This window comes from Miniopterus natalensis, chromosome 2, assembly GCF_054644295.1.
Source record: "Miniopterus natalensis isolate mMinNat1 chromosome 2, mMinNat1.hap1, whole genome shotgun sequence".
Taxonomy (NCBI): Eukaryota; Metazoa; Chordata; class Mammalia; order Chiroptera; family Miniopteridae; genus Miniopterus; species Miniopterus natalensis.
Window position 1 is genome coordinate 182,469,829 of NC_142082.1, and position 133,009 is coordinate 182,602,837.

At 54.2% G+C, this 133,009-nt stretch overlaps 4 protein-coding genes across 7 annotated transcripts; 2 read left to right on the top strand and 2 right to left on the bottom strand.

Annotated features, from left to right (window-relative positions):
- Positions 1 to 3,177: 3,177 nt before the first annotated feature.
- RANGAP1 (Ran GTPase activating protein 1) lies at positions 3,178 to 27,422 on the bottom strand. Its single transcript, XM_016205324.2, has 16 exons — positions 27,206 to 27,422; positions 23,410 to 23,559; positions 19,058 to 19,185; positions 16,908 to 16,967; positions 14,635 to 14,814; positions 12,389 to 12,523; positions 11,682 to 11,840; positions 11,476 to 11,589; positions 11,012 to 11,111; positions 10,847 to 10,931; positions 9,835 to 10,012; positions 8,335 to 8,454; positions 7,126 to 7,228; positions 5,903 to 5,991; positions 5,572 to 5,693; positions 3,178 to 4,260 (listed from the first exon to the last, which is right to left on the bottom strand). Exons 2-16 carry the CDS (start codon positions 23,519 to 23,521, stop codon positions 4,191 to 4,193), a joined length of 1,755 nt encoding a protein of 584 aa, XP_016060810.2. The 5' UTR covers positions 23,522 to 23,559; positions 27,206 to 27,422; the 3' UTR covers positions 3,178 to 4,190.
- Positions 27,423 to 35,183: 7,761 nt separating this feature from the next.
- Positions 35,184 to 74,409, top strand: ZC3H7B (zinc finger CCCH-type containing 7B). 2 transcript variants are annotated; one of them, XM_087814944.1, is made up of 23 exons: positions 35,184 to 35,375; positions 45,981 to 46,039; positions 48,822 to 48,855; positions 49,012 to 49,206; positions 51,104 to 51,262; positions 54,029 to 54,109; positions 54,919 to 54,975; positions 59,001 to 59,043; positions 59,578 to 59,771; positions 60,101 to 60,422; positions 61,339 to 61,397; positions 62,273 to 62,372; positions 63,955 to 64,116; positions 64,965 to 65,170; positions 66,224 to 66,324; positions 67,320 to 67,501; positions 68,936 to 69,021; positions 72,308 to 72,441; positions 72,573 to 72,678; positions 72,819 to 72,927; positions 73,186 to 73,319; positions 73,436 to 73,599; positions 73,961 to 74,409. In XM_087814944.1, exons 2-23 carry the CDS (start codon positions 45,987 to 45,989, stop codon positions 74,205 to 74,207), a joined length of 2,928 nt encoding a protein of 975 aa, XP_087671070.1. In that variant the 5' UTR covers positions 35,184 to 35,375; positions 45,981 to 45,986; the 3' UTR covers positions 74,208 to 74,409. The 2 variants fall into 2 exon arrangements, with proteins under 2 accessions (XP_087671070.1, XP_087671071.1); XM_087814945.1 differs by lacking the exon at positions 54,919 to 54,975.
- A 6,361-nt stretch (positions 74,410 to 80,770) lies between these two features.
- TEF (TEF transcription factor, PAR bZIP family member) lies at positions 80,771 to 102,038 on the top strand. 3 transcript variants are annotated; one of them, XM_016210287.2, is made up of 4 exons: positions 80,771 to 80,876; positions 93,010 to 93,327; positions 97,078 to 97,298; positions 98,432 to 102,038. In XM_016210287.2, the coding sequence occupies exons 1-4, from the start codon at positions 80,774 to 80,776 to the stop codon at positions 98,645 to 98,647; spliced, it is 858 nt and encodes a 285-aa protein (XP_016065773.1). In that variant the 5' UTR covers positions 80,771 to 80,773; the 3' UTR covers positions 98,648 to 102,038. The 3 variants fall into 3 exon arrangements, with proteins under 3 accessions (XP_016065773.1, XP_087671073.1, XP_087671072.1); XM_087814947.1 differs by lacking the exon at positions 80,771 to 80,876 and adding an exon at positions 89,157 to 89,316; XM_087814946.1 differs by lacking the exon at positions 80,771 to 80,876 and adding an exon at positions 89,666 to 89,822.
- An 18,034-nt stretch (positions 102,039 to 120,072) lies between these two features.
- TOB2 (transducer of ERBB2, 2) lies at positions 120,073 to 129,797 on the bottom strand. Its single transcript, XM_016210283.2, has 2 exons — positions 129,522 to 129,797; positions 120,073 to 123,970 (listed from the first exon to the last, which is right to left on the bottom strand). The coding sequence occupies exon 2, from the start codon at positions 123,882 to 123,884 to the stop codon at positions 122,871 to 122,873; it is 1,014 nt and encodes a 337-aa protein (XP_016065769.1). The 5' UTR covers positions 123,885 to 123,970; positions 129,522 to 129,797; the 3' UTR covers positions 120,073 to 122,870.
- Positions 129,798 to 133,009: the final 3,212 nt, after the last annotated feature.

Below are 133,009 nucleotides of genomic sequence, written 5' to 3' on the forward strand. Positions count from 1 at the left end.
TCCTGTAGGATATACCTGGGGGGGAATTGCTGGTTTTAGAATATGCTTTGCAGCTTCAGCGAATACAGCCGGTTTCCCAAAGTGTACGAATGTACAGTTCACCGATGTACGAATGCAGCGCCTGAGAGCTCCAGGTGCTCCAGGTCCTCACCCGCGCTCGGTGTCACCCGGCTTTCGTACCGAAGCCATTCTGGAGAGGGCGGTGGCATCACCTTGCGGTCTTACTGTGCGCTTCTCCGAAGACTAAGGAAATGAAGCGCCTTTTCGTACGCTTTTTGTGAAATGCTCATTCTAGCCTTGTGCTCATTTTTCTATTGAGTTGTCGCTTTAATTTTTTAGAAACTATATGTTCTAAGTTATTTAAAAATATGTATAGTTATTTTCTTCCTCCCTGTGACTTGCCTTACTTGCGCTTAGTGATGCCTTTTGATGAACAGGAACCTGTTCTTGTTGCTACACAGTATCCATTGCCTGAATCTCCTGCAATAATGGCAAACCAGGAGGTTAATGTAGATTAATTTATTCATCTTTTTCTTACTCCCGGGGTCTCCATTACATTCCGCTACACCACTACCTCATAAAAAAAAAAAATCTGTAGTTTTCTCTTTTACATTTAGGATGTGTGTGTTTTGGTTTGTATTGTGGTAAAATATACACGAACTTTACAATCTTAACCATTGACGTGTACAATTCAGTGGAACTGAGCACATGCACATGCTGGGCTCCCGTCGCCGCCCCGAACAGCGATGAGGGACCCGTCGCGCGCTAGCTCCCCATCCCGCCCGCCCCGCCCGTTGGCCTCCCTTCTTGTCCCCAGGAACCTGCCTTTTGTCTCTGAGAGTCCTAGGTACCTTGTGTCAGTGGAAGCGCGTATTTCTTGTCCTTTGACGCCGCAGTGCACTGTCCCGCCGGCGGCCCCTCAGGTTTTCTTCACCTTCTGGCACCCCCTTATCGGGCCGCCCCCTCCCTGCCGCCTTGTGCACACGTGCGAGTTTCTCTGAAGTAGATCCTTAGAAATGGGATTTGGGGGGTCACAGGTTATATGAATTCCTCACTTTTCAGTATCTATCAGATTGCTCCCTGAAGTGCAATTTATTAGTGCGACATCCCTCCAGCAATGCATAAAATGTATGACATCTCTTTCCTGGTGTCACCTCAACAGTATTTGCCGGTCCCTGTGTGGCCTTATTTTGCATTTCCTCGACTGCCAGTGAGGTGGAATGTTTTGGGGGGTTGCTTTTCGGGTTTCCTCTCCTGTGAAATGCTCGTTCATGTCCCCTGTCCGGTGTCCGGTTGGATGTGTATTCTCCACACTAGCCCTTGTTTTGTGCTGTGCATGCTGCTAGGTCTTTCTACTCTATCGCCTTGTATCCACTTTTATGGCATTTTTTCATTACAGTTTTTGACATAGACAAACTTCCTTGTGGTTTAGGCTTTTTTGTGTGCGTCAAAAATGCTCTCCTGTGTCTTATTTCCATTTGAAGAATATGGCTCTTGGGTGGACTTGGATCACTTTGAATGCCTAGCGCTTCCACCTGCCCCGTCCCCTGCCTTTCCCAGACTAAGTCCCATGGTGAATGCTGGGCTTAGCACCTTTTGTTGGCAACAGCAGCGTCACACACGTACGTTCACACAGGGCACGCCTAAGCAGCGGTAACGTGCTAATGGCACCGCTGGCATTTCCCGCACTCAGCACTGCCGTGGATTCCCGTGTGCGCACGTGGTGTGCACGTAACCTGGCGGACCCGTTCTCACCGCGGCGGACCCTCCACTGACCCGCTTCGCACCCGATCCACTTCCCAATGTTGGCCTGAGTTGTTTCTCAGTTCTTGCCATCAGGATGTGCTGCTAGGAGCACCCCCAAACACGCTTCCTGGGCGGAATTGGTGGTTTAGCCCCGAGGCAGTGGTTGTGTTCCCTTTAGTGGGAACAGCCTGGTGCTGAGCAGCCCCTCACGTGTGGGGGTCCCAGGCCAGGGCACCTAGGATCTCGCAGACCGTAAATCACAGCGCTTAGGGACTTGCAGCCTATGTAATCTAAGGGTTGGTTATAGTTCTCGAGGGCACTGGAGTCTGGAGGGAAATCCCAAAGGCTGCAGCTTTCTCAGTAAGAACACTAGAGGCACCCCAGCGCTTCCCAGCACCTGAAGCTGGTGCTGGGGGGGGCGGTCCCCAACAGCTGAGTTGGTCTGAAGGGTGAGTGGGTGTTGGGGTAGTCAGTCTGTACTCCTGGGACCAAGAGGAAAGGACAGCCAGGCCAGAGAGCCTTGGGCAGGTTTCCTGTTCGGCCTCAAGCCTGTTTCTCCGTCAAATAGCCGTGAGAAGTCCTATTTGAATCTCAACACTCATTTCTTGCATCCCTAACTGGAGCTTCCCTGACCTCACTGCCCACGATTGTTGGTCTCCTGCACAGGACTGGGAGCTCCCCAAAGGCAGCCTGTAGCCCCAGCACTCACCATTGGCAGAGATGTCCTACCCTGCTCCCCCACCTGGCAAAGAACGAAGTCACTTGAATGCTCCATAGCCAGTAAGAAAAGCTGACCCCTACTTGGGAGGGACCTCTTCACCTTGCTGAGACACAGCCTCCCCAGGGTGCCTGCTGTCCAGGGTACGTGGTGAGAAGGGTCTGCGGGCCTGTCCTTCCACCACGTGGCCACAGCAGGAAGAATGTCAAGGGAGGTGTCCTCTATCTCAGGCCTGACGGCCAAAGATCCTTCAGGGGCTTCACAGGCCGACCCTGTGAAGTGACTACAGCAGGCCAGATGCAGGGGATCCTGACTGCAAACAGCAGGGCCCGTGGTGAATCTGGCCAGTGTCCAGCCTAGCCAGGTCGATAAATGGAGCAACGCCAGGGCCAGTGGAGCTGTGGTGCAAACGGCAAAGGGCGTCATGGGGCCAGGCAGGTGACCAGGCCGAGGGGGAGCCTTCCCTCCTCCCGACTCCCACAAATCAGAGCCCGCCCGGGGACCTCCCATTCAGCTGTTAGGGGGGCACTGGCACTGGCACGCTCACACAAGAGGACATATCCACACCCTGGTGGGAGACCTGCCCAGTGATGCTATGAAGTTGGAGCAGGGACTCTGGCAAGAACGACTGCCCCATGCAGACTAAGGTGGGATGCCAGGTACTCAGGCCCCCAAAACCACCTACGTTAGGTGAAGAGCTTCTCAGTCTGCACTGTCGTCACACATGACTTTATTGTGAAGCCTCGGGCACAGCCCGGACACAAAGAGCATGAAGGGGAAAGCACAGGGCTCTGTAGGGCAGCTGAGGGAGGCTGCAGGGCATCACAGGCATCACAGGTCCATCCAGTCCCCACCTGCGCCTGCCCCAGGCCCTTTAAATGCTCCACATATGTAGCTCACGCAGCAGCGGGCCGTGCCCTGGCCCCAAGGCTGGAGAACAGGTTTGGGCCTGTCCAGGTGCCCCTCCAGCTTGGCCCCCAGGCCAGTCACAGTCATCTCCTCAGCAGCCAGGGGAGGGCCCCATGAGTCCAGAGCCAGCGCCGTCCAGGCATCGCCTACTCCAGGACCCTCTGGTGTCTGCCCACTGCCTTCTCATCCTGTCCACATGGTATGGGCACTACGGTCTTGCCCTCTGCTGACCACCCTGTGACTCCACCCATGGCAGCCTCTGTCTCTCATGCCGAGGGATCAGATCAGGACGGATGCTGGGGACTGTGGTGGCTGCAGGACCAGGGCCTGGTAACAGGAAGCAGCCGCAGCCGCTGAGCAAGCAGCCCCAGGCAGGGTGGGAAACAGCCTAGCCACAATGCAGAGGGAGGGGACAGCACGGGGACAGCCATGTCCCAGGCTCGGTGCAGCCTAGGAGGGTAAGGAGGGCAAAGTGGGCGGGAACAGCCACAGGCCTCGACCTGAGTCACAGATCAGCAGAGCGCCCTCAGATGGTGGTGAATTTAATGGCAGAGCAGCTCGCAGCTCACAGCCCTCTTGCCTGGAGCCAGCTCCCCTCCAGTGGACCAGGGCCAGCCCAGCAGGGAGACTTTAAAAACCCAACCCCGACAGGAAGCACACACCGGCACGCACACCACACCGACACACAAACTCAGGGGACCAGCACGACACACGCGACAAAGACCCTCCCTGTCTCCGGCCAGAGTCCTTCATCCAAGTCCCTTCCCAAGTCACTGGTCCAGTTGAGGGTTGGGGAGAGGCCGCTTGGTGTCCAAGTCTAGACCTTGTACAGCGTCTGCAGCAGATTGTGGCGCGCGAAGGAGCAGGACTCCAGGGCGCCGTTGGGCCTGTGGGGAAAGGGGGGTCAGTGGGTGGCGTGGGCACCTTTGAGGCCAGGAGAACAGGCTACAGCAGACGGTTGGGGCCATTTTTGAGGCTAGAAATGTGTCAGACTCCATTTTTCTAATTTTCACAATGACTTTTCTTTTTAAAAAAAATTTCCATAATATATTTTATTTAGCCCAATGAATCCAATATATCATGCCAATATATAATGAGTATGAAATTACTGAAATATATAAAATTATTGACATAATTTACTTTGCTACTTTTGCACTGAGCCCATGACACCCAGTGCGTGTTCCTCCTTCAGCCCTCTCAGTGGGTGCTGACCGCACCCGAAGAGCGCAATAGCCACCCGCGGCTGACGATTAGCACCGAAGCGCACAGCAGAGCTGTTTCCCTAGCTCCGGGTTCTCCCTTAGCCATCTCTCCACTGCAGCCAGTGGACATCTGATGGTGTCACTTCTGTTTTAAGATCCTTGCTTGATTCCACACTGCTTCAGACTTCAAGACCCATGACGACAGCTATACTTACCTCTCCAGCCTCATCTCACTCAACCCCACTCTAAATCCCATACATACTGATTTAGTTCACAGTGACTTTTCAAAGGAGATGCACATGCACATGGGGGTGGCCAGGGCACTTCCTTTCTCCTGCCCTCCCACCTCCCAGCCACTTTCCCCCAAGATGCTGGATTTGTTTGAAGTGTGGCTGGTCGGAGCCCTTGGAGACAACCTTGCCTAATCTCTTGGTTGGGCCAATGAGGAAACTGAGGCCCAAGGAAGGCCAGAGGTCAGCCGGGGCTATACAGGGGACAAGCCTCCCCACCCACCCATCTGGGGTGGGTCCCAGTGTGGCCTGGAGGCTCCTCATTACTTGACTGTGGCCAACACCCACTACGCCCCAGGATCCTCCAGGCCAAGGCCACGGTTCTCACGGCCTGTGGCTGGGGGAGGCCAGCACAGCCAGGCCCCTTGGCCTAGGCTGCTGTGGGAATAGACACAGAACTGCTCTCAGGGATGCCGCCAAGCACAGGTCCTTGACCAGCAGTGTGATGTGGGCAAACTCCTGGCTGACCTGGGTTTCCTCCTCTGGAAAATGGGAGTGCTACATGTCCTCTGTCTCTGTCTGTGCCCGAGTCCTGTGTCCTCAGCTGGGCACAGGGGAGGAGCCTCACAGGAGTAGTGACCACACAGGAGAAGTGAGAATCAAACACGAACACCAAGAGCCTGGAGGCATGAGGGCCTCTCACAGCCCGAGCGACCAGGCCAGGGAAGCCTCAGCTGAGCGTAGGAGTGGGTGTGGACACACTCACTTGGTCATGAATGCCAGCAGCAGGGGGGCCAGGGCCTTGGGGAAGTAGTCCTGCTGCACCATGTGGTTCAGCGCCATCAGGGGGCCGTACAGGTTGGCAATGGCCTTGACCTTGTCTTCACTCTGAAAGGGGAACACATGGAGCAGGAGGTGAGTTCTGAGGTTCCCTGGGGGCCCTGGGTCTCCACCATCCAGCCCCTGCTCAGAAAGCCCCATGGCCCAGGCCAGTGAGGGTGACAGGCCCCAGCAGGACTCATGGACGGGGTGGGGAGCATGGCGAGAACACCCACTGGTGCACACCCCCTCCCAGCTGCAACTCCCTCCAGCCACACCTTGAGCAGACCCATGTGGATGAGAAGCCTGGTGAGGAAGGCGTTGGGGTTGAAGGAGGTTGAGCTGAAGGCCTTCTTCATCAAGGCATCTGCAAGGCAGAAGCAGCACAAGGCAGATGCTACTGCAGCCAAGGGCTGCCCATGGGCCAAAGGGCAGGCAGCCGCCCCTCCCGAGCTGGCCCTACCTCCCACCCTATTCAGGAGGTGAACACATGAGGTAGGACATGGACACAGATATCAGGCTGAGGGGACAGCCAGCACCAGAGAAGGGCTAGATCTACTGGCTGTGACACTTTGGCCCTTCCCTGACCTGGCCTCTCAAGTAAATTGGGCTCAGGGACCTCGCACAGCTGGGCGGCAATTAAGTGAGGTAGACCACCTCTGGGGGAGGGTTCAGCCATTCTGGGAGGTGAGGGAGAATGGACGGGGAAGAGAGTGGCCAAGGGCTTGCGGAGACCACTGAGGCCACTTGCTTCTGTGCTAGGCTGCTCTGGGAAACAATCCAGGTAACTTGTCCTCACAGCCAGGCTCTGAGGGAGTAGACCTGGAGACTCCCATGTGGCCCTCACCCACCTCCCCAGCCTCGCTGCCCACAGACCCTCCTGCCTCAGTGCCACCCGCAGTGCACTACTCCAGGACAAAGTATCATACATGTTTCCACTTTCTACCCTTTCCCGTGTGCTGTGCCCCTGCCTAGCAGAACCTGGCCCACCCTTGGAGGCTCAGACACACACTGACAAGGTAAAAGGCTGATGGAGGTAACAGAGAACCAGGTAGGAGAGGGGAGGTCATGACGGCTTGGGGGAGGGGGACCAGAGATTCCGGAAAGCCTGTGAAAGATATAGGGGAGCAGGGGGACCTCCAGGTGGAGGGGACAACATGTGTAGAGGTTCAGAAGTGGGACAAGGGCTCAGTGCTCATCACCCCTTCTGAGAGGTCCACCTCCACAAGGGCTGTGGGGCTGTGACTAGCTGGTCTTCCCGTGGTGGGTGCCACCTGGCCTGAGTTCTACCTGTATAGAGCTGACTTTAGGAAAGGCCTCCATTTCCCCATTTACAAAAAACAAAGAGGAGACCATGAATCCCACAGAGGAACAGGTGGGAGGGCCAGAGAGCAGCTCAAACATTGCTGCTGGAGCAGAGGGATCGCAGTAAACAGAACCGTCGCCTGAGCCCTGGAGAAGGAAGGAGGCAGGAGCCAGCCCTGTCCATACCCCACGTTACCTACTGCATCCTGGACTGCTGTCCGCACTGCAGCTTCATCCTTGAACACAGAGGACACCTTCAGGAAGGCAGAGACCACCTTCTCTGGGTCAGATGTGTCAGTCTGAGGACACAGGAGGCAATGGCTGGTCACCAGGGGCAGAGTCCCAGGGCTTTGACACACAGTGGCGATGTGCCGGGTTCTGCTGGGCAACGACAGTCCTGCCTCACCCCAGACGGTGCCCTAAGAGCCTGGCATGGCCCTGGCCTACACAGGTGTGCAACATACACAGAGGGAGTGAACGAGCAGTTGTCATCCCTGTGACTCAGTGATCCCCTTCTCCTAACCCAACCTGAACGATCCAGCATGCAGACACTCCCATGCAATGAAGCTGACCTCAGCTGTACCGGTAACAAGGAAAAGTGGGAACATAAACATCCAGAAACAGGGAAGCCTAAGTGCTGCACCCACTCACTGGGACAAAGGGAAGGGAAGAGTTTTACTGACACAGGAAGACGATGAACCTCAGTAAATAAAAAGGTGGGCTGCAAAAAAGTTTACTATAATTATATATAATCTCAGTTATCATGAAAAAAGAAGTACAGATAAAACATAAGGAAATCAAAGTGCCAAGCCAGCTGAGAGGGGCCCATTTTATTTCTATTTATCACTCACCCTTTTTGAGCCACAGTTTTCTCACCTGCACAAGAGTAACAGGGTCTCCACTTCTAGTTGCCAAGAGCGTTAAATAAAACCATGCCTAGTACTCAGAACAGAGCCTGGCAGACAGGAGGTGCATGACAATCATCTCAGAATGAATGAAGAAAGGAAGGAATGACCGAACCAACTAGCCAACCAACAAGTGAGGCTGGAACAAGGGCAGCCTCCCTGCAATACACATGTGATGGCCACAGGAGTCCTGGGCAGTAGGTAGTTCTAGAAGCTGGTCCTACAGAGCATTCAGAGGGAAGCCTAGGGGTGTATGTGTGTAAGAGAAACTGCTCCCTAATTCCAACCGTCTGAGGTGCAGCAGGCCTGCCCACCCTGTGGCCCAGGTGTGTTAGCACTGCTGCACTCATTTACGTCTGTGTATAAAAAGGAACACCTGGAAGCCCCCCCCACTCCCACTGACAGCCTCCCTGTCCCAGTCGCCTGTGCTCTGCTTGTCCCTCTCTCTGGCAGCTCCAGCAGGCATGGGCGTGCAGGTTTGCAGTCAGAAGTGCTCTTACCTGCTGGGCTATTAGCACGGAACTCTTGGAGCCCAGGCGCAGCAGCTTCTCAGGAGAAGGGAAAGCCAGAAAGGTGGAGACGTCTGCGGGAGGTGGGGAGGACAGCACAGGCGCTGGTTCCTGAGGGACACAGGTAGCACTGCAGAGGTCCGAACCCAGACTCCTCACCCAGAACATGAGCCAATCATGGCCCGGAGTCTGGAATTCTTCCTCCCACTCAAATGCAGCTCCCCAAAGGGCGGAGCCCCAGACACTGGCTCCGCTGGCTCCCAGTGTGGGAGTCTCTGTGGTGGGGACAAGCCACCTCCCTAGGACTCCAAGAGCCTGGTGAGGCCAGCTGGTGTGGCTCAGTGGTCAAGCATTGACCTATGGTCCAGGAGATCGTGATTCGATTCCCAGTCAGGGCATATGGCCAGGTTGCAGGCTCCATCCCAGGTAGGGGGAAAATAGAAGGCAGCCGATCAATGACTCTCATCATTGATGTTTTCTTTTTTCTTTTTTAAATATATCTTTATTGATTTCAGAGAGAGGAAAGAGGAGGGAGGGAGAGAGAGAGAAAGAAAGAAACAACAATGATGAGAGAGAGAGTCATTGATCGGCTGCCTCCTGCATGCCTCCGATTGGGGATAGAGCCCGCAACCCAGGCATGTGCCCTGATCGGGAATCAAACCCCAATCTCCTGGATCCTAGGTCAATGCTCAACCGCTGAGCCATGCCCGGCAGGGCTTCATTGATGTTTTCATCTCTCGCTCTCTCTCCCTTCCTCTCACTGAAATCAATAAAGATATATTAAAAAAAAAAAAAAAAAAAAAGCCTGGCGAGACCAAGTGAGTCCTTGCTATGACATGTGATGTCCCAAAAATGATTCAAGAGGCACATGGGGACTACAGTGGACCCACCAGGAACTGGATGGAGTCTACCCCCTATAAGCGCTGCTAGTCAGCACCAGCGGGGCCCAGAGAAAAACTGAGAAAGGCTGAGTATTTGTTGAAATGCTTCCATAAAACTAGAAAAGCAAATTCAACGAGGGGGGGGGGTTTCCTTGTCCAACTCAAAGTTCTCCAAAGTAAAGCTACTTGGGAACCGGTGAGGGAACAGGAATCAGTGAGTTAGGGCACGGCAGCCCTGACTCCCAGCCTCCTGGCCCAGGAACGGGCACCAAGTGCCCAAGCTGGGTCATGGTCCCAGCCAGTCCGTGGGACGGGAGGCTGTCCCTATAGGTCACCAAGATAATCCACTGATGGGTGGAAAAAGAATTTCTATTTGTGCTTATTTTTTTTTTACTCTGTTCTAGAAATATTTGTATACGTCTTATATATAACGTAGCAACGTTACGTTATAATTTCCCAACAACCACATCTATGACTTCAAAGCAAACACAGCAAAAGCAGTTTGTGGCCTGTGTGCGTGGGTCCCGCCCCACCCCGTGGCCCCGAGAAGCTGCCGCAGGATCTCAGTCAGGGGTCCCCAGCTCTGATCCTGGCAAACGACAGAACTCACCCCACTGTTAGGGTCCAGGATCGTCCTCGACGGAGCGGATGGCTCCTCTCCTTGCCCCCCATGACGCGGCTCCTCCTCCTCCTCCTCTCCTTCCTCCTCTCCCTCCTCCTCCTCCTCCTCCTCCTCGTCGTCCTCGTCGTCCTCCTCATCCTCCTCCTCGTCGTCACCCTCGTCATCACTGCCAAGGGGAGCTGGCTAAAGCAGACCCTCCGGCCCACGGCTCCCGGGGTGGGGCATGCGGGTCAGCGGGGAGCCGTCTCATGTCTCATCAGCCAGGGACCCCGTGCAGAGCATCAGCTCTCGCCCGTCCTAGAGGAGCCCTGGTCCCCTGGGGGTGCACAGGAGGGGAGGGCCGTCCCGGGGACCCAGAGTCCGGCAGGAATACTGCCCAGACTGACACGCCCAGGGCTGTGCTACCCGTATCTTGCTGGCCATAGGAAGCCATGGCTGAGGGGTGGGAGAGGTGAGGGTTTCCCTGCCCCCAAGGAAAGCCGTTCTGTCTCCCCTGGATCCTGAGCCTCTTGATCCCACCTCTGAGTCCCCACCTCCTAGCAGAGGCGCAGGCTCTAGCAGTGAGGGCGCACAACCAGGGACCTGATTGGCGAATGAAGCCAACTTGGAGATTAAAGGGATGGGGGAGATGGGTCCTATCTATCAGAGGAGGCAGCCGCCACCCCATCCCATGCCTCCAATGGGCTCTGCAAACCCCGTAACCCCACCTCCTACACCGTCCCTTCCTTTCTTAGAGTCAGTCTCTGAGAACAGTTCTGAGCGCAGCCCCATTGCTCCCCCGGCCTCGCTGCCAGCTACCCCGCCTAATCCATCAGCATCAGGCCACCATCCCGTCAGAGCTCACCCACTCCCCCGCTCTAAAGGAACCATCACCCCAGCCCTTCTTTGTTCCTCTGCTTAACATATAAAATGCCTAGCACAGCACCTGGCACGTAACGGGCTCAACCCATTTTTTACATGAATGAAATGAATGAGTCACTAAAGGCCCAGAGTCCCCTACCTGAGGGACGCCAACACCTTGGCCATGTTGAAGCCGTCCAGCACCTCCTGCAACTGCTCACAGCCTTCTTCTCCCAGGGCGTTGCCTGCTCGTGGGAAGGAAACGGGGTCAGGATGGGCAGCAGACCCCCAGCGGGCCTGTGCCGAGGCCACTGCCACTATTTACCATTGAGGTCCAGTTTCTCCAGCTCAGCCTTGTCTGCCACAGCCTCAGCCACAGCCAGAGCAGCATCTCTCTTGATTTCACAGAATGACAAGTTCAGCTCCTAAAAACGAGAGGAAGGGGTAGTGGCAGGAGACCAGATCCCACTCAGAAGCCTGCATTTCACCAAGGGAGGGTAAGGCAGGCTCTGTCCTCCAGCTGGACAGAATGACGCCAACCAGAGAAACGTCACTTACCCAGCGATGTGCCAGGTACTCAGGGTGTTTACTTATACTCCACTATGATGAACACATCACTCCCCTCCCCCCAACTTAAAAATGGAGAAACTGGCTCAGAGAGGTGAAGGGACTGGCAAAACAGCATGAGAGGACATGGAAGAACCCAGGCCCACATGCCTCTGAAGACCAGACCCTCTGTACCCACCCCAGACAACCCCACCAACTGTGGGGGAAACAACCCGGAGGCACCTTCAGCTTGGGCAGGCCCCCGCGGACGGCGTCTGCAATGGCCACGGCGCCCTTGGAGCGCACGAGGCAGTCCCCGAAGTTGATTACCTCCACCTGCCGCAAGGTCTTCAGGGTCTGCAGGGGGAAGCGAGGGCCAGGGTGAGGGTGCAGCCTTACCCTAGCCCCTCCCGTGAGCCAACGTCACACCCTGTATCAACCCGCCTCACCTTGGCCATGGCCACAGCACCCTTCTCGGTGAAGGTGTTGTCATTCAGGTTGATGACCCGTAGCAGGGGGTTGATGGCGAAAGCCTGGGCCAGGGCAGTGATGCCAGGGTGATTGATCCCATTCTGTGGCATGTGGACCTCCTCCAGGGTCCCGATGACCTGTGAGGGGCAGGAAGGAGCAGACAAAGGTGGGCCCCTGAGCTCCAGCTGCAGGCCCATGCCAGTGACATCCAGCAGGTGGGAGGGCCACACTACACACAGACATGGGGAGGGGCTGCTGCCAGCACAGGCAGGGGCTTGTCTGTGAATGTTCCAGGGGGAGGAGGTGGAGCACCTGGGCTACTGCTCCTGCCCACCTTCCTGTCTCAAGGGCAAGTCTGTGCCTGTCAACTAGAGGGCAGAGATGCTGACTCTCACTGCTCCAGCACCACCGCGCCTATTTCTGACCCTTGCAGATGTCCCTGACTGCTCAGAGCAGCCTCACAGTGTTCTCCAACAGCACCCTAGGGAGCGATTGCCAGTTCACTTGGGTGGAGGACCATGCAACTTCCAGACACACACAGCAGGAACTCTGCCTCACTGTAGGATGGGCCAGCAGGCTTGGAGAGGGGAAGCAGCTCGCCTTCAGTCTCTCAGCTAAGTTCCAGAGCTGGGAGGCACTCCCAGGACTGTGAGCATAGTGGGCAGGACAGACAGAAACCACTCACCCCAAAAGCTTCTGCCAAGGCAGTGGCTCCGTCGTTTTCTAGACGGTTTCTGCCAGCCACGAAGACCTTCAGGGCCAGCGCCTTGCCTTGGGCACTGGATTTCCGATAACACTCAGTCAGAGCTGCCGCCAGGATCTGTAGGGGAAAAGGCAAGGGGCCCAGGCCTAGGCAGGAGGCCCTTCCCCCAGGAGGGCAGCCATGCCCCTAACCTGGTCTTCAGTATCCCATGCCACCCACTGGTGGATACGGGAACAAAGAACTGCTCAAGCCCTAGTCAAGTAGCTCAGGTGGTTAGAGTGTTGTTCTAACATGCTAAGGTCATGGGTTTGATCCCTGGTCAGGGCACATACAAGAATCAGTCAATGAATGCATAAATAAGTGGAACAACAAATCGATGTCTCTCTCCCCTCTCTAAAAATCAATAAATAGCCTGGCCGGGCGTGGCTTAGCGGTTGAGCGTCGACCTAGGATCAAGGCGATCGGGGTTTGATTCCCGGTCAGGGCACATGCCCGGGTTGCAGGATCAATCAATGACTCTCTCATCATTGATGTTTTTAGCTCTCTCTCTCCCTCTCTTTTCCTCTCTCTGAAATCAATAAAGATATATTTTAAATAAATAAATAAATAAGTAAATAAATTATTAAAAAGGAAAAAAACTGCCCCAAAACTCAATGGTTACCTCTCATATGTGCCCAACCCCCTACAGCTTACAAAGAGCTTTTACATCTAAGGCTTCATGAGCAGGGTCCCACTACTCTGGGGGTTTAGCCTCATGTTAGAGATGTGTGACCAAGGCACAGAGGGACGGGAGAGGCCAACGCCAAGTCACCAACTTTAGCCAGGCCCAGAAAGGGGCTTCACAATGACCCCATTGTACTGACATAAGCCCTCTATTAGGTGGGGAGCATCAGGAGTCTCCTTGCAGCTGAAGCAACTCAGGTTCAAGGAGAGGCAGAAGCATTCCTATGGTTGCTAATCAAGTGGCAGACTCTGGGCAGAAGCCAATCTTCCAGTATCCCTTCCATGCTCCCCAATATCTAAGGTGAGCTGGCCAAGGAGACCATGGCCCCACTACACTTGTCTGGTACACACTGGTGTCTAGGCGAGCCACACTCAGCAGGGTCTCAGCTGCTGGGAGCAAAAACCTAAAGCCCAGCTCTCCCTGTCCTTGGATTGGTGCCTGGAGGTGGCTTCTAAGCCTGTTTCCTGGGCGGAGGTGAAGGAAAATGGTAGCATTTTACAAGGATGTCTCTGGCTCCCCCAAAACATCAGACTCTGGGCTGGGCCGGACCTCTTTTCTGTGCTGATTCAAACCTACTTAGGTTGTAAACCACATGAAGCTTATTACCCACTTAGGCTGGGGGGAGGGCTGGCTGAGCCAGGCAGGGGGCGATAGGCAACTTCTGCTAGGGAGGCCACCCTGGCTCCTCAGGGGTCCTGCAAGCATCACACAGGCTCTTCTTGCTGCTCTGACAGGGCCGTGTGGATGCAGGTTCAAATTCCACATCAGTCCCACACTAGCTACATCATCCAGGGCACTCAACCCAAGATCTCTAAGCCCAAGTATACTTACTTATCTGAAAAAATGGGGACAGCATCACCCACCTGTCGGTGTGGGTGGGAGAATTAAGGTTATGCACAAAACACATCTTCAAAGAGAAGATGTCCCAATCACTGTCAATTCCAGCGTCCCAGGCCTTTTCTACTTTTGACTAGAACATGAGGGGAGGAGGGATGGGAATCAGAACAGCCTCCTTCCTCGGTGCAGGTTCTGGGAAGAAAACAGGAGTCTCTCTACACTGACCAGCCTGGCTCCTCAGCAGGATAGGGGAGGCATCCAGGCCATCTAGGAACAAAGATGAATTGCACCATCTCTTTCTGGGCTCCCTCCCCATGTACAACCAGGCCTTCCATGGCTCTACCAGCTGTTCTGAGGGCACAGCAGGTCTAGGGACACCCAAAGCCCTGCATTTTGCAGAGCCAGCAGGTCGGAGCACATAATGCAATATTGCCTCTGTTGTCAAGGCAACTTAAGAATCGGGATGTTGCTTGGCAACCCCACCTCATGAACTCCATCTCCTCTCCCCACTGGCCACTGGCTGCTGCCTTTGAGGCCTTTCTCCTTTGAAGAGGAAAACAACAGGCCAGCCAACCTAGACGGTGGGTGGCCAGGGCACACACTTCAGATGGAGACAAATGTAGTAGGGAACTGAGCAGGGAGGGAAGGAGGGAACCGCTACACCCACCTTGCCGCCACCGATGCCCATGCCACAGTTGTTGAGCTTGAGTTCGTGTAGGGTGAAGCAGGCGGAGCTCTTCAGCAGGGCCTCGAAGCCTCGCACACCATCAGGCCCGAATGCATTGTCACTCAGGTCCAACTCCACCAGCTGGGCCCCGGCTGTGATGAGTCCCTCTCCTAGAGAGATCTGCGCACAGAGGGAGCTCACGTCAGTGTCACAGCCACCTACCAGGTGCTGCTTCTGTACCAGGGGGCACTCAGGCTAGTAGGGAACTGGCAGAGCATTCCTAATTCTGCTGGGGTGCGGGGATTGGTGTATGTAGTGTGGTCAGAGAAGGCTTCCTGTAGGAGTTAACATTTGAGCTCAGTCTGGATGAGAATCAGCCAATCAAACATGAGATTCCAGGCAGCACCAGAAACATGAGCAGAGAACATAAGCATAAAGCAGCATGAGTGTGCCTGGGGCGGGCAGCTGTTAGACTCCAGAGAGGCTAAGGCTAGAAGGGGAGGGGGATTTTGCTAGAAAGGAAGCGAGGAATCACATCAGGTAAGAGCCTTGAACGCCAGGCCAAGAACTGTGGACCTTGAGCCTGAGAGCAAAGGGCTTTGAGGTGAGTGAGGGACATGGAGGAAAAAGTCTCCCCAAATCTGAGGAGGGCAGATGGAGGCTGGAGGATAAGTGCCCGCCCAGGAGCGTGAGACAGTGATCCAGGGTCCAGAGGAGGGTGCTGGCTACCCAGCGTGGTGGGAGATGGAGGAGAGGAAACTGAGCCTCAGCTCAGGACCAGATGTGGCAAGATGATGCTTAGCAATCCTGGGAATCTCCTAGACTGGGGATACCTGCAGTGCCCCAGGAGAAATGGACGAGGAGACACTAACAGAGACTGGGGGCAAAAACAGCGCTGGGCACAGATTGGGAGGTGGGGAGTTAGGGAAGGGAGACACTGCCCAAGCTGGTCTCCAGCTGCCCCACCCACAGGAGAAGGCCCAACCCCGCGGGATCTGGCCCCAATCTGACATCTCACCCTCAGGCAGCCAGAGCTGCTCCATCCCTGCATTTTATGTCTCTCCCTGACCTGATTCTTTTCTTCCTCTTTCTCCAGACTCATTCTTGTCACTAGTAGTACGGAGATCAGAACACTTCCCAGGAAACTTGCAAGAGTTTAAGTAAAACAATATGCACAGAGATCCACAGCTAGTGTCCAACAGGAAATTTTCTTCACCCCGTTTTTTAACTTGAAACCCTTTTACTTACAATCACCCAAATGAATTCACTTAACCTGCATTCTAAATCCTGGCTTCGCCTGGTTTACCCTTTGAGGCTGGTAACTAACTTAATTCTCCAAGGGCTTCCTCAATTCTCTACCCAGGAGGCCCTCTCTCCAGGGCTCCCCATAAGAGCACCTGTGACACCTTAGCAGGTGCTTTAAAAATGATGTTGGTACATGGGCACCTCAGGAATCCCACTGCTGGTGAGGTGAATGGAGGCTCAAGAAGGCAGCACCAGCATGACCAGGGTGGGGGCTTAAAAACGTGCAAAATCAAGCCAATAACTGACCAAGAACCGCTCTCTGAGGGCACCCTATGTGCCAGGCCCTGTGCTGGGAGGAGACACCGAGAGGCTATTACCAGCCCTGCCTCCTTCCCTTGAGTCCCAGGCAAGCCAGGCTCTGCTCTGTGATGGCTCCTCCTCTCCCTCCCATACATGCATGAGTGTGTGTGTGCACACAGGCGCCAGCAACTTGCCCCCAGCAAAGCTGAGCCTCAGGAATGGGGATATGGAGAACAGCTGAGGGGAGCCACCCCCAAGAACCAGAGCAGAAAGAGTGATACTGAGCAGAAAGAGTGATACTGAGAAAGGGGCTAGAGGGAGACCAGGGCAGCCACAGCAGGCTGTGGGCTACTGAGATCACAAAGGGGCAGAAGCTCAGGGTGTAGGGGAGGGAAATGCCAGGACACAAGGGTAATCATGTAGGGAGGGACTTCCATAGTGGGAGGGAAACCATTCAGCTCAAGAATGAACCCAGGGACCCCTGGTCTCTGCTGTCCGTCCTGTAACTGGGCCTCCCAGTCTCACACTCTGGCTCTGGTTAGCACCTGTACTCCACCTGCCCATCAGCACACAGGGCAGGTGCTGTGCTTGCCAGGCTTCCGCTTCAGCATCTGTCACCCATAGGACATATCTTAGTCTCCAGAAAGATGATGTTAGAAAAAGTCTTGGGAATGACCAAAGGGGTTCCTGTGCCCAGGGGGGAGGGAAGCAGGGGCCCATTCACTTACCAGGGCTGGTGGGATCTCAGACCGCAGCCGCCCCGTGAACATATCGCTCCAGTGGCATCGCTTTGAGAGGAGGAAGAAGAGTTGGCTGAGACCTTGGAGGGGCCTGCACGCACCACACCTCACGCACTTGGACTGCCAGGCACTACAGGACTTCTGAACTTGGGCTGTCAGCGAAAAGCTGGTAGAACTTGGAGACCCTCGGGGGCCATGGGGGCTCAGTAGGAATGTCAGGAAAACCCTGGCCTGTCCAACCCTCTGGTTTTCGGGGGGTGGAGGGGCAGAGTCGGGATGAGAGAAAGGAGATGCTCCGGGCCCCACAGCCAGCAGTGGCAGGACCAGGGCCAAGACGGCCACGTGCTCCTTTCCAGTACCAGTTTCCCACATGGTGTGACAAGTGACATGACTGGGTGGTGGAGGAATAGAAAAGTAAATATGGGATCCAGCAGCAAGGAAGTTACTCTTTTTTCAAATTTTTCAACCCTCCAAACTACCCCCAGAAGGTAGCCTAACTTTGAAGCTTGCAGGTCTTGCCCACCTCCCCACTTCTTATTTGTCTGCCTTTTGAACAAGGGAGAACAGACCTCAGGCTCAAGGCCTTTGAGTGGCCAAGCTCTCATGACATGAGCCTGCATTTGGCCATTACGAGAACCTCTCAGGGAGGAAAATCTTTTCATGAAGGAGTCCAGACTCAGCTGAGCTTAGTGCAAGGCCAAGTAATGCACATAAGGTGGTGGTGCTGGGCTTGAAGCCACACTCCTAGATGCCAAAGCTCAGCCTTCAGCCTCCAGGCCCAACCACACCTGCTCCATTGCCGTCCTACACAGGTCACAGGTCGCCGGGAAGGGCTAAATTCTTCTGCATGGAAATGTCCCAGCTTCTGCTCCAGGAAAGGCCTCCCGGGGAAAGGGAGCAGAAACAGCCACTGCCTGAACTGTTAACCTGACCGTGATCTTCCAGAGGAAAACACATCAGGGGCCATTTCATAAACTAGTCCCAGGCCTGGCTGGCGTGGCTCAGCAGCTGAGCATCGGCCTATGATTCAGGAGATCACGGTTTGATTCCCAGTCAGGACACATGCCAAAGTTGGGGGCTCAATCTCCAGCAGGGGGTGTGCAGGAGGCAGCCCATCAGTGACTCTCATCACTGATGTTTCTATCACTCTCTCCTTCTCCGTTCCTCTCTGAAATCAATAAGGATATATTTTAAAAATGAATAAATAAATTAGCCCCAGCCCTCCGTGGGCAAATCCACTCCATTCCTCTCGTGGCCCCAGCCCTGCATGCTCCCCCTTCGGAAAGCCCAGAGAAGGCACACTGGAGCAGCAGTGGGATCTGGGCTATTTATTCAGACCCTCTGAGCCTCTGTTCCCTTGACTTACAAAATGGAGAGTCTCAATCACTTGGGTCGCTGTAAGGATTAAACGACATGTGCAGAGGAGCCCAGCACAAGCTGAGCCTTGTATGAATTAAGAGCTGTTTCCATCTGCAATGCAGGACTCTTTCCCAAGACTTCAGAGGCTTTACTACGCTCATACACTGGGTCTCAGCAAACGGGGGCACACAGTGCCATCTTCCCGACATTTTGAACATAACTCACTTTTCTAAGAGCATCTTGAGAAACCCACTTTGGGACATGCTAGGAGGGGCACCCCTTGGACCTAACTCATAGCTGCCACTCAGCTGTGAGGAGAGCAGTTGGCTGGCCGCCTCGGGCTGCAGCACGTTTCCAGTCTGCCCAGGCATCTGAGCTGAGGCCTGGCCATTTCTGCCCGTGACTCCTCTATCAGGCAATCTTTGCTCTGGAGCAGGCTGAGTGGTTGAGAACCGGGTGGTTCTTGGGCCAGTTCTGTGCGCTTCCTTCCTCACAGGTGCCAGAGCTTCAGCGCAAGCTGAAAGCTCTCCCTGTGCAGTTCTGCTCCTCCACTCTTACTTTTCCCACATGTTGCCCAATAAACCTGCTACCCTCCTAATACCATCTTAGTCTGTTACTAGAGGACCCGAATGGACACACCATGCAGGGACAGGGGCCCCAGCCAGTGCTGAGTGCCCTGGGAAGCCAGAGGAAGAGGAGCTGGTCATGGTAACTGCCAACAAGACAGGGGCCTGGGAAGGTCTGTGGCCTGTGAGGAGCTTGTCCCCACCCAGTCTCACCTTCAACTCCGACTTCTTCTCCAAGGCCTTGGCGATGACCCTAGCTGCTTCCACGCCCACCGTGTTGCCCTCCAGGCGCAGAGCCTCTAAGCCATCAAAGTCTTCAATCTCTTTAATCACATCCTTGGCTGCCCAGGACCAAAGAAGAGAATCTTAGACTTCTGGAGTAGCCAACAGCTGAAGCATGAGAGAGCCCCGCCACTACCTTATCACTCACAACTCCAATGGCTATGGTGTACCTACCAAGTGCCAAGTCTGGGCTTACAAAGAACAATCAGACAGGCGCACAGCCCAGCAGGGACACAGCTACAGACAACTTTTCTGTAACAGGTGTTAACACAAGGCAGGTGTGGAAGGTCTGGGAGCCAAGTGGGAAGACCAACTGGCTGCTCGAGGTAAAGCAAGGACTTGGGACACCTTGTGGGTGGTGTGCGCAGAGCCTCCCAGGACAGGGAAGGCACCTGGCCAAGTGGGAGACAGCACCCACATCAGAGGCCAACAGGTACAGTGCACGAAAACTTCCAAATGTTCCATTACCCATTCGGGGCGTTCATTACTGGACTGCTTTATTATGATGAAAAAGTCCCAACCACTGAAATGTCCATCCCCAGCAGACAGGCTGACAGGTTAATTCACTGGCGTACAGTTACACTAATGTCATTGTGAATGGTGACACAGGCATTTGACTTAGAAAACATTCATGTTATAGTGGTAAGTAAAAAAATGAGGTTATTCCATGGTGTGTGGTCTGATAACACTTTTAAAATGTTATATGTATTCTCGTTTGTGTGTGTGCACACACGCGCGCACACACACACATTCCCACACATCAAGGTCCAGAAGGACAGAAACCAAATGTTAAAGCAGTTATGTCTAGGTGGTGGGAATATGAGTAATTCAGCTTATAAAGTAGCTTTTAAAGTTTCTGTAATGATCCTAATTATTTTTAAAAAAAGAAAAAGGAACTCAGCTATGTTTAGGGAAAAAAGAAAAAGACTAAAAAATGTAACAAAATCAACAGTAGGTCTATCCCTGGGCTGGGCTGTGTGATAATGGAGTTATAGTTTTCTCCTTCCAGTATTTCTGTACTCTACAAAGTTCATGTATTAGCTTTACAATCTGAACAAAACACTCCAGCTACATGAAAAGGAACAATCTAGTCTGGCACAGGATGGAGTGGGGTGGGGTGACAGGGTAGAGAGGAGATGGAGATACACAAGGGAAGTAAAAGTTTGAACTTGACCTTCCAGATTACAAAGCCCACAAAGGGTCTTGAGAAAGGCTGTAACCTATGACCTATAAGGGGATCCCTACGAAGCTGTCCGAGCTGGGGGTACACCTCCCTCCACCTCATGTCTTCAGAAGCCCTTGCTGAGCTCCCAACAGGGTCACATCTTCACAGGCGGCACAGCCCCTGCTCTCTCACGTGGAGCCTGCTACAATTTTACACCCGTCTAAAGATCACTTGACCATTATATGGTGACTTTACTAATACTGTCTTCCCACTGGGTTATGCGGAAAGGGGATCGCTCTGCCTCTGCTCAGTCCCATGTGTAGATAAGCAATTAACACACTAACGTGCATTTTACACACATGGACTCTTACATTCCCCACACCATCTAATAGGCAGGTATTGTTACATCTATTTCACAATCGAGTGTACTGACACACAGGAGAAGTAAATGCCTACCAAGGTCACACAGGCTAGAAAGTGGTGACCAGCATTCATTTCTCATTTCTCATTTCAGGACAAGGAAGGCTGGACAGGTCTGAGCCTCCATCTTATAAAAGAGAAAGCTGAGGTTTCTAGGAATGAAGCAACTCTGCCCAGGAGTTCAGGGGAAATAACAGAGCCGAATTCAGACTTTTTCTAAAACTGGAAAAGCTCCTCCCCAAACCCTTGCCTCTGTGCACAACCAATTAAGCAACCCCCCAGCAGAGAAGCCCTTTAATTCCTCCCTCCCCTCCCCCTCTTCTGGGTGACTGCTCTGGAGCTGGCACCCCGTGCAAGGGCTGGAATGACCTCTCAGCCTCGGGAAGGCCTGTTCTAAAAGGGAGCCCCCCTTAACACCCAGGGACTGCCCAGGTCAACAAGGGGAGAGGAGGGTTGCTCAAGGCTTTTTTATGCAGTCCCGAAGACAAGCAACAGAGACGCCAAGGCCCAAGGGAAGACAACCGTACTGCCTAAGTGACTTCAGTCCAGAAGCACAGAGGTACTGTACTTTCCACAGGTTCAGCCCTGGCGTGACTCACAAGCACAGACCAGCCCTGGAAGGAAATGCACCAAAATGGGAAGAACAGGAACGGGAGAGGGTGGGGGTCACAGATGAGTTGCTCTCTCACTTGGTTTTCAATCCTAATGGAGTTATACCTAACTTAAAAACAGGTTAGAAATGGGCCCCAACCACGCCTGAATAACCACCTGTCATGTGGCTGTGTGGCAGGGGTTTCTCTTTTCAGCCTCCACCGCCTCAGGAAGTAGCAAGTCCCAGGTGTTTATCACTCTGCCATGTAAAGCAGAGGCCTGTCCTTGTCCTTAAATGACTCCTGGGGAGAAAAAGGCCCTGTTCTAATCACTAGGCGCACGGCCTCCCCCACAGGCCCTCAGCCTCCCCCACAGGCCCTCGCGCCCCCCCCCCCCCCCCCCCGCCAGTGCTGGCTCCCTCCTAGCCAAGGTAGAGTCCCTTTCTGGGCCCATGGTGAGGCCACCAGGATCCTTGGCTCAGCATTCAAGGACCCGGGCTTCCTGAGGGGTTCTGACTTTTCTGCTAAGCCCACCCTGTGTCTCAGCGCCAGTGCTTAACTCCGGTGGTTCTCCCTGCCTCCAATCTCTCTCCTTAAATCTTCCTTAAATCTTCCTTCCACAACAGTTCAAACGCCACCTCATCCACAGAAACTTCCTGGACCCTTCTAAGCTCACAGTGATCCCTTTCTCTCACCTTCCTTCCCAGAGAGCCTTCCACTCAGGTCTCAGAGTGCATTTCACCTCTGTCTCCTGTTAGGAATTTGGGTGCCTCATTCCAGGCTATGAGCTCCTCCGAGGCTGGGGCTGGAAGCTGGCCATCCTTAGTGACCATTTTGCTAAATGGGAGGCAGCAAGTCCAGCCTGTGCTGGTGAAGTAAAATCTGCACACATTTTAGGGCCAGACAAACCTAAGTTCTAATCCCAGCTGCACGACTAACAGCTGTCCCCTTAGGCAAATCGTATTACCTCCCAGAGCCTTAATGAAGATGAAACCTACCACCAGGGCTTTCGTGAGGAGAAACTGAGATACTATTTGTGTGGCACTGAAGACTCTGACAGTGTTCGATGAATAGCGTTTAACAGCAAATTCGTGTTTACTGCACTGAGCTGAATGTCTACTGAGCAGAGAAACAGGGAGGCAGCCCAACCTCTACTAAAATCCCAGCTCTGCTATTTACCAGCTGTATGACCTTGGGCAAGTTGTTTACGTTTCCAAAGTCCTTTTTCCTTATTTATAACATAGCAACATTTGTACCTCAGGGATGATGCAAGAATCAGAAGTAATAAAAGCACAGGGAGAAACTCGGTCAAGTTTAAGACCCTACAGAGATGTAAGGAACGTGCGTCACCAGGCTCCCAGCGAACCTGTGACCTGGTGGAGGGGGTAAGCCTGCCTACACACCATGACAACCAGGCAAGTCCAGACCAGTTTGCCCAGTTGGGCCAAAACCTCAGGCCTTATAACTACCAACACAGGTGCCTTCACTTCCAGGCGTCAGGGGATTCAGGGATGGTCAGTGCCAGCCATGCCTTGGCCAGGGATGGAAAGATAGGATCTGCACTCTGACCCCTAGTTCTCTCCACTCCTGGGGCCTGCACACAGACAGGTATGACCACCCTCTCTCAGGGCGATTCAGCTGCATCGACCAGACCTCCCGAGGGGGACTGGATTGTTGTTTTAATGCAGTGCCAGAAGGGAGGGCCTCAGCTCTGGGGAAGGTGACAGGTATTCCCACACCAGCTTGGGATCATGGGGGTGAAGGCGGGGTGGACCTCAAAGAAGAAGTTAGCAACTATATCTTGGGATTGCTACTAACTATGGTTTCTCACTGTCTCTGTCCCCTCCACGAGATAAAAGGGCCCCTCACACCAGCCAGCCTGAGCTGTCATGGCAAGAGTGCCCACCGCAAACATGAAGACCAGCAGGAAAGCCTGTGTGTGCTCAAGGGCAAATCATCTTTGAGCCTCTGTTAGATGGGCCCAAGGATATCGCCCAGAGCTATAGAGACAAAATGTGATAATGCAGGTTAATGAACCTGACGACAACCAAGAGCAAGCCCTCATTCCCACTCCCCTCCTCCCCTGGGTCAGCCCACGCAGGACTCACCGTCTTCTGCAGTGTTGAGTTTGAGGCTCTTGCCCTTGAAACTCAGCTGTCCCCCGGCCACCTGGGTTTTGGCTAGCGTCTCTGCCAATTTGGCAATGTCTTCAGAGGCCATGCTAGACACGATGGTGGGCTCCCCTGGAAATCTGCAAACTGAGGTGACCAAAGTGTCATTAAGAGAGAAGAGGCTCATTTCCAGATAACATTACAGAGCTGCTTCTACACATGAAACTCACTCAGTACTCATATATAAGCAAGCTATTTTAGCAAATCAATTGAAGTCAAAAGTATACACAAGTGCTGTAGGATGTCACTGATGTGATTAATTTGTGTTTTTTTAATTTCTTCTTTCCTTTTTACTGAATTTATTGGGATGCAATGGTTAAAATTATACAGATTTCAGGCACACAATTCTACAACATCATCTGTACGCTGTACTGTGTGTTCACCACGCCAAGTGTCCATCCATCACCTCCTATCCCCTCTATACCCTTCTCCACGTCCCCTACCCCTCCTTGTAATTATTCTCATTATAATGTAATTTACTGCTAAAACCAATGTTACTGTAAAACTCTAATTTCTGTATAATTTTAAAACTGTACAAAACTGTACCTGAATACTTAGAACAGAATTTTATCACTTGTTTTAAAATCTTCCAAATGAAATCTTTAAATTGGTTTAAAAATTCTTTTGTTAGCCCTGCCGAGCGTGGCTCAGCGGCTGAGTATCAACCTAGGATCCAGGAGGTCGAGGTTTGATTCCCGGGTTGCGGGCTGGATCCCCAGTGGGGGGCGTGCAGGAGGCAGCCGATCAATGACTCTCTCATCATTGATGTTTCTCTCCCTCTCTTTTTCTCTCTCTGAAATAAAAATATATTTAAAAAAGAAAAAAAAAATTCTTTTGTTAAAAAATGCCCAGCCAGTGTGGCTCAGATGAGCATCCTCCCACGCACCAAGAGGTCGAAGCTTCCATTCCTGGTCAGGGCACCTGCCCAGGGTTTCAGGCTCGATCCCCAGTAGGGGGTGTGCAGGAGGCAGCCAATCGATGTTTCTTTCTCTCTTTCCCTTCCTGTCCCTCTAAAATCAATGAAAACATATTAAAAGTAATAATTTTAAAATATATAAATAAATAAAAATTAAAATGCTACATATAAAAAAGAAAATAGGAGGCTCCTGGGTCCCCTGATTGGGGAGAGCAGGGTAGGACATCAATCGGGGGCCTGAGCCCACCTTCCCAAGAGCTAAACCACAGGGAGAAATGAAAACAGCATTAGGAAAGGAACAATTCTAGAAAGGTGGAGGAGGTAGCAAGAATGATCATGTTTCACCTCTGAAGAATTATCATCTCATTAAAGTCCTCCTCTGCTCAGCTGCCCCAGCTGGGACACCTGGCAAAGCCACGTGAGTTGCCCAGTTCCTGGGCCCCCAGTGAGAAGCAATTAAGTCCCAGACCCATGGCTGCAGAGTCTGCCCCAGGCACACACCTGCCTGATCATCTTGGTTACTTTCTGTTTGAAGATCCCATTCCTCAAACAGGACACAGATGGCTACAGGATCCAGGTCATCCATCCCAGAGAATGCCCCACCACCCACACTGGCATGACTCTGCGGGTGGGGCACAGGGGTCAGCCCACTGCACATCTGGTTTCAGCCTTGGCCAGGAGACTAGGCAGCCCATGGAGGTCAGACCCCAGGGGTTCCTAGGATACCACATCACAACAGACACCATCACAATAGACCAGGGGTAGAACTGCTGGAAAAAGGAGCTTCCACCCTGGAAGCTTGGCAGACTCAGAAAGGACCACCCCATTTCTCCAAAGAGGAAATGGCAGGGAATCAGGGGAGGCCAAGGAAAACTGATCCGGGAGCAGAACTAGGAGATGCTACCCTGGCCGGTGTGGCTGTTGGTTGAGTGTTGTCCCAGTGACCAAGAAGTCCACTGGTTTGATTCCCAGTCAGGGCACATACCCAGGCTGCGGGCTCCTGCCCCAGTAGGGGGCGTGCAGGAGGTAGACCATCGATGTTTCTCTCTCACTGATGTTTTTCTCTCTCTCCCTTCCTCTCTCTCTAAAGATCAATAACGAACATTTTAAAAAGAACTAGGAGATGCCCACAGAAACTCCTTCCATCCAGATGGCTTCCTCCCCCAATCTACTCATCCTCACTCATCCTCAAGATACAGCTGTGAGCTCCCCACCTTCCCACTCCCCCAGGCTTCCTCTGGGCCCAAACAGCCAGCTTCCCACCCCCCTCCTTGTCTTAATCCTTACAGCCCTGGTCTGTCATTGAAAATATATATTTTTGTTTTAGAGAGAAAGAAGGAAAAAAAGAAACATCAATTTGTTGGTCCACTTATTTATGTATTCATTTGTTGCTTGTTGTATGTGCCCTGACTGGGGATCGAACCCACAACCTTGGAGTATCGGGACGACGCTATCACCAACTGAGCTGCCCAGCCAGGGCCTGTCTGTCTTTTTCAATAAGGATGAATTATTCTTTTGGGTAAGGAGGCATTCGCTTATCCACTCAACATTTATGAGTGCTCCTGTGTGCTGGACAGTGTTCCAGATTCCAGGAGTACAGCAGTGAATTATGAAACAAAAACCCTGCACTGTTGAAACATATGTTCTAAACAAGATATTTATTATCTTAAAAGAGATACTCAGTATCTGATAAGAAAAACAAACAGGGAAGGAAGCAGGTAAGGAATTTTTGGGGGGGGGTGTATATGTGCAATTTCAAGTAGAATGGTTACAGAAGGTATTAGGAAAGAAACAAAGACTTGGAGGAAGAACATTCTTGCAAATGTAGCTGCTCTTGTGGAGGAAGAAGCGGGGGAGAACTTCAAGAAGGCCGGTGGGGCTGGAGCACGAAGAGGAAGGAGAAAAGAGGTAAGAAATTAGAAAAGGGAATGAACAAAAGGCCCAAGTCACAAAGGTCATTTCAAGAACTGTGGTTTTTATTCTGAGTGAGGAGGAGAGCCACAGGAAGGTTTCTAGCAGAGGAGAGGGGCCATGTGACACATGCTTTGACAGGATCATTCTATCAGCTAGGTAGGGCCTGGCATTTAGAAGGTGCTTCCAATGACAGTTTGAAACTGAATAAAAGTTAGCCTGAAACTCCACCGCCTCTTGCACTTTTGGGAAGGTATAATCTGAGGCTAGGAAAATGGTGCTGAGGCCTCCAAATGTAATAGGCACACAGGACTTAGCTGGAGAGCCCATCGCTGAGTCTAGTGCACACACCGGATCCACTAGACTGAGAAACCGAAGCCCAGAGAGGTGAATTCATTTGTCCAAAGCCTGCAGAGGAGCAGCGGCAACGACAAATGGTAAACACGACAACCAGTCCTCCAGCTTCCCGGCTGCACCTCCACCGCCCCGGTGGAGCGTTAGCCCTGACTCACGCCGGCCAGGCCCTCGGCGGGCGGGGTGTCCCGGGAGGCGGCGGCGAGGGGGCGCGGGCCGCGGTGACAGGCGGGCGGCGCGGGAACCCCGCCCGCATCCCCGGCCGACGCGCCGCGCCGCGCCCCGCTGACACGGACGCGAACGGGAAACGCCGCTGCTGACCGCGGCGTGCTGGGCGGCCCGGCGGGCCAGACGCCCTCCCTAAGCCTCAGTTTCCCCACTGGCGAAAGGGGCCAGCACCCTCTCCCCCACCCCCTCCGCTCTGGGCCGTAGAAGGCGCGGCAAAGCAGACGCTCAGGGGCGCCACACCTTCCCCGTCCGGTTCCAGGGCCGCGCCGCCCCCGCCCCCATCGCAGACAGGTGACGGCGAAAGGAAAGGGACCCCGACCCTACCGTAAACAGACGGCGCCGCCGCGTGGGGAGCCCCGAGCAGGCGCGTACTCCCGCCGCGACCGGGACTGGCTTAGGGTCTGGGACAGGTCAGGTCGCCGTCGCCGCCTCAGAGTCCAGCGACTCCGAAGCCCAGCGCGCCTGCCCGTCACTTCTCCCGGCGCTTCTCCCTACTCGGGTCTCGACACCACCTGCTTCCCACACGGCGGAGGATGATGGCGGAGGAGGAGGATTTTGAAAGCCGGCAGTTTCTTTCCCTCGATTTGATTTGTTCTAGGCCCAGGCGGCTTCCCCTGCCCCCGGGCGCGTGGCCTATCGGGTATGGTAGTCCAGCTCTCTCGCGTGGGGCGCAGCCGAGGGCCACAGCGAACTACCAGTCCCGTGATGCAACGCGCCGGAGGGCCGCCGCCGGTCTTCTCTTCGCCCTCCCTCGTCAGCTTCTGGCTCTTTCTCCCGTAGACCACAGGGTGGCGTTTAGCTGTGAGCGCCCAGGAAGACTACAATTCCCGTAATGCCTTGCGGCCTTCCCTCCTAGCCCTTCCGGAAAGGTGCACGTTCCCGTAACGAGGCTGGTACAGTCCAAGCCAGAGAGCAATGCGTGCGATTCGTCTAAAGGGGAGGAAACGTCAGACAACCCCAGACATGTTCCAGAATAACTGGTCTGTACTCTTCCAAAAACGTGTCATGAAAGGCAAGGGAAAGCTGAGAACTGTTGCAGATTAAGGGAGACTAAAAAGACAGGACAACTAAATGCAATACGTGATCCTGGATTGGGGTGAGGGGGGGATTACCATAAAGGGCAACATTGAGACAATTAGCAAAACTTGACTGTATATTAGATAATGGTATTGTATCAACATTAAATGTATTGATTTTTATTACTGTACTGAGTTATGTAAAACACTGCCCTTGTTCTTGGAAAATATATGCTGAAGTTACTGGGAGCGTGAGGTCTGAGACTTTCAAATGAGCCGAGTGTTCCTGTGGAACCTTCTATAAGCCTCAGTGGTGTCAAGTGAAGAAGCAGTTACTGTTAATTTGTATGGGAAAGTTTTTAAGGGTTCCCAGACTCAAAAAATAACCTAACAAGTCACATCAAATAACACATAAAATCTAAAATAACACAAACATATAGTAAAAGGAATGATGTGCTGCACAGCGTCTATAAAGTAGAAATAGTGTACGTACACTGTGTAACAGCTCACTGCAAAACCCAAACGCAGCTGAGCACAAATGCTAAGGTTATTTTCGCTTTTCACCCATTTTCTGAAAAGCGAAAATCCCCTTCTGATTTCTTTCAGTTATGGAAAACGGGTAGTCCTCCCTCAGCATCCGTGGGGGGTGGGTTTCAGCACCTCACTCAGGTCCCAATATCCGCGGGTGCTCGAGTCCCTTGTATAAAATAGCGTAGTATTTGCGTATACCCTAAGCACATCTTCCCCTGTACTTTAATCATCTCGAGATTACTTGTTTAGGGAACAGTGACAAGAAAGAAAGTTTACCTGTTCAGTATGGATGTATCCACTGTAGGCCTGACTACACAGTACAACAACGTAAGTTTTCAGACATTTCCATCCCTGTTGGTTGAACCTAAGGAGGCAGAACCCGCAGGTACAGAGGGCTGGCTCTACAGATGTATGTCTTTCGTAAAAAAGAGCAACATAGAGAACTTTCAAAAGTGGGGAGAGACCTGTATGTATGTGTGTGTGTGTGTGTGTGTGTGTGTGTGTGTGTGTGTATACACACACATACATACATAGAGTGCAAATGTGGCAAAATGTTAACAGTAAGTGAATATGGAAGTTCTTTGAACATTTTGGCCACTTTTCTGTAGGTTTGAATTTTCTCAGATATCAGAACACAGGTAGCTTTTCCTTTTTTCTTTTCACAAAAACCTTTTTAACCATTATATAAATAACACGTGCTCATCATAAAACAATTCAGCCAGTATCAAACAGGATAAAGAGAAAAGTAAGCATTACCCCAGAAACTCTAACACCGAGAGAGAAACACCGTCAACCTATGCAGCTGTCTTTTCCAAGGTTCTCTCTCACAACTCAGCCCACACACATGCTTTTACTCTACCTGCAATTCAGTTGCATATAGGGTTTGGCAAAAGTAGGCTTAAAGTTGTGAGTACGGGAAACACAGAGTTTATTCTTGTGTTATTTATTTATTGTTGTATTACAAGTATAAACCTACTTTTGCCCCACCCTGAATATTACCAGCCATTTCCTTTCACTCACAGCTCATTTAATCTTTACAACCACAAAGGAAGTGGGCATCCTTACCCACCCTTCCCAGGTCAAAGATGAGAAAACCGAAGCTCCAGCCCTGTTCACACAACTGCTCAGATGTGGGCCGTCTTTCCATCCCCTTTCTCAGTCTTTGCCTACAAGGCCCACATCAAGTGCCACCTTCTTCAGGAGGCTGTCCTATACCACTGCAGCGGGGATGAGTCACTCTCCAATGGCCCCCACAGCAAGCCGAAAACCCCCACAGCCCTGGGTCTGCGGGTTTTCTCACAATCGGAGTTAATGGTATTCTTGGCAGCTCCCTCCTTGACCCGGGAGAGCCTGGGGGTTAGATACTATTTTCGTCCTGGCAGCATCCGCTGGGGCCAGGCCTGCCGCAGGCACTTCAGGCTTCCTCATTTGAACGGGATTCCGGTCAGAGTCACTGGATGTTTGCTCAAAAGGAATCATCTTCTGAGAAGGCCGGGATTCCTGTGCTGACTCCAGCTAGTATCAGTCAAATCATTCTGGGTTGGTCTTGGGGTGACCCCCAGGCTCCCTTTTCCAGTTCACGTCCTGAGACTTTCCCGGCCCTCTGACACACGCCCCCCAAAGAGAAGAGGGAGGCGGGCGGTAGAACGTCTTAGGCAGTCTTCCTTTTCTCGTCCAGCTGATGAATCTGGGGTTTCTGAACTGGAAAGGACTTCTTAGTAGAAACTCAATGGCCTTCAAAGGCCAGGGAGGTCATAGCAGGTAATGGGGGCCTGTGGGGCTGTGGAGAACTTGAGAGCAGATGTTCTGCTTGAAGGTGTTCACATTCTAAGCTAAAAATCACAAACCCAGCCTGACAGCCCCTTAGCAACCCAGATTCTGTGTGTGACCCCTGAATCTAGATTCTATCCCAAACCCCTTTAAAATCGAGACTGGGGTTTAGAAAGAAGAAGGGAAGGCGTTTCCCCAATGGTGCACAGTGAGTCAGAAGAGTCCAGCACCATCAGTGTTTCCAAGCAACCTGTTTGTCATCATCTCTCTCTCCTTCCCTTTCTCCAACTCTCTTTTGTTATCAAGTGAGAGCTGGTCTGTTTGTCTGGCCCTAGAAGTGGAACCACAGCCTTTGACCGACGGATAAAGTCATCTTAGGCCACCCCTCTCCTCAACAGATGAAGAACTGCAGCCCAGAGAGGTCAAATAACCTGCCCAAATTACACAGAAATTTAGACAAGAGACAGTAGAAGCCAGATCTTTTCAACACACACACTAAACAAGTCACTTTGTGAGTATGAGGGTGGGAATAGGGGAGGGGGACTGTCCAGGCCTTTCTCTCTGTTGTGAAGTGTGTTTCGTTTTGTTTTCTTTTTTTAATGTTTTGAAGAGGAAAGCAGGCTGCCTCTGGTTAGTTTGGTTTACTTTACCTGAGTGTTTTAAATTCCATTCTGGTGCCTGAAATCAAACTTAATTGCCAAATGTAAGTGGTATAAATAATATTTACGCTGGTTTCCTGAAGAGCTACCAAGGCTGCAGAGTTGCCATTTAGTCACATCAAAAACAAATGCCTTAAGCATGCCAGACAGCGAGGTGTGGAGAGAAATCTCTAAGATCCTAATGAGTGGTGCCCTTGGGCTCCGGGAGAGAGCTGTGTGGGCCTGGCCTCCCTGCATGCAGGGCAGCCTGCCCCTCATCCGCAGGGGTCACCTCTTGGTGGGAAGGGGTCTCCACATGTTTATAAAAGACAACTCAAACCACATTCCCTCCTGGGTTTAAGCCCAGGGCTCTCCCTCAAAACATTCTCTCTCTCTCTTTTTTTTAACCTCAAACAACCTTAATTAAAATAATTCATTAAGTCTATAAATAGTTCTCGAGCATCTACTCTGTGCCAGGCACTGTTCCAGCTCCTGGGAGGCCAGTGATGAGTGAGAGAGAAAAGAATGGTGTCTGCAGAGGAGCTTAAATGCAGAACTAACATTTGTGAAGGGATTCCTAGTACCACATGCTTTGGGTAGATTGTTTTCTCTTTTAATAAGTATCTTGTTCCAAAACAGCAATGATTTTTTTTTTAAATGAAAACGGATGGTAATTTTTAAAACTTAGTATAAATGCAAAAGAGCATAAAAAAGAAAGTTTAAAAATTACCCGATTCACTCTTAAATGTATGTGGATTGCTGGGTGAGTGGGTAGAAGGATGACTATGTGATAAAGCAAATACAACAAAATGTTAACAATAGTAGCATAACCTAGGGCACGCGAGTGTAGTTCTCTCACCTTTCTGTGTGCTTGAGCGTTTTCATAATAACCCGTGGGGGACAAACGTGACCATGGTTTACTCTCTGCGTTTCACCCACTGTATTGTAGGCTGACCTACCTTAGCCTCTAAGCTCGCTGGTCCTCCCCCCTCTTTTTCTACGTCACCTTTGAGAACCTGAATTCTATGGGCTGCTTCCCAGAAGAATGTATGTTTTATTTATTTTTTAGTTAACTACACATTTGTTAGTCCTTTGCAGGCTTAATCCTCACAGTGACCCTATCAGGAAAGTACTCTTACTGTCCCCAACCTAAGCCTGAAATTGTGGTACATCTTTAGGGGCCTTCCCCACACCCCAGGGTGACATCCTTTGCGGAAGGACTGGGACCTGGGACTTTGCTGGAGCTGTGGGGACATGGGGCTTCTCTGCAGTCCCAGGACCCAGCGTGGAAATGAATGTTTGCTGAGCAAGTGAAGAAACACTGCACTTGGTTGCAGCTAAAGTTGCTATGTGCTCAGGCCCCACCCAGGACACAGCATGGGGGCTGGGCAGTGGCAGACCTGAGCCTGGAGCAGGAGGTGCTCGCTGGACAAGGGATGACTGGATGACGTACCTGTCAGTTCCTCAAAGGTCAGAGCATGAGTGTCCGGCTCCCATTCTCCAGCAGCCCACTCACATGACAGGCCCTCGAGATGCACTCAGATTTAAGATGTCCACGTCACGGTGCAGCGGTCAGGCCTTTCAGGTGGACAGGCCTGGGACTGAATTCTGTCCTTCTGCCTCTTTCTTAGCAGTGTGACCTCAACCAAGTCACTTCCTACTTTGTGTCTGTTTCTTCACCTGAAAACATGCAAAAATGATCCCTTCCTTATGGGGCTTGGGGGCCGGGGAGCATGGCTCATGGTAAATAAGAAGTGGTCCCTGTTACTGCTGTTTCAGCTTTAACATGGGGATGGGAACACTGCTGCCCAAGGACATTGGCATTGGGGTTTCCCAGAAAACAGCCTGCTGGTGCCAGACTTGGGGCCTTCCTCTCCAAAGCACCACCACCCCCAGTTGGGGTCTTGTAAAGGCCCATTTACCATCCCAGATAGTTTAACTAGTTGGTGCCAAATTGAAGAGACAGGGGCCTGGCGTCCAGCTGAAGTCCCCCTTGAGTGATAAGGCCTCATGTAAGGTTGTGTGTTATTGCACTGGCCCTGGGATGGTGGGATCACCACGCCGCTCACCAGCCAATTCATCTGTGGCAAGATGCAGTCAAACAACTGGGCTCAGCATCTTCAGCCATAAAATGGGAGTGAAATAACAATGGCACCTAATCTGAAGAGCTGTCAAGAGTGTTTCACTGTGAAGTGCACAGTGGGTAAGGGAACTGACATTTATTCATCCCCTACATGAGCAAGGCACTGTCCTACATGCTTTACAGGTATTATTTCACTGTAATCCTTGAAACAAACCTCATGTTGATTAGATGTTTAACCTTATTTGAGGAAACATGCTGTGAGGTTGCCCTGGCTCACACAGCTAGCAAGTGGCAGAGCTGGGTTCCAGCAGACCTTGGTCTTTTTTTAAAAAATATGTCTTTATTGATTTCAGAGAGAGGAAAGGAGAGGGAGAGAGAGAGATAGAAACATCAATGATGAGAGAGTCATTGATCGGCTGCCTCCTGCACGCCCCAGACTGGGGATCGAGCCTTCAGCACAGACATGTGCCCTGACGGGGAATCGAACCCCAATCGCCTGGATCCTATGTCGATACTCAACTGCTGAGCCACGCCCGGCCGGGCATGACCTTGGTCTTTCTAATGCCACCTCAGGGACATCTCCACCATACCATCCAGCCTCCCTGAATCACCAGGCTTGGCCTGTTGCTGCCTTTTGCCCATGATCTTGAGTCTGTTGCAGGTGACTGAGGGGTCCATCTCCCATTAAATGTTAGAATTCCCAAGGTTGTGCTTTTCAGAAATAATGAGTCAGAATCTCTGCGGTGAGAGGGAGGGATTAGAGGTCTTCATTTTATTTTATTTTTTTATTTATTAATTTTAGAGCGAGAGGGAGGGAGGGAGGGAGGGAGGGAGGGAGGGAGGGAGGGAGGGAGGGAGGGGAAGGGAGAGAGAGAGAGAAAAGAAGCATCAATTTGTTGTTCTTATTTATACATTCATTGGTTGATTCTTATGTGTGCCCGGACTGGAGATCGAACCTCCATCTCCTGAATCCCAGGTCGATGCTCAACCCCTGAGCTACACCAGCAGGGCGAGGTCTTCATTTTAAACAATCCCCCCATCAGTGAGTCTGAGGGCCACTGTTCATTTCTGGACGTAAATATTTACCCTCTTTGTGCCAGAGGCCACTTTTTTGTTTGTTAACCTTAGAGTAGCAAGGAGAGAGACAGCACACCCACAGAAGGAAGAGTTTGAGAACTTCTGATGGTGCAAATGCATTTTTTCCCCTTTTAAGACTCCCTTAAAGCACATAGTAGAAGGCGTAGGAGGCTGTGTAAAAGACGCAGCTCAGGAGTCAGACTTGCCACCTTGAACAAGTCACTTCATCTCAAGCCTCAGTTTTCCATCTGTAAAATGGGCACACTAAAACCAATCTTCCAAGATTACCGTGAGAATTAAATAAGCGAACCGCATCAATTTCTCATCCCTCTTAGCATTTACTACAGTGCGTTTCAAATTTGTCTCAACAATGTATCTCCAGTTCCTAAGATGGTGTCTGGCACATATGGTTGTGGAAGAGAGAACATTTGTAAAGATAAAGTCTGCCAGGCTCATAGCCGATCCTCAATAAATTTTTAAAAAATATATACTCACACACACATATATATGTACATATGTACACACATGTGCATACATGTGTGTGTGTACCATGAAGAGGGGTAATTGGAGAAAACTCTCAGGAATCAGGCTGGTAGGCTGGGATGACACTGTATTTGGAATCCCAAGCTCTGGGTTCAAATCCAGCTGGGCCCTGGTCAGCTCAGAGGCAGCGCCTGCAGGCTTGCAGCTGGTGTCTCTCCTCGGGTCATCTCCCCTTACCTTCTGGGCCTTCTAAGCAGCCTCAGATCCCTTCGGGAAAGATCCCACACGCAAAACACCCGCCAAAGCGAGGTGCTGACGCCTCTCTGAGCCCCAGGCCCTGCTCCGAGGGAAGGACGCAGGCAGCCGGGGTTTCGGGGAGCCGTCGGGGGCGCCTGGACACCCGCAGCTCCTCACCCCGGGAGGGCGAGGGCGGCGGCGCTGGGTCGCACCCGCGCCCGCCCCGGCGCGCAGAGCTGCCCGGCGCAAAGGCCTTAAAAGGGCCGGACACTGGGAGAAAGCCGAGGTGGATCCCGTCCCGAGCCTCCCCGGGGGCGGCGGCACGTCCCCGCCCCCGGGCCCCAGGTGCGCCCGCGCCGCCCCCCGGCCGGGCTGGGGAGCCGCGCTAGGACCCGAGGAGGAAGCGCGCGGGGCTCGCACGCGGCCCCCAGCGGAGCCCGGCGGCCGGCGCGCGGCTGGACATGAGCGCGCGGCGGGGGCTGCGGGGCCACGCGGACCGAGCTGCCGGGCGGCGGCGCCGGGCGCAGGATGCGGCCGCCCGTAATTAAATAGCACTTACTCTTATTATTACTAATAATAATAACGTAATCATACCTCTAGTCATAGCATACCACTTATCGGGCCCCGCGCAGGCCCGCGAGGAGCGCGGCCCGGCCGAGGTGAGTGCGGCGCGCGGCCCGCGGGCCACAGGCCGGGCCCGACCGCGTCCGGGCGGCGGGCGGGAGGGCGCGGGGGCCGGGAGGGGGGCGGCGGGGAGCCAGGGCCGGGCCGGGGCCCGCGGGGCCACCTGGAAAGTGCATTTGGCGGGACGACAGCAGCGCCCCCCACCCCCACTCCCTCCTTTTGGGGGCCCCCGCCCGGTGCCCGTGCCCTGCCCCAAAGTTTCAAAGTTATTGTGCGGCCGGGGGCACCTGCCGGCTCTGAAGCGCGGGCGGGGGGGGCGGGGGTTTTCTCCTGGGGGGGTTCTTTGCTCGGCGATCGGGGCCTTGGGGTGCGCGGGCGCGCTGCCAGCCCCGCGAGGGGGGCCCTGCCTTTTGTGTGCGCCTCGGCCCCGCAGCGCCGGGAGGCGGAGGGACCGCGGCGAGGGCCTGGAGCGCGGCCGCCGACGGGCGCCCCTGCCGGCTGCGGCGGCCACGCGAGCCCGGGGATCCCGGGCCTGCAGCCGGGCCGGGGGAGGGGGCGGCAGGAAAGGGGGGCGCGGGCTGGGCGGGGGGCATTTCCGTTCTCGGACCCCGAGGCCTGAGCGGGGCCAGTCGCGGGGAGCGGGGCGCAGGGGGGCAGCGAGGGGCGGCTCCAGCGCCTGGGGGGGCCCGGGGAGAGGGGGGCCCAGCCGCTGCCCCCCAGCCTGGGACCCCCTTGCGGAGCTCAGACGCGGCCGCGGGCCTGGACCGGGGTCTCCAGAGACAAAGCAGGGTCGGGGGGGGGCGCAGGAACGATCCGCGGACAGACCCTGGTGCTGCGGCGACAGCGCGGCCTTCGGGGGGACAACGGGGGCGGGCCGGGCGGCAGCGGGGTCCCCGGCTGCCAGCCTGGGAGCCCCGACTTCTCACCAGGTCTCTGGGCGCCTGCGTCCCCCCCCCCCCCCCGTCTCGCAGCAAGGCAGAGCGCAGGTCCCAGAGCTGCCCCGGGGGTGCCCGACTGTCCCACATGGGAAAGCTCCAGCGGGGTCTGCGGTCCCCCCGCGCCCCCCACGGCCGTGCCCGCGCCGCGTCTCCTTTGTCCCTCCCGTGGGGGTGACGCTGGGCCGAGCGGGAGCGGTGGGGGCCCTGCGTCCGGGCGGCCAGGCTGGCGCCCAGGCTGGTAGCCGCGGGGCCGGGAGGGGGTTTGTGGGCCACGGGCGCCCTGACTTCCAAGCGCCTGGCTGTTTGCTCCCCACGACAGCGAGGAGTGTGGGTTTGGGGCTCAGGGGCTCCCTGGGATGAGCTGGCCTCTTGTCTCGGGTACAGGAAAGCAGGTTTGGGTGTGAAAGTCTGAAAAGCGATATTCCCGTAAATAGCACTTTTTAGTCTGTAAGTCAAGGGCGTTCACGTTCGCTGGCTCATCTGTCCCCGCAGCAGCCACGTCAGGTGGACACGCTTCAGGTGGACAAGCTTCAGGTGGACACGCTTCAGGCCTCGCTCTCGGGTGAGAAGCCCGAGGCTTGGAGGACGGAAGGTCAGGGAAGGCTTCCTGCAGGAAGTGGAGCTTGAGCTGGCGAGAGCGGGAAGGCTTGGCGGGTGAGCACAGGATGTGATGCCCGGCCCTGGGAGGTCGCCGTGCTTTCGCTCTGATCCTTACAGTGGCTCCATGAGGGGCGGGCGTCATTAATCTCCATTTCACAGTTCAAGAAACTGAGAAGCACAGGATGTGTGTGGCTGGCCCAAGACGCCCCCCCCCCCCCGAGCTGGATTTGAACCCAGACCTGTGTGACTGTTGAATATGCTACATTGGAGTCGGTGTCACCTCCAGTTGGTGACACCATTTAATGGGGCCACCTCCATCTTAGATACGTAGATAAGAGCAGAGACCAGGACAGTCGGAACTGGCAAACGCAACAGGGGCCGGGGCTTAAGCTTAAAGGCCAGCAGGCTCCCCAAGGCCAGGGAGCCTTCAGTAAAATAACCTTCTGTTCCGGGACCTGGAGGGGCTGGCCTCCTAGATGTACCCTCAGAGGTTTCTGGAAGTGAGACTGGAGAAGGCAGAATGGCCGTGGAAGGAGGCCTGGGCCCTGAGCGAGGAGATCTACGTTCGGCTGCCTGGTGCCTGCTGGGTGGGTGCCTGGCTGGGTACCCTGGAGGAGCTCGTAGTCGGACAGGAGAAAGACGTGGATGATTAACCCGAGCTGCCCAAGGACAGGAGCTGGGTCTGACTCACCCCCTGTGCCCCAAGCCTCAGTGGAGGTGCCAGTAGGACACGTTCAGCCATTGTGTTGTCAGAGTGAATTATGCTCCACTGGAAAGGAGGAAGCTTTATTTTTTTGTCTGGGGGTGGAAGGTCTTCCTAGAAGAAGTGCCATCTGAATATTTGAAAGATGGCTTGAGAAAGGCCGCAGGAAGGGCGTTCTGAGGAGATGCAGCGAGACGGACAAAGGCAGGGCCGTGTAAAGAAGGAACAGGCTGATCATCTGCTGCAGCCACAATACAGGCAGCAGGTGCGAGTTTCAGGTTCAAGTCCGGTTCTGCCGCTGAGCTCCCCTGCGTTCTCTGGGCCTGTTTTCCTTTCTGGAAACGAGCCCTGAGATTTGATGGTGTTTGACAGTAACCTGCGGGAGAAGCCCACTGCTGGGGGATCCGGACAGGAGACTCAGATGAGAGGAAGTAGAGGGGTTTATAGATTTTTAATAATTTAAAAACACTGATCCAGCAATTACCTAATGGTCAGGCCCCGTGTGAGTGCTTTTTCCTCGATTTGCTTATTTAATCTCTATAATAGCCCTACAGGTAGGCACTATAAGTATCCTCATTTTACTTTATTTATTTACTTCTCACTAATCTTAGAGAGAGGAAGGGAGGGAGAGAGAAACCACGATGTGAGAGAGAAACATCAATTGGCCGCCTCCCACATGGGCCCCGACCAGGGGGTCGAGCCCACAACCTAGGTATGTACCCTGACTGGGAATTGAACCTTCCACCTTTTGGTGTACCGGACAACTCTCCAACTGACTGAGCCACGCTGGCCAGGGCTAATTTATCCACATTTTACAGATGAAGAAACTGTGGCACAGACAGGTGAAGTGACGTTGTGTAAGAGGCAGAGCTAGGGAGCAAACCCAGAGAGCCTAGCTCTTGAGTGAGCTCAGTGTGGGCCTAGGTCCTAGGTATGGCTGGGAGAGAGGAGAGGGGACAGATGGGGCAGCGGCCCGGCGTGGGCCTAGGCATGGCTGGGACGGAGGAGAGGGGACTGATGGGGCCGTGGTGGTGGTCTTCAGACAGCAGAGGGTGGAGGTTTCCCTGAGCAAGTCGGGCTGCAACCTGAAGCTGGAGCCTGAGCCTGGGCTGATGAAGTGACAGCTCAGTGTCAGCTCCCAGGAGCCTCCACAGAAGCCAGCTCTTTTCATCACACTTAATGGCCCATAGAAAACGGGCTCGTTTTCCTTTCTCTGTCATCACCAGCTACAGGGCTGCCTTCCGCCTTTTTTATTTCCCCTGGTTAATCTGCTTCTCGGCGTGTCTTGATGGCTTCTGCAGGTGCATTAGCGCTGTTTCCCCACCAGGCCGTGGAGGCCCAGAGGAAGGGGCGGCAGCATTTCTGACTCAGAGCCCAGCTACAGCCAACTTCTGGTCAGCAGCAGCTCCTGAGCCTGTGTCGGAGGCTGAGCCACCAGCTTGATGGCAGTAGTGACAGCAGCCACCGCATATTTAACACTGCTGTGGGCCAGCACAGTGCTGGCGCTTTCTGTGTCTTACTCAACCCTCTTAACTTGTTGAGGCAGGAACAATTATTAGCAGCCCCATTCTGCAGACGAGGAGACTGAGTCTCCAAGATCACGACGTGCTGTGGTGGAGCAGGGGGTCAGAGGGAGCCAGGCACAGCAGGCGCCCGAGTCTGAGGTCTTGGGTGCCGCGCAGGAGTGACGCCTTCATGTTATTTTGGTCTCCGTGGAGCTCTTTTCTTATCTGTCTGGAAATTCTCACTATCTAACATCTGTATCACGCTTTTGCCCACAGTCTCTCATTAGTCCCCGTGACAGTCTTTCAAAGTAAGAGATGTCCCTCTTTTTCAGGAGAAAACTAAGAGTCACCCACTCTCGTATCCTGTCCACAGCATGACTCAGAAAGGGAACAGCGTGTTAGAGCCTTGTCTTCCGAAGTGCAAGGGTCAGCCAGCGAGCAGCCATTGGCACTTCCGGTGAGGGCTGCAGGGCAGGTCGAGGCTGTGACCCTTCTGGGGTTTTCAGAGGTTTGTCTGCTGTTGTCCCCACAGCATTCAGTGGCATGTCTGTTCCCCTGCGTGCAGAGCAATGCAGGGCAGGGAGTCCAAAGTCCTGATTTTCACCCCCAACCCCAGCACACGCTAGCTACGTGATCTAGGGCACGGTCGTTTCATCAGTCTTGGCCTCAGTCTCCTGTTCTGTGAAACAGCCTCAGGTTTGCTGTGAGTCTCAAATGAAGGAACTCTGAAAGCTATAAAGACCACTCAGTGTCTCTATAGGGCATGGTTGTGGTTGCCATGAGTGTTTAATAACTTCCAGAATGTTCCTAAATTAGCTCCATAGCCCTCTTGATCCAGGCCTGGACCACTGCAGTAGTCTCCCAGCTAATTTCCCAGCTCCCCCTCTTGTCATCCATCCTCAGTGCAGCAGCCAAAGGGGTCTTCTCAGGATTTAAATGAGACCCTGTCGCTCCCTGCTGAATACCTTCCCATGGTCTCCTGACACGCAGAACACAGCGCCTTCTCTCCAACGTGGCCTGCATGCAGCGCTCCGACTGGCCCAGCCTGTCCCTTGCACCTTGCTTCCTGCTTGGCTTCCCTTCACTCCAGTATTGTCACACCGGCCTCTGTCTTTTCCTTGAACATTCTGGGTTCATTCCCGCCACATGGCCTTTGCCTTTGCTGTATCCTTTGTTGGGTATACTCTGACCCGCCTCCCATGTTCCCATGGCTGGCTCCCTCTTTTACCTTTTAAATGCTACCTCCTCAGAAGGGCCTTCCCTAAGCTCCCAGCCACCCCTCATCACTCCCTGCCATTTCCTATTTTAGTTTCCTTGTAACTCTTGTCTATACCTTTGTCTTGTGCATTTAACACTGATCTGTTTCTTTGTCTTCCCACAGCTGGAACGCAAACTCCACAGGCCAGGGACATTACTAACCTTGTTCCCCCAGCATCTGGCAGCGCCCCTGCATATGAAGGTGCTTTGTGGATATTTGTTGAATAAATGAGTAATAGTAGCAGGATGTCCCAGAACAGCCCTTGCCAAAAACGAGTGGCCTGGACAGAAACTGCCAAGAAATTGGTGTGGACTGATTGAAAATTACTTTTAGGTTATTTTTGTAAGTTGCCAGCATCCCGCTCAGCAGAAACACAAATTTCTGACCTCCTCTGCCCTTTGTAAATCTGCAAATTGTCTTGCAATGTGCGTATCATTAGCTCCATATATCAAAAGACAAAAACTGAGGCTCAGAGAGGTACCCGAAAGCTAGCGTGGGACAGTGCTGGGACTGGAGCCCAGGTCTGGCAGCCCACGCAGCTCGGCTCCTTGCGCCGACCCGGCCAGCCTCGCTGTCTTCAGGCTGTGAAGCCGGCAGAGCAGCCTATGAGACTCTCCTGGTGCCCGGGTGGTACAACCACGAGGATTTCTGAGCTCCTGTGAGCAGGAGTGGTGACTTCTCAATTGCTCAAAAGAAAGAAACTCCACAACGTTAAGTGGCTGTTCTGGACTGTGGGCCCCTGAGTGCTTTCTGTTTTGTTTTGTTATACTTGCGCATAATTCCCAAGGGTTGTACAATGAACTGCTGTTACTTTTCTATTAAACATCTCACTTGAGCCCCACAGCTGGTGGGTGGTGATGGAGCAGGAGCCTGGGCCCCCTGGACACACAGATGTGGCTTCCGGCCCTTCCTATGCCATTTGGCCCCCAGGTCGGTGGAAGCCTAAGAGGAGATTCCGAAAATTAAAATTCTCTGTAACTGGAACACTGCAGGCAGGGGGAGGCTTATGCTCTGCTGCTGACTCTTAGTTTGGTTTATGTGGGGGCGGGGGGACGGGGGGGGGGGGGGACGGGACAGTGGGGGAGGCCTAGGGGCAGTTTCCTGAACTTTGGTTTCTTTTGAGGTGGCCAGTTAAAAGCAAACAAAGTGCAAGTTGCTGAGGCCTGGGCACATTCCATTTCACGTCATTCCCCGACAGTGGCCCCTGGTGCTGCCTGGGGCAGTCGGGTACCTTCAGCTTTCTCCCTCCAGCTTTCTCCCTCAGCAGCTGGCAGCCGCATGGCCTTGGGCAAGCCACAGACCCGTCAAGCCTCACTTTTAAGATTTTATTTTTTCAAGCCTCGATTTTCTGTGGAAAGTGGGGATAATAGCACCTACTTTTGAGATTATTGTAGGTATAAAAACATGATTCCTTAAAACAGAGCTTCTAAATCATTGCCGCCCCGCAGACCCCACCGGGCAGCCAGGGAAGCCTTCTCAGAACCGTTTTTAAGTGCATTCAACATAAAATACATAGGATTATGGAGGAAACCAATCCTATTGACCTGTGGCTGTGCTTTTTTATCAATGCAGTAAAAAGCAAGACCTAGCAGTGAGTAACATAAGTGCCGTAATTTCGAGGTTGTGCTGAGTGTGAGCAGCATTTTGTTATGTCTGCAGTAGCTGAAATGTGACGGGAGAGCGGTGATTTCTGGTGCTGACAGTGTAGGGTGGATTGCCCACACCCATGATTGAAGGGCATGCTAAATATCAGCTCGGGGGTAGTGAAAAAAAACTTCTAAATGGACTCCTGAATTCTCTCCTGGGCCCCAGGTTCAAAATCCCTGTCATAAAAGGCACTTGACACCCAGCAGGTAGTCTCCAAAACTGAGCTGAGAGCCCTCCCTGACCTCCTTGGAGCAGGGGCTGTCAGGTGGACAGGCAGGGCCCATAAGGATTGTGGAGAAGGGACAGTGCAGACCTCGAATGCTGACTGGTGAAGTCAAGGATAGTGAAATGCAGCCTTCCCTGGTCTCTGAGTAAGCCACTGAGGGCTGGTGAGTCAAGACCCGGGCCAGGGATCTCGGCAGATAATGTAACCGCAGGTAGTGGTTGTGTGTGTGGCAGGTCTGCAGTGTGCACTGGCTGCTGCTCTTTCAAGAAACCTGGGCCATAAGATTCTTCTTCTTTACAGCTGCGTAGTATTCCATGGTGTAGACAGTATGGATGGACCTGGAGAATATTATGCTAAGTGAAATAAGCCAGGCAGCGAAAGACAAATATCACATGATCTCGCTTATATGTGGAATCTAAAGAACTTAATAACCTGATGAACAGAATAGATTCGATGACATGGAAGCATAGATGAGACTGACGAATGTCAGAGGGAGGGAGGAGGGTGGGTGGGTGGAGGGGGAGAGAGTAACCAAAGAATTTATGTGCATATATACACAACCCAAGGACACGGACAATGGTGGGGAGAGGCACTGGGGAGGGGGAAGGAACGGGGTGGAACGGGTCATTGGGGAGAAAAAGGGACATCTGTAATATTTTAAACAATAATAAAATTTAAAAAAAAAAAACAAAAAAAAACCTGGGCCAGATGAGTGCCAGGCGGCTACAAGTGGGATGAGACTGGAGGCATCCTGTGGGGACAGTGAGGAGCACCGTTGGGTTGGGAGGTGACTGAGTGGCCTCCAGCTCCATCACTGCCAGGGTGAGGGTTTGGGTTCAACCCTAACTGCCAGGGTTCAGATCCAGGCTCTGTCACTTACTATCTCTGGCAGGTTATTGCACCTCCTGTGCCTTGGTTTCCTCATCTGTAAAATGGTACAGGTGATAGTACTTTCTTATGGGGCATTATAAGGACTAATTGTTATATTTAAAGCTCCTAGAACAATACCTGGTAGGAGAAAGTGCTTATTAACTGAGGACTGAAATCAGCCTCTAAGCTGTTATTCCAGGATTTGGGGGCTCTACTTCCTCCCAGCAGGTTCCTGACCCTGTTCCTCTGGTTCCCAGAGATCAAGCAGATGCAGCCTCTGCCTTCAAGGAGCTCATCGTTTAGAGAGAGCTGGGTTCACATGCACATAGTTTCAGGATAAGTGCCGTGGCTGTGGTGAGCTCGGGGTGCTGTGCTAGAGTGGGGGTCGGGGAGGCAGGCTTCCTGGTAGAGAAGCCACCCAAGATGAGCTTTACCGAAGCACTGGGCACTGGGCACTGGCCAGGGTGGGAAGGAAGTGGGGGTGCTAGGGTGTTCCAGACAGAAGGGGCAGCTGAATGGGAAGCCACCAGTCTAACGTCGCCAGAGTGTGACAGTCCAGGCCGGGCCACGGGCTGGAGGGAGGCCGTGCCCCGCAGTGCTGTGTGCCGGGGCTTGTCCTCCTGCCAGTGGGTGTCATGGAAGGTTCTGTTTGTTTAACTTTTTATCCGCAGGAAGTTGCCAAAATAGCACAGAGTTTCCTGTCCAGCTTCCCCGGATGGTAATATATAGTTATCTTGTCTTATCCAAACCAGAAAATTGGCATCGCTACATTACTGGACTACAGCGTGTATTCGGTTTTCACGTTTTTTAAAAACCTGCACTCGTTTGTGTGTGCGCACGTGCACACCCCGAAGGGTTTTGAGCAGGGGAGGGACACTGACTCACGTGTGGACAGATGTCCTTGACCACCAACCAAATGGCAGCAGATAAGAGGGGCCTCCCTGGAGGCCGTTGGCGAGAGATGATGAGGGCCTGAGAGATAGCCGTGGTTGTGGAGACACTGGGAGGAGCTGTGGAGGGCAGGAAAGTTTCAGAGGTAAAGGCGGAAGGAGTTGGAGATTGGCTGGACAGGATGGCTGTTGCAGCTATGGCTAGAGTTGGGGGTTCATGGCGGAGGAGCGGGGTTAGGGAGAAGCTGCGGAGTTGGAGGATCAGCCAGCCCAGCTGGGGTGGGCACCAGGGAGGACTTTATGGACATGGAGGCATCTGAGCTGGGTTTTAAAGGATGCATAGGAGTTGGCTAGGGGTGTGTCGGGGGGCATTCTAGGTAGAGGGCCTAGGATTAGGAAAGGCATGGAAGTCATAAGCAGCTGTGGGTGTTGGACATCCAGGTAGCACTGCCCAGAAGGTAAGAGATATGAATCTGAAATATTGGGGAGGGGGTGAGCCTGGTGGGAGGAACAGAGCTGTGAGTCATCAACATGACTCATGAGATCACGAAATGCAAGAGCTCATCTGGGGAGAGTGTAGATTGGGGAGAGCAGGAGTATTGTCCCTTAAACGGACGCTGGGGTGCGTTGGCCTCAAGACCTGGGCGGAGGAAAAGGAGCCCCTAGCAGACGGAGCAGGACTGATCAGAGAGGTGGGTGTGAGGAGGACCTGGCAGGTGCCAGGAAAGGCGAGTGAAGCACTGTCCCTCTGCTGGACTCAGCAGTGAGGTGGTCCCTGGGTTGGGGAGGACCCTTGGCAAGCACCTGCAGTGGAGTGGGAGTGGGGTTGCCGTGAGTTGAAGAGTGGAGTGGGAGGCGAGGATATGGAGACAGTGTAGACAACTCTTCCACAAAATGTGACCAAGGAAGGGAGGAGAGGTTGTGCAACAGCCAGAAGGGAGGGGACTTGTTTTGAGCCTGATGACAGGCTGAGAGGTCCTGGGGTGGGGGCTGATTGCTTAATAGGGGACAGTAAGGGTGATGGTGATGCGTGTGGGCTCTGGAGCCAGGCTGCTGGGTTTGAATCTCAGCTCCCCCATGAACCAGCTGTGTGACCTTGGGCAAGTCTCTCGAGCTTCTCTGTGCCTCTGTTTCCTCCTCTGCAAAATGGGACCGAGAGCAGTGCCTGTCTCAGGGTTGTGCGGGAGGTAAGGGTTAAGGAAGGTACTGTGTGTAAAGCGATCATGACACATGGTTACCACTCAGCAACTGTTTATATTGGTACTGATTGTTAACGTCGTATCAGTTTTTCTTGTCTACGTGTTTAACACTTGCTCTTACCTGTAAAAAGTCTGAGTTGGATGCGTTGGTGTTCATTCATCTGTTTCTCTTACCACCATTTATGAAGATGGTGCACATAGGACTGAATGGAGGGGCTTCTGGGGGGCATGAAAGGAGAGTGGCCTGGGTTCAGATCCTGCCTCAGCTCTTTGCCACCTCACGACGGAGGCTCCCGGAGCTTCAGCTCCTCCTCGGTGAAATGGGGAGAGAATGACACCTGCCTCGCTGTACTGTTCAAAGATTCAATAAGACCCCTAGGCCGAGTGCCTGGCCCAGGGTGTGGTGCTACCTTGTGTGTATAATCGCCGGTATTATTTTGCCTTTTCAGTCTCTTCTCCACAGGCTGAGTTTGATGGTTAAACAGGTTTTTTCCTTGAACTTGAGGGGTCCCTTGTAGTATTGCAGCCCAAGCCACGTGTGGAAAAGGGCTGGTGGCCTCCATGCGGCCCCTTGGCCATCGAGGGCACTCTGCAAGCTCTGCGTCCAGTGGGACGTGGGCGTGGAGGGTAGGGGGGCTGCATGGCCTGGTTCAGACAGTCTTTGGAGACCCTGAGACAGGTTACTGCCCCCGGTGACCCCCTTCTGCACCCGTGAAATGGGATGAGTGAGGGCGAGGCCATGCGGGGGGAGGCTGATGGCCCCTGGCCCCTGCCGACTAACTGATGTACTGTTCTCTCCCCCAGAGACTGATGGAGAGGCAGAGACGGAAGGCGGACATCGAGAAGGGGCTGCAGTTCATTCAGTGAGTGGGCACTGGGGCGGGCTGGGCGCGTGGGTCCTCCAGAGGGGACGCCTGGAGCAGCAGGCCCTCTCCAGCTCCCCGCTTGCTCGCTGCGCCTTTGCTGGTCGGGCTCTGTGTGTGGGGGGAGTGGGGAGGCGGGATGTGCTAGGAAGGGCTGGCATGGCCGGGGCTCGGGGGCTGGATCTGTGAGCCCCCCCGTGAGCCATGAACCGCACGCGCACACGCGCGCCTGACCGGCTTACCCTCGGTCTTGTCCGGCATACCATTTTACCCTTGCTGTCCACATGTGCTCGTTAGTTCTCCTGCTTCCTGGTCACGTCGTATGATAAATCAGTGGTTCCCACTTAATGAGCACATCGCTCAGGCTCCGTGCTGGGCCCGTCACATCCATCACTTTCTTCACAACAGCCCAGGAAAGTCGTCGGTCTTTTCGCAGATGAGAAAGCCGAGGTTCAGAGATAAGGAACTTGTTTAAGGTCGCACGGGATTCTGACCCCGATCTGGCTGAATCCCAAACCATATTTCTTTCCAGTACCTACATGCCATGTTTTGCTGTGGGTTTTTTTGTGTTTGTTTTTTTGTTAAGTATATCTTTATTGATTTCAGAGAGAGGAAAGGAGAAGGAGAGAGAGAGAGAGAGAGAAACAGCAATGATGAGAGAGTCATTGATCGAGCCCACAACCTGGGCACGTGCCCTGACTGGGAATTGAACCCCGATCGCCTGGATCCTAGGTCAACGCTCAACGGCTGAGCCATGCCTGGCCGGGCTGTTTTGTTTTGTTTTTACACAAAAAATATTTGTACTACTTTTCCTCTTTTATCTCTTAAATAGATTCTCAGAGAGCTGTTAACACGATGTAAATGAAGTGTTAGCTTCTGGGTCCTTCACTTGCCCGGGTCCCCTCTGCCGCCCTGAAAGGTCCTCAGTAGTTCTGTGATCTTTTTTTTTAATCTTCACCCAAGAATATTTTTTCCATTGCTTTTCAGAGAGTGGAAAGGAGACAGAGAGAGAAACATCGATGTGAGAGAGACACATTGATTGGTTGCCTCCCGCATGCGCCCCAACCGGGGCCAGGGATCAAGCCTGCAACCGAGGCATGTGCCCTTGGGCAGAATCGAACCCAAGACCCTTCAGGCCGCAGACCGACCCTCTAACCACTGAGCCAAACCAGCCAGGGCTGTGTTATTTTTCTTAAACAGGACTCCCCACAAAACCGGGACTTGCATCTACATCCCCTCATATGAATTCCCTAATTTCGTCGCTCACTAGACTTGTGTAACGTGACCTGCCTCTTCACCATCGACTAGGTCCCCCTTCTCATGCGGGGCCATGCGGCTCTCACGGAGCTGCGTTCGTGGTCACCCCACACCCTCCCGCAGCGGCAGTGTGGTCAGTTCCGCTCGGGCCTGGCCAGCAGGGCCTGGCCGCTCCTCCCTTCACTGGGGCCAGTCTTTTTCCGTTTGGGGAGGCCTTTGATTTGGGGAAAGTGCACCTGTTTTCTTCAGAGGCCAGTCTGGTGAGCGAGGGAAACCTGCAGAATACCGTCTTCCATGAGAACTCTGGCCTTGAGTCCCTGACGTCTGTGGGGTCGGAGCTCCGAGCCCTCATCTCGGTTCCCCTGCGTCCTGGGTGGTCTTGGGCCTGTGAAACAGAGGTAATGGCACGTCCCTCACAGGGTCGCTGCGCCTGCGGTGTTAGCTCCGTGCGCTGTTTCTCCTTTCCGGGGGAGATGTAAGAAGGTGTAGCAGTGGGACAGCCTCCGGGGACCCATGCGTTGGCCTCCCAAGGGACCACTTTGCAGGATAACTCAGTGGGACTCACTCTTTGTAAAACCCATGTTTTCTCACACACACACTTCATGTGCTTAGCAGACGTGTGGTGGGCACAGGGCGCTGTAGGAGCCATGAAGTGACCTGGACGGGGCGGTGGCGCTGGCTTGCAGAGGGCCTCTAACACCAGAGGAGAGGCTGGAGGTGGAGACCAGTTAGGGGGTGATGGCAGCCTGGGCTGGGGCCGTATGGGGAAGGAGGGACGGGCCCTGGTCTCTGACTGTGGGAAGCAAGTGAGAGGGTGGGGTTGGGAGCCCCACTGTCACCATCAGGGACACCTCTTCACCCCCTGGGGACCTCTGACATCTCCTCTCACCACTCTCACTCACCGGCTTAGGCGGCTCTTTCTTGCCCAGGTGTGGGTGACGTGCTCGGCGATGGAAAGAGCTCAGCCCTGTTCTCTGTCCCTGGCTGTGACGTTGCCCTGCTGTGTGACCTCGGGCAAGTCACTGCCTCTTTTTGAGCGTCTGTTTTCTCCTCTGTGACATGAGGGACCAGGAGGCAAACCCCAGTTTCCCTTGCAGCTCAGCCATTCAGCCTCACGGATGTGCCCCAGTTCTCCTGGGCTGACACTTTCTACCACACTTAGCTGGTGGTTTTGGTCACAGGAGAGCCAAGGGTACCCCAAGACCCCACCTACTTTTCCAAATCTGGCATGAGGGGTAGACAGGCTCTGAGTATGCGTGGCATTGGCTTGGGTCGTGTGTGTTTTGTGGGAAGGGACGGGAGAGGGGGACCTGAGGTGGACTTTTGGTGACACCCAGGGGCCTGCAGCTGCAGGTTTGGTTGGGCAGGACGCAGTCATTCCCAGAGGATGGCTGGCCTGAGCTGGAGCTGGTCTGCTCTATCTCAGCGTCTGCACCTAGGCGAGCCTGGCTGTGGCTCCCAGATCTCCGTGCGGCTGGGACCCGCGGTCTCACGCACACCTCATTTTCCTCTGCTTCTCCCGCAGGTCGACTCTACCCCTAAAGCAAGAAGAGTATGAGGTGAGTGTCGGCTGCCGGGCTGGGGAAGGCGAAGGGCAGGGGTGTCCAAAAGAGGAGGGTGTGGAGCCGGGGGCAGGGGACTAGGGGCCGGGGCCGGGGCTGGGGCTGGGCCGGAGGGAGAAAGCCCCCTGAGCCCCTCTACCCGCCCCCGGGCAGGCCTTTCTGCTCAAGCTGGTGCAGAACCTGTTTGCTGAGGGCAATGACCTGTTCCGGGAGGACTGCAAGCAGGCCCTGGCGCAGTACATGGAGGGGCTGAATGTGGCCGACTACGCCGCCTCCGACCAGGTGGCCCTGCCCCGGGAGCTGCTGTGCAAGCTGCATGTCAACAGGGCCGCCTGCTACTTCACCATGGTGAGCCTGGTGCCCTCCCTTTCTCCCCTACCCCACCCTGATCACTGTGTCCCCAGATGCCCAGACAAGCCAGGCCCGTGCCACGGGGAGCCTCTGCAAGGCCGTCTCCTCCACCTCCTGCTGTCTGAATCTCACCATATATTCCCTTGGCTCTCAGCCTAGCTGCATAACACATTTACCTGGAAAGCTTTTAAAGTATTAATACGTGGCCTGGCCTGCGTGGTTCAGCAGTTGAGCATCGACCTAGGATCCAGGAGATCATGGTTCGATTCCCGGTCAGGGCACATGCCTGGGTTGGGGGCCTGATCCCCAGTAGGGAGCGTGCAGGAGGCAGCCGATCAACGACTCTCTCATCATTGCTGTTTCTCTCTCTCCCCGTCTCCCTTCCTCTATCTGAAATCAATAAAGATATATATTTTTTAAAAAGTACTAATACATAGTAAACAAAATTGAAAAATGACTCTGGTGCCCAGCTGTGGCTGAGTCGCTCAGTTGGTTAGAGCATTGTCCCAACACACCAAGGTTGCAGGTTTGGTCCCCGGTCAGGGCACATACAAGAATCAGTGAACGAACGCATAAATAAGTGGGATAACAAATTGACATTTCTCACCCTCCTTTTCTTTCTCTAAAATCAGTCAATCAATAAAAAGTGTTTTAGATAAACATTTTTATTTATTTATTTAATCGTCACCTGAGGATATTTTTTCCATTGGTTTTTTAGAGTGGAGGGGAGGGAGGAAGGTGAGAGAGAGAGAGAGACATTGATGTGACAGAGACACAAGGATTGGCTGCCTCCCACCCAAGCCCTGACCAGGGCCGGGGGTCGAGCTTGCAACTGAGGTACGTGCTCTTGACCAGGAATCGAACCTGGGGCCCTTTGGTCCAAGGGCCAACACTAACCACTGAGCCAGACTGGCCACGGCAAGAAACATTTTTTAAAAATGGCCCTCGTGCCTAAGCCCTACCCCAGATGGATTATGTTAGAACCTCGGGGTGGCCTGGCGTTGGTGGGAGTCTGTGGACATCAGGGCTGAGAACCTCTCTCCCCATCGCGCTGCCTCTTTGTGCAAACCCCTGGCCTCTCCCGCTCCTCCCTCCTGCGCCCCTCGCCCCCGTCCTCCCCTCACTTCTCTCTCCGCACCTCCAGCCTCCTCCTTGTCCCCTGCGCACTCGCTGACTCGGGCCCTCACCAGATCCTGCGGGAGGCCGTCCGCGGGCTCCTAGGGCTCCACAGGGGACTGTTCTGGGTGAACTGGGTACCAGGCGCCTGCTCACGCTCCTCTGTACACTGGCCGCCTTCATGATTTTACTTCCTCTTAAAGGCGCCTTTATCATTCAAGACCTTTTATTGATTCTTAGAGGGAGAAACAAGAGAGGCAGGGAGAGGGGGAGAGAGAGAGAGGGAAACATGGATGTGAGAATGGAGCATCGGTCGGCTGCCTCCTACACGCCCCCTACCAGGGACCGAGCCCGCATCCTGGGCGTGTGCCCTGGCTGGAACCGAACCAGCAGCCTGTTGGTGCATGGGAGGATGCCCGGTCAGCTGAGCCACACCGGCCAGGGCTCAGTCCGTGGTGTTCTGAACCAATGGCAGATGCGGAATAGATGTGCCTGAGCGACTGGGCTCATCACAGTAGCATGTGAAGGCCCTTCCCCTCCGGCGTCCTGACAGTGCCAGTTAGGAGCCCCTGCAGCGAGGCACACGGATGCCCTTGACCAGAGTGTGAACACCAGAGCTGTTTCCTGGAGCTCTGCCGCTTCCCCGAGCCGGGTCCTCGGGGTCCTCCATCTCTGCAGGGAAGGGAGAACAAACGGTCCTCAGTCGGGGGAGGGTGGGGCAAAAGACCTGGGGGGGAGGGGAGGAGACTGACGCAGAGCACCCGCTCCCCTCCGGCAGGGCCTGTATGAAAAGGCGCTGGAGGACAGCGAGAAGGCGCTGAGCCTGGACAGCGAGAACATCCGGGCGCTGTTCCGCAAGGCGCGGGCCCTCAACGAGCTGGGGCGCCACAAGGAGGCCTACGAGTGCAGCAGCCGCTGCTCGCTTGCCCTGCCCCATGTGAGTATGGCTCTGTGCCCCTCTGGCCACACCAGAGGCCAGGTCCCAAGGCCCCGAGGCCGGGTGCCAGCCCTCTGCACTGGCCCTCACCGCCCCATCTTTCTGAGCCTGTTTTTCCTGTTAATGGAGCTGCAGATGCTGCTGTTAACACTGAGCTCTATTGTGTGCGAGGCATTGCTAAAGATACATTGTATTAACTCATGTGCAACAAACAACCCTTTGAGGTAGATACAATTATCTCCATCTCAAAGATGACAGAGAAAGGAACTTCCCCAACTCACTGCTAGGGGGTGGCAGAGCTAAAATTAGAACCCAGGCAATCTGATTCTAGAATCCGTGATCCTAAGCTGTGAGACGTTCTGAGTACAGGGTTGCGGTGTGACTAAAAGGGGTACCACATGTGTGGGGTCCTAATGTCCAGGCTAGGGAAGAGACAACGGGAAATGACCGATAGAGAGCTTTGCTTGCCCCAGCCCACGCATGCCTGGGCACATGCCCGCCCCCCATTTACCCTACGTTTGGCAAGTGTTTGCTGAGTGCCCACACAGTACTCAGGTCTGTGCCTTTCAGGGACCCACAGTCTACTAGGAGATGAATGGAAACATCCCTGGGGTCTAGGCCTGGCCCCACCACTGACCCCTGGCATGACCTTAGCAAAGCGCTTCCCCTCTCTGCATATCAGCTCCATGTCTATAAAGTGCCCATCCTACTTTATCCCTGAAATAACGGGTGTGAGAGCTTGAGGATAGGTAAATGTTTCCTGGGAAGGGCTGAGAGGACTCAGGAGTGGTCAGGATCCTGGAGGACTCCCTGAAGGAGGCGGGGCTTGAGTGGGTCTGGAAGAAGCAAGAAGGATTTGGGCGAGCAGAGCAGAGAGGAAGTCACATGCCCGATGGTCTGGGATATCGGTGCTTTGGGTCCTAACCTTAGATCTGCCACCTATAAGCTATGTGACCTTAGACACATGGCTTAGCCCTTCTGAGTTTGGTTTACACCCCTGTAAAATGGGGGTGATGGCCCAGCCGGCGTGGCTCAGCACTTGAGCATCGGCCTAGGATCCAGGAGATCACGGTTCGATTCCCGGTCAGGGCACATGCCCGGGTTGCGGGCTCCATCCTCAGTCCAGTTGGGGGGCGTGCAGGAGGCAGCCGGTTCTCTCTCTTCCTCTCTCTGAAATCAATAAAAATATATTTTTAAAAATGGGGGTGATGATAGGGCTGTGCTGAGGATGGAATCAGAAAATCACACAAGGCGGTTGGCTCAATAGCCGGACACGGTAAGTGTTCCGAAAACAGTCACTGTTAGTCCACTTTTTGTGTATTATTCTTGCTTCTCCACTTCAGGGTAGTTCACAACGAGAACCTTTCTCATGGCAGTTGTCCCCAGTCCGCACAGCATTTGCCAGCGTTCACAGCAGGCTCACGTCCAGCCGTCGTGGCTGCCCACTCCTGGGAGGGCGGTGGCTTTACCCCACTGTACAGCCCAGCGAGGCTGGCAGCTCACCTGAGGAGGGTACCCAGATGAGGGCTGCGGACTCTGAGTTGGAGCATTCCCCATTTTCCAGCCTTTGTGGGCTAATCCTGATTGAACCCTGCTTCGTGCTGGGCACCAGGACCAGAAATTACCAAGAGCCTGGCCCTGGGCTGCAGGAGCTCGTCAGTGAGGCGGGAGGTGGACCCGTGCACAGGGTATCACAGCATCCCCGTGGCCCCTCGTGCCCAGGCCACAGTCACCGTTCCTTTGCTTGCTGATTGGTCTCCCCCACTCGACTGGAACCTCCGTGAGGCCTGGGCCCTGTCTGCCCTGTGACTGGTGTTCCGGCTCCCAGCCTGTGCCTGGCACATGGCACACGTATAGTAAAACAGATTGGAGGGAGGGAGGAGTGCCGGGTACTGTTGCTGAGCGCTAACTGTGGGCAAGGCATGCTCTAAACCTCACCGGTCCTCACCGCTCTGGGCCTGTGCGTGATCCATGGCTTACAAAGAGTTCCAGGACCTTGTTTGGTGAAACAAGCAAGTTGTAGAATAATTGGTATAATATGACCCCACTTGTGTAAGAAAAGAGAAAATCCCACAGAACAACACCAGGCATTTTTTTAAAAAACATTTTTTATTGATTTTGAGAGAGAGAGAGAGGAAGGGAGAGGGAGAGAGAAAGAGAGACAATGTGAGAGCGAAACGTCGATTGGCTGACTCCCCTCCCCCCATTGGGGATCAAGCCTGCAGCCCGGGCACATGCCCTGACTGGAAACTGAACCAGCCACCTTTTGGTGCACAGGACAGCGACCAACTGAGCCACACTGGCCCGGGCAAAGCTAAGCGTTCTTTATAGGTCCACATGCATGTGTGTAAATTCCTAGAAAACATCTGTAGGGAACACGTCAGGCCAACAAGCTGTGCTCCCTCCGGGGAGGAGCCCAGGGTGAGGGTGGGTATCCGGGGCAGCGCTTGCTCTCTCACATTTCAGCCTCCACAGTGATACTATTACTTGCTGACTTACGAAAATTTAAAAATATAGTATTAAAATAAATAAAGATTGTTCCTTTCCCTCTCTTACAACAAAAGGAAAAACAGAAGCAAGGGTTTCTGGACCCAGCCCCACCACTCCAGCTGTGTGACTTGGGCAGCCAGCGTCCCATCCCGGGGGCTCGCTTCCCTGCCTGTAACATGAGGTGGCAGTGGGCTCCCCAGAGGGGCTGCACAGGGTGCCTGCAGCACGGCTTGGTGAGCCAGGCCGACTAACCTGCCCCGTGTCTTGTCTTCCCAGGATGAAAGCGTGACTCAGCTTGGTCAGGAGCTGGCTCAGAAGCTTGGGCTGCGAGTTCGGAAGGCGTATAAGAGGCCCCAGGTAGGTGGGCTCTGGGTGCTGGGGGGTCGGCAGGGGTGGAGATGGGGAGATCTGAAGAGGGGAACCAGCGCCTTTGGGGGAAGCAGGTCAGGCCAGGGCAGAAGGGAGTAACAGCGGGTGATCTTCCCTCTCTTTGGCTGAGAGCCCTGGACCGACTCTCAGAACCTTTAGGGAAAGGAAAGAACAGCCAGAGCCTCCACTCACCTTAGACACCAGCTGTTAAAACCCGTTACCTCCCCTGCCTTGGACAACTTCACACCCGGAGGTGGCCTCAGTTGACAGTGGCGTCCTTCAGCCTTATGTCCTCAAATAACACCCGTGTGGCGCATATTTGAAATGTCGGTATCTGTTTGGTTTGTCCAAACCCATGTATGTTCACTTGGCATCTGCCGTGTGCTGGGAAGCTACACGTAGGAAGGGTATGACTCGAGTCTCTGCTATGACCTTGAGCGAGTCAGTTCTCTCTCTACCTTACTTGCTGCACCTAGAACATGGGACAGTTATGCCCACCTCCGAGGGCTCATGGGGGATCAGAATGAGAGTGAGATGGCACCTGGCCCCATGCCTGGCACACTGTAGGGGCATGTGCTTGGAAGTCCTCTGTTCCGGTCATGGTTGCAGGAAGAAGGCACCCTAATATGACCCAGAGAGAGTGCAGTTGACTCCCGGCAGGCCAGGGGCAGGAAGCCTTGGAGGGCACCACAGACCCCGACCGCCTGTGTTGGGCCCCTCCGCTGCCCTGGTTCATGGGACCCTGAGCATCTTTCCAGGATCTTCATCTCTTCCCACCTCTCTCCAATCTCTGGCAGGAATTGGAAACCTTTTCTCTGCTCAGTAACGGCACTGCAGCTGGTGTGGCAGATCAGGTAGGATGGGGCCAGGACCCAAGCCTCCCTCCCCACCTCTAGGTTCACCCATCAAGAGAGCTTTGAATCCACTCTCTGGGGTATAAGTGACCTCAGGCAGGGGCATCAGACCGAAGGGTCGGGCTCCGTCTACCCTTGTCCCCACTGCTACGAGCCAGGCACCTGCTCTGGGAAGAGGGGTGCCTGACAGCCTGGGCCCGAGTCAGGCTCACGAGGACAGCTCTGGGATGTACAGCTCTCTACCTCCCAGGAGGTGCCTCCTGTGATCACAGGGGCGAAGTGTGGGGACAGGCTGTGGCTGCCGGTGGTGGGAGTGGTCATTGCAGGGGAACCGTCAGGGCTAGCCTGTGGGACCTTGAGAAAGGAAACAAAGACAGCAGGAAGGATGGAAGTAAGGAAGTAGGAAGAAAGGTGAGTGGGGCCAGGCCACTCAGGCCTTGTCCTGCGGGTGGTGGTCAGCCCAGCACATGCACGACCCCCACCACTCACCGCACAGGAATGGCCTGGACTTGGAGGCATTCTGGGAGATGAAGAACAGGCGATAAGATACTGGTGGAGCCCATGTCCTGCCTCCGTGTTAGACATAAGGGGAGACTGAGGCACAGACTGGGCAGGGGACTGGGCCACAGTCACACAGCAAGGCAGCAGCAGGCTTCCCTCCAGGGCATTACAGCACTTCCATTCATTCACTCAGCACGTCTGGGACCCCCTTCCCGGGCTGGCTGCTGTGCCAGGGCTGAGTTACGCGTGTCTCTGCCCTTAGGGACCTCTCAGGCTGCAGGGAGGCAGGTGTGATCTCATCTGGTTTGTAATCAGAAATTATTAGCCTCACACATACTGAGTGTACAAAAAATAAATAAATGAATGTTTAGGCCATAGACTGGGTGATTTGTAAACAAGCATTGCCTCTCATCCTGGAGACTGGGATGTGCAAGATCAAGGCGCTGGCAGGTTCGGTGTCTGGTGGGGAATCACCTCCGGGTTTATAGATGGCACCTTCTAGTTGTAACTTCAGAGGGCAGAAAGGGTAAGATCTCTTTGGGGTCTCTAATCCCATTCAGGAGGACTCCACTCTCGTGACCTAATCACCTCCCAAAGGCCTCATCCAATTGCATCGCTTTGGGGGTTAGAATTTCAACATATAAATTTGGGGTGGATAATCATTCAGACCATAGCAGTGAATGAATGAAGAATGAAAGGTCCCAAATAATTTCACAACCATGCCTTGAAGGAGGCTCTATTTCCCCCTATGGCAAAGGAAACAGGCACAGAGAAGTTAGGTGCCTTTTCTGAGTTTATCCAGCATGTGACAGGCACTGAGCTTGGGGCTGGATACATGGTGAACCGAATAAGTATGGTCCCTGCCCTCAGAGAGATCCCAGCCCAGGGCAGGTGGACACTAGCCTGATAGTTTCTGGTTATAAACCATGATGAGAGCCATAAAGACAGAGGGTGGGGAGGTATGGGCATTGGAAAGGGAAGGCCTGATTTAGACTGGGCATCAATGACCTTTAAACTGAGGCCTAAAGGTTAAGGTGTAGGCAGGGCAGGATGTAAGGGTAAAATAGCATTCCAGACAGAGGGGCAGGCACGTGCAAAGGCCCTGAGGCTGGAAGGAGCTCAGAATGTGGAAGGGACCTAGCGGAGGGGAGGCAGGGCCCCAGTGGGGCTGGAACAGTAGATAGAAGCGAGACTACCTAGTGCCTGGTGAGGAGCTGTCTTCTCATAAGAATGTTGGGAAGGCATTGATTCTGTTAATTCAGAAGATAATTATTGAATGCTGTGTACCCAACATATAATTGATCTAGGCTCTGGGGATCAAGCAGAGAGAAACAGACAAAGAGCCCCACCCTCATAGAACTTACAGTTTAATTAGAGGAAATAAACAAAAAGTGATAAACAAAAGGTAATAAATAAGTGATCAGTGTTATGTAGAAGGGAGCTGGGGAGTGCTGGAGCTACTGGGAGGGAGGGTGCAGATTTAAAGAGTGAGCAGGGAAGGCCTCAGTGAGAAGGAGACAGTTGAGCAAAGACCTAAAGGAGATGAAGGATAAGCCTTGATGAGTTTTGGGGGACCAGGCAGAGGGAACAACCAGTGCAAAGGCCCTGAGGCAGGTGTGCCCAATGTCTGAGAACAGCCAGAAGGCCAGGCAGGCTGGAGGGGATTGTGCAAGGTTCCTCCTTCATTGTACCAGAGGTGATGGAGAGACAGGGAGTTATTCAGACAGATCTTATCCAGAGTTCCCAGATCTCAGGGACTCCTACTGGAGCCCCAGACTCATTCCTGGAGCCCCAGAGACTGGAGCCTTTTTGTTTTCATGGATAGTGGCATGATTGTGCATTAGAGGGTAACTCTGGGATGACCCTGGCTGGGTACGTGATGGGCTGTCCCTGTTTCTTCTTTCTTTTCCTGCAGTGACTGCCCTGGTTCAGGCCACATCCCACTTTTCCAAATCATGGCTGGCCTTCCTTTCTTGTCCCCCAACACTGTCCAGACTCCCCTCCCTGTTCTCATAGTGCTGCTGCACAGTGAACTCCAAAGCCAGCCCAGTGGGTCTCTCCTCACTTAGAAACCCTCAGAGGTTATTGAAGTATCTGTTTAAAAGTAACGTGATTAATCAGCATCCGCATACTTTAGCCCAGCATTCGGGCCCGGCCACCGCCTGGCTCCAGCCTCCCACCCCACTCTCCCCTCCTTCTGCATGCGCATTGGGTGACATGCGCGTGTATGTCCTCAGCTTCGAGAGAAGCTCATTTGAGAACAGGGGCTGTGGTCTCCTCTATTCTGTGCCTCCACATGGCACCACTTTGGAGCCAGACGGGCCTGGCCTCTGCTCACTGGTGGCATGACCGAGAGGAAATTATGTCATCTCTCTGAGCCTTGGGTGCCCTCTCTAAAATGGAGACAGTTGTGCTCAGTTCCTAGGTGGTTGCATGGATGAACTGAGCGCAACCCTGGGAAGCTAGCTTGTGGCGCCCGAGGCAGAGTTGGTGCTCACTCCACATCCCATGCAGCCCAGCTCAGTGGGGCCAGGGATGGGGTGGCCTGCCTCCAGGGTCCTCGCAGGCCAGTGAGCGAGTACACGACATAGCACCTGTTCATAGCAAGCAGAGCTGCATTGGGTGGACACAGCTGGTGCTCTGGATATTCGTTGAATGACTGAATGACCGTGGCCAAAGGACCACGGAAAATGCGGGTAGAATCCCCAGCTATAAGAGGGCCAGCCCTTCATGTCCGCTGAGTCTGCAGCCAGGGGACCACAAATGGTGCCATGCATAGCATTGGGCACCCCAGCCCCTCGCAAACCATTCACCCCTTGTGCAACCTTGCTGGGGCCCCCACCACGTGCACAATGACCAGGGCTGGTCACAGGGGTGGGGATCTGTGAGAAATCAAAGCAGAGTGGACTCCATGGTGGAGACTAGGTCAGAGCCTGCTTTAGTGCACCAGTGTGGTGCTGGATGCGTGCACACACACACACACACACACACACAGCCAGATCCACACACCATGACACGCACACTACACACACAATACACACAGCCAGATCCACACACAACACACACACTACACACACAATACACATAGCCAGGTCCACACACAACACACACACAACCAGATCCACACACCATGACACATAACAGCACACACAGCCAGACCCACACACCACACTACACATATACACACACACAGCCAGATTCACTCACCACATCCCCCCCACACACAGCCAGATCCACTCACCATTACACATACCACCACACACACAGCCAGACCCACACACCATACTACACATACACACACACACAGCGCCCCAGATTTACACACCACATCCCCCCCCACAGCCAGATCCAGACACACAACACACACAGCCAGATCCACACTCTGGTGCCTTCCTGACCGTACTGTCCAGTCCCGTGGTTAGTATCAGCAGTAGTCACTCGGGCCCAGGTGACAGTCTGAATGCTGGGCACCGAGGCCTCCCAGACCGTGTCTGCCTAACCCACTATGTCTTTCCTCTCCACAGGGAACTTCCAATGGACTGGGGTCCATAGATGACATCGAAACAGGTAGTGTCCCTGATGCAAGGGGGCAGGGTAGCTGCAGACAAGGCCTCCTGAGGGCTCCCTGCCCTGGGGACTCCCTGAATCATGAAAGCAAATAGTGGGTTAGGGAAGACACCCTGCAGGGCGGGGAAGCAGCCCTCCAGCCTGGGAGGGCAGGGACTGCCTCACGTGGGGTGGTGCTGGTCCCATGTTCTCCACTCCAGGCCCCCACTCCGGAGAGTACACCTCTCTCAAAGTCCTCCTCTGTCATTTTTCCTCACTGGTTTCCAGGAAGGGTCACTTTAAAAGTGCCACTTGAGAGGGCACTGCTTACTCAGAGATAAGGCATTCAGGCACTGAGCCAGGCCCATCAGGGACGTGTTGTAGGACTGAAGGACCCTCTGCCACTGGGGTCAGGCCAGCGGGGCAGGCACGGCCTCGGGCAGGAGCTGGGGAAAGGAGGGAAGGTGTTGGATGAGGAACCTAGGGCCCTGGGAGACCTTCCCCACTCCCACCAAGCAGGACCCCCTGCAGCTACTGAGTTGCCCCCCTCCACAGACTGCTACGTGGACCTGCGAGGCTCCCCGGCCCTCCTCCCCTCTACCCCTACGATGCCCATGTTCCCGCATGTTCTGGACCTGCTGGCCCCCCTGGACAGCAGCAGCAGGGCCCTGCCCAGCACCGAGGGCCTGGATGACTTCTCCGACAGGGACGTCTTTGGTCCTGAGCTGGACACCCTTCTGGACTCACTGGTGAGCCATGCTGCCACCCTTCTGCTTGCCGGGTCCCTGTCCCGCCCGGAGCTCCATCACACTCATCCTCAGGTCCCACGACAGGTGGAGGGAAGGGCCAATCCCCATGTCACGGCGGGGAAACAGGCCTTGGGAGGGAAAGGGACATGCTTGGGATAGAAACTCAAAGATGCAGAATGTGCAGCCCGAAGGGACGGTGAAGATTCCTGGTTCACCTTGTGGGTTGGCCAGGGCTAAGGCACGGAGGGATGGCTTGCCCCCAGTGCCCGACTGTGCCCAGGTCTAGGCTGTCAAGCTCTCCTCTAACCCCTCTGTTCTCCACCTTGCAGACTCTGGTCCAGGGTGGCCTGCCTGGCAGCGGTGTGCCCAGCGAGTTGCCCCAGCTGATACCTGTGTTCCCCGGTGGGACCCCACTGCTGCCCCCTGTAGTGGGTGGGTCCATCCCCGTCTCCAGCCCGCTGCCCCCTGCCTCCTTTGGCCTCGTCATGGACCCCTCCAAGAAGCTGGCTGCCTCTGTGCTGGATGCCCTTGAACCCCCAGGCTCTGCACTGGACTCCCTGGACCTGCTGCCGTACTCAGAGACCCGGCTGGACGCCTTAGACAGCTTCGGGTCGACCCGGGGCTCCCTGGACAAGCCCAGCTCCTTCATGGGTGAGACTGGGTGGGCACAGTCACCCCTTATCCCCAGCTCCAGTCTCCGGAGAATGGAGTTGGGATTACAGCTCTGCTCTGCCAAAGCCCAGGTCCTTCACCCGGTCATGGTCCAGGGCCATGTCTTCTGAGGTGCTGTGTCTCCTGCAGCTCTCAGCATGTGTCAGGCAGGTATCTGGTTCAAGGTCGAACAGCAGAGCTGGGATAGGCGGGACTCCAGACTTGCGGGCTGGTGCTGTCTGCCCAGCCTCCAGGGCCCTGGGGTTGCTAAACCGGGGTGATCCCACAGGGATGATCCTGAGGCTGGGGGAAGGGGTTCAAGGCCATGGGCTCCTTCAGCACACTCTGAGCTGGGTGCCAGGAACCCAGAGAGGAAACAGGCCCATTTGGGCCGTTACAGGACCGGCTTTCCACAGTCAGACGTAGTCCAGAGAGCTCACAGCCGAGGGGAATTCACGGGCTCTAGGAACACAGAGGGGCTTCACTCAGCCTCAGGGCCAAGGGAGGAGGTGATGGCGCCTCTTGAAGGGGGTCCTCTGCCAGCAGAGGGAGCAGTTCAACCTAGGCCTGCGTGACTGAGGGACACCTCCAAAGGCAGATGAGCAGAGCAGGAGGCAGGGCTGGTTGGGGGCCTTAAAGACCTGAGCTGGTCTTGGGAGACCTGTGAGCCAAGCAGAGGTGCTTCGGGTTTCTCCTGGGGACAGTGGGGGTGTGAAGATGTAAGCACAGGTGGACATGCTCAGGCTGGGACACTGCCCTCTCCCTGTGGGGCTAGAGTTAGGGGATCAGCATGAATGGGAGAAGCTGTACAGCCTGGGAGGTTTCTTTGGGTTAGAAAGATGGAGGAAAAGGTCCTCGGAGGGCCCCTCACACCCTTCAGAGCAGGGTGGTAACCCCGTGTCTTCTCCTTGCCCAGAGGACACCAATTCACAGGACCATCGTCCCCCCAGCAGTACCCAGAAGCCAGCCCCCTCGGTGAGTGACTTGGTGAGGATTGGTGGCCTGGCATCGCATGCCCTCCCGGGGGTGGCAGGCGAGTGGCTGTGGACTTGGGGGTGGGGGGTGAGCCCTCTGCCTGGGACAAGGGGCTGCATCCCCCAAGGAGGGGCCCTTAGAACAGACAGGCCAGCGATGGTCTCTTCTCATCCTTCCAAATGGAGCTGTGTGGTGGGAGGGTGAGCCGACCCTCTTCCTCTATTCTCCCAGCTGGGGAGCTCCTTATAACACAATCCAAGAATTCAGAACATCAGGACTGGACCAGCCTTATGGGACTGTGAATTGGTCTCTTGTCCGGGGTCTGACAAGAGAGGACACTGAGGCTCAGAGGGGCTAAGCAACTTCTCCAGGGTTAGTAACATCCCTGGTGTCAGGACTCAGCCAGGTTCTGAGTGTAGGAGGGCACTTGACCAGGACGTAGGCAGCCTGAACTCATGCCTCAGGCTAGACGCTAGCCATGTGGCCCCAGGGAAGTTACCTAACCTCTCTTATCCTTGTGGGGACTTGGGAAGTAGAAGGTGGGGGACAGCTTGTGTGTAGGCCCCCTTTGGGGCCACTCCTATTTCTCTGCTTTTGTGTTGGGCATTTACTCGAGGAGAGACTCCAGAGCAAGACCATTGTCACCCTCACAGCCCCATAAGGCTGGTCGAGTCCTGATGTTCTGAATTCTTGGATCGTGTTATAAGGAGCTCCCCAGCTGGGAGAATAGAGGAAGAGGGAGGGTCCTGGGCTACAGTGCTGCTCTTGGATGGGATCGCAGGGTCATAGAGGCCCCTAATTCTGGTGCCCAGGCTGGCCCTGGTGGCTCCAGCTGTCATCCAGTGCCCAAGATGGCCAATTTCCTCTTGTCACAGCCAGAGCCCTCTATGCCCAACACCGCCTTGCTCATCAAGAACCCCTTGGCTGCCACCCATGAGTTCAAGCAGGCCTGCCAGCTCTGCTACCCCAAAACAGGTAATGTGCACCTTCATACTCCACCCCTGTGCCCAGAGATGCTGGGGATCTCAGGAGCGTGGACTGCCAGAATGACGGATTCTAGTGTCCCAGTCAGAGATGAGCACGGGAAACAGGAGCTCCTCAGGGATGTCGAGCAGACAGGGATATAACGTGGGAATTAGGGGCTTTCAGATGCACCAGGAAGGCTGGAGGACAGGGAGGGGCACTGCTGGCACTGCTGGTGAGCGTCATGGCCGCCCTGCAGCCCAGAGGCCAGTGCCGAGTCCAGAACCCAGCTGGCTGCTGCAAAACCCATCTGCCGGTGGGAATGCAGCCGGCACCTCTCCAACCTCTCCGTGCTCCACCTGAGTGAGGGTCACTGGGTGACTTCAAGGCCTGCCCAGCACCCAGCGGGCAGGAGTTTGGGAGAGATATTTCCTCATCTTCCAGACCCCAAATCCAAGGGAGGCAGTTCAGAATAGATGTCCAAAGTTGGTAGGTAATTTTTGTTTAAAATTTTCCAAAAAAAAAAAGTATTAATTTCAGAGAGAGGAAGGGAGAGGGAAAGAGATAGAAACATCAATGATGAGAGTCATTGATCGGGTGCCTGCTGCACGTCCCCCACTGGGGACCAAGCCCGCAGCCTGGGCACATGCCCTGACCAGGAATGGAACCTCGATCTCCTGGATCCTAGGTCGATGCTCAACCACTGAGCCATGCACACCAAGAATTTCAGCACACCAAGAATCTCAAAATTCTAGACTCTAAGACTCAGGGTTTCGTTTACCAGAATCCTTGTCCTGAAGTTCTAGAATTATATTCTCTTGGGATCCCAGAGTTAAAAATCTTAGCAGTCTAGAATTCTCCATCTCAGGGTATTGGAATTGACAGGACCTTAGAGGTCATCCAGGTCCTGTCATCCACCTGCTGCAGGACCTCCCCCCACCCACACACATGTCACCCCTGACTGAGAGTCACTCCACCAGAGCTCCTATGGACCTGTGGAGACGGAGAGCAGAATGCCACCTTTTGGATGGCTGTGCCATGAGGCAGTTCCTCCTTGACCACCTCCCTGGTCCACATGCCACTGGGGAAGCCGACTAAGGCCCAGGTGCACACCTGGTGCTGGCAGCCAGATCACATGGGGCCCCACAGGGGCCATTTCCTCTTGGTCCCCTTAAGGAGATCACCCCACTGCAGTGTCTGGGGAGAGGAGGCCCTTGGCCAGCAGATCTGAGAAGACCAAGAAGAGAAAAGGGAGCAGGGGAGGGAGGGTGAATTGGGCAATGCCATTGGGGCAGGAGCACAAGGGAGGTGTTGTGGAGGCTGCTCTCAGCTGGGCACTGTCCTCGTAATTCATCCTAGGAAACACCAAAATGCTCAGGTAGAAAGGGGAGGGTGCTGAGAAGGGGCTCCTTGAAGAGCCTTCCCCCCGCCTCAGGCCCCAGGGGGGCATATGGTGTGGGAGGATGCGGCGGAGGCCCAGGGGAAGGAGGTAGGTGTTTGGGCAGGAGGTCGATTCCCACGGCGTGGGTCCCTCAGCCGTCACCCTTCAGTTCTGCTTCCGGAGTCACAGTCCCCATCCACCCTGCACGCACAGGCCCCAGGGCTGGCGACTACACCTACCGTGAGGGCCTGGAGCATAAGTGCAAGCGGGACATCCTGCTCGGCCGGCTCCGGAGCTCCGAGGACCAGACCTGGAAGCGGATCCGGCCCCGGCCCACCAAGACCAGCTTCGTGGGCTCCTACTATCTGTGCAAAGGTGGGTGTCCTGCGACAGGGCCGGCTCTCCCCACACCAGGCTGCTGCTCTGCTCTTCGTCAGAGGTGGACCGAGGTAGACAGAGCAGGTGTGGCCACAGAGGTTGACTCTCACACCTGAATGAGCATCTCCCGCCCTGGCAGCTCTGCAGACGGGCGGGAATGTTCGGGATGCTACATTCGAGCCGGTGGCCTGTGTTCCCGCGCGCGAGGGCCGGACAGTCCGTGGAGACTAGCTCGTTACTGCTGCGGGGTCCCACAGGGCTGCCTGAGTGTCGGACCCATGTGGGAAGAACCCATGTGGAGGCTTTAGGACGGGCCCACAGGAAGGGCTCAGTAATGTTAGCTTTTAAAAATTATTCTGATGTCATTGTCCTCACTTCTGGCTCATGTCAGCTTGGTCGAAATTTAATGGATAGTTACCACGTACCTTAAGTGCTTCTATTCCTCAACCAAGCATCTTGGTGCCGTCTGCATAGTGATATGTGACAGTCGCAATACTGTTAAGTGTTACATATTGTCGCCCTTTTGTACCCCCTTCACGCACCCTCAAACTCTGGGTGGTGGAGCCCAGTGATAGCCATGCTTTGGAGATGGAAACGCAAATCCCCACCCCACCCACTCAGGTGTAGAGCGAAGAGGGGGCCCGGCCTGGAAAGGGCTTTCCCTGAGCCCTGCGATGCCACCCCTCCCAAGTCCTCGAGGTGGGTAGGCCACTGTCCACGTGTCAGAGATGTGTCCAAGCCCCGCCGGGGGGTCGCTGGCCCCCGCGGGCCGCAGCGGTGGTCATGGGGGCGCTGCGGGCTGCCTTCCCGCCTGGCAGAACGTATGTCCTGTTGCCTCTTTGCAGACATGATTAACAAGCAGGACTGTAAGTACGGGGATAACTGCACCTTCGCCTACCATCAGGAGGAGATCGACGTGTGGACCGAGGAGCGGAAGGGCACCCTCAACCGCGACCTGCTCTTTGACCCGCTGGGGGGCGTCAAGCGCGGCAGCCTCACCATCGCCAAGCTCCTTAAGGAGCACCAGGGCATCTTCACTTTCCTCTGCGAGGTACCTGCCTGCCCCCGCCCCCCCGGCCGCCTCCGCGGTCGATGGCACAGACAGGGCTGGGGAGGGCCCCTGGCGCGTGCTGCCGTGGAGCATCAGCCCTGGAACCTGTGGGGTCGGAGGCCTGACCCTAGATCAGTGGGTGCTTAGACTGTTAGGAAGTTAGGCTCAGAGGCTGCTGTCATGCTGGAGCCCAGGCCTATCTGGCCCCCTCACTGTGGAGGGGGAACAGGCCAGACCTCCCCTTCCCTCACGGCCGCAGTGGGCCAGGCTCAGCGCCAGGCTTTTGGCTCTCATGCCCCCTCCTCACTCTGCCTTGTCCAGTTGTGCTGACTTCAGAGCCTGCTGCACCTCCCTGCCTCCTTCTCTGCATGTGTCTAGCCGGTATCCTCCCTGGAGTGTCCTCAGACCCTCTGAGGCCCAGCTCTGATCCAGCCAGCACCTCCAGGCTGTTAATTCCTTCACCAGAGCTGTCACAGAGGACCCTTAGGGGCCGTGCCTCCCCACCCAGTCCTAGCATGGGCGGCTTCAGATCCATGGAGTGAGAGCTCTGGGCCCAGGCTGCTGGCAGGGTCTGGTGCAGCTCAGCCTAACCCCTATCCACTGCACAGCCAGCCCCTCTCTCTGACTCAGAGCAGGCAGACTTGGGGTGCAGGGGGCCTAGGTATCACAGGTCCCAGCCTCGCGGCTGCATGTACTTTATGAAACACTTGCAGTTTGGTTATATTCTTTTTGAGCCTCACAGTGACCGTGTGGGACAGACGCTGTGTGGTTATCCCCAGTTTACAGTTGAGAAAGCCGAAGTTCAAAGGCATGGAGTAACCCCTGCCCTAGGCATGGCATGGTGACTCCCCACCCAATGAGGGGTGGGATCAGGGAGAGCCCAGCCCAGGTTACCTGCAAGCTAGAGCCAGAGAGGCAGGGGCCACAGACCCTGGGACTCCCTTCCTCACTTCCCAGACTCAGGTACTCAAGGCAGGGCTTACAGGGGCCCATCTGTCCACCCCCCACCCCGGGTGGCCATGCTGGGTCCCAGCCTGCCCCCTCCCCGGGCAGATCTGCTTTGACAGTAAACCCCGGATCATCAGCAAAGGCACAAAGGACTCTCCGTCCGTCTGCTCCAACCTGGCTGCCAAGCACAGCTTCTATAACAACAAGTGAGTGGGACCCACAGCCTGGCTGGGGCATGGGGGTGCGTGGAGAGGCTCCCTGGGGCAGCTCAGATGCCTGGGAAGCAGCTGAGGCCAGAGGGTGGACCTAGGGTGTCCAGGCAAGGGGCAGAATTTAGGACTCAGATCCAGCATCCACCTGGGAAGGACAGACAGAACCACCTGTCTTGAGCATGTGTATTCCAAGCATTCTCTGGGGTGTCTGAATGATCTCTGTAGTCCCGTGAGGGCGGAGTTACTCTCTGTGTTGTACGGATGAGAAAGCTGAGGCTCAGAAGTACTCTTCAGACTAGTGGGAGGCTACACCTCTGACTCCCAACCGGTGGCCACCACTCTCATGACACCAGAGTCGGACAGAGTGGGAGGGGTTGGATAAGCCAGGCACCACCTTTGCTTCCTCTGACCCCCTTGGCTCTGCTGCAGCGGGAATGATGAAGCCCAGGCCCTGGAGTCAGACAGGTCTGAGTCCAAGTCCCAGCCTGGTCAGTGGCCTGTCCTATGTCCTCTGGCCACTGTGACCCTGGTTTCCTCATCTGTACAGTTGATGACGATCCCAAGTCTCCAAGGTTGCTGTGAGGATAACTGAAATCACTAGCCCAGAGGAGGTGCTTTATTATTGTGGGTGCAAGGCCAGTTCTGGAGCATTAGGCTGGGGAACCCAAGGGAAATGCCCCTCCTCCCACCCATTGGCGCTCCCTCCTCCCAGCCTCATGGTAGGAGCTGGTGTCCTGCTCCTGAGGGCAGCTCCATCCTTGAGCTCACCCCAGACTGAGGCCAGGAGAGGGGCACACAGCTGGGGCTCTAGCCTAGGGCTGCCTGAGCGTAGCACCTCCACCTGTCACCTCCTGTGCCTCTGAGCTGTAGACAGTCCACAGGGCAGGAGGCACCCGGGAGAAGCCCCTCCCCTCAGCCTGCCTGCACTGGGGAGAGCGGCCCCAGCAGGCTGGGGGCTGCGGACTGCATTGTGCCCCACATGCCCTCAGGTGCCTGGTGCACATCGTCCGCTCCACCTCCCTCAAGTACTCCAAGATCCGCCAGTTCCAGGAGCACTTCCAGTTCGATGTGTGCCGCCACGAGGTGCGTTACGGCTGCCTGCGGGAGGACAGCTGCCACTTCGCCCACAGCTTCATTGAGCTCAAAGTCTGGCTGCTGCAGCAGTACTCAGGTGGGCGCCGGCAGGGGCAGGCTCTTGCTCAGGGTGGGTGGCTGCCCGGTGGCAGGTGGAGAGGGATTTGGTTCAGAGGAGGGAGCCGAGGTTTCCTAAACATCACAAAGTCTCCGCTGAGTCTCAGGGAGCTGCCAGGCTCAGAGGATCCTGCGTTTCCCCCTCTCCGGGCACTGCCAGGGGAGCAGGCAAAGGCAGGCGGAGCCGGGATCCTGCTCCGTTGGCTACCTGGGTGGTGGTCAGAGGTCACCCCCCATCACTGAGCCTCCATTTGCTTATCTGTGAAATGGTGATCATCCCTGCGTCACAGTTGGGATTAAAACTGTTCATTCCCTTTCACTCCCTCACTCACCTAACAGAGTCATTGAGCACCTACTCTGTGTCGGGACTGAGTAGAACCAGTGAGGTCCTTGCTCTCAGGGCTGGTCTGTGTACGCGAGGGCAAGGCAGACAGTGTAAGCAGTGCGTGTTCCACCTGGTCCAGGACACTCACTTCTCCCCACTCCAGGGTTTCTGACCAGAGTAACTGGGAGAATGGGGTTGCCCTGCCCTGAGAGGGGGAAGGTGTAGGAGGTTGTTTGGGGGTCACATCCAGGCCCAGTGTGGGATGTGGGAGTTTTAGCTGCCTGTGGACTTCAAGTGGAGATGCTGAGCAGGCAGCCGGATGCGCACCCTGAAAGTTCATGGGAGAGGTCTGGGCTGGAGATGCGTATTTGGGAACCATCAGCAAGAAAACAGATGTCAGGCACAGTGGCTGGCCCAGAGTCAGTGGGTGATGACAGAGCGGCCACCGTGGAGCAGTATCCACAGGACAATGTCTAAAGCGAAATCAGTTCTGGGAAAGGGACTAGAAGGCTGGAGAGGGATGGGAGGGGGGTTGGCTTCGTGGGAGAGGCTCCAAGCTGCACCCCAGAGGGGGACTCGGTGTCAGCAGTCAGATTGGGAAGGTCTGAGCCACCAGACTGGCAGTGAAGAGGCATGACTTGGGGCCCTCAGTGAACTTGGGGCCAGGCACGGAGCCCTAAGAACCAGTGGGCTGGAGGCTGCACGCAGGGATCAGGCCGAGGCCCCACTGAGTGAGACGGGTCAAGGCAAGGTGCTGACCAGCTGGCTCAAAACGGGGACAGTGGCACAGGGTCAGGGAGTCACCATGCCCTGCTGCAAGCCAGCATCTCTGTCCCACATTTCCCACTCTTGGCTGCATTTTATTTCCTCAGAGACAGTGGCGGCTTAGAGCAAGCCTCTGTCCCAGTCGCAGAACAAACAGGCCCAGAGGCCGTGGCGGTTTCCCTGCACCCCGCCTTTTCTATGGCAGGCCTCACTGGGGAAGGGGCCCCTCCACCTGGCCTGGGGTGGCACCAGCACCTCTCAGATCCCTGCCCCTCCTCTCTGAGCTCCTTCAGGGACACCCATGTCTGCTCTCACCCTTCCTAGGCATGACCCATGAAGATATCGTCCAGGAATCCAAGAAATACTGGCAGCAGATGGAGGCCCACGCGGGGAAGGCCAGCAGCAGTTTGGTAAGGCCCCGGGTTGGCGATGGGGGTGGGGTCAGGCCTTATCCCTTTACTTGGGCATAATTTCAGATTTACCAGAAAATTGTAAAAATGGTACAACGAATATGTGTATACCCTGGATTCCCTAGAAGTGAGCATTTACCACATTCTACACTCACTTTGTCCTGTGTGTATGTGTGTACTTACACATACACATTTATGTACAGAAATGTACACACTTTTTTTGTGAACTATTTGAAAATAAGTTCCAGACACGATGCCCCATTAGCCCTAAATACTTCAGTGTGTATTTCCTAAAAATAAAAACACTCCCTTACATACTAACCACAGGACAGTTATCAACATCACAAAAGCAACGTTGGTGTAACGGTTCAGAATCTGGCGTCCTGCTGTCAGATCTGTGAATCATTCCCAAGTCCCGAGTAACACACAGCATTCACCCACCATGTCCCTTATGTCTTCTTTAATGCGGAGCAGTTCCTCAGTCTTTCTTTCTTTCATGACCTTGACATTTGTGAAGAGCCGGTTGCTTTGTAAAAGGCCCGTCCATCTGGGATTGTCCAATGGTTCCTCAAACCTCAGGGTGATGTGATGTCCTTCTCGGGCCACTCACCACGAGGCCATCATCTGATTTGTCCTTTTACTGCTAATAACTTGATATAAGGTGCCTCCACTGTGAAGTTATAGTTTTTCCCTTTGTAATTAATAACTATCTTTTGGGGAGATACTTGAGACTATGTAAATACCCTGATTTTCCTCAAACTTTCATCCACGGATTGTGTCACCCCCCCCACCCCACCCCCGTCCCTCTTGAGCTTCTCCCTGGTCCTGAAGATTGAGCTGTGGCATTGTGGCTTTTGCAGATGAGGGCAGGGAGGCTCCGAGCATTCTCAGACCTGCCTAGGGGCACACGTAGTGGAATAAATCCCAGGTTCTCTGATGTCTTGTTTGGAGTTTGTTCTGCTCCCTCCATCCTGCACCATGCCCTTCACCCCTGAGGGTTCCTCATCCATATAATGGGGACCATAGTCTTGCCTGCCATCTCCCAGGGTAGGTGTGGGACTCCCAGGAGCCGACCACGCTGCAGCTCTCTGGGTCCCGGCTCTGCACTGGCCCTGTGCCATCCCCGATCCTCACACCTGCCCCAGGAGGTAGGGGTGGTTGTAACTTAGATGACAGTGGGGACAGACAGGGTGGTCTCAGGGCACAGGAGATGGCAGCTATGATATGACTCCTCTGTGCCATCCATACATGAGGGACAACTCCCTCACTTTGCCAGGCCCACCCGCTGATCAACATGGGAGCACACTGGGCCCTTGGCCCATCCTGAGGCCAGCCTGGGTGTGGCAGTGAGCCAGGGAGCAGGGCAGGCTGGGCGGTCAACAGGGCTGCCCGGCCCCCTTGTGCCTTGCCTCTCTCTTCCTAGCCCCCTTGTGTCTGGTCTTTTTCTGTCCCCTCTTCCTGGTTGCTCCCCTCCTCCATCCCTGTCCCAAGTGGTTTAGTTTTGCTCCTAGCTGGGAGCCCAGCTGAGCACCAGTGAGGGGCTAAGGTTGGACCTGCAGCATTGTCTTCTAGAGAGAAAACACTGAATCCTTGCCGCCTCCTATCCCTCTGACCCCCCATCCTGCCCAGGACTGCTGCCAGGGTCCCCGGGACTGGGCACTCTCCCAGCTGCCCAGGGGTACCATGACAGGCTTCCACCCCCTCCTGCTGCCAGACCCCACCCTCCTCACCAAGATGCCTCTCTCAGGCCTGGCTCTGGAACCGGGTTTCCATGCCAGGCCTGGTCCTCACCCGGGAATGGGCGTCTTGTTTGCTTGCCATCATAGGGTGGGGCCAAGAATGAGGTGCCATGGTACAGTTGTTTGAGCCAGTGCCTGGGGCACAGCTGTGCCATCCCACAAAGAAGCATGAGCACCCACCTCACGCCAGGTCCCTGTCCTCAGGCCGCTTACCTGTGGGTGGGTTAGTGACCTCCCTGAATCTGTGCTTCTGCTCTGTCAAGTGGGAATGATCCCACATACTCCCAGGGCTGCAGCAAGAGGTGAGACTGGGCCATTATAAAAAGTGACCTGCTGTGGCAGTTTGTTCACACAGTGGCTAAGCCACAGCACCCCTCCTGCCCCACATAGCTCCCCTGTGAAAAGGTGAGAATCCAGTGGTACACCTAGAAGTTAATAGTGATGCAGTCAAACCTGCTCACCCTAGCACAGGCCATGTCCCAGGGATAAGTCTGTGGCTTTATTGGGACGATGTGTGTGTTATCCTGGGGCCAAGCCAGGCTGCAGTCTTCCAGCTACCGGCCAGGGGTCAGTCAACACACAAGGACAGAATCCCTTCCTGCTCCAGGGCAGCCCCTGGGCTGGGCAGTGCCAGGGCCACGGGTGCATCCATGGCAGGGGACAAGTACCAGCCAGCCTGGAGAGAGAGTGCTGCCTGGAGGGGTGGCCCCGTATCTTGAGACTCCAGGAAGGATAGGAGGCTCTAGCTAACAGGAGGGGGCAGCTAGGTTGTAGGAGACAAGGCTGGGTGGGCACTTTTCTCACCTCTTGCCCCCGACCCTCACCCAGGGGTGCAGAAGAGCAGGAAATCCTGCCTACAAAGGAAAGGCTGGGCAGAGGATGGGGAATGAACACTGTGGGGCCTTAGAGTGTCCAGGGCTGCCCAGAAGTATGTCCCACTGCGCATCGCAGGCCCCTCTATCCCCACCCACTGCAGGTGGCTTTCCACCTTCTTGGCCCTGCTTTCTACCTTCTGGGCCCTGCTCTCCATCAGGCCCAGCCCTCCTAACTAGATGAGTCAATCAATATGAAGTAGTTTAGGTGCTATGGGAGCTCAGAGGATGGGCACCTGCCACTTAGGAGAGCTCCAGGAAGGCTTCCTGAAGGAGGTGCTTGAGCTGAGTTTTGAAAATTTCTAGAACAAACCTAATGAAGAACAGAGAAATGGCATTCCAGGAAAGGGAACAGCATATGCAAAGGCAGGGAGGCATGAGGTCTCATGCTGTGCCCAGAGAAATGCCAGCAGCCCCGCAGAGCAGACCCATGTGGACTAGCCAGCTAAGGCAGAGAGAACTGGATCAGGAGTCAGGAGCCCCATCCCAGGCCTCGCTTCCACATTAAGAGGCCATGGCCCTGGAGTTTGGGTGTCACTTCCCGCCAGTAAGCTGTAATGGACTGGCCCATTCCAAGGCTCTGGGCAGCCCTAATGCTCCCAGAGGCCACCTTCATGATGGACCTCAGGGCCTCAGCCCTGGTGCCTGTGGCTTCACCAGCTCCTCTGCCCACAGGGTGCCCCACGGACACATGGGCCCAGCACCTTTGACCTGCAGATGAAATTTGTGTGCGGCCAGTGCTGGAGGAACGGACAGGTGGTGGAGCCTGACAAAGACCTCAAGTACTGCAGTGCCAAGGCCCGGCACTGGTGAGTGGGGTGCGGGCTGGTTGGGGGCCCCTGAGCACCACAGGTGAGGAGGCTGTGGCTCTCTGTGGAAGTCACACAGTCTGAGGCTCTGCCCAAGCCCTCCCCAAGTAGCCCCCTGTTCTGTCCCGCAGCTGGACCAAGGAGCGGCGGGTCCTTCTGGTGATGTCCAAGGCCAAGAGGAAATGGGTGTCTGTGAGGCCACTGCCATCCATTCGCAACTTCCCTCAGCAATACGATGTGAGTGCTGCAGTGGGGTGAAGGGTGGCAGCGGGACCTCGGGTGGGGTGCCATGGGGCCCCAGGAGGGCTTGCCCTCCGGCTGGGGCAGTGGCACAATCCAGCGGGACTCAGCAGGCTCTCCCCTCGCCCATCCCACAGCTCTGCATCCACGCGCAGAATGGCCGCAAGTGCCAGTATGTGGGGAACTGCTCCTTCGCACACAGCCCAGAGGAGAGGGACATGTGGACGTTCATGAAGGAGAACAAGAGTGAGCGGGTGGGATGGAGGCCTGGCCCTGTGTCCCCTCATTGCTGGACATCCCAGCTCCTCAGCAGGCCCAAGACCACCTTAGGCACCGGGCCCTTCTCCAGGCGCACCAGGCCGCACCCTCACTGGTCTTCTGGGGGTGACCGGGCAGCCCAGCCGCAGGGCCTGAGACCTCCAGTTCTCCCATCCAGCGGGGGTCACAGGGCGGAATGGATGGAGCTTCCCCTCACCATGCACTCTGTCCCCTATTTCCCACCAGTCCTGGACATGCAGCAGACCTACGACATGTGGCTGAAGAAACACAACCCAGGGAAGCCGGGGGAAGGGACCCCAATCAGCTCCCGGGAAGGGGAGAAGCAGATCCAGATGCCCACGGACTACGCCGACATCATGGTAACGCCCCGCGTGTGCCGGGGCTGTGCTCTGGCCTGACGGGACGGCAGCGGGTTGGGGCTCAGCCTCAGGGCACAGGTGTGAGGAGGGGGCACCCATGGTGGCTGTGTCCCCAGATGGGCTACCACTGCTGGCTCTGCGGCAAGAACAGCAACAGCAAGAAGCAGTGGCAGCAGCACATCCAGTCCGAGAAGCACAAGGAGAAGGTCTTCACGTCCGACAGCGACGCCAGCGGCTGGGCCTACCGCTTCCCCATGGGCGAGTTCCGGCTCTGCGACAGGTGCTGGCGGGGGCAGCGCCGAGGTGGCCCGGGGAGGTGGAGGCTGGGGCCGGTCCGACTCCTCTCGGCCTGGAGATGGCACACAAGGGGTGGTGTGTCCAGAAACAGCTGCTCCTGGATGCGAGCAGCATGGGGCTGGGCAGGACAGGGGTGGAGGGTGGGGTGGGGCCTGGCCAGACCCCTGCTTTGCAGCCCGAGGCCAGGTCCAGAGAAGGCTGGGACGTGCCAGCCTGCAGCGCACTGGAGCTGCCCAGGGAGGGGCTTGTCTTGGGGGAGGTTCAGCAGCTGGCCCAGGCCCAGCAGCCTGTGCTAGACAGGGCTTGGGCTTGGGCTTGGGCAGTGAGCCTCCTGCTGCCCACAGGCTGCAGAAGGGCAAGGCCTGCCCAGACGGGGACAAGTGCCGCTGCGCTCACGGGCAGGAGGAGCTCAATGAATGGCTGGACCGGCGCGAGGTGCTGAAGCAGAAGCTGGCCAAGGCCCGCAAGGACATGCTTCTGTGTCCAAGGGACGACGACTTTGGCAAATACAACTTCCTGCTGCAAGAGGACGGCAGCGCTGCTGGCGCCACCCCAGAAGCCCCTGCTGCTGCCACTGTCACCGGGGAGTAGGGCCAGGTCTTGGTTGTGGGAGAAGTCCTAGAGTCGGGGGTGGGGATGGGTCCGAGGGCCTGGTAGAAGGGCCAGGGCAGGCTGGGGGTCAGGGGGCTGCCCTCATGAGGCAGCCCCTGGGCCCGGAGCCCCACCCATCCCATCTGCCCCCACTACCCAGTGTGCAAGCCCGGGTGCACGTGCTGTGGTCTCAAGGCGTCCCAGGGTCTGCATCCTGCTGAAACCCTGGGCAGGTCCTCCCCCACCCCCAGGTTGGACCCCTCCAGCTTCAGCTACAGCTTTAACTTCTGTCTGCTCCTAAAGGGGGCCCGAAGCTCAGGGCTGGGGAGCTTGAGGTCCCTACTTGAATCTGCAGCAGGAGGGTCCTCTCTGCCCCACCTTCATTCCACCCCCACCTCCCTGGGGACAGATCAGGACACAACAGAGGGCAGGAGGCCCCAATTAGCTTTAAAGTGCAACCCCAGAATGGAGCTGGGACACTATACTGGTCACTTACTCTCTGGGGCCTCAGTTTTCCCTCTGGTTGGAAGAGTGGGAGGGGCTGGGCTGGGTAATCTCTGGAGTCTGCTCTCTATTGAGGCCACCAGCCCAGCCCCTCTCATTCTTGAGCCACTGAATGTAGATGGTAGATTCTGAGCCTTTGGCGATGACCCAACCCAAACCCCCGTTTTGCAGATAGGAAAACTGAGGCCTAAAGGGGAGGAGTGATCTGCACAGGGCCTCCATCCCCCGTCATGAGGTAGAACTGGGTTGCAAATTCTGGTCAGAAGACTCAGGGCCGTTGTTAGCTGGAGCTTCCAGGCTCTCGGCAGGTATGTGACAGCCTCTGGATCAGTGTGCAGCTGGCGTACCAGACAGTGCCACCCAGCAGCTGGGGAAGGAGGCTCAGGGGGTTGGTCATGTCAGCACGGTGGAGGGGAAGTGCCCTCCTGAGGATGGTTGTGGGGAGTGTAGCAGCAAAGCTTACTGCCCCACGCCGCTCAGGGACAGGTAGTAGGGAGAGGTGGGCATGGGCAGGGCACCCGTGGGCTCAGGTTCTGCATGAGGTAGTGGAGTGAGAGGGATGTGGAGAGAAGGGAGACATGACCCTGGGCACCATGGGCCATTCTAGGACCAGACACAGCCCCTCTTTCTTGGGGACCCAGCATGGTCCTTTCCCCCTTCTCCCCTAGACCCAGAAATATAATTATGACTGTCTGTCCTGGCCCCTCCCTGCTCCCCAGCCCTGCCAGCTGCCTAGGACCCCAGCTGACTCCCCAGCCCCCACCCCCACCCACCAAGCCCCTCTCCTGTCCCCCCTCGTCTAGTCTAATGTCTTTGTGCACCCTCTTCTCCATCCCACCCCCTGTGGGCAGACCCAGCCTCCCCTGGTTCCCTAGACATTCCAGAATGCCCCACACCATTGGCACAAGAAGTGGGGCCCCCCCGGGAAGGAACCAGGGACCAAGGCTGAAGTCGGGAGTGAGATGGAGAGTGTAGAATACCCCTTATTTCTCCACAAGCAAGGATTGATAGTGTGCAACGATATGGGGACGGGCATCCCAGGCTGCAGAGAACCCTGTTCCTCTTGCCCCCACCGCCCAACCTTTCCCAGTAACTGTGGCATGCATCCCTTCCTCCCCCGCCCCCCCCAGCAGGCCAGCACTGCAGGGTTTGGGTGCTGGTGGCGTGGCTGGAGGGGAGGAGAGACCACACCCAATGTGGGGGCCGTGGCCATGAATGTCAATGGCATTTGTTTTCCCTGATCTGTGGTGTTGCTGTCCGTTGTCACCAGCCTTGTTTTTAGTGTGTATATATGTCGCCCCCGTGATGCATATATACACAGGTATTAAATATATCGCTCTATATAATATTATATATGTGTGTGGTATCCAACGAATCACTTCTATTGAAAGATAAAGATAAAGAATTTGGCCAGAGAATGCAGCCATCCTGGTGTAATTTGGAGAGGTCTTCAGGGTTGTCAGGCCATTTTCCAGGGTTCAGCGACTAGAGGTGATTGGGGCAGAAATGGCTTTGCCTGGGCGCAGCTCTGCCTGACAGCTTACAGACCACCCCTCGTGGGGAGAGAGCAGGAATGCTCAAGAACAGGAAAGGATTGATGTTTGTCTCTCACCCATGGGTGAGAGTCCAGATTTTTCTTCAACCTGTTACCTGTCCAGGGCCCTTGGAATCTGGGCCTTCCTGTCCTGGCCAGAGCTGGACCCCCGAGCAGGAGGCAGGAAGGGGGTGGGGCAGAGGGGGGCAGGAGTATATTTGGAATGATGAGGATGATTATTTCAGTTGTGGCCCTGACTGGGAGGCTTGGAGAGTTGAACCAGGGGCCTGTGCCCACCGCCACCAGGCAGGGACAAGATGTCATGGAGAACAAGTGATGGGGGGGCGCCCTTGATGCGAGTGTCCCTTTGGGATGGGGCAATGAGGGATGCTGCATTTCTCAGCTGGGCAGGAATCAATTTAATGGTCCTTTTAAAATGTGTATTAAAAATTTAAGAATACCACACTTTAATATTAAATATTCATAAGGTCTAGTATCTTGATAATAATGTAGACGTTTTAATAACAATTTTTGTCCTTCTTAAAATAAAATGAAAGAAACTCACTTCTTTTAGCCTTTGTTCTAGAAAATAAACGTGTGCATTTTTACCTCTGTCCCCAAGGTGTCGCTCCTGTTCCTCCCTGCCTGGCCCTTGCGCCTGGGGCCCGGGCTGCTCTATGCTCGTGGGCAGAGCTGGCTGGCGCTGAGCAGGCCTCAAGGCAGACATTCCAAGGGGTGAGGGGCAGGTCTGTCCCTGTGTAAACAGGGTAACTCAGCTGACCCTGGCTCAGGCAGCCTCTGCTGACAGGGACAAGCTGTGCTCTGCATAAGTGGCCCCAGTGGCCACCCTTTGCTGGCTCTTCTGCAGCCTGCCTGATTGCGGCCCTCCTTGTGGGCTCTCCAGCACCCACACCTCCCTGCTTTTGCCATGTGCACCGTCCTGGGTTCCAGAGAGCTGGCTCTGTGTCCTTTCTGGGTGTGACTTTTCCAGAAAGGTGAGGGGCCATGTCATGCTTTGGAATATGATCCTGACTGCAGCTGGGTGCAAGGGAGATCCAAGTCACATGGGCTCCCTCATCTTTAAAAGGAGAGTGTATCAGGTCAGGAATTCTCAATGAGGGGCATCCGTCTGTGCTGGAGGTACTTTTTCAAATCGCGGACTGTGTGTGGTTGCACGTGATGGAGGGGGGTCCCAATGGGGGGGCTGCACACGCTCATGAGCCAGCTCACCAGTCAGCTTTAAGCTACAGTACAGAGTGGCCCCAGGAGCAGAGGTCCAAGACCTGGGACTTCTCCGAGGGCAGGGAATCATTTGGGCCCGGTATGCAGTAGGGGCTGAGATACATGATCAATGACCAGATACATGATCAATGCCTGAGGACCTTCTGTGCGCCGGACACTGTGGATGCGGCATCTGTTCTCCACAGCCCTGCACGGTCAGCGAAGGTTCCAAGGACCCTCAGAAAGGAGGCAGAAAAAAAATCGAGAACCACTGGGAACTGGCTGATGAGCAAAGGTTCCTTCAGCATTGAGGGATGGGGTTCTCAGCATTCCTGGCCGCACCCTGGAAAACTGAAGTGGCATGACAAAGTACTGTTCCCAAAAGAAAAGGACAGACCTATCCCTGGGCTGGAGAGATCATGAGCCTACACCAGGACCTCCTTTGATTAGAAAACCAAAGAGAGTAAAATAAGCAAAACTTCAAAGAACCCAGTGGACAAAGTTCTTAAATTCTCATCAGTTCCCCTAAATTTTCCTCTGGTCCTTGTTGGTTCAGGTTGGTAGCATAAACTGAGCACCCACCCATCTTGGACCCTGGGAATACAGATTATTGAAGAATCATGGCTTTCCGTGAATCCATGATGTGACAGGCTCAGTTGTGGGACAGACACCCCAAGTGCCAGGGATGGCACCTCATCTAGGTTGGGTAGCCAGGAAGGGCTTCCTGGAGGAGGTGACACTGGAATTGAGGCTTAAAAAATTGTATCATTGTAATCAATGTGCACTTACTCTGCATCTTCCTTTTTCTCTCAGTTGTATTTCCCATGTGCATATCCCTGCCCCGATGTAACCTAGATATTTATGGTCAGTGGTAGACACTTCATCAAGGCGACAGCTGGCTTGAGCAGCCCCCAGTTATTGAATGCAGGCCCATTTCTGGTCTTCAGACCTGTGAATAGGGGCTGCAGTGACCACCCCCTCCATACCCTTGTGGGCTCCTCCCTGCCTTTGGGGAAACTGCTTCTGAGGAGAGGTGGCTGTCGGGGACCTGGGGGTGCAGGTGTGGGCAGCTCTACACATCTCTAGAAAAAGCCTTGAGGGCTCTACCAGAAACTGCATCCACATATACCCCCAACCAGGGGAGCCATCTATAGCAAGACCTCTGAGCCAGGAAACCCCAAGAAGTGTAGACAATCCCAACGCACCTGCCATGCGGCCCCTCTGAATGTCCCCAGGCTTGTACACGGCCTCCCCTCTCCTACCTCTGTGCTCCCTAGCATCTTGACTCAGAAACCTGCTGATGTGGCCCCTGTGTGACCATAGGTGATGCTGCTAGCTGGACACACTGGGTGCAGAGTGGGGGTGCCAGGTGGGCTGACTCAGTGGCATGAAAATTCCTTAAGGGTAGGGACTTGCCTGGCTGGGTTTGTTATTTAACTTTGAATTCCTCACAAGAGCTAGGCTGTGCCAGGTATGCAGTAAGCACTCATTCCTGGTCTTAGAGGCTTGGAACTTTTCTACATTGAAAGGGGTCTGCAGAGAGCTCGCAGGAATGGATCTCCGAGAATGAACTGTTATGCAGCAGGTGGGTGTTGTTGAGACATGTAGGGTACTTTCTATTGCCTCTGAAATCACGCTCCGTGGGCACTGACCCACTCCACCTTTGTGGTAAGCTGCCCTTGCACGTGACAGGGTTCTTGGGCCAAGGAATGGTTACTGTACCAGCTCAGCCTCAGTCGGCCCAGCCTGCAAATCGAGGCATCCTGCACACCAGGTCCACCGCATCCTCTCCCCGGGCCCACAGAGGCGAAGGCGCTAGAAGGATAAATACAAGATTAAATTTGTTATGAGGAAGGGGAATGGGGAGGAGGGGCTGGGATAGAAATGACGTTTCCAAAGGATACCTTTATCAAAAGTTTTCAGCTTTGAGCCATATACTGTTCTTTGTATTCAAAGATTGAAATTAATTTTAATTAATTTTGGAAAAGAACATGGTTTGGGGAGGGCTATTAGGAAGGGAGGGAGGGTAATTAGAAGGTGAGGGCTGTTTGGAAGAGGCCAGAGGGGTTCCTGGAGTATGTTTGATTCCGTGCAAGATGGGGTTTTGGAGAGCAGTGAAGGACAGCATAGAAATCAGCTATGGGGAAGGAAGCAACTCCTTGCTGCATCCACCTGGGAGTGTCAGAGACACAACCAGAGCCAACGGTTACAACATTCAGTCGTTTCGGTCACAATATTCAGTGGCTTTGGACAGGAGACCCAGAATATCTGCACAGCTTGTTCAAGATCCCACATCAGTGTGTGGCATGACTGACAGCGGACAACCCTCTGGCCAAGTCTGGTGTTGGTCTTCATCCTCACATTCAAGTGGCCTGGGGACTACAGGGGCCAGTACCCTGGTGAGAGGGCCAGGGAGAGGACTACGGCAAACAGCCAGTTGCCACCAAGTCCCTAGGATGGGCTGGGAAGCAGGACATAATCCAGGACAAACCTGAGCCAGGCCTGCAGAGCTGCCCCCTTTCAGTGGCCTCTCAGCACGCGTCTGTTGGCACCTCTCCGGAAGAGGAAAGGGACCCCAGGCTGCAGGTTTTGTCACTTTGCTTAGGAGAACAGAATTCAGGCTCTGCAGATGGTAGAAAGCCCTGATTATGCCTACCACGTGCACACCCATGCACCTTGCGGGCACATGTGCATCAGTATCAAAACATACAACCCCTGGAGGCTCACCAGCCCGCAGGTGACGGCACAATGCCCCTGCATGTGCTGGTATGTGCCAACAGAGTTTACCCTTTGTGCCGAGCTGCCTGCAGTGCCAGGGTCTCAAGTCCGAGCCCGAGCTGGTTTCCATGGCAGGCCCTGCTCTCTGCTGCGCCAGGGCTCCTCTGTTGAGCGTGTCTGATTGTGCAGAGCACGCTCGCCGTGGGCATGCAGCCGGCTCGCTGTTCTTACCTGGCAGGCCCTGGTCATGGCTCCCAGCCTGGGGGAGAACTTCCCTTTGCAAAGTTAGATAACAGCACGGGTTCTCTGTCAGAGGATTGGCGCAGTGGCTCCACGTGTTGCAGCTGGCACGGACCCAGGCCTGCCCTGCCAGGCAGCCGGAAGGGAAGGCCTGGCTGCAGCCAGCGCTGGCGGGTGGCCAAGCCGGGGGTGGGGGGTGGGGGGGGTGGATGGGCGGGCCGGGGTCCACGCTGCCCATTGGCTGCCTCCCGCTCCCGCCCCGCCCGCCTCCAGTGCCTGTGGCTCCCGGGCCAGCTCCTGCCTCTCCAGCTGCTTCTAAACTCCCAAAGCAAGCTCCTCCTGCCGGGCCATGTCAAGCTGCGACCGGATCGGAGTGGCCCCTGCCATGGACATGCCTGAGGTCCTCAAGTCCCTGCTGGAGCACTCTCTGCCTTGGCCAGAGAAGAGAACAGGTAGGAACAGCAGTGGTCTGCCATGGCTGGCCAACCAATTGCCCAAGGGGTTGGGGGCAGCCACAGGCACAGTGGCAGGACAGGCATCTCCAGCCTAAGGAGGGTCCCCAGTAGGGGTCTGTCCTTGGTCCCTTCAGGACAGGGATGCAGAGAGAGGCATGGTGGAGAGTGCCCCCTAGTCCTGCTAGTTTGCGGAAGCCATGGCCAGCGTGTGGCCACTGACAGGTGCTGTGCTCTCATGGGACAAGATCAGGACCAGAGGGCCCTGCTGAGAGAGTGCACTGGATGCAATTGCCTATTGAGTTCCCTCCCTCTGCAGGCTGGGGTGGCAGAGGACTGGCCGTAGCTGTAGATTTGGGCAGCTCCTGTCTGGAGGAGAGGCTTCCTCCGTGCTCCTGCTTCAGCTCCTGCTCGCTGGAGGGCTGCACCCATGGATGGGAGGGAAGCTGTTATGTAACAGGACCACAGGCTCCAAGCCCGGGTTCCTAGGATACCACAGGCAAACAGGGGCGGGCGAGGGAGCCGGCAGAGGAGGGAGTGGACGGAGGGACAGAGCCAGCAGCCAGCACCAGGTGTCTCCCAAGTCCTGACTGACTGAGCAACCCAAGGTCCCGGCTAGCTTTGGGGGCCACCTGCTCAGGGCAATCCCCCCTGAAAAATATTTCTCCCAACCTCTTCTGTTTTAAGATGTCAGGGGCTAACACCAGGTCCCCACTGCTCAAACTTCCCAGGTGCCTTTAAAGGAGCCCAGCTGTCTTCTGCTGCCTGAGTCTGACTTAGGAGCCCCAGGTGTCCCCTCAGGGGACCTTTCTCAGGCCTCTCCCTCATCCTGCTGTGCTGGCAACTGATATATCTCATTACCAGGTAGCCCTGGTTGTCCCCACAGGACTCCCAGCCCACTCCCAAACTCTGGAGCCTGAGTACAGACCACACAGCCCAGGCCCTCTCTCTCGCCCCTCGGGGAACAGGTTCAGGGAAAGAGGGGCAGCAGGCTCTGCTCTGAGGTGACACTGCCTAAGGAGAGAAAGGTGGGTCCCAGAGTTCAGGGCCAGGTCCCTGTGGGCTCTCATGGAGCTCCAGGCCCAGGCTCCTCAGACCACACCTGTGGTTCGTGCTGGGGCAGTTGGGCCTCGTGGTGGCCCGCATCACAGGAGTTCCTGTGCCCTCCCAGCACTCAGGACCCCTGCCGCTCACCAGGAGAAGCACATCTCAGGACACCCTCGATTCAGCCTGGCCGATGAGTCACAGCTGACTTTTTCTTGCCACTTCTGAACAGCCGTGTGGGTAGGTGAAGCTGAAGTCCTTCCAGAAGGACTAGAGGTAGGGGCTCCCTTCTTGATCCAGGCACCCAGGGAAGGTGGGGTGTCCAGGATGGCCCAGTGCATGCACAGGGAGCAGCTTGCAGGGACAGCTCCCAGTGGGACAGGGAAGGGTTCTGGGGGCAACTCAGGGCGCTGCTCCTCCTCTGATGAGGATAGCAAGGCCTTTGAAGTGTGGCAGCAGCTGCTGGTCACTGGTTCCCAGCTGGTCCACAGAGCCCCGTGACAGCCGGAAAATCCCCATCACTCACTGTGGATGAGCAAAGTCGGGACCCAGTGCTGAGAGGACTTGCCAAAGGTCTTCGGCAGAGCTTTGTTGGCCAGCTCTGACCGAGGGTCAGTTGTCTGCATTAGCTGTGTGGGCCAGTATCTCGGGCCACCTCCTACCACTTTTCCATGTGGTGTCTCACTGAGCGTCAGAAGCCTGAGGCCCCGAGGGACTGGCAGAGACCAGTGGGTGGATAAAGTGAGGGTCAGTGCATCCACAAAGGCCTCAGCCACATCACTGCCCCATCCCTGTAACCACCCCTCCCAGAGCTCCCCGACTCCCCAAATCTGTTGTAAAAATAAATCCACCTGAAAAGCCATACACTTGGTGAAAAGAGAGCGCACACGCCCTGCAGACTAGAATTCCCAGCACTCACGTAGCAAGTACTTTAAGTTCCTGATGAAGCGGCTTCTCTCCCTGTGTCCCCCACTCTGGCTGGGACCTCAGTGGGTGGAAAACAGCTGAGGGTCAGTTGCTCCGGAAACAGTTGCCCTCAGGATCACTTGCCCTTTGCTTTGATGCAATAAAGGCAGGTTTCTCGTGGGGGACTGAGACCTGTTTACAAACTCCTCCCTCTCTCCAGCCCACTGACTGCTTCCGCACACATTCCGGTCACGTGCAGAGCGTGTCGTGGGTCCAGCATGGGAGAAATTGCAGGTGTGTTCTCACGAGACTGCTCTCCCTGCAGCCTCTCAGGCCACTGTCTAGTTCAGAGACACTCCGAGACCCACCCTGGGGTTTGTTCCTCTCCCTCTTGCCTCCCACCCCAGCCTGCACAGACAGACCCCCACCTCTTTCCTGTCCCTAGTGAAGATTTTGTCTAACAGAGATGATCAGGCTCCAGCCTCCCTTGGCTTTAGGTTACAATGGCCACCTGGGCGGTCAATTTGATCAACTGTCCTGTGGGCAGAGAAATCCATGTGCAGCAAAAGGGTGGTCTATACCCCAAGCCCTGACTCAATTCCCCTCCGTCTCTGAGCCCTGATCCCTAAGGACTATTCTTCCTGGTTCTACTCCTGCCCTTTCTCCCCGGGATCCTCTTCTGCAAGATGATTCTGTTCCAGACTGCTCACTCTCTCTTTCTTCTCCAGCTTCTGGAAAGTCCCTGCTTCTCTAAACCATATTGTTAGCTCTTCACACCCCTTCCTTCCCTCACCCTATAGGGCCTTGGCTGTGCTCAGAGGCCAGTCCCCCATCTTTCTGCCAGCTTTGGTCACTCCGGCCTCCCAAGGAGCCACGTAGCGTGAAACAAACCCAAAGGTTGAACAAGGCTTTCACTTTGAGCTGGTCAGGCAGGGTTCCCACCTCAGGGAACTCCTAACTAGAATCACAAGTGGGCCACCCAGTAGGGTGTCCTAGACATACCCCCTCTCTCCATCCCCAAGCTGTAAAAATGGGAAAAAGAATACCTGCTTCACAGGCGTGTTGCCAGGACTGAATGAGTTATCCCATGTGCAAGCCTTTGCAAACTGTGAAGTGCCACACTGTTTTCTCTGTGAAAGGCCAAGAGCAGCTGTGCTCCTACCACATTTGCGATATGACCCTCATTTCCTTCTTTCTACCCTCCTTCCTGTGACTATTCTTAAAACAACTGAATGTTGCGTTTGTGCTGTCTCCTTAGAAACGTGTGCTGTGGCTCTTGGGGGCATGGTGCCATCAGCCCTGCACTAAACTGGACAACCCACTGGATTGGCCAGGGAAACAGCTGAATGATAACAGGCCGGACGTCAGGGGGACTTTCTGGGACAGTGGCAGTGATGCAGAGGAGGGGCCTGGGGAGCTTCCTCTCAGAGGACTGAGCTAAATGGCCCAAGAAGGTGGACTCCATGCAGCCGGCTGTCCTGAGGTTAGCTTCAGTAAGGCCCACGCGGTCACCCCCTCTCCCAGGCTGGGGTAACCAGGCAAAACCAGGAGGTCTTGACGTGTTCTTTCAGGGAACAGGAGGTGAAGGAGGCCTTCTATGTGCTAAAGGCCTTAGCTCCTTTAACCCTTGCTACCACCTTCTAAATGACAAGGAAATGTACTCAGAGGTTGGCTACCCTCGGGGACAGTATGTGGGCCAGCCTCTCTCTTTGTTCTACCTTAGGGACTCAGCTGCCTTCTCTACCTGTCCCGTCCCCAATCAGAGAAACATGAGAAACTTATTCTCACAGGGTGCCAGGAACTGACTGCAGTGGACAGGAGCGCCCCCTCCAGATGGTTTGCATCTTGATGGGGCCTGACCCAGGCCAGGCTGCTCAAGGAGCCCATCCTGAATGGAAAGGCCACTGTTCCTGACTTTGAGCTGGGTGTCTTGCTAAGTGCTTTGACATCACCGCTTGAAAAATGGCTTTGCAAGGGAGGTGTAATTATCCATTCTACAGGTGAGGAGACTGAGGCTCAGAGATGGGAAGGCCACTGTTGTAAGGGATTCCAACCCATCTTTGCCTGCTTCCAGGCTCGGCACTCCCAGGATCCCAGGGTCTCAGAAACCCAGACGCAGGGCAGCACCTCTTCAGTCCTCCTTTGCTTTTTCATCATTTGCTAATCGAACGTTTGCTTACCCTGATGGCATGGAGCGAATGAGACATGCATGGCCCCACGCACCATGGGAAAAGACAGACAATCAGGAGTCAGGGCCAGCCTCTCCGAAGGGAGCACATTGAAACCAAGGCCTGGAGGGTGAGGAATAGCGAGCTGCACTGAGAACTTTCAGGCTGAGGGAACAGCACCTGCAGAGGCCCTTTCCTGGAGCAGGAAAGACATGTGTCTGAACAATAAAAGGCCTCTGTGGCTGCAGAAGGTGAGCAAGGGGGAGAGAGGAAAGAGGTGAGGGTGGAGAGACCTGGAACGGGGAAAGCCTGCAGGGCCCTGAAGGTCATAAAGGTCGAGAGGCTGTCATCTCCAGGTCTGCAAGCCTCCCCCATTCTCAGTGAAGTGGAGTGAGGTGGTCCCAGAACAATCAAGATGGAATGATAGAGTTAACTTCAACTGAACATTCGCTATGTAGTGTGCCCAAACCCACGCCTTCACTTCTGACACTCAGGCACAGAGAGGTTATGTAACTTGCCCAAGGTCACACAGTTAGGAATCAGACCCAGGTGGTCCAGCTTCAGAGGCCACACACTACCACTGCACCACCAACATGGCCTGCACAGGAGAATCACTGGCCATCAGACAGTGGCTGTTGAGATGGCAGAGACTGGAGCTGAGGGCTTCTCTGGAAATGGCCCTCTTGGGGCAGCTCTCCATCTGTAATCAATCTGAATCCTGGGAGTGGGCAAAATGCAAGCCAAACAGGAAATCAGTACCCTTGAGAGCACTGAAGAGATTCATAAGAATTAGTGAAGAGCCTCCACCCACCACTTCTGCCCTAGAACAAACTGAGACTAAGGTACAAACCACAGCCCACAGGTATGTGGGTTCGAAAGGAGGCAGCTGTTGGTCAGGTTAGTGCTGGGGGACTTGCCCTGTTTGTTCCAGGTTCGATTGTGAAACACAAAGACGGTTATTTGATGCTAATAATGTTCCAAATGTATATGACTTGGCTCTGAAAGGTTTTGTTAACCCTCCCACCAGCACCACCAACAAATGAGCCAACAAATATTTACTGACTTACCAACCTGAACAAAGCTTTGTACTCTCCTGCAATTGGTATTGGCAAAGCACACAGATAACTGGGCTTTGTTAGAGCTCAATGGCAGCCTTATTAGAGCCCTGTTCTTATGCACGCCAGGCTTGTATCACACATTTCAGTAAGTCAAAAGATGGAATGAATGGCCCTGTCCTCCTAGACACTGAATATCATGTGGCAAAAGAGATCATTATGGGATCTCTGGCCAAAGGCTCCCATGCTGGAGTTTTAGCTTCTCTAAACTTCAAGCTTAAATGCTAATACTCCAAACCAGTATAATAACTTAATGAAAGGCACTTGCTCTGCATGTGCTCAATTGAATTGAATTAAGATTTTAACTTCGGTTGGTTAGCAGGTTTCTGGAACATGAAAGAGTAGAATTTAAAGCCAGCCCAGGTTGGGAGATTGCTTCAGCATAGACTCCAGAGGCCACCCTCAACCACACAGCCTTGTCCCCACACCCCAAATAATTCTACGCCAGACCCAACATCAGCTGAGTGGAAGGAGAAGGGTGGCGGCACCCCCACTCCATGCCACACTGTTGCAGGCGAGCACTTGACATTGCTTCTCACACATAATCCTCATAGCCGCTCTGTGAGGTAAGCACACCCATCTCTGTTCCCAAGAGAAAAATAACTAAGGCTTAGGCGAGAGAAGTCACTTGCCCAGGCCACATGGCTAGTCAGCGTCCGAGGGGATTCTACCCAGACCTGCCTCCTGAGCCCACAGAGCTGTCCCCAGGGCCACGCTTTCCTCAGAGGTGGCTGCACTGAAACCTATTTCCAAAGAACACTAAGGGACCACTTCAGGCCTTTACAGCCAACCACGTTGTGTTCTTTTTGCGGAGTTTCTTTCTTTGTAGGGCTCACAAACACTGTGGCGTTAGCTAACGACTTCTCACACTTACATCTCCACGAAGAGAAGGAGCCACGTTACTCCCCCTGCACCGACGGGAGCGGGGCAGAGAGGGCCGCTGTCCCGGGGCAGCTGGTGCATCGGGCTAGAGCACAGTGGCCGCGCCTCCGGGACGGCGCTGCCCAAGGCGCCAGCCGGCAGTGTGGCTAACCTTCCAGCTCGCAAGCAGGCACGAGAGGGAACATGTTTGTGACGGCCCTGCAGTGTTTGTGACACGCCATTTACCCCGTGGTTATCCGGGGAAAAACCCGTCTCTGGGGAGTGTCAGTATGTGAACAGAGAACCAAATCAAAACTAACTTTGGAGGCCTAACCTGCTGGCCTCGCCCCCTCCCCCGCCGTGTGGTGCCACCCGCCTGGTAGGCTGCTCTAGGCTGGATGATGAGCGAAGTAGGCATTTTCCCTTTTGTCCCAAACAAATGCTATAACTTTCCACTGTTATCATAAATCCTCCTCTAATACCATGAGGATTAGTTTTCCCCTTCAACAACGTCACGTCAGCCACGAAAATATACATTTGACTCTAATCCAGTAAATCTCTCCTTCACCAAACTAGCCATTTTTTAAAAAGCTTCACATATTGTTTTAATCAACCTCCCTTGGCAAGTCCTTTAAAACTTATTTCTAAAAACCTCTAGGTCAGTTTCGCCTAAAGATATCTTAGCCACGTAACAGAATTCCCACTAACAACTCTGCAGCACAACAGATTTAGTGTTTCTACTAAAGTGGAGTGACATGGGCACTGTACTCGCCTCCAGGATAATGGATACACCAGGCAGTGGATTTGCATCCATTAGTTTTATTTTGTTCTAGTTTTATAAAAATTATGAAAACTACCATTTGTTGCAGGTTAGCAGTTGTGCACTTCACATTGGCCTACAGAAAACCCACAAGGTAGATCCACTTGATATATAAGAAAAGGAAGTAATTGGTAACTGGCTGTAGGTATCAAGCCAGACAGTCACTGAAACCTAACGAGTGTGGCAGTGAATGAGTTTTGGAGTCACCTTGTCCCCCCCCCCCCCCAGGCCTGTTCAGGAGCCCAATTTCTTGTTCCTTCCCAGCAAAATTCGAATTGCGTCAGCTTGACAACCGCCAGCTAGCTGGGTGTTGCCGTCACACCCCTGCCCGGTGACCCCATGGCTCCGTCCCACGGTTCCCAAGGCCCCAGCCTTTGGCAGAAGGCACCATAAACAAGCCAAAGTCCCTGCCCTCTGGGAGTTTAGGCAGGCAGAGTCTTGCACTGCTTGGGTTCAAAGCAGAGGATGATTTGTGTTTTGAAGAGGGACAAGGTTCTGGGAGCCGTTTAGGAGCAGCTTCCTATATAATGTCTCCACATTTGTGTATCCCTCGCATTTTACATTTCCTAAGGAACTCCCAGGGAGTGTTTCTCTTTTAACAGAGGTGGTTTTCCCACAAAATGTGCAATCGGTTCCCTATGTAAAGGAGCTTGGTTTTCGGTGACTTGTCCCTGGGGAAAGGATGGTGAGGTCCTAGAGAGGAACGAACTTCAGAGCTGCTTAGGACTTCCGAGATTATCTAGTCTCGAGGAGACAGGCTCAAGGGAAGCAACTGGACTTTCCCAAGGTCACAGCTAGTAAGTGGGCGGCAAAGCGTGTACCCCGGCCCTCGGCTTAGGGCTGGGCCCTTTCTCTCCTCTCCGCCCCGCCCCGGCCTCAAGAACGCGCCCTCCACGACAGTGTTTATCTGGCCGCCACGCCCGCAGCAGGAACCCGGGATCAGTGAGGAACCTGACACCCCCGTCGGCGGCCGCCGAGCCCGCTCCTGCTCCGGACATCCCTACGGGAAGGGCAGGTCGCCGTCCGCCGCCCTGCCCTCAGCCAACCCCTGGGTCGCGGGGGCGGGGTTGCAGGCTCGACCCACGAGTCCCGGCCCCAAGACCCCGGGCAGAGTCCCGGGTGCACAGCGGCCGCCCCTCCCCGCCGCAGGCCCGCACGTGCTGGGCCCCGTGTGTGGACCCGCGCCCCGCCCCCGCCCCCCATTGGCTGCTCCTCGCCTTCCTCCTCTTCCCCCCTCCCCACTCGGCCGGACTCGGCTGGGGCTCCACGTGACCTGCGGGGGCCGGGCCCCGCAGCCCGAACGGGCTCTCCGATAGGCTCCGCCGGCCGCTCCCAGCCCTGCCTCCCTTCAGTGCTGAGACCCGAAGGTGGCGAGATTGGGATGAGAAGGAAAGGCGAGCGGTCACGATGGTCTGGGAGGAGAGCGGGGGTTACGAAGAGGAAGGCGAAGGTGAACCGTCTGGTAGAGGGGACCGAGCTGCCGCCGAAGAGGGCCAATGACACAGACTCCAGCAGGCGCCAATCAGGTGACCCGGGCGGGCGGGGCGGGGCCTCCGGCATTGCTCCTCACCTGGCTCCGCACGTGTCTCACTTATCCCGGCAGCCTAACCAATCACGGCCCGGAAGGCTGCTCCCGCCCTCCTCCCAAGGTGGGCCAACCCGAGGCCGAGCTCTGGGGAAGCTGGCCTGGCCTCATGAATAATTAATATCCTAGAGCTTGTCCACAGGCTGGGTAGGGATGGAGGGAGGCGGGGGAGCTGCTGGGCGCCTGCGCAGTAGCTGCCCGTGTCGGCAGCTGCGGCGGGTCGCGAGCCTCCGGCCCTTCTCGGGGGGCGGGCGGGGGAGGCGAGGCGCGCGAGCGGAGCGCGGAGCACGATGTCCGACACGGGCGGCGGAAAGAAGCCGCCTGTGGAGCCGCAGGCGGGACCGGGCCCGGGGCCGGGGCGCGCAGCTGGGGATAGGGGCCTGCCGGGCTCCTTCCCACTGGTCCTGAAGAAGCTGATGGAGAACCCCCCGCGCGAGGCGCGCCTCGGTGAGGGGCGGGGGTCTGCGCGAGCCTGGGGGCGGGGTTTGCAGGGGCGGGGCCTTGTGAGGGCGGGGCCGGGGAGGTCGGAGGTCACGTGAAGTGGTCCGGCCGAGGGGGGTGGCGGGGAGCTGGAGCCCTGAATGACGGAGGGCCTGGTGGGCGAGGCCGGAAGGTTGGGAGAAGGTCGGGGCGAGCCGAGAGAGGTTGGGTCAGGTGGGCGTTGGCAGAAAGGGGTCCGGAGGGAGAGGATGGGTGGGGTCGCGGGGAGGCGGTTCCTTGGGGCCGCCTGAGCGCGACGACGTGTAGGGGTTACTGAGCAGGCTGAAGAGGGTCGCAGCAGCCGCTTAGATGACGCTCCAGGGCGCCTTCTCCGGGGACAGCTTCGTCAGAATCACTTGGGATGCTTGTTTGGAATGCCCGTCCCTGGGCCCCACCCTTCACCCACCGAATCTGCAGCTCCTGGGACAGGAGTGTGCGTGTTAAGGAGGACCCCACCTCCGTGATTCCGAAGTCCACTAAAGTTTGAGAAGCGCTGATTTGCATGGCAGATTGTCCTTGCCTCTGGCCTTGCCCCTCTTGGGAGAAGGACCTGCCTTCATCCCCACTACTAGGTACACACTGAAGGTTTTCTGGAAGTGTCTCAGGGTTGCTGCTGAAGTGAGGGAGGGGTGTCGGGAAGGGATGCGAGGCACCTTCTGAGGTGGAGAGTGGGGCCAGGCGGGTAGAGGGATGAAGATCAGAATAAGGCCACCGAGGCCCTTCACCTGGCTTTGGGGGATTGACCCTAGACTTTGGGGCCACAGTGGCAGAGCTGGGCTTTATCTTGTTACCTAGGCCACAGAGGTCCCTAGGGCCTATGTGGAAAGCAGGTTTGGCCTTGTTTTTTTGGCCTGAGAACATGAGGTTCAGGGAACAGCAAAGTGCCACCTATTGTGGTTTCAGTGCACAGAGGTATGCTTTCAATCTGAGACCTTTGAATTTCTAAGAACCATCAGTGTAGTTTAGGGATTTGGGAAGGAATAGGCCTTCTGTGAATTACCTGTCTTGAATTAAAAAAGAAATTTCTAAATGCCATCTCTTTCTTTTCCCGATGTGTACCGTGGCTTCCATTCCTATGGCTTGTCTCCATTGGGTTATAAATAGCTTCAGCATATCAGGTGAGACCAGGCATTCTGTCCTGCTTTCGGGACTTCATGTGCACAGACCCTTTTGTTTGCTTTTAAGGCAATGCTTTGTTCCAATTCTAGGGCTGAGACAAGCTGCCAGGACAGGCATACACATCTGTCAGGTTCTTGTTCAAAATTCCCAAATAAGAGCCATCCATAACAATTTTACTTTACATTAGCAGAATGCTCACAAAGCACTTTTGACAGAATCTTGTTTTATTTATATAGAATATTATCCCCACTTCCCAGATAAGGAAAGTTGAGGCTCGGAGAAGTGAGGATGCTTCTTCAAGGTCACATAGCTAGGCCTTATAACTGTCAGTCTGGTGCTTTTTATTGTATCATTGGCAACCACTAATGTCAATTTCTTTACCTAGTTCTTTATCATCTCTTACACAATTAAAACTCCATCTTATAAAAACATTGATTAAAAATTTCCTCAATTGCTTAGGCCAGGCAAAACCTGGAACTTACTGATACTTGTCCTTCAGTGCGGCTGTTTTTCTATCTCCTTCCTTTTCCTGTCTCCTTTGGTCCTCATGACCCCACCCAATATGGATCTGAACACAATGTAGAGTCAGGATCTCAGGGAGGAGAACAGCAAGTCCATCCGGCCCACTTAGCCCACCAAAGCTTGGCTTTCTTACTTCCCATTTGGTTTTCAACCAAAGCCTGGTACAGAAGGCAGTTTCAAGAATTAAGGTTAATTCATATTAGAAGTCATTACCAAATTCTGTTTGTCAAAACTTTCACCTCCTTAATCCACTGGTATATCCATTTTTATTGGACCAACAAGCTTCTTTTTGGCTAGCTACGGTCTGGGAGTCCCAGCATGACTGGTTTATTTCCAACATGATTATATTCGATTTCTCTTTTTCACTCCAAAATCCAGAGTTCAGAGTTGTCTCCCTCAGTTTGAAAACCCATTATGAACTTGTCATGATTTTATCTCCCACTTCCCTGATTAGCCTCCCTGTCACTTTGATTTCCTTCCAACCTTGTCACATTTCTCTCTTGTCTTTTTTTCCTAATTTGCCCTTTCTTGGATATCCACACAGGTAACTTTTTGACTGAGACAGTTAGGTGAGATCCAGTCCCTGCTAATGGATTAGTTTTGCTTTGAAAAGGAGCAAGCCTCCTTCCGCCCCACCCTCTCCTTCCCAGAAAACCTGCCTCAGTCTTCTCTGCTTATTCAGGGGTAGACTTCTCTGGAAATTGTTGCTCTGAAAAAGGTCCTGAAAAGACAGCTCCACACCCTCTGTATCTAATAAACCTAAAGGGAATCTGTGTGCAAACCCAGTGTTCTTCATTCAGTATGCATATTTTCCCATGGCCCATGGTCAGCCTGCTCCTGTGTTGGCCATGAGGTCTAAAAATGAATCAGACACAGTCCCTGCCCTCAACAGCTCACTGTAGTAATGAATGCCTTCCATTTGCCAGGAACTCGATAAGACACTTGCAAATAATATCTCTAGTCTACACCAAAGAGAAAGCTTTATTTGTATTTACAGTGGATGACACTGAGGCTGGGAGAGGGTAAATACATAGCTAAAGTCGCACATCCGAGCAACTGGGTAGCTGATCTGGGATTCAATCCCTAGGCTGAATTGCTGTGGAAAGGCCTAGCTGGAAGGGTCAGGACAGGAGAACCTGAAAGGTCTTGGCCTGAGGAATCACCCTTTCCTACCACAGAGATAAGATACCAGGAAGGCTCAGGAATTCCATGTCCTCCCTGTAGCCTCCCTCCAGATGCCAGTTTCACAGCGCATTCTGAACTGAGCACATCAGGCTTGGAGCTTGTGGCGAGCAGTCTGGGGAGCCCCGGCGTGGAGGAGGACACGCCGCCATGCCTAAAGCCCAGTGTGCCTGGTTAGCACGAGGCCATTCCCGGAGAGTGCTGGGCTCTTGCAGTGCGTGGGACATGTCCGGACTCAGGGAGATGGCCAGCCCTGTGAGGCTCACTGCTCCCCCCCATGGGATCGAGTCTCCCTCTGTGTGGGGTCTCATCACAGGTTTTGTGTCTGCAGATAAGGAAAAAGGGAAGGAAAAGCTGGAGGAAGACGAGGCCGCGGCAGCCAGCACCATGGCCGTTTCAGCCTCCCTCATGCCACCCATCTGGGACAAGACCATCCCATATGATGGCGAGTCTTTCCACCTGGAGTACATGGACCTGGACGAGTTCCTGCTGGAGAATGGCATCCCCGCCAGCCCCAGCCACCTGGCCCAGAACCTGCTGCTGCCTGTGGCCGAGCTGGAAGGGAAGGAGTCGGCCAGCTCTTCCGCAGCATCCCCACCATCCTCTTCCGCCGCCCTCTTTCAGCCCTCTGAAACCGTGTCCAGCACAGGTTGGTGAGGGGCTTTTGGGCAGGGTCACCTGTCCCATCAAAGGAAGCCCACTTCCCACTGAAGGCTTCTTGTGTCCACACACCCAGTGAGCCCCTTCGTTCAGGGGAAGTCCTCGTGGGCCTGCAGTGTGGAGAAATCCTCTGCTCCGTACCCTTCAGTACAATCCCCAAGGCCGAAGAAAAAATAGCAGTCACATTAGTGGTGGTGGAGCCTTTCTGTTGGTTGGCATGCTGTAAGTGGTCACGACAGTGGAACAAGATCTTCCAGTCTGAGGCTTGCAGGATGGAAATCCCATTCTGCATTTTGTCAGCACAGCTCTTTACCCCTCAACCCCCCCCCCCCCACGCACTTTGCCACAGACTATTGGGAAGCTCGGGCAATAATAATAATAATAATAGTACTAGCTAACATTTATTTAGCACTTACTCTGTGTCAGGCATTAACATGTAATCCTCACAATAACCTTATCAGATTGATACTATTATCTATGTGTTATAGGTGAGAAACTGAGAAGTTAAGTAACTTGCCCAAGGTCACACAGCTGGTAGGTAGTGGAGGCAGCACTTGAACCCAGGATGCCTGATTCCATAGCCAGGTACTGCTTAGGCACTGGCACAAAGAAAGCATCGTCTTCGGGATTCTCCTTAGTTCTCTTGTCCTTTTTCTCTTTTACCTCTGTGGTTGGTTGGCTGGTTATTTGGTTTTCATGCCCCTTGCACATGAACGCTTCAGAGGAGGCATGGCCCTTATATCAGGGGTCTCTGCAGAGCTTTCTGCAGGCTCAGAGGCATGCAGGTTGATTGCTCCTGGAAGGCCCCCAGGAGCTGGTATGGAACCCAGGGAACCCACACCCAAAGAATTTTGATGCTCTGTTTTTTAATTTATTTTATTTTTTAAATTTTAATCCCCACTCGAGGATGTGTTTTTATTGATTTTTAGATAGAGAGGAAGGGGTGGGGGGAAGAGAGAGACAGGCAAAAGAGAAAGAAATCAATGGGAGAGAGAAACATTAATCGGTTGCCTCCCGTACATGCCCTGACGGTAGTCAAACCTGCACTCTTTTGGTGTACAGGACAACACTCCAACCAAACACCTACCCAGGTAGAGCTCATGCTCTGTTTTATTTTGTTTTTTTCATTTTACTTTTCCTTATGGACAAATTTTCAAATACAAAAGTAAGAAACTACAGTAACGAACCATCACATGGCCATCACTCAGCTTCCATAATTCTTAACTCATAACCAATCTTGTTTTCTATAATCTCTTCCATTCCCCTCACCTGATTATTTTCAGTCAAATCCTAGATGTTATTTCATCCATAAATATTTCAATGTGTATATAAAATATAAGGGTCCTTTTAAAAAAGTAACAAAAACACCAATTTTACATCTGTACTCAACAATAAATCCATCATCATTCAAATTTTCAAAAAGTTGTCTCATAAATGCTACTGTTTTGCCATTCGTTTGAATCAGGATCCAAACAAAACCCACACATTTCATTTAGTTATGTCTCTTAAATCTCTTGAAATCTATTGGGTCCCCTCCTTTTTCTTTGCAATTTATTTGTTGAAGAAACTGAATCATCCTGTAGAGTTTAAACTCCATGTGCTGGATTTCTGACTATATCCCCGTAGTCCCATTTATCATGCTTCTCTACAACTCATTTTTTTCCCTTAAATGGGTTAGATCTAGAGGCTTCAGTGAACTCCAGCATATCCTTGTTTGAAAGGAGCTCATTTTTGTGCTGGTTTGGTTGTCCTAGAAGGCTGGTTTCATGTGTGGGTAGGGGGCAGAGTTGGAAATGAGCCCCCATCCTGTACCAGGGATCACCTAGGTGACATTTTCCTTTGATTTTGTTTTTAAGGAAACACTCTTAATTAAGTATGGCGTACAAATGCCCACATCATAAGTATACAGCTCAATGAATCTTCACAACGTGAACCCACCCATGTGACTTCTACCCAGATCAGGAGGTAGAACATCATTGGTGTCCCCAAAGTGCCTTGTGACCCCACTTAGTCATTACTCCCCAGAGGCGACCACTATCTTTATTCCCATCACCAAAGATTCATTTTCCTTATAACTGAAGATTCTACAAATGGGATTGAATATTATTTCCTCTTTTTTGTTTTTAACTATTACACATTGATTACGTTTATACTCGCTTACATTTATAACTCTATAGCTAGCTCTACAGTTCACAAACTATGTGGGCACCAGAACTGCTTTACATTAGCAGTATAGATTTACAGAACATACTTATGAAATACTCCTGCAGAGGAAAACTGCAATACAGATGGAGTAAAATTTATATTGAAGAATTGTACTCATGATAGAAATGAAGGCAGAATTGCTCCTCTTAATTTTTCGGTTCCTTCTGTAGGAAAGCCATAAGTAGTATCCATTCTTTTCTTTAAAATTTTTATTCTTTTAAATATATCTTTATTGATTTCAGAGAGAGAAAGGGAGAGGGAGAGAGAGATAGAAACGTCAATGATGAGAGAGTCATTGATCGGCTGCCTCCTGCACGCCCCCACTGGGGATCGAGCCCACAACCTGGGCATGTGCCCTGACCGGGAATCAAACCGCGATCTCCTGGATCCTAAGTCGATACTCAACTACTGAGCCATGCCCGGCTCCATTCTTTTGCATCTAGCTGCTTTTCTTATGAGAACCATCTGTGTTGTTGCCTGTAGCATAGTTCATTCATTTTCATTGCCAAATGGTATTCCTGTGGAATAGTATGACCATTCCACAGTTTATCCATTCTATAGTTGATAGGCATTTGAGGTGTTTCTGGTTTGGGGTTATGCACAGCAATGCCATAGACATTTGTGTACATGTCATTTGGTAAACATATGTGTACATTCTGGTTGGGCATTTACCTAGGAGTAGAGTGGCTGGGTCATTGGACATATGCATACATCAAGCTTTTATAGATACTGCAAAATAGTGTACAATGTAGTTGTAGCTGTTGATACTCCCACCAGTGGGGTATGGGGTTCTAGTTTCAGCCTTGGTAACCTTGAACAAGTAGGCCAAAGGTGTGTGTTTTTTAATAACTTATCTCTAACAACCTTTGAATTCTAAAAGTTCCTTTAATCCAATGTCCACTATAAAATGGCAGCAAGGTAGGGCAAAGAAGATGAAGGATTCAGAATTAGCCAGACCCAGATTTTAGTTCAGTCACTTACCTTCTGTGTGACCCTGGGAAAACCATGTTCTTTCTCTGAGCCTTAGTTTCCTCATCTGTAATATAAGGTTACACCCATCTTGCTTTCAGAGTTGTCATAAGACTAAATGAGCACTGTGACTGATATGTCTCCAGGGAGTCCAGAGTAGAAGCCATTTCATTATTTAATCTGTGTCCCTAACCTGTTACGCTTCACAGAGAGAGCCAGCTGTTTCCCATTACTCGAGAGCTTGAAGCCACAGGAAGTTAAGGGGGGACAATGATTTCATGTTTTGCTTAATATTTCGGGGGGGGGGGGTGTCAGAAAATCCTGTCTTTTCAAGGGCCTCTGTTTCCTTTTGAGCACTTTGTGCCTAAAGGGACGGCTTTTTCCATGTTTGTGATACTGAATTGAGTCACATGTGTCAGTCTGGCTTGGGGGGTGCTGTGTTTCTCTTCCCTCCAAGTAGCCATGGCTGTGCAGCACTGAGCTTCAAGCAGGTATCTGGGTGCATGACATGAATCCTTGCTGTCCAGTGCGGTGCTTCAGGACCACCTGCCTCTGTGTCTTTCAGAATCCTCCCTGGAAAAGGAAAGGGAGACACCCAGTCCCATCGACCCCAACTGTGTGGAAGTGGATGTGAACTTCAATCCCGACCCTGCTGACCTGGTCCTCTCCAGTGTGCCAGGCGGGGAGCTCTTCAACCCTCGGAAGCACAAGTTTGCAGAGGAGGACCTGAAACCCCAGCCTATGATCAAAAAGGCCAAGAAGGTCTTTGTGCCTGATGAGCAGAAGGTAATCTAGTGTCTGAATAAGGGAAGGTGCAGCATTGGTTCAGGAGCCGAGGGGCTGTGCTTCCTCATGTTGGATTTTATCTGGAGGATCCTCCCTCCTATGGACACCATTTAGAAAGGCATGAGTTCAGAGCATAGAGCCATATCCTGTAGCAGTTGGTAGAAAGACGGAGTCAGGTGGCGTTTGGCCCCAGTGTGACTCCCTGTAGCTTCTCTGTTTCCTTACTGGCCAGTGGCTGTGTTGATGTTCTTGCTTCCCTGGCTTTAGCCCAGCCTTTGGGCAGCAGCTCACTAGGCCACAGGAACTGGGCTGAACAAGCCCTCGCTTTGAAGGACAAAAGACAGTTGTGTGTTACCATCCCCAGGGACCAGCAGACAGCTTTCAGAGCGATGGTTCTGTAGGAGTTGGGATGGGGAGGGAGAGGAGGAGTTTGCCGGTTTCCATCCTCCCACAGAAAACTCACAGGAAGGGCTTTCACCAAGCTTTGAAGTTAGGCAGAGCTGGGTCCAGATCCCACTTTGCCACCTAGAACTAGCTGGGCCTTGGGTTCCTCATTTGTAAAATGGGAATAACTACCTGCTTCTCAGGATGTTTCTGAGTCTGTCATTGTAATGGCATGAAAATGGTAAACCTTTATGTGGTGCTTCCTGTATGTGATAAGCACCTAGCACACACTAACTCCTTCAATCCTCATACAGCTCTATATGGTAGTTATTATTACCCCCCTTGTAAAGGTGAGGAACCTGAGACACTGAGAGGTTGGGAACTCGCATGGTTCCGCTAGTAAGGGACAGAGCCAAGATTTGAACTCGGATGACCTTAGCTATAACCAGAATGACTGTGGGCGGCAAGGTGTAGACAGTGCTTTATGTTGGAGCAGCGCAGGCTCCCAGTAAGTGGAGTCCCCTTCCTTCCACTGCTTCCTACTAAAGGGCTTTGTTTCTCATCCTGGGGAAAGGGCAGGGCCCCTTGCTGTCCTTGGCACATGCGTCTCCTTCCCTGGGTCCCAGCTTTCGTTCTGGCTGCGCCAGAGGAGTGATAAGAGGAATCTGTGTGGAGTGCTGGCAGGAGCAGAAAGGGTGGGTACCCTCATGGGGAAGGAGGAGAGACCAACAGAGGACACTTCCCCACAGGATGAGAAGTACTGGACAAGGCGCAAGAAGAACAACGTGGCGGCCAAGCGCTCCCGGGACGCCCGGCGCCTGAAGGAGAACCAGATCACCATCCGGGCGGCCTTCCTGGAGAAGGAGAACACAGCCCTGCGGACGGAGGTGGCTGAGCTACGCAAGGAGGTGGGCAAGTGCAAGACCATCGTGTCCAAGTACGAGACCAAGTACGGGCCCTTGTAACGCCCCCGCCCGGGCCGCGCTGCCTACACCTCAGCCTCTGCCTGGGGCTCCCTGAGACCCCACACGCGTGTGGGGACTTATGACTCGTCACGGGCGAATGGCAGTGCACCTGCTCCAGGAGCAGTCATGTTCCAGCTTCGTCATCACATGGCTAGCGCACGTGGCCACTTCCCTGGGGGGCCAGCTTCACCGGCGGGGCCGCAAGGGAAGCGACGTAGCGGGTGCATCAGCCTTAGTTTCTATTCTTGGATGTCCCGGCTGAATCAGAAGGGGACCTCTGGTGGAGCACCGATCTCCTTTCCCAGGGCACTCAGGCTGCCCTGACTCTCCCGCAGTCTCCACCCTGGGCCGTGGAGGACTGTCTCCGCAGAATGAGTCCGTCGTCGTCACGTCTTCTCAGGTAGCAGGGTGTGTTTCCAGGTGGACTGTGTCTGTGGCCCACCTCCCCCTCCCCCAAAAGTCTGAGAGAAACATCTGTTTCCGTCTCCCTCAGATGTTGAAAGACATGCCAGCTCCTCTGTAATGTCTGCCATGGGTACCAGGCCACCAGAGCGGGGTCTCTGCACAACCCGAGATGGGATTTGGGTCCGGGGCCTGTAGCAGAAGTACACCCAACTGTTCTTAGTTCCCATACCCCTTTACTCTTGTAGCTCTGAGGCCTGGAAGCCAGGAAGGGGCACTGGCAGTCGGCTGTCTGCATTTTGTCTGCTGTGAAGGAGAGACTCCGGTTGGCTGGTCTCTGAGCCCTGATCACAGTGCAGAGGGCGGCCTTTGCATCTCCTCTTCTCCAGGTCACTTGTGGATGCCACCTGGATCTTGTTTGTCCCACTAGACTGGGCCTCTAGGCCTGTTTCTTTTCACCCAGTGACCAATCTTAAATCTTGGATTTAAAAGGAAAACCCCCTTCGTCTAGGAAGCTTAACTTTCTGGACGCAGGATGCACCTTCCACATGGTGTTCAGAAAACCAGCCTCCATAGCCCCTTGGGCTGCGGGCAGGGAGCCGGGCCATGTGTCTCCATTTCATCTTGCTCTGCCCTCCGGAGTGGGCCAGGCCAGAGGGAAGCAGAAGATGGCTTCCCGGTCCTTGTTTCAGGATCCCTCCCCTGTGCAAGCTGCCTGGAGGGCACCTGCTGGGCAGGACACCTGGCCATGGATCACCAGGGTCGCAGCACAACTCCTGGAGTAGCAGGTTCTTGGGATATTTACACATTAGGGTCCCTTCAATCTGGGTCCCTAGAGATGTGGGCCACCCACACAGGCCTGGCCGTGGTATGTGGAGGGGTCCTTGCAGCTGTGGCTTCACTACCTCACAGCTGCTTTGTCTTGTGTCTGGCTGGACTGGTCCTTTAGCTCCTCCCGGGAGGTTGATCGAGGAGTCTGTGGAACGCTCTGCCCATTGTGGTCAGCCGGGGCACCTGCACGTAGGTGTATTTATTGGCTCAGGGCCAGGCAGCCTGTGGTTAAGGGGTCAGAAGTAACGGGCGCACTTTGTCATGCTTACCACTGGCTTTATTTAAAGTGGTAGCTCCAAGACCCGGGCTCTGACCACAAAAGACTTTTTATAACATGTTAAGACCCGGGGAAGCCATCCACTGGCTGTGGAGCGCACCCCAGGGGAACGCCGTGGCCCTTCGGGGCCTGCACACCGCCTCTCCTGGGGACTTGACAAGGGTGCCTGAGGCCAAGGGAGGTCACTGCCTCCTTCCAGGCCCCTGACTTTTACTTTGTGGTTCTATAAAAACCATGTTCACACTTTTCACTCTATTGTAACCACAACAGGGCAGTTGCATCCGGCATGTCAGTGTCCTGCCCTGGGCAGCTTGCCCGCCCGGGCACTCTCCCTCTGGTCTGGCTACCCACCAAGAGGGCAGTTCTCGTTTTGTTATTGGTAGAAGAGCCTCCAGCTTAAAAGCTCTTCATTTTCTTTGGCCAGAAAGTATATGGTTTTTGTTTTTTCCGTTTTTTAAAAGAATGGAGACTTAATCTCTGGATGGCGTCCATGTTCTAACCCTTGTGGATGGGATAATGGCCTGACATCTCTCCTCTTTGTCCCACCTCCTGCCTGTTCAGTGGCCCCCCCTTCTTCCCTTCAGGCAGTGGGCCTCCAGTTCCTTCCCAAAGTGCTTACTTGGAAAGAATGTGGCTGCTGGCCTCTTCTAGAAGAGCCCCTTTGAGTTGGGAGCCTAGCAGGGACAGGGAGGAGATATCTGTGGAGGTTGACATTTTGGGGAAAAGCAGTGCTCAGGGAAGTGTGTCTCCTTCCCAGGCCCAAGAGTCAAGTTCTTGCAGGAGAGGGTTGGTGCCTGCTAATTTCCATAATGGAATTGGGAGTCTCCTTGACTCTCTCCTGGCCCCTCTCTACCTTGGGACTGACAGCCAAAGACTGAGGCTCCTGTGCTCAAATCTTTGACATCCGAAAAGCACTGGAGGCCAGAGAAGCCAAAGTCAGTGGCTTTCCAAGGGTTTGTGATAGACTGGGAAGCACTATCCCTTCCTAAGCACCCTGTCTTCAGTTTCCCAGCAGCCTTGTTGTAACCTCAGAACAGACAAATCATGAATGAGCTAGAATGTTGCAAGAATATACATATAATAAATGTATATCTAGGTATAGAAATATATATATTTAGAGAGAGCTTTCACGATGGCCAGCAGCTTTGTGGAAGACCTGGGTAACTCTTAACCCTTGGCCAAAGGAAGGGGTTTGCCTGTCTGGATCCTGAGGTTGGAGAATGCACTGAGCGGTGAACCTTGACTGGGTAAGCATCACCCTGCTGAGGGGCTGCTGTGGCCTGGGACGGGCAGCTCCTGTAGTCCTCCAGCCTGAGGCGGGGTGTCAGGCATGGGAGCCAGCATGGGGGGCCCCTTTGTGTTGGGCAGCTCACCACCCAGGGTCTTGGGAGCTCTGCTTCACAAAACACAAAGGGCTGAGAGCCCCTGGTTTTCATGGCAAAGCCCCACCCCAGAGCTCCTTTAACATCTGTTAATTAAGTGCAATAAATTTTTCTAGAAAATGGCAAAGATGACTTCCAGGTGGATATTGCTGTCTTACGGTGTTGGGGATGCCAGACCACCACTTGGTTTTATTTTTCTAAGTGCATGTGATGTGAGAGTGTGTGGGGTCCGCGTCCTCCCCTGGGAGCCGGCATTCCAGTGAGCCCCTTTTTCTTACTTTTGTTGGGGGAAGGAGGCAGGAAGAAAATTCCTTCTTCCCAGCTGGTGAGGGCAGAAGCAGCCCGCAGCCTGTTGGCCTTACGTGTGTGAGTGTGTGTGTGTGTGCGCGCATGCGCACGCGTGCGAGTGTGTCACCGCTGGTGGGCAGGAGTGATGTGGCGGGGAGGGAAGCTGGGAATGTAACCTTTTAAAACAAAATTAAATATTTTGAGACGAGAATTGTGGGGCTGTCTTTTCTGTCCTCCCTCTGCGTGTCCTCCGGGCAAGCTGGCCTAGGACCCTGAGGGATATCCCTGACACCGTGTATCACTAGCCAGGCACCCCTGGCCAGGTCACCTAACCACTCTGTGCCTGTGTCCTCATCTGTCAGATGGTAGTAATTCCTGCCTGCTTACGTCACAGTTTACGGAGGAAAGACCCTATCAAACCAAAAGCAGTTTGAACAAGTAAAGTGCTGTACAGCTGGTGGAAAGACAGGGACCTGCTCATGACAAGTGTTCTCAAACAGGGAACACTTGATGGCAACTACGAAAAAACAAACAAAAAAATTAGAAGAGTTGGCTCTCGGTGGTGGGATTCTGGGGGTTTTCCTTTTCTCCTTTTGCCAGATTTCTGTCCGTGGCCATGAAACCTTCACAACTAAAAAACAAGTTTGTATGCCAGTGCAGCTACTGGCAGTCAGCATTGGCATCCCCAGGTCCCCCTGCAAGGTGTTAGTGCTCAGGCTCCCTGTTGCTTTAGGGGCCAGGAACCATTTGTAATTTTTTTAAGGTGTTTTTTTTGGTTTTTTTTTTAAATATATCTTTATTGATTTCAGAGAGGAAAGGAGAGGGGGAGAGAGAGAGAAACATCAGTGATGAGAATCATTGATCGGCTGCCTCCTGCATGCCCCCGACTGGGGATCGAGCCTGCAACCTGGGCATGTGCCCTGACCGGGAATCGAACCCCGATCTCTTGGATCCTAGGCCAGTGCTCAACCACTGAGCCATGCCTGCCTGGGCTGTAATTTTATTTCTAAGGAGAAAGGCATATATTTAGAGTTTGGAGACCAGCTGGCAAGGTGGCTTTTTATTTTTATTATTTTTTTAATCCTCAGCCAAGGATATGTTTTTTATTGATTTTAGAGAGAGGAAGGGAGAGAGAGAAACATCACTATTGGCAACTTCCCACACTCACCTTGACCAGGGATCGAACCCACAACCTGGATATGTGCCCTGACCAGGAATTGAACCCACGACCTTTTGGTGTATGGGGTGATGCTCCAACCAGCTGAGCCACCTGGCCTGGGGAGGGTGGACTTTTTTTTCTTCTTCCAAATATATTTTATTGATTGAAGAGGGAGTGAGGGAGAGGGGGAGAGAGATAGAAACATCAATGATGAGTCATTGATCAGCTGCCTCCTGCACCCCCCCACTGGGGATCGAGTATGTGCTCTGACTGGGAATCGAACTGGGATCTCCTGGATCCTAGGTCTGTGCTCAACTACTGAGCCACTCTGGCTGGGCCAGGCTGGACTTTTTTAAATAGGCATTTTACAAAAAAACATTGAGGCTCAGAAAAGCAAAGTGATATGCCCCAAATCACAGCATCAGAGCTAAAATTCACACCCAGAGTGGGTTTCAAATTTTCAAATTGCAATTCCCAAAACAGTAACAGCAGACAGACTGTTCCCAGCCTGGGATCAGGGCAGTGTCTCATATTCCACCTCCTTACAGCTTACACAGCCTCCAGCTCAGCCTCCCCGCTCCTAGCTCCGGATCTTGAGCACCTATTGCCATTGCGGCAGTGATGTAGAAGGTCCCGGCCTACACGGAGATGAGCACTTCTGTGGGTCCACCGGATGGGGTGGGATGCAGCCGGGGTCAGACCAACTCTGTGGCCGGCCTTGGGCAAGTTTCTCCGCCTCCCTGAGCTAGTTCTCCCTATGATGTGGACACGCTGCTCAGGTAATGTGTCAGTTCCGCTCTCCTTCCCACCTCCCAGCCCCGTGGAGGACAAGTTTTCCACAGCTAAACACAGGCTCCTTGAGTGTTCCCACCTACCAGACAGCCCCCATGCGCCTCCCGTGGCTGTGCCAGGCCAGCCCAGCTGGCAGCTCCTGACGTCAGCAGTTAATCTGGGAAAGCTGCCAGCCTGAGAGAGGGGTGAGCAGCAAAGGAAATCAGAACCAGGTTTCGGGGTGGGTGCCCCCAGCCAGCCCCTCCTGCACTCTCATTAGCTTCTCACTTCAGCGAACCCTCCCGACCACAAAGGCTGACACCTGGACCCAGTGGAGCAGGAGCCTTTCATTGTGAGCAGTTTCTGTCAGCAGGAGCTGGCTGCACAGTGCGCCATGCTCAGCCTCCTCCACTCTGAGGCTGCCTGTGTCTCCAAGCTGGGTGGGACATCTGCTTGGGCCTGGATTCCAGGTTGACTCCAAGTCCAGACTGGGGGACAGAAGGCAAGCGGGTCCTTGGTGCTGTCCCCAAGCCTATGCTAGTCTCATGCGGGCTACAGGGAAAGCAGAGGAAGAGGGATTTCTGCCGGTTCCTCAGAGCCTTAGCTGGGTGCACTGTTCCCCACTGCTGTTTTGTTCCAGCCCATAGCACCCAAGGATGGGCATCCCCATTTTACAGAGGAAACTGAGGCCTAGTAAGGTATTAAGTGACTTGCCCAAGATCTCACAGCTGCTAAGTATCAGAGCTGAGATTCTAACCCAGACCTGGTGGCTCCTAAGCCCAAGCTCTTTCTGCTCTCTCAGTGACCTCCTGACCAAGGTGCTAGTGCTGCCTGGATCTGTCCACACTGGAAGGACACTCCACCCTCCACCTTCCTTGGGCCAGCAGAGGTCAACCAGCCAAAACAGCTGACTGGTCTGACATTTTCCATGGTCTGACCACGCCACCCTGGCCAGCAGTAGCAACAAGGCCCACGCCCTGAAGTTGGTGGTGGGCAGGAGAAGGCTGACATTTGTCCCACATGCTGGGCCAGGAACTTCAGGGTAACTGCATTTGACAAATGTGAAAACAGGTTCAGAGGGGAAGTGTCTTCCCCAAAACCACACTGCTTCTCCACCCCACTCTCCTTCCAACCTCTTCTTTGGTCCCCACCCACCCCTGGACCGACCTCTCTCTCTCCCTCCCTCATGGTATTTTCTCTCTTCTTGGGTGCCAGGGTCAGAAGCTTTGGACAACAATTACCTTAGAAGTTATCACATACAGGTCCTCCCTGAATGGATGGGAAAGAAACCCAGAGAGGGAAAGGAACTACCCAAGGTCACACAGCAAAATAAGACTTGGGCTAAGGGAGCCTGCATCTCCACACTTCCTGTCTCCCTGGAATCACATTGAAGCTGGGTGGCCCTTCACTCAGGGAGGGCACTGGCTGTTCCTACTACTACTGGACCATGAACTGTTCACAGAAACCTGGGCTCACATGAAAGCAAAAATCAGGCCTCATCCTAGGCCTCATCTTCAACTTGCTGTGTGACTTTCTGCAAGCCACATTCTTCTCTGAGCCCCTTATTTTTCATCAGTGCCATGGAGATCAGGATCCCTCTCCTGCCCACCCATCAGGGTTGCTGTGAAGTTCATATGAGATGCTGAGTCGAAGCCCCTTATAAATTGCAAGGGATGAGACATGAGTCAGTGTCCCAGCCCTGCACATTTGGGACCCAAAATGTGATGAAAGGTGTCTCTCCCCACCCTTCCCGCCATGTCACACACAAATCACCTTCCCCACAGACTTGCCAATGCCTGCAATTCTATTAGAAAAGCTGGCGGGAGGGTAAAGAGTGAGGTAAGGACAGATAGGAGATGGAGCTGAAAGCAGAGCCAGGCCCTTGGGGTTGAAGAACATGGCTGTTCTCCTGGGTCTGAGTCCAGGACTGCTTTGACCCCTGTGTGTGGCGCGGCAGGGCCATGCCCCAATCGCAGAACTCCATCTGAGAAACTGCTGGACTGATCTTAAATCGCCCTGAAATCTAATCCTAGAACCTTGCCAAGGCCCCTAGTGTGAGCCTCAGGGGTGTGACCAGAGCAAGGGGAGGTGCCCAAAGCTGAGGAGTCCTGAGCCAGGAGCCAGTGCCCAGCCCACCAATGACTTGCTGGGCTTCTTACTGCTTTGAGCCTCGGCTTCCCCATCTGTCCTCTTCACAGTAGCCCCTCTCTTCTCTCTCTCTCTCTCTCTCTCTGTCTCTGTCTCTCTCTCTCTATATATATATATATAATATATATAAATTGATTTGAGAGAGAGAGAAAGGGAGAGAGAAACATCGATCGGCTGCCTCCTGCATGCCCCCTACTGGGGATCGAGCCCACAACCTGGGTATGTGCCCTGAGCTGGAATCAAACTGGCAACCTCCCTCTCCATGCATATGACGACGCCCACCTAACTGAGCCACACCTGCCAAGGCTCCACAGTAGCCTTTAAACCATATGACATAGACTGTGGCTCCCACATCCAGAAAGAAATCCAAACTTCTCACAGCAGCCTAAAAAGCCCCGTGGGACCTGGCCACTCATCTGGTTCACTTCCCCCTCCCTCTCCACTCCAGCACCCAGGTCTAGCCCTTGATTACTTTGCTCCTCTTGGGTCATGCCCAACTTCTCATATCAGAGCCATTAGACTTGTTGTTCCATCTGCCTAGAGTGATGTTCCCCAGATCTTCTTAGCCTAGTCCCATTCTGAGTGCCTGGCCCACCCAGTGCTTGGCATGTAGTAGCTGCTCACTAAATACCTGCTCCACTCACAGGAATAGATGACAGGACCAGGGCCTGGTGTGCCAGGAGCGCCACATCACCACTAGGTGGTGCTGCAGACACATCCCTGGGCAATGACCCAGGATCCAGCCTCCAGATTTTTCCTCTCAGCAAAGCCTCCCAGGGCTGTGCCAGGCGATGCTATGGGCACCAGCTGACTCACCCCCACCATGCCTGTCCCCCAGTGGCTACTGGCCAACATGGGCCCGGGGTATCCACAGAAGCCTGGGAGGAAGAGAGGGCTGGCTGCCGTCCGTCGTTTGAAACTCTAGGCTCTTTGTGGGGAGGGAGTGGATGGCAGGCGTCAGGCGGTGTGGTGCGGGAACTGGGCTCAGGAGCCCTGGAGCGCCTCTGACTTGGAGCCTGTGCCCTGAGCCTGGGTCTGCATCCCACCTCCTCAGTCCTCCCCAAGCCTTTGACACGCCTGGTCCTGGCTCTGCGCCTCCATTTGTTTCCTCATCTGTCGACAAGACAAACATGTGAGCGAGAACTGAAACCCCGCGTGACCGCTGTTAGACTGAGACTGAGGGACTTTTGGACCAGTGGTGTGTGGTGTGTGCAGGTGGGCAGTGTGTGGGCTTGGGGAGAAGGCAAGGGGACAGGAAACCAACAGCCCCTGGGGCCTCAGCCTTCTGCTCCATCAAACTGCTTCCCAAGGTCTCCCTGCCCCGAGGCCTGGACCTCAAGCGTGTCTGTGAGTGTCCCTGGGTGTGAGTGTCCCTGGGTATACGTGTGTATGTCTGTGTTTGAATGAGTGTGTGTGTCTCTGTGAAAATATGGCCGTGTGTGTCCACATCTGGGGGCGCATGGGTGGGGCCAGGCTGCCTGTCATCTTGGCGGGGCAGGGTGGGGATTCCAGGGAAGAGGGGCCCTAGGGCCCTGCCTCTGTTCCAGGCCCCCAGCACCTGGTAGCTGGTCCCTCTCACCTCTCCCCCAGCACCGCTTCCTGCTTTGCATTCATTTGCTTTCAGATTCCGCCCCCGGATCCTCCCTCACCCTCACTCCTGACCTACTTGGACTTCCTGAGGGTCAGGGGGCCAGGGAGGGGCCCAGTCCCCAGCCTCCCCACTTCCTCCCATGGAGAGTCAGCCTGGCTCTTTCCCTTCTCAAGAGAGATAATTATTAAGCACTCACTGTGTGCCAGAGCTTTATATACCTGTTCATTATGTCCTCACAATAGCCTTTTAAGGTATCTTTACACTCATTTTACAGAGGAGAAAACAGGTTTAGAGAGATGAAATGACTTGGCTAAGATGACATAGTAAGTGACTCTGGAATGGGCTCTGGTGAACTTTCTGTTGACAAAATGGGGATGTGGGAATGGGGGTGGGTGGGCTCCCTCTTTCCTGGTTCCTACCTCCTGGTAACAAGCCATCTGTTTAGCACCTGGCTCTTGCTTTTTTGGTTCAAGTGACCCTCTGGGGAGATGAGGGTGGTAGTGGCAGAAGACAAAGTGGCTGCCGAGGTTTGAGGGTTCCTGAGCTGATTCAGCCTCTCCCCACACAGACACCCAGTCTAGCCTAGAGGTTTTCTCTTTAATTCTTTCTCCCAGACGAGTTGAGATAGCTACCCCCCAACTCCTAATGGCCCTGCCCAGACACTGCCTGAAGAAGCTATCCTTCCAGGCCCAGCTCAAGGTCACTTCTTCTTAGGGGCCCTCCTGGATGCCCCATCAGAAGTGGCCTTTTCCTCAGCATTGTCCCTTGTTTCTCTGGACTTCTGAGCCACTGGAGGCAGAGGCCATATCTGATTCCCAGAACCTAGAGCACAGCTACGAGGGAAGAGCTTCAGTGAGTGCTTGCTTGGGGACAATAACAATGATAATAAGAGCTACTGTTGGTTGGGCATTCACTGAGTGTCCAGCCATTAAAGGCTTCAGGCAGTTTTCCAAGCAGTCTTTCCCATAGCCCTCAATGTGACTGGCTTCCTTTTATTACCCTCTTTTTACAGGTGAGGAAACTGAGGCACAGATAGGTGAAGTGACTCACCTAAGGTCATGTAGCCAAGAAATGCCACAGGCAGGCTTCAAACTGAGTCTGTCTGGGTCCAGAGTCTGTGTTGCACTGAAGTGAACTGTCAAGAAATGGACAGTCTGCCTGGCCGGCGTGGCTCCAGCAATTGAGCATCGACCTAGGATCCAGGAGATCACGGTTCGATTCCCAGTCAGGGCACAGGCCAGGGTTGCGGGCTCAATCCCCAGTAGGGGGCGTGCGGGAGGGAGCCGATCAATGACAACTCTTTCATCATTGATGTTTCTATCTCTCTCCCTTCCTCTCTCTGAAATCAATAAAGACATATTAGCAAAAAAAGAAAAGAAAAAGAAATGGAGAGTCCAAGGGTCTGTCCTCAGTGGGTGCTGGGGCGACGGGTGTCAGACCACCAGCTCCAGGCTGGGCCAGGCAGGCCAACCTCGCTTCTCACAGGGCTGGAGGCCAGAGCACACTGGGTCTGGCCACTGCACGAGTCACTCTTCTACTTTGAGCCTTCATTTCCCCATTTGCTGAAAGAAGATTCTGGCCCTTGCCCAGCCTCCCAGGGCAGTTGTGAGGATAAAGGAGTCAAAGCTGCCATTTTCAAATGGATTTTTCCAGGAGAACCTCATTTTCAGCCACAATCTTATCTAGAAGGCCAACATATGAAACTGATAAAAGGCGTGTTTCATCAGCATCAATTTCTAAGCTCAGGGTGCTGACAGGTCCTTAGCCTAAAGTCACTTGAGAGGGTGTGTGACAATTGTGATGAACACATGTCTTGCCCAAGGTGTGGGTGAGGGTCAGGTAGAAGCTACCCCAGCACCCAGTCTATTTCTGCAGCTTACCTGAGTGTATGGCATCAAGAAACCTTGAGGTCCACTGGCAAAAAGCTGTTTTTTAAAAATGAATTCAGCCCGGCCGGGTGTGGCTCAGTGGTTGAACTTCGACCTAGGATCCAGGCGATTGGGGTTTGATTCCTGGTCAGGGGGTTGCGGGCTCGATCAATGACTCTCTCATCATTGATGTTTCTATCTCTCTCTCCCTCTCCTTTCCTCTCTCTGAAATCAATAAAGATATATTTAAAAAATAAAAATGAATTCAAATCAAGTTTTGGTGATAGCTCTAAGGCTCAGCCAGGGGTTCTAGGTGTCTAAAGAGCCCATCTGATGAGCCCGAACCCAGGCTGTGGGACTTTGGGCAAGTCTGTTGCCCTCTTTGGGCTTCAGGAGGCACACGAGGCCGGAGTCCACCTCCAGGGGCCCATCTGGTTACCTCGGCAGGTCTGGATTTGGTGATGGGAGATACCTGGCCAATGGCCTGGCTCCCCACGGCCCCTCAGGAGCCTGGTCAGTGTGGGTTAGGCGGCAGAGTATGTGTGGAGAGAACCTTCAAGGACTGGCCTAGGGGCTCAGCTGGAGTGTGGGGAACAGGGTAAACAGAATAAGGTGGGGTGTGAAGAGGAGGGGGCAGGGAGCTGACCAAGCCCTGAGAGTTTAAAAATAAATCCTATCTGAATGCTGTCAGCTACAGCCAGCCACGGCTCCCAGGACCTGGTGACATCACCAGGGCACAGGATGTCCCTGGCAGGGGCTGGGTGTGGCAGAGGGGACATAGCAGGGGGGAGGGCGGAGGGGTCCTGATCTGCCCTTTCTGCACCTGGGAGCTATTTGTGTTTGGGGAGAGCTAGCAGGGCTGCCCAGGTCCCTCCTCCCCAAACATTTTCCATTTTGCATCTGAGAAAGCTGGGGGCCAGGGAGGTTGTGGCTTGTCTAAGACCCCTTAGACATGAAATGTGGCAGCTGCAGAACTCCAAGCCAGAAGTTCTGGCTTTCAAGTATTGGTTCTTGAAGCTTGGTGGCATGGGGTAGGGGACCATTTGGGGAGAAGGCTCACCTGGATGGAGGGCAGGGGGGAGGCATCAAATGAGCCATGACTAGCACTGTGGGGACACTGGTCAGAGCAAGCTCCTCCTGCCGGTTCATCGCCTCTCCTCCTCACTCTGACCCTGAGGAGGGACTGGCAGGGACTAATGCTGTCCCCATTTTATAGATGAGGAAACTGAGACCCAAGGAGACAAAATCACCTGCTCCATCATGCCCAGCTGGGATGGGATCTGGTCTCCCCCGGCAGTCCCCAGCGTGAGCTGCTGGCAGAAAGAAGCCCAAGGTGGAGCCAAGGTGGGTGCAGAGAGGTGGGGGAAAGAGGGGCTGCCATGGGTTTACAGGGAAAGGGTAGGAGGGAGGCCCTGCTGCCCGGGTGCCCCCCCCCCCAGTTCATTAGGCTGCCCTCCTGTCCCTCTCCCTCACTCCCGGGGCTCAGGCCTCCCTTTCATCCCCCCTCCTCCTCCAGGGGCTGGGCGCCCTCACACACTCAGGACAAAGTCCAGCCTCCTGGCCTGGCCAAGGCTCTCCGCACATCCAGCCTCATCTCACCACATACGTGCCACACTCTAAGCCTCAGCCTCACCAAACAGCTCACGAGTTCCTACAGCAGCTGCTGTTGCAGGCCCCTGAGCTCGACCGAGCGTGCCCGCTGGCTGGCACGGCCCTCCTCTACCTCCCTGGGGACTCCTCCCTCCTCAGGGTCAGCTCAGAGCCCTCATGGCTCCTCAGGCCTCGCCTATGCTTCTGAGCGGTGGCTGTTTGCTGCCCACTCTCCGCCTGGACCCTCAACTCTTTGGGGGGCAAGAACTATCTTGTATTTCTCTCTTTTTGCCCAGCGTCTACCTAGTGGATGAACGCATGAAACAGTCCAGCTCCTTTCTTGCCAGGATTTTTGTCCAAGTCACATCCCCTCTGTGAGCCCTGTGAGGTGGGGACACGGCAGGGTTGCTGGCAAATGGTGGGATGTGCTGTACCCCTGAGGACGCATTAAAGGGCTTTTCCATGGGGGTGTTGCTCGAGGAGGCCACAATTCACACGTTCTCGGGCCAAGTCCCCCGGCTCCTCTCCCCCAGGCCCTCACGTGCTCCGCCCTCCCCTCTCCCCTCGGCCCCTCTCCGTCCCGCCCATCGGATCACAGCCGGGAGTCCCGCCGGCCGCCCTCCTGCTGCCCGCTAGCTCCCTCCCGCAAAGGCCGCCGCAGGCTCCCGAACCTCGGAAAGCCCAGGGTTTCCCTCGGAAGCCTGTCTCATGCAGAGTCCCCGGAGGCCCGCTCAGGGGGCCCGGTGCCGGGCCCGGGAACCAGCATTGTTAACAGCCCTGCTCTAGGAACCTCCTGGGACGGGGTGCGGGGCAACACTGAAGCCCAAGAAGATGCCCAGGCCGGGGAGGAGGGGGGCCGAGCCCGGGGCCGACCCCGGCCGGTAGCTGCCGCCGCCTCTCCTTTCCCGGACTCAGGTGGGACGGGCCAGGCGGGGGGGCCCTCGGCCCGCAGGTTACAGGCGGGCCCGCAGCGCCCGCATCTGCCGCGTGAGGTGCGCGCAGGCCTCGGGCTGTCTGCCCCGCACGGACGCGGATATAAATAACCAGGAGCCGGGCGGAGGAAGCTGGCGGGGGCGGGGGCGGGACCCGCAGCCGGGGCGGCGGCGGGGGCGGGGGCGGCACAGGTTGCGCGCGCCCGGAGCTCCCCCGGGGCCCCAGCGACCCTCGAGGAGGAGGCGGGGGTCCGGGCGTCGAGGCCAGCGGGGTCCCAAGCGGGAGGTGTGACGACGCTGGCACGGAGGCCGGGAGGGGCTGGGCCGCGGGAGGCACCCCGCCCGGCGAGGCCGCCCCCGCACGCCGGGCCCCCGCCCAGGCGCCCATCCCCCACGCGGGCTGCCGCGCTCCCCGGCGCGGAGGGGGCCGCTCTGAGTCCCGAGGACGGAACAGCCGGGCTATTCCTAGGGACGCCCCCATTGGTTCCCTCCCGGCGCTGATGCCCCGCCCCCCCCGCCGTTACATAAGCCTGCCCCCCCCCCCGCCTCCCCTGCAGTGTGTGTGTGGGGGGGCGGGGGGTAACGGGGAAAGGAGAAGCCCTGACCCAGCACCCCCACATATGCTTAGCGCCCAAGGGGAAACTGAGGCTCCTATCCAGCGAGGGGTGGCTGCGGGGATGGGGGCTACAGCCCTCGAGGGGATCCTTGGGTCTGCAGGGCAACCCGGACTGCGGTGGGAGCCCCAGCTCCCCCTGGGACCGTGCTTCCTCATGTGAACCTAATCTCCCTCCCTGGCTCTGACTTGGGGGCTCTGGAGGGGCTCTGGGGGTGCCCCGCTGGGAAACCCTCCACAGCTGCTCCTCCCACCCCACTGTGCCTGGGCCTCTAGGTCTCTTGAATTCTAAAGTCAGACACTGAAGCCCAGTAATGGCTGAGTCCTCCGCCTACCCTCTGGGTGACCTTGGGCAAACTTGACCTCCCTGAGCCTCAGTGTCCCCCACCCATTAAATGGAGCTAGGGTGGTCCTCTTTCTAGTGTTGTAAGGAAAAACCAAGGCCTATGGGCACCTGCTGAGTGTTAGCAAGGAAGCTGAACTGTCCTAACCCTCTCCTCCCCCTCCCAGGACCTGGAACAGTGCAGGACCTGGGCCTGGCTCTGGGCTGGTAGGTGGTGCCCCACTGGGCCAGTCAGCACCCTGTGGGCCTTGGCCTTTGCCCAGGGAGCACGTGGTGCAGGCCTGCCCTGTGGCCTGGTGGGGCCAGCTGGTCCTATGGGGCTGGTTCTGCAGGTCGGTGCAGCACAGGGTGCCCTGCCTGGCTGCCCTCTGCACAAGGCCCCTGGGAGCACCTAGGAGGGGTCCCCTGCAGTGCCACCCATGGTCCCACTACCTGAGGTAGCCCACCCAACACCTGTTTTGAGCAGCTCCTAAGAGCAGATTTAGGATGAGGGAGACGTCTGCCCAGGCTTTTTCTGCTCTGCCGAGAAACCAAGGGAGCCTCAGTCTCTGCATCTGCAAAGTGGGGATAATCCCTCTCCCTCCCCTCTAGCTCAGCCTCTGCCAGGAGGAGATCAATGCTGCTAACCCTGCTCCCACTTACCAGAGGCTGAACTGGGAGCCTCATTGGCTTTCTGTTGATTTTACTTTCAAACAGTAATTTGAAGTGAATTGGTTGCCTTTTACATTTGAGGAAACCAAGAGTGGAGTAACTCCAACAGGTGGATGACCAGCTCCCTTGGCTTGCCCAGGATTGAGGGGTTTTCTGCAACGCCACACTTGCAGTGGGAAAACTGGGAGTCACCCTACCTCTAGGCCACACATCTTACAAGTGACAGGGTCTGAGTCCAAAGTCTGGCAGTCGGGCTCCAGAGGCCACGTTCGGCAGCACCAAAATGTATGTCCCTCAATCAGTATTTTCTGAGTGACTGAATGCATCCCTCCCCCGCCTGCCCCCAGCCCTTGCTCATGTATCTGGATCTAGTTTGGACCCCACCAGAAGTGTCCTGTGGGAAGCAAGAGAGGTCTCTGGGTTCAGCCCCTCCCTGGTTCAGGTCAGCCTGAGGGAGCTCCCAGGGTCCACCCATCAGCCCCTGGGAGGCTGGGTTCCCACTGGGGGAGCCGATTGCCCCCTAATATCAGCTGTCACTTTGCTTCCTGGAGCTCAGTTTTCCTTACCTATAAAGTGAGGGTGGTAAAACCTGCCTTCTGGTTGCTGTGAGGACTCAGGACAGTGTAGGTTAAGTGGCACACCAGGGCCCTCAGTACATAATTGTTATTGTTGCCTATTAATGTAGTAATTATAGCAAACTACTCCACCAAGCGCTTCCTCTGGGAGGCTAACTGTATTCAATGCTTCCCCCGCATTCAAGGCTAAAGAAGCAGATGCCGCTTTTCAGGTGAAGACCTGAGTTTCAGAGAGGTTGTGACCTGCCCAAGGTCACAGCAGTCAGCGTCAGGGCCAGCGCTGGCAGGGTTCTGTACTCTTGCAGAACTTACCTCAACTGATAGCAGTTGGTGGTGGTATGGGGAAACTAAGGCACAGGGTAGGGAGAGATTGTTAGGCTGCCCACAGGGTGCCAGGCCCCCTGTGTCCCTCCCACAAGCTGGTCCTCTCCTTGCCCAAGGTGGCAGGACATGGTATAGGAAGAAGTCCTTTGCTCAGGCCCGGCTGCTCTCCCCCCTAGTTGGCCAGCCGCCCGTACCCGCTTGCCAGCCACTGTTCCCTGTCAGCCTGCCAAGTCGTAGAGCAGTCCAGGACATTGTGTCCAGAAAGAAGGCCAAGTGGGCCCCCCCATGGTGGCCCCTGACCTCCCGCCCCGTCCCTCTGGGCCTCAGGCCAACCTGGCCTGGCTTTGGCCCTGGCATGAAAAGGAGGCCGGAGCTGCCCTCCCAGAGGCCAGGACAGTGCCCCCTCTCCCCAGAACACACTGCAATCCTGGAATCCTGGGAGACTGGCTCCCCAGGTGCCTCTCAGGAGAAGCCAGCTGGGCTCCTGAGATGCCTGTTTTCCTACCCTTGGCATTTTTGCTCTGCCTGTCTCCAAAGCCAGCTGAACCAAGGTGAGGGGCCCGCTTAGGCAGAGAACCAACTGTGTTGCCCACATGAGCTGGGCATAGTGTCGTCTCCCACTGAAGAAAGTTGAGGCTGGGATTTGTGCAAAGCCACAGAGCCAAGTTGGAATCTCCACTGAGTGGGAGCAGGAGAGGCGCTGAGGGACAGTGACAGTGGGGAGGGAGGAGTCTCCCAGAAGCATGCATATACATGAGACCCCTCTGGTCTTACTTTAACTGCCACCTGTCCAGAGACACTTGCCTTCACCCCTCCCCCAGGTAGTCGAGAGCTTCCCCCCCAATGTTTTTCCCCGCGAGGATATTTCTCTGTGTGGCTGTTCTTGTATGTCAGATTTCACGTTCATCTTGTCTCCTAGAACATGAACCTGGTGAGGACAGGATTTCATTTTGTCCCTGCTGGATTTCCAGTGCCAAAAACAGGGTCCTGCACAGAGCAGGAGGTCAATACATTTTTATTGAATGAACGATTACATTTCAGATGTGCCTTTCAGCACTTCGACACTCCTGGACTGCTGCTTGTTTGTTTTTGAAGTAGCGTTATTGAGGAATAACCGACATACAATAAGCTGCACATACTTAAAGATTATAATTTGGCCCGGCCGAGCGTGGCTCAGCGGTTGAGCGTCGACCTGGGATCCAGGTGATCAGGGTTCGATTCCCGGTCAGGGCACGTGCCCGGGTTGTGGGCTCGATCAATGACTCTCTCATCATTGATGTTTCTATCTCTCTCTCTCCCTCTCCTTTCCTCTCTCTGAAATCAATAAAGATATATTTTAAAAAAAGAAAAGAAAAAAGATTATAATTTGATTCATTTTGACACATTATACACCCATGACTGTCATCACCACAGTCAAGATAATGACTGTACCCATCACCCCCAAAAGTTTTCTCATTCCCTTTTTAATCCCTCCCTCCGGAGTGTCCCCAGGCAACCACTAAACTGCTTTCTGTTGTTCAGTGATTAGTTTGTGTTTTCTAGAATTTTCTGTAAATGGATTCAAACAGTATGTATTTTGGGGGGAAGGGGGTCTGGCTTTCAGCATTATTATTTTGAGAGTCCTCCTCAAAATAATAACTGCTTGTTACTTCTTTTTATGGCTGAGTAGTATTCCATAGTGTGGCTGTATTGGAGTTGGCTCAGCCTTCAGGCCTTGACAGACGTTTGGTTGGTTTCCGATTGGGGCTTGTGAATAAAGCTGCCGTGAACATTCGTGTACGAGTCTTTGTATGGACATGTATTTCCTTTTCTTATGGGTAACTACTTAGGAACGGATTACAGGAACTAAAAAGTATTCTCTAAGTAATGAAAACAATAAATAAGTAAATAAATATTTAGCAATGGAATGGCTGGCTTACATCATAGTTGTATGCTTAACTTTTTTAAAAAAACATGTTTTTATTGATTTTAGAGAGAGAGGAAGGGAGAGGTATAGAAAGATAGGAACACCGGTGAGAGTCATTGATCAGCTGCCTCCTGCACGCCCCCTACTGGGGTTTGAGCCCGCAACCCAGGCATGTGCCCCGATCCAGATCCCAACCGGGGACCTCTTGGTTCATGGGTCAACGCTCAAACACTGAGCCACACTGGCCGGGCAATGTTTAACTTTTATCGATATATTTATTGATATATTTATTTTTTAGAGAGAGGAAGGGAGAGAGAGAGGGAGAGAGAGAAGGAGAAACATGGAAGTGAGAGAGAAACATCCATCGGCTGCCCTCCAAATGAGCCCTGGCCAGGAGTCGAGCCCACAACCTGGGTATGTGTCCTGACCGGGAATTGAACCCGCCACCTTCTGGTGTATGAGACAACACTCCAGCCAACTGAGTCATGCCAACCAGGGCATAACTTATAAAGAAGATTCCAAATTAGTTTCCAAAGTGGTTAGACCATTTACACGCCCACCAGCAGTGCGTGAAGTCCTCATTCAGCTTTGCGAATACTCGGCATGGTCAGTGTCCTTACTTTTAGCTGTCTTAATGGGTGTGGCTCATTGTGACTTCAGTTCGCATTTCCCTAATGCCCAATGATGTCGAGCTTCTTTTCATGTGCTTATTTGCCATTCATATATCTTCTTTGGGAAGTGTCATTTTTGTATTGGCTTTATTTCTTATAAATGAGTTTTGAAAGTTCTTTATAGATTCTGGACACAAACCTTTTTATCAGATATATAATTTGCAAGTATTTTCTCCTAGTCTGTGACTTGGTTTCCACCTCTTAACAGTGTCTTAACAGGGAAGTTTTTTAAAATTTTGGGAAAGTCCCAATTTACCAGTTATTTTTCTTTTCTGGATCATTCTTTTGGAGTCATAGCTAAGAAATCTTTGCCTAATGCAAGAACACAAAGATTTCCTCTTTTATAGTTTTATAGTTTATGTTTACATTTCTGCCTTCTGGATGTATCTGTGGCTTCTTGAAGGGGTCATCTACACTTGAGGTGCCCGTGGCCTCCCCACCTCACTCCTCTGAGTCTAGTTTCTCTGTTCTCCTCCCTGCTGACCTCCTGGAGCCCCCTCAATTCTGAGTCCAGGTGTCATCTTGCTGCGTCACCTTAAACAACTTGGCATGTGTGCGGTGCCATAACTCCTCACGCTCTAGCTTCTATCAACCCTCTGAAGAGCCTTCCTGGGCTGGGTAGGAGCCTCCTCTGGGCACTTACGGTCCCTTGGGCTTGCTTCTGCCATGGCCTAGCAGGGCCTAGCAGAAGCCTAGCCCTAACAGAAGCCCTAGTCCCTCATACAAATGGGATAGATCTCAAGAGGGGAGAATGGTGTTTGAAGTTACACAGAGAGCTGACAGCTATGAGGACTGAGAGCACACTTCTCTTGCTGGCAGTGAAATTCCCTAAATTAAAAACCAGTAGATCAGCAGGTGCCTATTCCCAGGGAGTTGGAGACCTCCTGACTGGCCCCGGCCTGTCCTTAGGCCCTGCCCAGGCAGGACTTGGCCAAACTGGCCAGGCCCAGGGAAAGAAGGAGGGAGGGTGAGAGTGTGCCCCTCCACCCAATGAATCACTCAGGGAGAGGATGGCAGTGGTGGGGACCAGACAGTGGCATCCCCTTGGCTTACGGGTGGGCACCGACTCAGGCAGACAGTGAGGAACAGAGCACAGTTCTGCTGCCATGACTCACCCCCACCCGCCCATCTGCCTCTCTAGGGAGAGACTCTCAGGAGGTTTCAGGACACACATGGAGGGCCCATCCCATTCCAAGGCCCCTGGAGAGGAGCATGGTGATCAGCATACTTTACAGGATGCTGTTTTGCTGGGGGACAAGCAGCCTCCCCCCCCCGGCAGAGGGCAAAGTGGGAGCCAGCAGAGGCTCTGCTGCTCGGGAGAATGGTTTCCCTTCCCACCCCAGCCTGGTCTTGCTGCTGCCAGCGTTGGTTTTCGGTCTGTTTGCTGATGTGAGGACACATCCTGGACTGGGTTGGCCAGTGGCATTTGTGGAAGGACAATAATGGCCCTGATGATGAAAATACTACTTGTTTACTCTGGGCCAGCCACTATGCTCAGCATTCCCATTATTTCATTTAATTTCACAAGGAAGCAGTTATTTTAGAGGTGAAAGAAATGAGCTGACAGAGTGGGTGAAGTGGTTTGCTTAAAGTCACCCAGCTAGGGAGTGGCAGGGGTGGGACTCAAACCTGAATCTTCAAAGAAAGAGGAGTCCAGACTCTTCCCTGAAGGGCATCCTCCGGACAGGTTCTCTGGGGAGGGGCCTCGGCCTTGCTTTTCTCCTTCCTGGTTAACTCCTACTTTCTTTGCCTCCTGATCCTGGGCCCCCTGTGCACACCTGCCCTGTAACTGCTGTCCCACCTGTGCTTCCATGGCAGGTAAAGCACCTATGCCAGGTGCTTTATTTATATTAACATAAATAGGAAGGCATGCAAGGGGCCCTGGGGCCACAGGTGGGCCACAGCCTGGACACAGGGATATAGGGACAGGCTGGGCTTCTCCCTGGCAGGACAGAGGAAAGTGAGACCCCTGGGAGCGGCCAATGTCTGGAAGGCACCCTGGACCAGGGCCTCCCTCTGCTCAACAGATACTGTTGGGGGGTGTGGCCCATGGAGGGGCTGGACATCAAGGGCTCCTAGGATCCTATGCAGAGATTGCATGTTTGGTCTGAGAGGTTCTAGGCCCAAGTCACATGCTTGGGAGGGGAGGGATCAGTTTTGGCCAGTTTGGGGATTGAGGGGCCTGAGGAGATTCCTGACTCCCAGGTGCCCAGAAGAGCTGCTTGCCCATTGCTCAGCCTTGATGCGGCAAGGTCAGCTCTGCCATGCCTGCCCCCAGTGTCACTCTTCCATAGCTGTTACCAGTTTCATACATGAAAAAAGGCCATACACAGGTCAAAATCTCAGCTTCACTTCCTAGCTTTGTGAAGTTAGTGGGCAATCAAACTTGGAAGCCATTTCTCAGCTATATTGCGGAGATAAAGAGGGTGAAGATTCAATAAATACATGGCTGCCCTCTCCAACCCAGGGGCCTTTGGGGTGAATTGCTGCTGGGAAGAAGGTTGTCTGTATCCCCCCACCCCCACCCCCACGGGAGCATTAAGAGGTGGCTGAGCTCCAGCCCCGGGTGGGCTCTCTCACCCCTAAAGCAGCTCCAGCTCCGGAACTGCCCAGCAAGGGAAGCCAATAATCCAAGCACCAGGCTTTGGGAAAGAACCTGCCAGGTGGGCTCTTCTCATCTGTGCCCACTCCTAAAGGTCTAGAGGTCCGGAGTCAAGGGCAAGATCTAGAGCTGGCTGGAGGCTGATCCCTCCGTCAGCCTCCGAGGAATAGGCTGTTCCTAAGAGCCCCAAAAAGGCATCATCCTGTCCTCAAGGCTCTGCTTCCAGTCCTGGCTCCACCACGTGAGTGGGGGGAGCTGGGGTACTTTCCAACCTCCTGGAATCTGTCTCCACATGGAGAAGGACCTGTGGGAGTGGGCACTCCACAGGCGCACTGTGTTGATGGGATAGGTAGTAAAGCGGAGCCGGTGACACCTATGCTCATCCAGGGGTTAGGTGAGGGTGAGCAATTCTTTCTTGAAACCGACAGGGGCGGGTCACTCCCACTCTCTCCAGCCCAAATCAGGGCCCAGGAACAAAACAAGCCAGGAGCAAGCAGAGGCTATTATATATCATGCTTTTAATACAAACTTAAAAAAATCTGGAACAATATAAACTGTACAGATTTGATCTTTTTGTTTTTGTTTTTAAACTAAATCTCTAAACACACCAATGTCCCATTCCAAAATATTGCACAACATTCTGAATACAAAACGCTGATTGTATTCCTCCTTCACTAAAGAAAACAAGTTCATTGCCCTGCTCCCCCAAGCCCCTCTCCACAGCGCCTCAATGTCCCCTTCCCGTCCCTAGGGGTCAAACTAGAGTATCTATAGCTCACTGCATTGAGAAAAATACATCACTCTGGACTAAAAGTTTACACTCTTTACAAGACGACCCACCTTTTGATTTGTCCCTGGAAAGGGGTAGATAGAGGACGGGGAAAGGGAGAAAAAGGTTTTATTCTCCTCTTTTTTATTTTAAAGTTTGTTTTTCCTGAAAAAATATCTGTTTCTCTCCTCTTTTTAAGAAAAAACCTTGAAAAGAAAAAAATTACATTTTACGTTAGAAATATACATATATTATATATACCTCTTACATTTTACAAATGTAGCAAATTATTCAATACAAACGGACACCAAAAAATGTAAAAAATAAAAAAAAAAGTTTTCCTACGAAACCAGGTAAATTAGTGCAGATTTTTGTTTGTTTTCTTAAAAAAAATAAAATTGAAGCAAAAATGCCTAGATTTGAGACAAGACATACTGAACTGGGCCCAAGAGCCCAGCACTGGAGTCATGCTCCTGAACACACACTGTTCTTCGTATTTCAAGACACTAAGGGGTTGGTCTCGCCCTCCCTACGTGTGGTGAGAAACAAGCTGACCAGGTATGGTGGGGACCTGGGTGCGTGAGTTTGGGAGGGAGCTGAGAGGGGGCATAAGGCAGCATCCAACCTTTCCCAAGGAGCAGCAATCTGCCTGGGCCTGTCACCTGTGTGGGAGCCAAGGGCTAGGGAGAGAGGGTGGCCCAGACTGGGCTGGCCCCTGAGAAGTCTAAGGGGACAGATGGTGCTGGGCTGAGGAACCAGGGCACTGCCCTGCTGGGGGAGGTAGAGCTGGTGCCCAGTGCAGGGAAGGCTGGCAGTGTCTGTCTGGGCTGGACCCACTGCCACAGCAGTTGCCCACTTGGGGTCGCTGGGGACGATGGGGTGGGGTGCCAAGGGCTTTGGTACTTTCCGGTGATGGGGGCCCTGATGCCATGTACCCCAGTTGCCAAAGCACCATGGCATGGAAGCTGGCTCACTAGGGTTGGGTTGGAGAAACAACTTCCCTTCTGGCAAAGATGGGGAGCAAATGCTCTTCTATAATCCAAACACCCCAGCTTCAATGGCGAAGGCTGGCCTGCCCAGAAGACCACTCTTCACGGCATCAAGGCCCAGTGGGGTTGGGTCAGGCAGTGAGAAGGGATGGCAAGAGGTACCAAAAAGTTCTCAAGCAGGCAGGGGCGGAAATGTATTACAACATCTACAACCAAAGGGCCCAAAAGTCCCCATTCAAGGCTCAGGGCTGCCTACAGGCACTGACCCGAAACGCCCACCTCCAGGGCGCTTAGGTGAGCAGCTCCCACCCTGGGCCAACGTCACATGACAGGAGGGTACAGAGACTTCTCTTAGGCATCAGGGGCTGGGTATTCCCTCAGCCCCTCACAGCTAACCCATTTAAAAAAAAAATTTTTTTTTTTTTGGTCAAAAACAAAAGTGCAGATCCCTCTGCAGTCTGGAAGCCAGTTCCTTCTGCAGTGCTTTCCCCTGGGAGTGTCTCAGGCTCAGCCACAGTAGTCTCCCCCCAACATGTGAACCACCCAACGAAAGGACTGACAACCCACCCTGGACCATCCCCCCACCTCAAACATAAATAAGCACTTCTGACAACCCAGAATCATATCCAGAGGGGAAGTTTCACATGGCTCGGAATCCTTTAAAACAGGACAGCAAATCACGCCCATGCACGCACACACTCACCCCCACACTGGCCTACCTCCCTATCCACAATCTCAGGCCCAGGGAAGAAGGGACTGCACGAGAGGCCACATGTGTCAATGGCTCCGTCTCCAGGGCCATGTAGTCTGGGACACCAGGTGGGAATGGTGGTGTGGGGGCCACAGGACAGAGATGAAAGGAATTCCAATAGAGTGCTAACCTCCCTGGAGTTAGACATCAGCTCTGGGGGGAGGGTGTCAAGTGGCCAGCAGGCAGCTCCCTGTGACCCATGCCTGAGGAGTGGGGACTGGGGTCAGACCTATTTGGGTGGCAGGACACAAGGAGGCCTGCTGAGGTTGGATGGCTTTGACTGAGAGGATAGCTGGGTGACAGACGCAGTGACATGAGACAGCTTCTCCCTGTTCTGAGGCAGGCCAGGCCCCAGCCGCGGCTCTTCCTTCCCTGGGAGCTTGGACACACCAATCCTAAACCAGGTGTGTGAAGGAGGGAGGGAGGAAGGGACGGAGCAGCAATTCACATCTGGACCATTCTTAGCACAGGAAGCCACTAATTAAAGATGTTATATAGAAAACTACATGTAAGGAAAAAAAAAAGAAAAAAATCCCAAAAACCCAAACCAACCAAATAAATCAGAGGCAGGCAGGAAAACAGCAAGGAGGTTGAGTTAAACACGGTTCAGGTGCTTCGGGAGCCCCCTCCCAATCCATGCCTCGACTGCGTCTTCTCTCTAGGAGTGAGTGAGAAGATTGGAAATTTTTGTGTATTTTTCTTTTCCTCTTTTTTTGGCCTTTCCTTTCCTTTCCCTTCCTTTTTCTTTTCTGTGGTCTTGGGTGCTCCTGGCCCCGCAGGCAGGGCGTGGTCAGTTGGCCAGCACAACAGGCTGGAGCGGCTGGCTGGGATACTGCATGGTGCTCAGGTTGTAGCTGAACCCTTCCACGAAGGGCGTCTTCTCCAGGAAGAGGCTGTTGGTGCCACCTCCAAATACCTGGGCCATGTCAAAGCTGCTGCTGCTGTTGCAGGTGCCAGCCCCACTGCCCTGGCCATCGGCCCCATCAAAGAAGAGGCTGGGAGAGCCACTACCATTGTACACGAACTCCTTGGCATTGGGTGAGAGCTGGGACTGAGGGGCCGGGTTGGGCGCGATGAAGTTCAGCGAGTGCATAGACAGGGAGAGACCCTTGTGCTTCAGCAGGTTGTTGGTGGGAGAGCGGGCCATGCGAGGCTGCTGCGGTGGGGGCTGTTGGCCACCTGCCCCACCGCTGGTCACGCCCCCACCACTCGCTGCCCCACCGCCCTTCTTCATCTTGGTGGAGCCGAACTTGGTGGCAGCAAAGGAGGCAGTGGTAAAAGTGATGGGCTGGGCAGAGCGTGGGATGAAGGTGGGGCTGGGAGACTGGCCAAAGGATGGTGATGGAGAGTTGGACAGGGAGCTGTCCTGGCTGCCAATGGGCACAAATACCTGGGCATCAGGGTTGAAGCTGCTCTTGATCTCCTTGTCCAGCTCTGGGGCAACAGAGCCCTCGCTGTCATCCAGGTACAGCACTTTCACAGCCCCCTTCTCACCAATCTGGTAGGACACCTCGAAAGGGTCAATCCAGACGCTCAGCTCCTCAGGCACGTTGGCCCGCACATCCTCCACCGCCAGGCCACTCCGCTTGGCGGCCAGCTCCACCACAGGGTCCACTACCTCCCCAATGTGGACACAGCGAAAGCCAGAGCCCTTCAGTGGCTTGTCAGGGTACCAGTGACCTTCATATTTCTTTTTCAAGAGCCGCTCTAGCTCCTCCCCAAACAGGTCTGCCCGGCGTCGGGGCAGCTTGTTGTACAAGTAGGAGATGATGAAGTTCAGGGCCACTTTGATCTCCAGCTGCATGGTCTTTTCCTAGGCAGAGAATCAGTGCACAAGCCAAGGACAGTGGCAGAAGATGGAAGGTCGGCAGCCTTGGGCTCCAGATGGCTCTGGGAAACAAGAGGAGGCATCATGAGTAGAAAGTCACTGGGGATCTATGGCAAAGGACAGGCAGACCTAAGGTCCCATTTCTGCCCCACTAGTGACTAGCTTAACTGTGTGACTGTGAGCAAGTTTTCTGAGCCTCAGTTTTCAGCAACTTGAGGTTACCATGAAGATTAGGTTAGTTCAAGGATGTAAACTGCCTCACGCTGTACCTGGTATTCAGTAGGTACTTGATAAAATTAGCTATTACTTTTTTAAGTAATTCTAAAGAAGTAGGGATGCTGCGGTTTCCAGTATTTTGAGAATTCAGACCACTGTATGACTCACATGAAAAAAAAAATCGAGCCCCTAATTCAGCTGGAGAAGGTAAGGCTCCTGCTAACTTGTCTCTGCCATCTCTTGGTGAAATTGTGCTCCCAAGTTGTCACAGGCCAAGATGTAAGTTTAAAATCTTTAGTCTTCCTCCTTAAGTGGGAAGGGATACAGGTCACTGAACAAGAAGTAGCACTGCAAGCTTTTCACTGGGGGCTTGGACTCCAGTCACATCCAATTTGTCAGTCTGGACTCCCTGGGTATATATGTGCTCTGGCTCACTCTGGAATTGCACCGTGTAACCAAGGCAAGCACTGCCACTCAGATGGCCTCCAAGAATAGAGATGAGAGCATGAGCCCCAGGAAAAAGTCAAGACCTGTCAGAACCAGAGGCCTGGGCCAACAACAGGACTGCTGACAGAGGCTGCCCCAGGGCAGCAGAGGAAAGGAGAGGGAAGGAGGGTCCTGCTGGCCAACAAACCTTTAACAGCAGCACTAGTATGGCCTGAGGGAATCTGTATTTTCTGGCCACAGGGTAGGTGATGAGGGGGCAGAGAGAAGAAACTTTCCATCACCCTGCAGCTTCCAGCTGGGGATCCATCATCACTCAGTCTCCCAGGGACAGTCTGACCACCTGTCCTTGGCACAGGATCAGATTTATCAAGTGTTTGGAGATCCCTGGAGAGGAGGCAGCCCAAGATAAACACTCAGATTGTTATTTTGGGAGTCTCTCACAGTCAGATTGCACAGAGGTCAAACAGATTTATTCCTGAGTTCTGGGCCAGCCTCATGTCTCAGGAAGATGATCTGTGAGGTCCTAATTGCCAGTGAGCCTCATCTCCTCACTTTCTCCAAAAGGACAGCTCCAGGCTCACGCTGCGGGTAAACTGAACTGAAAAGGCCACCCCCCTTCCAGGGCCAACAAGGCCAGAACATGTTCCTAGGCAGGCCTCTGGGAGAGGCTCTGCTGCTGAGCTCAGCACAGAGATCAGACTGGTCCACCATCCGTCAAGGGCATCTTCTGTCCTGTGACAGACCTGAAGTTGGAATTTGATTAAAATGCCTTCTAGGTCCAGCACAGAGTATCCACAGGCTAATTCTAGGCTTGAGGATCTCGAGTTTTCTGAACACCTGCCTCAACTCACTTCCCTGTAATTTTCACACCTCTGCCTCAACTCACTTCCCTGTAATTTTCATACCTGGGCCATGGCTCCCAGGGGCATAGTTAGGACTGGATCCTTAAGCAAAGCTCTCCGAAGCAAGTTTCAGAGAAGATGCACTGGGTCAATCTGGAGCATCGTACACCCTGGCTAGGTCTAGTCCTGCCCTCATCTCAGGTCTGAGTAGGCAAAGGGTCACGTGGGGAGTCAACAGAGGTGTGTGCCATGAGCATGGCCTCTCCCAAACCCTCCATAGGGATACTCAGGACTCTTATCTCCCCTCTTTCCCAGCCTCCAACAAAGACTTAATCTCCAAGTTGCTTCAAATGTTTATTTAAGGTCACCACAGATCAATTCCAGGGTACTTCTAGTTTTAAGAGGAGTAAGAAGAGTGGTAGGAGAGCCTTTCTGCTTTTGAAGACTGAGTTCATCACCAGATACAAAACTAGCCACTAGGAACCTGGGCCTCCCTGCAAGAACAGAGGTGTGTGAGGGCCACAGTAGTAGCCCACTAGAGGTGTCCAACACAGAGGAGACTAAAAAGTTGTGAAGAAAGTTGGCAATGGTTCCCAAGAATGAGCCTGAAGTTAAAGGCAGTGTTTTCAGAAAAGTAAAACAGACCTGAATCCAGCATGACACTTCTCAAAGCATCACATAGCTTCTTGGTATGTCACCCAGACCAAAGGGCTCCCGCCTTTCTAGCCCTCCTTAAACTTGGATGCATATTTCCCTTCTAAGTTAACTTCCCCTAAAGAGTTCAGCCTCAAAATGGGAGCATTTTAAATGCAGGCCAAAGTCACTGGGAAATAAGCCTCCCACCTCAATATACAATAAACCACTGTCATCAGCCCTGCCCAACTAACCATTTTCTGCAGCATAAGCAACTAAAGCTGCACACCTAAAGCTCAGTGAAGCTGCCGCACAAATAAGGAAGTGTATATAATGCCACCTTTGCCTCTTTAACTGGAGAACAGGCCGGGCCAGATGGCTGTGGGGTGGAACCTTACAAAAATGCCAGACAACCAGAATGAGATTTTCTGCTCTATCAGCTCAGGCTCTAAATTTGACTTAAAGAAGCTTATGGAAGAGAGGATTAAAGCACTGGTGCTGTCTTGTCTTTAAAGATAGAAGTAACTACTCTGATGAGTTTGTTCATTTTTTTTTTAGGTGATGGACAAATTCTAGAGCTTATATATAAAATATCCATAGAATGTGGTAAGATTAGAAAGCTTAGAAATAACTATCCTTCAATAAAAGGAACAAGTAGATTTGGGTTAAGCAGCAGGAGAGGACTCTAAGAACTTTTCCAACCTTGACTCAGGGGCAAAAGGCCAGAAAGGTTGCAAAAAGGGGAGGGGGCTGAGTTTAACAATAGCAAATCTGCCTCTGTCAATATATAAAAAAGTTGTAACTGTGAGAATAAATTCTGTCCTATCTTATTTGGAATCTTATGCCCCTTCACTTATTTACTTTCAGCAACCAAGTTAACCCTGGACTCAGATCCCTTGTGTGACTTGTGTTTTAAAGAAAAGTGCATAAAAGGACAAAACTGGGGGGAAGCGGATGGCTTCAGACAATGATATGGTAATGGAGATTCCAGAGAAACACCTAACAAAAATGCAAAGGAAAAATTTTAAGAAGAAAAAGTTATGTTTTAAAGGAGAAAAGGAGAGAGAATGGCAAGGGAACCACCAGGCTCCCAAACCATGACAGCCTGTAAAAATTCAGGCACCTGAAGCCTTAACATCCAAATCGTCTTACAATCAAGCACAACTGGATTCAAGTATGTGTGGACAGAGGCGTCAGGGAGGAGGGATCCTCAATTTTGACAAAGCCAGTAGGTGTTATAAACCGGGTGCCAGGGAGTCAGAGCTGAGCTCCAGGGGGCCAGGGCAGGGGACAAACCCACCCCACTGGTCCTGGAGCACCCATCGGGCAGGTGTGGTTGAAAGGCTTCCAGGACTTGTGCCAACTGCGCCGCCCCGCCCAGGGTCTCCCACCATCTCCTCCAAACCCGGGCTGGCAGAGCCCAAGTCTGACTGCGAGGCTCCTTCCGCCTAAGACGGCCTTTTCTAGGACACTCCAGGTTCCTCCGAAGCCAGGAAGACTTGACTGAGCCCCAAAGTGGAGAGGCCGGCGGCAAAGTCGCGCTCTGCACTCTGGGAATTGTAGTCCTCAGAAACCTCACGCTCGGGATGAAGCAAGTGACCTACTTTCTGTGCACACTACACCTCCCTGCGTACTTCGCGAAGGATCCGCCGGCAAACTACGCATGCCCAGTAAAGGGAGCTGGCGAGGGCCGCAGAACCAAGGAAAAGTTTCCGATGCACATGCGCGCTGTGGGGAACGGCCCCCCTCCCCCGCCCACCGCCTAATACATTTTATATAAATTCTACTCATAAGGCCTACTCGACGTATTTTATCACCCTACCATATCCATGTCTTGGTTTCCCGAGAGGCTGAACTTTTTTTCTCCCTTTCCCTTCACCGCCTCCCATGACCACAGAATTAAGGCTCTGCTTCAAATGAGTTTTCCTGGCTGAAGGCGGTGGGCTGGAATAGATAAGGTCACATTCCCACCCCCACCCCTCCCGCTTCATCTGTATTCCGGGGCTTGGTGGTCTCCGTTTGGAGTTGCTGTAGGTACGGTGGATTAAAAAAATAAAAGAGCCTTTTCATTTAACGCCCGGCGGGCTCCGCTCCAGCACCCCAACAGCCAGGAAAGTAAAGGCAGGAATTCAAATCCAGTTCTCCGGTCCTCTTGGCCAAAGAAACTCCCGGTTAAACTGCGGGGAGGCACAGGGCTGACAATCAGAAGGCCCGATGCCAGCAGGGCCCAAGCCTAACGATTCTTTTAATCCAAGTCCAAGTAACCAGACCCGGTGAGGGAAATGGGAAAAGGTTCCCGGGCAGGGAAGGAAAAACTGTACATCTGACGCCTGAACATCACCTTCCGATACTTAAAATTGTTTGAGTCTCCTCCCACTGCAAGGCCTGCTCTTGGACCAGACCTGCCAGGTCCTCGGCAAAGCTCCCCTAGTGTGTGAAACCTCCCTAATCCGTCCTCCCACACAAGCCTGTTCCCCCTCTGCTAAGAGGGGGGTGGGGACAGGTGCCCAGAAAGCAATAGGGGTGTTTTTCTGCTGGAAAATCTAAGATGAGGGACCCATTCCCAGGGTAGGGTGGGTAGGAAGGAGAAAAAGGTTAGTATACTTAGCAGACCCCCAAGACCCTCTCCACTGACCCCCAAGTTGAAGCCCGCTGTGTGCGGTTCCGGTTTCTCTGGGAGGTGGGGATGGGCACCTGGCCCATCCTCTCCCTCCCTCTCCTCCTCCCTTTCTAGTCAAGGACATAGTCCATCCTCTGGACAGGAGGGGAAGGAGCTTAGGAGTAGAGCTCTTCCAGGCGCCTCACCAGATCAACCAGAATCCACACACTGGTATTGCTCTAAAGACACTTTTTTTCCGCCCAGTTTTCCCTGAAAACACTAACGAGGATGAAGAGCTCAAGCCTAAATGGTGAATTTTGTCTGTGGCCAGAGGACAGTCACCAGTGACCTGTCCAAAAGGGGGGTGTCCACCCTTCATCCCTCAGGCTTCACAGGGCCAGATATAGACCCTATTAATTACCGCTACCCCGCCTTCCCCGCGCACGGGAAAAGCAGCAGAAAAACAAGGCCTGTGTTCCCTTCCTCTGATTTATTTAATGGTGGTGAGAGTTATGTTTTGGAGGAACAAGAAAAATCTAGAGCCGAGTCTCTAGGGTATGAAGAACAGAGGGAGGCGGACAGGGAGGAAATGCACCGCACCCAGGAGAGGGCCACACTTGGAAGAGGGCTCTGGGATGCCCAAGGATGAGCGAGCGCGAGGTGGGGAAACCGAGCACAGCCCCCAAACGGGGTTCTCGAGGGGAGGTGGAGGGGAAAGGAAAACGCTGGCCCGGCGTGGGGCGGGGGCGCGACAGCAACGTGGAGCGTCCAGCAAAGCGAAGAGCCGGAGCGGGGCGGGGGTGGGGGAAGCCATGGGGGCTGCAGGGTCTCAGGGGGCCCCGCCCGCTCGTCTCCCACTCACTCCCACTCACTCACTCGGGTCTCCGCGGCGGCGGGGCGGGCTACGGACCGTGGGGCGGCTTCTCCCTCCAGGGTGGTCCCAGGCGCGGGACCGAGGTCGCTCTCTCTTCCTTTCCCGGGCGCCGCCGGGCCGGGGCCGATGTGTTCTTTCTCCGTTGAGGGTTGGGGGGCTAGTTGGAGGGGTTATGGGCTATGACTCTCAATAATAATTTTTTCAGCCTTTTGGAGGTCGGGCTCAGCGGCGGGGGACGGAGGGCAGGCCGGTCGGCGGCGACGGCGCGGGGATGGCGGACCGGAGGGAGGCTCGCGTCCCGGGGTGGAGGACGGTCCGGGCTGTGGCCGGCGGGCGGTCCTGCCCTTCCGGCCCCGGGTCTCCTAAGCCACTCCCTCCTCTCCGCGGACAACCCGCACCTTCCCGCGCCCCGGCCCGAAGTGAGCAAAGTCAATGAAAAGTTTCACCCTTAGCAACCCTGCGCACGGATCCGGTTTCCCCACCCCTGCGTGATGCGTCCCTCCGCCCTGCAGGGGCGGGGCCGGCGCCCGGCCGGGACTACTTCCGAGCCAGCGGGCGGCTTAACCCCTGGCGCCGCGAGGCCCGCAGCGAACTCGCGGGGGCCGGGCCACCGCCCCGCCGCCCCCCTCCAGTGCCCGGCCCCCTCTCGTCACTCATACCAGCTCCAACTTCAGCACAGCCCCTTGCCCTGCCCATCGCGGCGCAGCCTCGTAGTTATTTTCGTCATGCCCCCAAACACTCAGAAATCATACTCGTCGTGTAAGGCGTTTCCCCGGGTGGACAGCGAGTTCCGCGAGGGCAGGGGCCCGGACTGGGCCCGAGTGGCCCACTTTGGGTGTGTGGGCTGAAGGGATATTGCGGGGAAGGGAACGTCCAGGCTGTGTCTTTGGCCCTCCACCTGCCCTCAGGCCACATCAGCGAGCGCCTCCAGCTCTGGGCGATCGGCGGCCCCAGGGCCCTCGCACCGCCCCAGTCACGGGTGGTGGTGGCAGTGGGCAAGGTTGAGGGGACTACGCGAGCTCTGGAAACCTTTCGGACCGGATCAACCAGGGTCAGCCCGACTCTCCGGAGCGCCTCGTGCGTCGTCGGAGAAGGCCCGTAACGTCTAAGGGAGGGCGAGGAGGAAACCGGGGCTGGACTCGCAGAGCTGGAGAGGGGGGAGGCGAGGAAGAGGCCGGACGGCTAGGAAACGGAACCGCCTCCGGCTCCCCGTTACCTCGCGGCCGGGCCCGGCCCCTCTGCGGACGCCCCGGCTGGCGACCCCCCTTCGGGACACTAGAAAGCCACATTTCTTTTAGTAACAGCCCAGCCGGCGGAGTCTGACGCCTGCCTGTGCCAGGGGCGCCGGGCTCGCGCCCGCGACGGCCGCTCGGGCGGCGGATCGAGGCTCGCCGAACCCGGACGTGGGGAGCCAGGCCCACGCACTCCAGCCTCCTGCCCGGGTCTGGCCACGCGGGCTCTGGGCCACTTTGTGACTTTGGGGGACGCGGAGTTAGGGGTAGGGAGGCCTGTGCCCGGGTGAGGTCACAGCCTGTGCCCGGACTGTCAGGTGGCGAGGCCCGGGGCTCCTGGGCGCTTGCGCGTTGCCTTCTCCCCTGTGCCTCCTTTAATCGCCCCGTTCTCTCCCCCCTTCGGCCTTTATTCTCATTATAGACAGCTCCAGGCCTACGGCAGCCGCCGAACCCAGGTGGGGTGGTGAGATCCAAAAGTTTCCAGCTATGAACGGTTTGCATTTCCCCCCCCCCATGATCATTCTTTTTGCAAGGGCAAGGAGCAACAGTAGCGTGTGGGTTTAAATGCGCTTTCCGGGACTGCAGCAGAGAAACGCCGGGCCGGGGAGCGCAAGAGAGGGGGAGCCCGAGAGCCCCCATCCCCCACACTCTGAGCGCTGGAGCTCTTGGGGCACCTCCAGGGACTACTTGCTTTGTGCGTCAGCGAGAGCAGAGCGTCACATACACGCCCTCTCCGCCAAATCCCACTCCTCCCCTCCCCTTCTTTTTCCTCCCACTGCACCTCATTCCTCTCCCCCTCCCTTCCTTCCCTCTTTTCTCCCGGCCCCCCCACCGCCCCCTTCCCTCTTCTCCCCTTTTCTTTCCTCTCCCGGAGTGTGTTCCACCCGGGGAGAGGCCCCGCCCACCCACAGGGTTCCAGAGACTGAAAAGCTAAAAATATAACTGGTGTGTTAGCAACAGCCTTCCCATTGGCCCGGCAGGGGGGAGAGGCGGCATCTGATTGGGTTTTCGAGTGAACCGTTGGTTCGAAGGTTGGGGACCGAGAGCCTAGAAACCCGGCCCTTGGGGAGAGCGAGCGTTTGCGCGGTGGAGCATTGCGAGGGATGCTGGTATTTGTAGTCATTTATCAGAGGCAGCCATAGAAATACGTGGGTTTGAATCCCAATTCTGCCACCAATCATGTTATCTTGGTTCAACGGCAGCAAACTTCTTTACATCATCAAACCTGTTTCCTCATCCTTAAAATGTAGATTGTGTAGGGATTAAACATAATACTGTATGCAAAGCCTGGCTGAAGTAGCTGCTATTCTTAAAGGTAACCATTCTGGCCAAGTTACAGATCCTGTGCTCAGTTCAGTGTGCATTCCCCAGTGAGAAACCTTACAAGACAAAATGAAAAGAAAGGTGAGGGCGAGCCAAAAGGAATTCTCCTACGGTATCTCAGGAAGGGGGCGGGGAGGGGGGAGTCCGTATAAGCAGATAAAGCATAGCCTATTCTTCCCGTTCAGTGCAGGCTAAGGCGGCGTTGAAGTCCTGTGTTCATGCTTTTATTCCAATCTCTCTTGCACTGCTGGAAACACAGCAGCCCTGAGCAACATCACTAAAACCAGAAATCCAGCCTCCTTGACAAATGGGAGTCCTGGGTAAAGGGTTAGCATGTAAATAGGAAAAGATAAAACAGGGAAAAAGGTAATCACCCTTCTTAACTGCTGATGTCTCCATATGATGTAGTGTGCAAGATGGTTTTTCTCTTCCCAACATGATTTCATCTTGCCAGGCTTGTGAGCTGAATCCCTACTCAAGCATTCCACAGGCCCTTCCCATTTTGAATAATCATTCCTTGAAAGGCACACACCATGTTTTAAAAATCGTGAACTTCAGAAGTAGGTGCAGAGGTGAAAGATGGGGGCAGCTCCCATCTAAGAGTAAGCAAGTTATGCCAGAAATTTTGTTGCTGTGACAAGTCAGGCTGGTCATAATTAGTACCAATTAACTCTCAGGGGTGACTCGCTCTCATATACACATGCCAGGGTGAGAAATTTTATTTTCAGTTATCCAAGGAAACAGTTCAACTTTATTCTTCAGGTCCACTGCCCCAGCAGGGGAGGAACAAAGAAAGCCGAATCAGAAACTGGCTTTGGAGAAGAGCGATTGGATGCACAGGGCAAATGATTTGCCCTTTGTTCATCACAACCAGTATGAGTGAATTCTAGTAAACAAGTGAACAAACCTATCTTCTGCTAAGACTCTGAAACTGC

What these genes read in the sequence shown, in the direction of transcription:
- RANGAP1 (XM_016205324.2), bottom strand. Translation starts at nt 23,521, where the DNA reads ATGGCCTCTGAAGACATTGCCAAATTGGCAGAGACGCTAGCCAAAACC. An exon ending in GTGCTGTGGCCATGGCCAAG is followed by an intron (nt 11,590 to 11,681) that starts GTGAGGCGGGTT and finishes TTCCCCCTGCAG; the next exon opens with ACCCTGAAGACCTTGCGGCA. An exon ending in GGAGAAACTGGACCTCAATG is followed by an intron (nt 10,932 to 11,011) that starts GTAAATAGTGGC and finishes TCCCACGAGCAG; the next exon opens with GCAACGCCCTGGGAGAAGAA.
- ZC3H7B (XM_087814944.1), top strand. Translation starts at nt 45,987, where the DNA reads ATGGAGAGGCAGAGACGGAAGGCGGACATCGAGAAGGGGCTGCAGTTC. An exon ending in GCTCGCTTGCCCTGCCCCAT is followed by an intron (nt 51,263 to 54,028) that starts GTGAGTATGGCT and finishes TTGTCTTCCCAG; the next exon opens with GATGAAAGCGTGACTCAGCT. An exon ending in CATAGATGACATCGAAACAG is followed by an intron (nt 59,044 to 59,577) that starts GTAGTGTCCCTG and finishes CCCCCTCCACAG; the next exon opens with ACTGCTACGTGGACCTGCGA.
- TEF (XM_087814946.1), top strand. Translation starts at nt 89,666, where the DNA reads ATGTCCGACACGGGCGGCGGAAAGAAGCCGCCTGTGGAGCCGCAGGCG. An exon ending in TGAAACCGTGTCCAGCACAG is followed by an intron (nt 93,328 to 97,077) that starts GTTGGTGAGGGG and finishes TGTGTCTTTCAG; the next exon opens with AATCCTCCCTGGAAAAGGAA. An exon ending in TTGTGCCTGATGAGCAGAAG is followed by an intron (nt 97,299 to 98,431) that starts GTAATCTAGTGT and finishes ACTTCCCCACAG; the next exon opens with GATGAGAAGTACTGGACAAG.
- TOB2 (XM_016210283.2), bottom strand. Translation starts at nt 123,884, where the DNA reads ATGCAGCTGGAGATCAAAGTGGCCCTGAACTTCATCATCTCCTACTTG.